Genomic DNA, 144179 nt, shown 5'->3' with positions numbered 1-144179 from the left:
CTGAAAAAATTGGAAAAAGGTAGGAAATTAAGATGATGAGAACTGCATAAGTCGAAATAACCAGAGGTTGTTGAGAAATTCAGACGGAGCATTATACAACGGTGGACTAGAGGAGAGGATAGGAATATATTAGCAGAACATTGGGTGGCTTTGAGAGACGAAATAATAACGATAGCAGAGGACGGAATGGAGAGTATCTTGAGAGCAAAATATGGATAACAGAACGTAGGCCACTGAAATCAGGTCATCCCGAGAGAATTAGATTAGGAAACAAGACACTTAAGGCAGTAGATGAGTTTCGTATTTCCTCAGAAAATAACCGATGACGGCCGAAGTTATGAGGGTATAAGATGTGTACTGGCACTAGCAAGAAAAGCGTTTTTGTGAAACAGAAATTTGCTAACATCAAGTATAGATTTAAGGGTAAGGAAGTCTTTTCTGAAAGTACACACAACAAAAAGGTTTTGCATCACCCTGGTTCCCAGAACACCTGAGGTTAGACGTTGACTCTATACATTGTATCACAGACACAGTCCCTTTGACTGTTCAGAGATGTCACTAAACCCACACAAAGATGTAAACAACCATGCATGAGAAGAGCCTATTAGACGGAGGGAGTCCAACAGCTGATCAGTTCCAATCATTTCACCAGAAAGTAGGTACATGGCTCGTTTGTCTGTAGTTCATCCATGCCTACTCGCATTCGGGAGGACGACGGTTCAATCCCGTCTCCGGCCATCCTGATTTAGGTTTTCCGTGATTTCCCTAAATCGCTTCAGGCAAATGCCGGGATGGTTCCTTTGAAAGGGCACGGCCGATTTCCTGCGCCATCCTTCCCTCACCCGATCTTGCGCTCCGTCTCTAATGACCTCGTTGTCGACGGGACGTTAAACACTAAGATCCTCCTCCTCCTCCTCCATCCATGCCTAGACGGTCAATACCGCGATTCGATCGCGTCCGCATTGTTACAGTGTGCTAGGAAGGTCTCTCCACAAGAGAATTGTGCAGGCGTCTCGGAGTGAACCAAAGCGATGTTGTTCGCACATGGAAGAGATACAGAGAGACAGGAACTGTCGATGAAATGCCTCTCCCAGGCCACCCAATGGCTACTACTGCTGTGTATGACCGCTTATGGATTATGGCCCGGAGGAACCCTGACAGCAACGCCACCATGTCGAATAATGCTTTTCATGTAGCCACAGGACGTCGTGTTACGACTCAAAATTTGCAGAATAACCTGCGACATGGATCGCTAACGAGTGTCACCCAATGTCAATGACGATCCGTTTCAAACACGACAAGAATTGCTGCTGTAAACGAATTCAGGTCCACCACAACCAGTATCCGGGTAAAAATTGAGAGGGAAAGTGCATACAGTTTTTTCCTCTTATAGAGGCATACAAAACTGCTCGTCTTTAATGGACCAGACAACACAAAAGCTGGAAGAATGGTCAGGGATCGTTGGTGTGGTACGACGAGTCGCGCTTTCTCCTTGTTTCGGTTGGTACCAGGTGTCGAATCCCCCAACGACCCAATGAGGTGTCTAAATTGCAGTGTGTGCAGGGTACAAACCAGGCCGGAGATAATTATACGATGTTTCGGAAGTGTTTTTCGTGGCAGGACCTGTGGCCACTCATTCAAGCTACCGCACACGTGAACCGCGATGTTTAACCCAAAATTATCGGTGACCTAGCGGTTTCCTTGGGTGTAAGTCTTCACGATGAGTGTGATGTCGACACTTCTTTATTCCAATAAGTCACAGCTGTGTAAACAGTGCTGCACGCAAACGTTCCTGCTCAGCCACTCCGTCGTACCTGCTCTCTATCGTTAAATAGCCCAGTCATAACACCAAACAAAATGTATGGGACAATATGGAACAGCGGATGACACTTGGAATAAACATCGGTGGAATTTGTAACTCAACGGAATTTAATCATCACTGAGGCACTGCAACTGAATATGGCATACCTAACACTCTTCCTCGCTGAACTGGGACCATCGTCAGTGCTTTATTTTTATTTATTTCATATTTTAAACGTCATCAGTCTTCTGTCTGGTTTGATGCGACCCACCCTGAAGTCCTTTCCCGCGCTATCAGCTTCATTTCAGATTAACAGTTGTACCCTGCGCCCCAGATTGTTTTTTGGATGGACGTCAATCTTTGTCTTCCCTTACAGTTTCTGGCCTCTACAGGTCCCTCTAGTACCATGGAAGTTATTCTCTGATGTTTTAACACATTTACTATCTTTTGGTCCCTTCTTCTTTCCAATGTTTCCCGTACGTCCCTTTCTTTACCGATTCTGTCGAGAACCTCCTCATTCACTATCTTATAACTAATTCTAATTTTCGACATTCTTCTGTAGCTCCACGTCTCGAACGCTTCGGTTGTGCTCCTCAAAACTTACATTCCCAGCTATTTCTTCTTCAAATTAAGGCCTATCTTTGATACCATTATACTTCCCTTGGTCCGGAATGCCCTATTTGCCTATGCTTCATTCGTCTTGGTTTAATTTGCTACCATGGTAGAAAAATTCCTTAACTTCGCCTAATTCATGATCACCAATGTTGATGTTAACTGTCTCGTTAATTTCGTTTCTACTACTTCCCATTACTGACTTTTTCTATTATACCATCAGTCCATATTCTGTACCCATTAGGCTGTTCACTCCACCCATCAGGGCCTGTAATTCTTCTTCACTTTCACTGAGTACAGCAACGTCCTTAGGAAATCTTATCACTGATTCCTTTTCACCCTAAATTTTAGCCCCACTCTCGAACCTTTCCTTTTTTTCCGAATCTTTTACCAATGGACAGAATATAGTGACACATATGCCCTGTGGGTATACTTTACGCGTCTTTAACTCTGTTGTTTGATTGCCTTCTGAATCCTCATGCCATTGGTGACAGCTAATTCTTTTCCCTTTTAGATGCAGTTTCTCACCTTAAGGGCAAAAGAGTACCCTGAACATCTGATCGCTCCTGCGTCCTCTTTGACAAGGCCGTTGGCATATCGAGGGATACTTCTAATGCCGGGAGCCTTTGGCCGTCATTTCTTACAATTTGTATTCGAAATTTAAGTGGTGCCTGGGTTCGAACCCGTGATCTGAAACGTTTTGATTAGTACTCAGACCACAGGCTTAGAAGCGATGCTACATGCTATATGCTTGACATCTCCTATGGCTGACTCATTTTCTGTGTCCCGTGATTATTACATTCATATTCAACCGCACATTTATCAACGCCGATAAAACGCGGAAAGCGATTGACCAACGAGAATTTTCCTTATTTGAAGAAAATCACCCCTAAGTTCATTTTGCCGCAGATGGCCTTTCTGTCGTCAATCATTCTGACGCAGGTAAAGTCTAAGTCGATAGTGACATTCTACGATACAGATCAGATAAGAGAAACGTTATTAAACTTAATAAAAAATAAGAAACTCCAATCAAAATCTCCAGCATTGTACCACTACTTGCTAATAACCCAATAAAATAAATACCGTAGTTGAGTTTATTCATACAAAAAAATTCAGAGTTTTCCTACCAACAGGGAAAAGAGAAGAAAGTCTATCCGGATGGCAGTCCGTTGGAGGCTGCTGGAACTGTGAGTCCAGTGAGGAAGAGAAGGCTGACGCTGAGTCACAGTCTGGCGACGCCTTGGGGGAGTAAGAGCTAACTGGCGGGCAGTGGGCCGGTTGTGCACCCCTGTTCTCTTGGAGAGTTGTCTTGTGAAGAAGACGGCGGTGGTAGAAAATGCGCCCCAGCCGTCGCCAGCTGTTATTTATCTGAGCATCGGGGGCGGGCGTAGGCGGGCTTGGGTGGAGCCGCGTGTCACCAGCGGGTCCTTCCATGGAAACGAGCCGCAGGTACAGCCCGTCATGCGAGGGCGCACACACGTGCTCTCCCATACGAGCCGCCGTGGGAAGGCGCGGTGCGTCGTAGCCTCTGACCTACACCAATTATGCAGCAGCGCCGTTACGTCGTCGCGAACACCCCGCACGAAATACGGCGGCGTCCCAGCTGCTACGCTGGCGGCCTACGTGTAAGGCGCACGGGCTGTGATGTTAATCGTGCGTCTGGAGGTTAGCGATTTGAAGAGCAGAGAGAAAAAAGTGCCAAGGATCGTGCCGTGGGAAATAAAACCTCTGCGACAGTGGGATAGGTAGTAAGAGCAGTAGTGGCTTACTAGCTGCGATAGTTCATGCAAGGTTGGATTTGTTAGTATGAGTATCATGCATCATTACCGTGGCAAGCGATGGTGATGTATCCCAGTTGCTGCAGCCGCTACATTCCTGGAACAATCGAGATCGTTATACAGTAGTGGGAGATCGGCCATAGATCATCTCAGTGAGTGGGGGATGTGTGGAGCTTGTCTGCATGCAGTGTACGGTATGGGTTCCCTGCATGGTGTCACTTATTCAGCAGTGTATTCCAGCTGGATATCCAGTAATGGCGTCTGATTAACAGGGGCTAACCTGTACCGTTGTGTTTGCGTGTGCGTGGCCATAGACGTTAGGTCCTTACAAGTATGTCTTTTGGTCTTTTATGTTTCCATCTATGGTTGTGGTGGTAGTTCCCCAGATTCAGAATAAACGGGTTCTGCGAATGTCTGGAGTTTCTGTATAGTCTTGTAGTGAGTTTGTGGATCACCTCCGTGAGAGTCTCAAGTCGGTATTCTGCCCTTGACATTCTTGGTGGGCATTGGCTGCCGTCTTGAGAAACGGCTACAATTTTTCTCAGTATTGAAATTACGATTGGCGTTCAATAAGTACTGCACTACTTTTTTCCTCGTTCCGTTCCAATTGAAAACATGTGGAATTTGTTGCGGGACATGGTGGAATATTCCCGCTTCAGTCCCATGGTTTCATGAAGTTTCAATAGATGGCGGCACAATGTGTAACCTTCACACAGGTGTCTGTAATGGTGGTGCATTCCAAGCAGAGAGTGTCTTACTGCGAAAACCAGAGCATCACCTAAATTCATAGGCACTTGCAGAATGTCTACGGTGACCTGAAAAAAAGCACGGTGAGTTACTGGGCGAAGTGTCTGTCATCATCGCAAAAAGGTCGTGGAAACCCGTCCGATCTCCAATGTTCCCATTGGCCACACACAGCTGTGACTCCAGCAATGTTGCAACGTGCAGATTCTCTCATTCGTGGTGATAGACGTATCATAGTCAAACACCTTGTTGCACAACTGGACGTCTCTGTTGGTAGTGCTGACACACTTGTCCTCTTGTTCCTATCATGCCAGTATCCTTGTAGTTCTTCGGCATCCATCGCGTCCCAGATCTCTCGATTTCAGCTCCTCCTTCGTCGTTCAAGCCTACTTCTTTCCTCCGGGGTCCACTGTCTCACTTCCTTTGGCCATCAGCTACAGTTAATCTTTTTCAGATGTCCATCCTACTTTAGGTGTTTCATCCCTATGCATATTATTGACTCATGGATATCCACAACCTCTTTTATGTTGGTATTTGGTACACTGTCAACACAGGAGATGCCACTACTTCGTCTTCAAAATACCATTTTTAGCGTAAGCAACTTGTTTCTCTAATGCCTGTTTGTCACTCATATTTCTGATCTGTACATAAAAAGTTTTAAAAAACTGAACGATGTATTACCTGTTTGGTATTTTTTGTTACTTTGTCATTCCAAACGATCGAGTTCAATTGTCATATGGCCCTCTTACTCTGGAATATTTTACTACTTATGCCATCTTCATTTTTTTTCCGTTTGATGACATATTAACCCACAGGTATTAAAAGTCTTATATTTCCTGATCTTAATGGCTCCAACCTCCACATCCTCTATGCACTGTCACCAACCTTCATATATTCAGTTTTTGTCATGCTTACTGTAACGTCCCATTTTCCCTACTCTTTTAATTGCGAAGTATGTATTCCGCACCATTCTGGTCTCCTGCTGCGATGACCCGTCATCGTTGTGGAGAAGTGTGTACAAGACTTCATCATCCACAGGGACACCCATACCTCAGTATTTGTTCTTCACAGAGAATTTAAATAGCGTTGGTAGTGTAGCACATGCTTGGCGTAGCCCTTTAGTAGGACAGAACTCCTGTGACACTCAACTTCCTACTTTAACGGCGCTCACACAGATCGTATAGAACTGTTTTACTGCTTTGATCCAAATAGTTGACACACCGCTATTTTGCCTTGTGTATATTGTGTCTTGTGTATTGAACCGGGGACCCAGAAACGGCGAAGCGGCTTCGTCCACGCCGTAGCCCTCGGTGGTTCACAACCCCACAACAGGCTCCAGCAGTCCACTCACCCCACCACGGCCCCACACCAAATCCAGGGTTATTGTGCGGTTCGGCCCCCAGTGGAACCAGCCCCCCCCCCCCCCCCCAAGTCCCTTCACCGGGAACGTCACAGACCAGACGAGTGTAACTCCAAATGTTTGCGTGTTCGAGTAATTATGGAGTACGCGTACTTCGAGACAATGTTTGCGCAGCATTCCAGGACATTGTGTAAGTGAGGCGGAATAAGGGGAAACAGCCTGCATTCGCCGAGACAGATGTAAAACCGCCTCGAAAACTACCTTTGTCTGGCCGGCAGACCGGACCTCGATTCGGATTCGTGCCGGGGAGCAGCGCGTTAGACCGAGCGGCTAGCCGGGCGGCCTACTATTCTGCATACTTGCCCACAGATTGTTTTGTGGTTCCGAACAAGGGCTTCCTGCAAATCCACGAAGATTAGATGGGTCACTCTCCATTTGGCAGCTTTCTTCTCTATTAGATTCCGTAAGGTGAATATTCCATCAGTGCTCAGCGACTTCTGCTCTTGAGATACAGCCTCTGTCTCTATTCCTTCTTTTAAGATTCTCCCTATAATCGCTCTATTCCCCTCCTTATAAATTGAATTAATAACTGACTTTCTCCATTCATTGTGTACTTGATCCCCTTCCAAACACTAACTATACAACTGAGCCAAGATACCATACACAACCGAAGGACCTTTCGTTATTAATTCTGTGTTTATTCCACTCGGACCCAGTAATTTCCCATTTTTCAAATGATTCACAGCTTTAACAATTTCTTCGAGGTTGTTTGTCATGGAAATTTAACATCTCTTGTATAAATTTCTTTCTCCGCTCCGTGAGCAGGGCTTATTAATACTTCACTCACCCCTCCAAGTGCACATAGTATATAATATCACAAAAAGAGGGACATTCAAACTTAACATCGGCCACATTTGCAAATTAGTTAACATTTATCCAAAAGTGAGCCACGCCTTTGTCACTATTGATTGCAAGCGTAAGATTCTGCGTTGAACTGATAAATGACCTAAGGCGACTCTAGTATTGTTCTCCTCCACGCTCACAGTTTCTTAGTCAAACCCAATAGCGCAAGGACACCCTCTCGTCATTGAGGCTGGCCACAACAAGTTTCCGCTGTCCATCCAATCCTTTTGCAAGGAAATTCATTATCTGGAGGGAGCTTCAAGGGTTCTGCTTTTTTTAAGGATTACTTTCTTGGTTTTTTCCTAGGATGAGATAGTTGATGGTGAGCTTTAATCTTTTCAGCCTTCAGTCGTTCATGGTCGGCGGCAACCTGGTGGTGTGATACCGGTGAGTTAATAAATGCTCTCAACAGCTGCATGTTTCAAGCAACCTGTATCAGCATGCAAGATTTGTTCAAAGCAGGTTCCAGCTTTGGAATGAGATGGTTATTACGAAACTGGGAAGACATACTCTGCTGCAGAATAGCACACCGCCTAAGCAGTTCCTTATCTCCCCAGTTCGTGCCTTAGCTTTCTCAAGATCTTATTTCGATCGCAGGTTTTACATTTGGTGTTGGAACATTATTGACTGAGGGAGTGATACAGTTACACTCCCAGATTCTTTGAAGTGACTCCGTCCCGTCATTGAGACCCCTTCCCACTCTCACCCCCACACCCCTGTTTCCAAATGGGAGCACAGAGTAAAGTTTTCCAGAGGTTGGTCGTACGTGACAAGCCTTTATGCCTAGGTCTTTCAGAGACGTATCAGAAGTGATTTATATGTCTTCAAATGATTCCTCTTGGAAGACCAGGGCAAGGTCTTTGATACAGATAAAACTGTAAGGAAGTGCTGATGATTTGTATAATATTAAGCAGAAACGTAGCCACAATGCTTCCTTGAGGCCAGCCATTTACTAACTTCGATGCCCTTGAAAATCAACAAGAAATCTACGATTCTGGACCAGTGTTGATATCAGTCTAGTAAGTTTTGGATCCTTGGTGTGAGTAAATACTTTTGGTAAGAGAATACGATGGTTAACCGTATAGTATATAACGCTAAGGTCCAGGAAAGGCTGTTTTCAAAACCATCTTAAGTAGATAGGCTGAGCATTTATGCAAAAGCGCTCTTGTCTGAAGCAGAAAATTGTGGCCAGCCCACTTTCTTGAAGTTATATCTGCAACCATAAGGCACATACTGTGATCGAATAGCTCGGAGAAGCTGGCACACCACTGGCCTGTGTTTAGAATGAGGAAAAGGGTGGCATACTGTCTTTGTGCATTGCTGTGTTATTCTACAGTCTTTCTTTTGCTTGTGCATTTATCCCGCGGCTGAGTATTGTCGGCATTGTTAGGAGCGGATTTGTGGCGGTTAATGTTGAGTGGTGGCCGGATGCCCTTCCTGTCACCACACCCATACCCCTCGGGACGAAAGTAGTGTACCCCAGCTGTCTGTGTCTAGTGTAATCCATGGAACAGTTCAAACGTGTTCAGATGTCTGCGAGTGGTCTAACTGAGGTGTGACGTAGGTGCCAGCCCAGTATTCACCTAGTGGGATGTGGAAAACTGCTTAAAAACCACATCCAGGTTGGCTGGCACACTGGCCCTCATCGTTAATTCGCCAGACCGATTCGATCTGGGGCCGGCGCGCCTTCTCGAGTCCAGGGAGCAGTTCCTGGCTGGTACTGTGTTATTCTACAGTCCATGTATAAAAACATGAAAACACCGAAAACACGAATCAACGTGCCTAATAGGTTATTGCGAATACATAGATGTTCTCAAGAGCTTCCAGTCGTCTCAGAATTGATACATAAAGCTTCTGTAAAGTTTTAAAAAGAATTTTAGCATTCTTCTTGCAACAAAAAAAAAATACCTGCTGTTCAGGTAATGATGAAGGTGGCGGATTGCGGTCACGCACTTTTCTCTCCAATGTAGACCGCGGAGGCTCACCAATATTGAGATCTGGTGACTGTGGGGGCCAGGGCTGATGCAACAGTTCTCCTTGTACTCACCAAGCCAGTCCTAGACGATGCTAGCAGTACGAACAGGGGCCCTGTCGACTTGCAAAACAGCATCACAACAGGCGAATAAAGCTGTGCTAAAATGGCCGCATAAACCTTGGCAGTAACTCGACCTTGCAGACTAATCATGCGATCCACGGAACACCACTATGTGGCTGCCTATATCATCACCGAGCCCCTGTAATATTGCACTCTTATGATATAAACTCCACTAGAAATTTGAAATAATGTGACACAGGACTCATCCGGACAAATGACTTTCTTCCATTGTTTATAGTCCTTGTTTTATAGCTCCGTCAAGAGGTTTCCCGGTTACGGGCATTTGCGTCGTTGATGAATGTTTTGGAATTCCAACTCACCTTGTAATTCCCTGCTTATGGAGTTCACTTCACATTGTTTTGGTGCTGACAGGATTCGAGAGTGCGACGTTCAGTTCTGCAGTGACACCTGCAGCTGTCTTTCCTGTTATTTTTCGTCACAGTAGTCTTCAGTGTCCGTCGTTCACGATCACTCAACACACACTTTCATCCGGGTTGTGTCTTAGCAGATAATGTTTCATTGTATGCGGTACAAACCTTCGATACGATACCTCTTGAAACATCAAACACGTCGGCTACTAATTTTCCCACGTCGAATGCACTGAGCTCCGACATAATACATTCACAACTACACAGAAAAGTGTTCTGACCACGTCTGACGCTTGAAACGTATTGAAAACATTACATAGGTGCAGTTCGTGGTCAGACAGAACAGTGCAATCTGCAGGTTTGGCTAGTATCTGCATTTACGTTCAAGGATGTTTCCATATGTTTATCCAACCTCAGTAATACTGACGAAAAGCAGATCTGGATTATACCATCTTAGTCGGCGGCAATTTACTGTCGTGAATAACACGTAGCTCACTATCATCTGCCCGTGTGCTGTAGTATTTCATCAGTTTTACAGTTGTAATAGGGCTTCAGCTTTTCTTAGTGTGTAACAACCGCACTAATTTGAGAACTTTGATGTCATGAAACAGCAGGTGTGGTCCCAAATTACCGATCACGACGTATAACCTGCTGTTGATGATTCACGTCGTCTGAATTTATATTCTTACTGCAGCCGTTTCTGCAAGATCAACTTAACTTTTAAAAAAGTATTACCTGTTCCAAAATTTGCCAACTTGCGTCAAGGATCATTATAGAGTGTGTATACTCATGGTGGAGATGCAGCAATTATTATCGTAGCCTTTGGATGCACGCAGTACGCTCAAAGTGGTAGACACAGCTAGAGCAATCAAAGAAACATAGCTGAGATTGTGAAGAACGTGCCCTTAAAAATGGAACAAACGACATCATATGTAGCCTGCAGCTATTTAGCTTATGATGCGACAGGATGTTGTCTCCGAAAATCCGGACTAACGTGCAGAGAAATGTTTCGCAACATGTTTTACCTGAATTGGAGATAATTTATCACCATCGTTATAACAGTGCTAGAAACTTTAATTCAAGCCAACAGCTGTTGACAAAGAATTGTTAGCAGAGCAGAGTTTGTGGAGGTGTTTTTGAATCGCTTTCTGGAATGTTTCTGGTAAAACTGTTTTTAACTCCGAGTTCATTCTGGCAAAAGATTATCTATCCAACTACTACAACTACGAACTTCCCATACTTAGTACTGTTCACGGATAAGGCATCTTTCAACCGTGACATGATCTCAAATGACGTTGTATCTCTGTCTGAAGTAACGAGAAAGCATACGCTATGTTCGTCTCAGATCCTCCTCCAACGGTTCGCCGCCATTCTGTTCGAATGTCACGCGCTACCTCTTGTTTATTCGAGATGTGCTGCCACTTATGTTTGTGACTGTACCTCTAAATTTCCACGAGAACATGTGTTCTCAACACAATGATGCACTATTTCGTTTTGATTTGTAAGTAGGCTGTTTAGGTTTTTACGTTGGTAGCGCCACCTAGCGCTCTGTATGAAAATCGCTGACTGCGCTGTGTGCAGTCTGTGGCCGGTTGGACGCATTGTTGAAATATTCACTATTGTAGTGTTGGGCAGTTGCATGTGAATAGCGCGTAGTGTTGTGCAGTTGGAGGTGAGCAACCAGCAGTAGTGGATGTGGAGAGAGAGAGAGTTGCCAGAGTTTTGAGAGGATACTATAAGCGGACGATCTGGACGTGTGTCCGCCAGAAAAAGGAAATTTGTAAGATGGAGGTCATGAAATATATAACTTTTGAACGCTTTAAGGTAAATACATTGTTTGTTCTCTATCAAAATCTTTCATTTGCTGACTATGTCTACCAGTAGGTATTCACTAGGGTATGTCCTTGCATCAGTTTCACCCTCTCTCTTCGCTCATCTTTATTATGACAGTCACATTATCATACAACATAATCATTTCACCACACAAACACACACACACACACACACACACACACACACACACAGTTTATACATGTAGCATTATAAATGTTTTAATGGAGTATGTTGTAAATATATGGTTGGATTCTCATTCGCCTGGAGGTGCTGCTCATGTGTTACAGCGTGCCAGAGGGTACGCGCATCTGTTTCTCGGCGAGCATCGGCGCAGCGAGGCTTGAAGTGGCATGCAGACACAGGAAAATTCAGTTTGAAGACCGTAGGGAAACTGACCACATCAGCAGCACCTGGGGGACTTCGGGGGACAGCGCCTGAGCAGGTACGGCGTGCGATTGAGGGCATGTTGTGCGATTGACAGATGTCGCCCTGGAATCCTCGTACGGTGCGCCTGCCAAGTCTGTTTTGTATCGGTATGGTTTCCCCAGAGACTTGCTGACATGGTCTCGGTTCCTGTAGTCGGAGGACATGGGGCTGCCATCGGCGTCAGACGTGTGCCAGTGAATGAATGGAAATCTGCAGAGATAGCAGTCAAGTTCCGGAGGGAATTCAGCCGTCCACCTGGAGCTCGGAGACGATAGCGTGGAAATCAGAGCGGTTGCAAACTGTTGATGTGGCCGGTTGTTAATGTGACTCATCGTTTGGCTGGAACAACAGGTGTTCATCTCCATGTGTCCAGATGGGAGCCAGGAAGAATTTCTATTACAACGGTTGAAAGGTCGTGTGTAAGAGTTAGTTGTGCTGGCCTTGGCACCGGCGCTGGTCTTACCGTGTGCTCAACGTTATGAATTGACAAAGTGCAGTGGGGCCGCTGCTGAGCTTATAATTTATAGAACTGTGATTTTTTATTGTATTTTATTTTGATGAGGAACGCTTAGACCTGAACAGTGCAAAACAATGAACCTGTGTTGAAGTGTACCTCAGTGATAAGCTTTTGGTAATTCGACTTGCCTTTTCTATGTACCTTGCTAATGATGTTTGTTAATTGCTGTGTAACGGTAGATAGTGTGTTTCTTCCGTGCTATCCCTCCGATGTTGGTGGATTAGTGTGCTGGGATAGTGTTCATGGTGCAGACTTTTTAATGCCCCGTTTGTGAAGCTGGTTTCACTGGGGCGAAGTAATTACTGTGATTGATATTACCTAGACATGCTGTTAGTACCTTCCCATCTCTTTCACTCTTGGTACACTGTGTTTCTTTAGTATTAGTGATTCGCTGACCTCTGGAGAGCGAATGGACACAACTGTGTTACTTTATTTTCGTGTGCACATCCTTTTCTTTCCATTTCTCCAACATGTTGAAAATGTGTGAATGATTTATTTGCGTAGTTCCATGAGAAGAGCAGTAATAGATCATAGAGACATGTGCTGCTTTAGTTTTGCTACCAACGTAATAACTGGGGCACAAGTTTCACAAAGAGGAATTCAGAGATACAAACGTAGTGAAGAGTTTTGAATCTCGATTGTCGTATAGGGTTGACAAGTCCTCTCCCCCGTCTTATTGGGTGACTCAAAGGACGGTTGAGCAACTCTCCCCATTTTCGGATTCCGGGTTCCGGATTGATAAGGAAACGAAGTGACACTCTAATTGTCTCACTCAGGTTGAATAGTGAAGTATCAGAATGAGATATGTTATAGTAGAGATTACCAGTCCGTTCTTCTTCATGTCTGTTTCATTTAGGGTAATGTTGCGACTTCCCATTTATTAGTAACCTCTCAAAACTCTGTGGTTTAAACTTAATTTTCTAATGTTTTTTGAGTGCATTTTAAACCAACCCGGTGTGGCCAATTATATGGTGTCTTCATCTCATTTAACGTACGCAGACTTTATATCACGGTGTGATCTTGCCTATTCCTTTTCTTTAGCTTTTTGTAAGATTCTGTAGAAACTTGCTTTATGTGTCGGGCATTATGCTTTCGTCCATTAGGTAGCTATGCGGTCGCAACCACTCTGACAACAAGCAGCTACTTATATATAATTCCTTCAGCTCCAGTCTCCATATGTCTAAACAGAGTGTAATATACAGGTATTTTTATGTGTAAAGTTAACTGACTTGAGCGTGGCTGGATGCACAATGAACCATGTCCATCCTACCAACCCAACAGGCAGTACAGACTCAACACTCTTCATCAAATGTGTAGCTCTGACATGCGAAATTTTGGTTATGGTCCAAGAACGATGGTTATTGCAGAATTGCCATTAACTTCCACCACCCACATGATAGTGGCTGCACCGTCAATGAGACCTGATCGTTCCTGTAAATTTTCGTGTTAGGCAGATCCTGTGATAGTGTAATAGTTCTTAAAACCAAGGACAATTCCACTGTGAATACAAATTTGCTCCTTGTCTTTCGCGAATTCGCATATTCCGTAACCCGTTGAACAAGGTACAGTCATCATCCTTGTGTTATTTCAAGTTAGGCATTAATTGTGTGAGCCTGTAAAGTTTTATTAGGATACAGTTCGCTAGGCATGCTGTTATGCTGTTCTATGTCATGTACTTTTGTGTGCTTGGCTTCCACGGCGTCCCTTAAGGTTGTACGAGATTATACACACATCACAAAAAGTTTTGCGTCACTCCGGTTCCCAGAAATCCTCGAGACAGACGTTGACTGTGGATGTTGTACCACAGACCCAGCCCCGTTGACTGTTCAGAGATGTCACTAAAAAGATGTAGACAGCCATGCATGAGCAGCGCCTACTAGACGGAGGGGGTCCGACAGCGAATCAGTTCCAGTCATTCCACCAGGAAGAAGGTACACGGCTCCTGTTGTCTGTAGTTCAACCATGCCTAGACGGTCAATACTGCGGTTCGATCGCGTATCCATTGTTACTTGTGCCAGGAAGGGCTCTCAGCAGTGGAAGTTTCCAGGCGTCTCGGAATGAACCAAAGCGATGTTGTTCGGACATGGAGGAGATACAGAGAGACAGGAAATGTCGATGACATGCCTCGCCCAGGCCACCCAAGGGCTACTACTGCATTGGATGACAACTTGCTACGGATTATGGCTCGGAGGAACCCTGAGAGCAACGCCACCGTGTTGAATAATACTTTTTGTGCAGTCACAGGACGTCGTGTTACAACTGAAACGTTGCACAATAGGCTGCATTATGCGCAACTTCACTCCCGACGTCCGTGGCGAAGCCCATCTTTGCAACCACGACACCATGCAGCGCGGTACAGATGGGCCCAACAACGTGCCTAAGGGACGGCTCAGCATTGGCATCAAGTTCTGTTAACCGATGTGTCGCATATGCTTTCAGCCAGTCAACTGTCGGAAACGTGTATGGAGGCAACACGGTCAGGCTGAAGGCCTTAGACATACTTTCCAGCGAGTACAGCAAGGTGGAGGTTCCCTGCTGTTTTGGAATGGCACTGTGTGGGACCGACGTACGCCGCTGGTGGTCATGGAAGGTGCCGCAACGGCTGTATGATACGTGGATGCCATCCTCCGACCGATAGTGCAACCATATCGTCAGCATATTGGCGAGGCATTCGTCTTCATGGGCGACAATTCGCGCTTCCATCGCGCACATCTTGTGAATGGCTTCCTTCAGGATAACGACATCGCTCGTCTAGAGTGGCCAGCTGTTCTCCAGATATGAACACTATCGAACATGCCTGGGATTGATTGGAAAGGGCTGTTTATGGACGACGGGACCCACCAACTACTCTGAGGGATCTACGCCAAATCGCCGTTGAGGAGTCGGACAATCTTGAACAACAGCGCCTTGATGCTACGACGAAAACAGTCATGCATCAATGCAGGAGGACGTGCTACTTAGTACTAGATGTACTGATGTGTACAGAAATCTGGACCACATCCTCTTAAGGTATCGTTGTATGGTGGTGCAACATACAATGAGTGGTTTTCATGAGCAATGAAAGGGTAGAAATGATGTTTGCATTGATCTCTATTCAAATTTTATGTACAGATTCCGGAACTCTCGGAAACGAGATGAGGCAGAATTTTTTTTAAATGTGTGTACAATCATTTTTTCCTCCAAAGCTAACCTGGCCCAGTACCTGCCTTGCACGCATGTTCAGTAGAACGTGTAGTCATTCTTCTCTGCATAGTATGGGTGCCAAGGTAACTCACGCAGACGGATCTTATCCCCTTCTAGCGACGCGTCTTCCTTCCTAATACACCCATTCTGTCTCTCCTATTTTTTCAGTGAATTAAAAGACAACTTTCACATCGATAGTGAGCGTTGTAAGTAGGCTGTTTAGGTTTTTATATTGGTAACACCACCTAGCGCTCTGTATGAAAATCACTGGCTGTGCTGTGTGCAGTCTGTGGCTGGTTTGCAATGTTGTTGGCTATTGTAGTGTTGGGCAGTTGGCTGTTAACAGCGCGTAGCGTTGCGCAGTTGGAGCTCAGCCGCCAGCAGTGGTGAATGTGGGGAGTGAGATGGCGGAGTTGTGAGAGCGGATGATCTGGACAGAGACAGTAAATTTGTAAGACTGGATGTCATGAACTGATATAAAGACCTTTGAACAATATTAAGGTAAATACATTGTTTGTTTTCTATCAAAATCTTTCATTTGCTAACTATGCCTATCAGTAGTTAGTGCTTTCAGTAGTTTGAATCTTTTATTTAGCTGGCAGTATTGGCGCTCGCTGTATTGCAGTAGTTTAAGTAACGAAGATTTTTGTGAGGTACTTGATTTGTGAAAGGTATAGGTTATTGTTAGTCAGAGCCATTCTTTTGTAGGGATTATTAAAAGTCATATTGCGGTGCGCTAAAAATATTGTGTGTCAGTTTAGTGTTGATCAGAATAGGTAAAGAGCTAAATGTCTGAGTGCGTTCAGTTCTGGTCAGCTGTTTGAAAATCAAATAAATTAAGAGGTGATTCATTAATTTTTCTAAAGGGTTGTTTCATATGTCGACCCTTAGCCGAGGATACCTCACTGGAATCTTCTCATTTTTTCTTGTGGTTTGTGAAATTAGTGTAGCTTTTGTTTATTGCTAGCGCGTATTGTAAAGAGAATCTTCTTTGTAGTTGCAGTCTTTCATTGTTGTACAGTAAAACAGTTGTGGCATGCATGTAGATTTGCGCCAAGTATTTCTCAGCTGCACTAGCAAATAACGAGATATTATTTTCAATCCTATGTTAATGTGTTTTCTTATTTTGCTCTTCAAATTGGGCTTTTCTGTGTTGTCGTGTGAAATATTGTGACAATAATGGCGTCTGAAAAACGTAATACTAGGCTCCAAAGTAAAATGAGAAATGACAGTGAAGACGAAAGCAGTGTGTCAGCGCCGCCGAGTAATGAATTAACTGATGTTCAAAGTAGTAATTTGGTAATTTGTGCATAGGGAAATAGAGTGGGCTGCAAATAATGGTGTAGGCAGTGAAACAATTAGTGAACAGGGAAGCATTATCGATCAATCGGTCGGCAACAGCTCGCCTAAGGAATCCGAAATGACAGGACACAATCTTGCAAATACTGTAGATTCAGGTTTTGCGTCCTCACCGTTTTCTAAAATAGGTCAAGACACATTTTCTGCTTTTCGAAATGCGAATATTGCCGGTTCAAATGCACTGTCGAACAGCACTGAGGAACATGTTTCAGACACCAGTGCATTGTTATTACGGTTAATGCAACAAATGGGACAAAGGCTACAAAAGTTAGACACAATGGAACAAAATCTTCAAACGTTAGACACAATGGAACAAAATCTTCCAAAATTAGACACAATGGAACAAAATCTCCGGAAGTTTGACACAATGGAACAACACCGGAGACAAACACAGCAACAGTTAGACGCAATGGAACAAAATCTTCAAATGTTAGACACCACGCTTGAACAAACACGTGAAGATTTAACTACTGAGTTACATAAAATCGAATCAAAATGTCAAAGAATCTGTAATGACGTAAAAACACAAAATTGTGAGCATTTCCAACCTTTTTTTTGCGGCATGAAAATACTTTGCAGAATCACAAAGCAGCCATAAAAGAACTGCAAACTATTGTTCATGAAAAACATGAGACCTTGCAAGCTAAAATTGACTCAGTAGCATCTACCGATTCGGTTACGCAACTTGCAAAAACTCAGGAAAACTTAAAGGACACATTACATACGAATTCAACACAAATGGACACTCTGAAACTAGGTTCAGAAAAACACACTGAGGAAATAAATTAACTATCGGAGAAAGTAGCCGAACTTTCGGATCAGTTCAGTAACTTATCCTCAAAGGTAGATGATGATCTGAATGTCACAAGACCTGTACCCTTCACTGTCACAGAAGAGTATGAACAAATTAAGAAATTCAAGCAAAATCAGAACCAAATTAATACGCAACACAAAACAGAAATCCGGGAAGTACAAGATCAGTTGGCACAAGTAATACAAGAATTACATATTTCAGAGGACACTGGCGCTCCAACAAGGGAATATTGACTTAGAAATACGCAAAAGCCACAAAATAATAACACAGGGCATTTCGGAAATTATGAAATAAATTGGCAATGTGCACCGAATTTTGAGATGTAACCGCCGACAATACGTAACAATGACCGATATGCGACTCGCCGACACCAAGATTTTGACAGTAAGCTGTTCATTACTACACGTAAATTTAAAACATTTAAGAATTCTGGCAACGACATTCATCCACAAGCGTGGCTTCATCAATTCTCTGATTGTTTTCCTCTCAACTGGTCATTGTTGCACAGATTAGAATTTATGTGTGGGTACTTAGAGAATGAAGCAGCTGTAAGAATGCGATCGGTCATTCACGATTGCCACAGTGAAGGAGAATTTTACCACGCCTTCCTCTCAGCATATTGGTCTCAAGCCACACAAGACCGAGTAAAACAAAGCATCATAAAGATGAAACATTTCGAACAATCTGAATTTTCCAGTCTTTTTAAATATTTTGAAGACATGTTTCACAAGAATCAGTACCTGTCAAACTCTTACAGCCCCTCAAAACTAATTCGCATTTGCTTAATCAAATTGCCTGAAAATTTACGATATACTGTTTTGGCAGGACGTTGCAAAGACGACATTGAAGCTTTTCAGGGGCTCTTACAAGAATTGGAAGTCGACACTGACAATCGCGGGACACGAAAACAGGAACACAACAATAACAGGTCACATCCGTCACAATTCCGCGGTGACAGAAATAATAACTGGACACGACAAGGCTATTCATACAACGCAAATCGTGACCAAAACAGACACCACCCGTATGACAACCGTTGGCAGAGTAATAGTTACAGAGAAAGATCGCACTTCCGTAGTAATGAATATGACAGAGATAACCATAGAAACAGACAATATGGGAACCAAAACAATTATTAACAGTAGAGACAGAATAACTTCAGACGCAACAGTTCAGCGCGCAGTCACGATTCAGGGAGAAATTCTCCATCACGTGACCAGCAAAAAAGAAATTATGGAATCTACCGACATGACGACCGACGATATAATCATATCGATAGACCTGAAATTTATCAGAACTAGCGGGATTCAAACAGAGCAGGGCACTCTCGACAAGTTGAATTTGTAGCAGTTAGATCTCCAAATCCCAATAACGACGCGCGCAGAGAGACAGACAATGACTTGCATCGCAGGCAGCCACGTGCGCCGGCTGGCTCATAGAAAAATAACATAGACGCTTACCTTGAGATAAATTTTAGCATTCCTTACCGACGTATACCGCATGATAACTGCGTACTAGGAAGAGTAAAGGATTGCACCACATTTCACATGTACCGTTTATTGAGAGATATTCTGCTTTTTAACTTAGACTTTGCCATAAAATTTTTCACTTCACACTACTAGTATAATTGTCACAGTGAGAAACTGTTAACATGCCACTATGTTTTAAAATTAACTATCCAGTCCAGAGCCTAGGGAACATATTTAGACAGTATTTGCGAGTGCATTGTTATAGTGAACAGACGACACAGTTTTCTTATGTATTATGCTGTTGAAGTATGTTTATGATCAATAAGCTGATGCTATATGAGGAATTTGATTATGCTATGCATTTAGTATGATGAAATATTGAAGTGTCGACGAAAATGTGTATAGGTAATATGGTAACGAATAATGAGTAGTGGTTAGGCATTCTGATTTGAGAAAATGGGTGTTGGAAACCAAGAATAGTACTTTAAGAGTTATCAAATGTGTGTAAATGTGTGAATGTATCCAATGGCGGTGAAAATTTTTTGGACACTGTTATATTTATAGGATTTTGTTTCTACACATTTCTACTGTAATTTCTCAACTTCTGAAATTTTATTTGTATCAAACTGTCGCTGTAGCGGAAACTTCTGTTGTAAATTTCGCTAAGAGAGCTAAGTACCCTCGACGTAATGCGTCGTTGACGCCCAGATGTGCGTCGCCTGGAGGAAAAGCCATTAGGTGGAGAAAAATGAGGCCATTAAGCTTGATATTAACAGTTCTTTGTAGAAAGCATCGCAAATACGATACGCTCAAACTTGAAAACATGATTAGACTGTAGAGTTCTTAATTTATGATATTTACTTAAATGAAATGATGAGAAACATTTCACGTCTGTTGTCTTGCTAGTTGAAAGATTGTTTACTGCATTATGAAATGCCGTATGGCTAGTGAATGACGTTTCACGCCTTGCTTTGCCTATTTTGTTTAATATCTACTTTCTAGCTGCTCTGCAGTATTGGTTACAATAAAAATTTATAGATGTAGTAATATAAGTATTTTATGCCTACAGATTATGAAGTACTTCAAAGTCGAAGGAGCACAATAAGACATTTCCCTTCACAGGAATTGCATACAGAAATTTCTTTTCAAGTACTTGGTAATTTCTTTTGTAGAATAATTTGTGGTGCACCACTTTAATTACATAGACATTAAGATGTGAATAGACATTTCCCTTATCTGCATTGTTGTCTTTAAAGTAATATTTTTTCTACTTGAGCTTTGTCATGTTCAGGTATAAGTTATAGCATTTGCTGCTGCTGTATGCCAGGCATAGTGTTACTGAATTTTACTTTATATTACACTGTTAAGCCAGTTTTACTACAGATTTATTTTTCTTGTTTGCTGCACATTGCCTTATATTAGTTGTAATATCGCAATTGCTTTCCTAATTTATATATACTGCTGCTTGCTTTGCCAATTACCATTTTTTTGTCATTGCTGTTTGTGTTAATTGTTTTGTACTGCTGCATTGTCTCGTCCCTTAGTTTAGCATCTGCGGTCAGTACATTTAAGTTACCTTAAGAGGGGGTAGACTATATAAGAAACTAACTATGGAGAATAGGGCAAGAATGCATTGAGAAGTTATATGAAAAAGATTTGGGCCAAAATGAGTATTGTACACTGAGAAATAATTATTTTAAAAGAAATATGAACAGATTACAGAAAGCAGGTATAGATAGGACTTTTTGGAAATACTGATGAATGAAGGGAGATCTCCAAGATGTAAAGAAAGTTTTGTTTGCAAAATACTGCAGTAAAAAAAATCCCTGTCCTGTACTTTTGTGTTATTATGCTATGTGAATTTGTGTTTTTCCTGTCTTTATGTGTTTAGCTAATAAGACTCACGTTGTAGAATTTTTCTGATAATATGTTATGACTTTGTAAGATGTTTAGACATTATTTATTCTGTTTTGTTTTAATGCTCATGTGTGAAGCTGATGTTTCAAAAGTTATTCTGATCTTTTTATAATTCTTGTATCACTGATGTACATGTTTACTTCTATTCTTTTGTAAATCCTGTTTTACTACAAATGTTATCGGTATTGTTATGTTCTTTAATGATGTATTTTGTACCTTTGTGATTGTATTCTTATGTTATAAAATTGTAATTGACACCAGTTTATCAAATTAAGTAACTTGTAAGTTACATTTCACTGCACACGTTTCTGTTGGTCATAGTATATGGACAATATGTGAGAAGTAGGGACTGTTAGTGTTTGCACGTGTGTTGATAATTCAGCAAGGGACTGGTTAACAACATTGCTGGTTCTAAGGATAATCCCAAAAACTTTGTGAGTGCACAAGTGGTGGTTTATGGACTTGCTATATAGTACAAGACTCTTCGATGATAATTGTGCACCTGCACAGTAGCAACAGATGGATCCTGGCCATCTCTACAAGGACTGAAGTGGGTGTGCACCTTTGACGATCCACCAATACCATTATTTCTACAAGGACTACAGTGGGTCTGCACCTCTGGTGGCCCACCAATACCATACTCTCTACCAAGACTATAGACAGTCTGTTCTGTGATGACCTAAATACCAAATTCTTCAAAACTTCGAATGACCCTGCTGTGGGTTTGCTCTCTTGTGGCCCATTACCTGTCTGCATGTCAAGAGTCAACACTGTCTTTCCATTAGAAGGACAACACTACTTCTTCAAGACTGTATGGAAATCCACAACTTCCGTATGCATTTTCTTTTACTGCTCAGACTTTGAGAAAAACACTGCAATTTTACTGTGATGAACGATCAAGACTGCCTTTATGGATTGTGAGAAAATTTTAGCTTTTGACCAACATTGTATCGATAAGTGTGTGCATTTGATTTCTTTGTAATTGTAATTATGACATATTTGTTCAAATCTGTATTGGCCACTGCCCAAAAAATTTGTGAAGTTTTTTTAGGGAGCATGGGGGCTATGTAAGAAGGCTGTTTAGGTTTTTATATTGGTAACGCCACCTAGCGCTCTGTATGAAAATCACTGGCTGTGCTGTGTGCAGTCTGTGGCTTGTTTGCATTGTTGTTGGCTATTGCAGTGTTGGGCAGTTGGCTGTTAACAGCGCGTAGCGTTGCGCAGTTGGAGCTGAGCTTCCAGCATTGATGAATGTGGGGAGTGAGATGGCGGAGTTGTGAGAGCGGATGATCTGGACAGAGACAGTAAATTTGTAAGACTGGATGTCATGAACTGATATATATATATATTAAGGTAAATACATTGTTCGTTTTCTATCACAATCTTTCATTTGTTAACTATGCCTATCAGTAGTTAGTGCCTTCAGTAGTTTGAATCTTTTATTTAACTGGCAGTATTGGCACTCGCTGTATTGCAGTAGTTTGAGTAATGAAGATTTTTGAGGTACGTGATTTGTGAATGGTATAGGTTATTGTTAATCAGGGTCATTCTTTTGTAGGGATTATTAAAACTCAGATTGCGTTGCGCTAAAAATATTGTGTGTCAGTTTAGTGTTGATCAGAATAGGTAAAGAGCTAAATGTCTGAGTGCATTCAGTTCTGCTCAGCTGTTTGAAAATCAAATAATGTAAGAGGTTTATTAGTACAGTAATTCATTAATTTTTCTAAGGAGATGTTTCAGCGTCCTCAGCGCTTGAAATATGAATTGGTTTTCATGAGGAATTGGACAGTCCCCATTAATAAACATTGTGATTGAACAAGTAATGCCAGCCTGTTGTTCACGATCGTAATGTCTCTCATATTAAGTCACTTGATAATTCAACGCTGTGTAGATATACCCCTGTCAAGTAGTCTCGGTTATAATAGTATTGATAAGAGTCATGTCAGAAAGAGGTTTAGTGGTACACGATATGTTATTTTCTTTTCCCTTTCACGTTATCTGCTATGCTAATTACTTTGAGTCATGTACCTTCCGAATAATTAATTCACTCTCTCATACTTTTATTTCCAGCGCTGACAAGAACCATTTTACCTAGTATTCTCTCACGGCCCTCTGTCCCCATTGTCTATTTTATTTCGATGATTGTATAATTAACATCCAGTCATCAAGCCTAGGGCAAATAACAATCTAATACAACCCCTCTCAATACATATCATTTTATCTTATGATTCTCTTTTTTATATTCAGTGCAGCCGCTTTTGGAGTTTTCCTTATTTGTTATTGTGGGTCTTATATTGCAGGCTACCTTATTTGAGTGCTAATTCTATTTATTTATTTATTTAATTTTTTATGCATAAACACTAGTATTGTGTATTGCTTTTTGTTAATAAATTAAAGAACTGTTTGTTAAAAGGCCACGGTTACATAGCCCCTAGGCAAACTCCACTCTTACCGAAATCCTGTGCCACACTGACTATAACGATTCACCAGCACAGTACTACAGATTATGCACTGATTGACTTGATGCACGTCTTAGTACTGACACCTATCCAAAAGGACTCACACAGTTTCCTACCATCACTTCCCATCTCAAAGTACTTAGTTTAGGGTCCTGCATCTGTATAATTTTCAGCCTATAGGTTGGACACGCTTCGTTGTCCTAATTACTGCTAAAACTAAAAACGAAACGAAACTACTCCCAAACTGGTCATGAAGGCCCAACGATACTGACCGGCTGCAGAGTCATCCTCAGCTCAAAGGCGTCACTGGATACGGATACGGAGGGGCACGTGGTCAACCACCGCTCTCCCGGTCGTATATCAGTTTACGAGACATGTGCAGCTACTTTTCAATCAAGTAGTTCCTCATTTCACAAGGGCTGAGTGTACCCCGCTTGCCAACAGTGCTCGGCAGACTGGATGGTCACCCATACAAGTGCGAGCCCAGCCCGACAGTCCTTAATTTCGGTAATCGGACGGAAACCGGTTTTACCACTGCGGCAAGACCGTTGGCCCTGATTACTGCTAGTGTTTCATAAACCACACAACAGACAATCTTCTATACAATTGACACTTACAAAGTAATGATTTATTTCATGTTCATATTGTTCCATATTGTAATAACATGGTATTGGATACATCCTTTTGTTGAATTCATGTTTCCTCACATGGGACTAATATCATAGTAGCAGAAGCTATAGACAAATTACAATCCGTTGCTATCTCAAATAAGCCTTTAGATATTTCATCCAGAATCTGAGCTTTCCTGAGGTAATTAAGTTTAGCTCGACAATCAAATGAAACCTGTAGTGTTAAATATGAAAAATGACATTGTTGTAGTAATGGATGGGCTGTGCATCATTCTACTCACCACTGTTTCAACTTTAACGGCGTTGACATTTTTATTCGTTTTCGTGGGACATAACAACAAACTGTTTCCCTGTTATATTATCATCGTAGTATTTTCGGTACGCCTGTGTCTTTTTCGTGACTGTGGGGAATTTTTGTACAAAACAGAGCAACTGTACATTTGTGTTTTCATGGATGGTTATGGAAATGAAAGAAGATAAAGCCTACTGCGTCGAAATTGATTAGAACTATATTTTCCTAGTATGTTGATGCCCTCGCTATAAATGTCCACACTGCAAGAAGTCTTGCAGAGTTAATGTCGCAATTCACCCCAAACAAGAAGGACAAATCGTAGTCCATCTACACCATATTACTAGCTGGACACGGTCCCTTGAGCTGGAGGTTCGAGTCCTCTGACGGGCATATGTGTGTGTGTGTGTGTGTGTGTGTGTGTGTGTGTGTGTGTGTGTGTGTGTTTTGTTCTTAGCCTAAGTTATTTTAAGTACTTGGGTCCCTTAGGAGTTCACACACATTTAAACAGTTGAACTAGCTGGACAAATATTGGAGCTGAGATTTGTTCAGCAGTTAAATCAGTGACCCCATGGGAGAGCGTTTACATGGCCCGGCCACAGGAGCTGATAACTTTACCGATACGGACATAATAAATATTCAATATTTATAAACTGTTATAATGAATAAAATGTCTTGTATACCGAACACAAACCAGTATTTTGTTTCTCGTTGGCATTTTGACATCTGCTTCCGAGAATAGCTGTTAGTAGTTCAAATGCAGCTCACAAATTTTTTTTTCCTGTGTATGTCTGCGTAGTCAAGTTTTTATACCGACAAAATTTTCGGCCAGTGTTACCACAGGCCTTACATTCTATTACAATTGTAAAGGCCCATTTGAAACATAGGCGATACGGTGGTCAAGGCACAAGCCGTCGAATACTCTGAAAAGATTAATTATTGACCACAATGACCGCAAAGTCGAACAGTGTATCTCCTGCAACTGGGGTTAACAAAAGAATTGACAGCAATTTAATCAAGTACTTCAATCAAGCGGTGGCTGTCCGCGTCTTGAAGAAGATATTAAGGAAGAGGAAGAAATAAGAGCAGTAATACCAATATGCACGTGGATGCAAGAAAAGAAGTATCAGTAGAAAGCATACTATGGACATTCATAAAATCAGAAACTTGCCTGAAATTCTGATTCTGGTTTCTGTGTTCAAAACACGACTGTCAGTGGTGTTTTTTTTTAAATTGCCACAGACGACCTCACAAGATATTTAACGATTCTCCTACTAGACGTGAACACTAAAAATATCTTTTACACCGCAATCCACACAAAATCTTAATTTATTAAGTGGAAAACAAATGTAAAACGAATGACAGCAAAAACCATAAGCCATTCATAGAAACAGACTTCAACGCAGTGAGACTTATTCTTCTTTTTATTCTTTTACTTTCTCTTACATGTTTGAGTTTTCTTAACTTTATTGACAAATGACAGAATTCTAAATTGCTTTTGTTCTCCTGTAATTTTCCTTCATGTCAACTGCGACTCATAACATTTCTACTTCTTCCAATTCATTATTACTTTTGTGTTTAAATATTTAATGTAACTTAAAGTAGTTTCACTTAAAAATTCGTAGCATCTATACTAGATGGTTCCCACAAAGTTTGGGCGTCTTTAGTATGTCATAAACGGTTCAAGACACCAAAACAAAGTTCAAGCTCCTGTAAGTGAGGCAAAGGGTTGAGTATTCTGCTGTGTATTAACAGTTGTACATTTTTGTATAACCTAGATACTGAACTAACAACGCCTTTTTATCAAACTAAGTATGTTTTATTGGCAGGCACATGGTTTCGTAAAACAGGCGAGCAGTGGTAAAAACAGTTAAACATCGGATAGAGTGCTTCAAACTTCGTTGTACTGGCATAACTATAATTCTTGTATTAGGCGATTACTTAGGTTATTTTGCGAAACGTATGGCTGTAAACATTAATAAGGAGTAAATCAGTCTTATTTTAAAAAGCTATCGAATAGTGTTCAGATATTCGTTCCAGTGATTGAAAAGCTGATTACTTTACGTCTTACTAGATAAATAAATTATAAATGTATCACTCTTTGCCTTTGCATTTGTCACTTACGGAAAACTACATTTCGGTACAATATTGAAGTGCCCAAGTAGCGTTTAACAAATTTAGCTTTTCCCTACAGACCATCACATATAGTAAGAACAATGAAAGTTTCCACAGTACCGGTAACATATGCCCTGTTTAGAAATATTGTCTATCTGAGAACGACATTAAAGAACGCCTACATAAGCTGAATTCTAAAAGCAAAATTTATTTTTCCCATTTCATTTCGTGAAAAACCTGTATGCTATGTAGATCAGGTAAGGTTTTTCATGGAAACATCAGAGTCTAACAGGTTTATGCAGTGGATACATTCTTAATCCCATAGTTATTTTTACCACCAGTTGAAAGGGCAGATAAATACGAGAACTATCGCACAATCAGCTTTAGAGCTCATGCATCCAAGTTGCCAACAATAATAATTTCTACAAGATTGGAAAATAAATTGAGGATCTGTTAGATGAAGATCAGTTTGACTTTCGGAAAGACAAAGGCACCAGAGAGGCGGTTCTCACGTTGCGCTTGATAACTGAAGTAAGACTGGAGAAAGAAAAATCAAAAGGCGATAATGGATTTGCGACCTGGAAAAAGTACGGTAATGTACAGCATGTACATGAACCAAGAGAGAACATTGGACTAGAGGAGGGAAGGCTGGACAATGTGAAGTGTGACGCCCGTTTTCATTAACGTTGTTTCTTGAATATTGGTTTTTTGGTTTGCTATAGTGATGTTGTAGCATTGGACGCTTCATCTTGGTAATATTGTAGGCAGCTTTAGTCCCAATGTGCAAGTACGACGGTAATAAAGTAGCTAACCCTGTGCCTAAGTAAAACATACCCTGTGTAACCAGGCTTTCTCCTTACGTATACAATGTTCAGATAACTTACGGGAATGTAGCTGGGTGACCATCTACAACCACCTGTATTGCGACAGCGGCTCAGCCTGACATTTTCAAGACAAAACTGTGCAGTTCTGCTTTGCGAATGGAAGGATGAGCTGCTGTCGAAATACCGGCGGTTGTCGACGACATCACCCATCTACATTCCCGGAAGTAATTTCAGTAACACATAAAAATTGTGAGAAAGGCATTTTGAATGCAGAAAGTTTCACAGTACATTCTCAAGATTGCACAACTGTACTCGAGTTGGCTATCGGTCGCCGTAAAAACTTTATTATCTTATTTCATACAGAAATAACATGAATGAGCAATTGTTAATGTTCGCACCTAATTTCCAGCCTCAGATTTGTCATTGTGGACACCGCCTCTGATTCATTCTGCAGACTTCCTCTGACAAAATTTCTCACCCCAAGTCGGTTGTCACAGAACAGCTCTTATAATGAGAGGTTGGGGCATACCCACACCACCTGTGGACTCCACTCCGGCTGACATAGGGCAAGATTCGGCACACAGGAACTAGAGTTGTAAGCTTACTGTGGGATTTCGTTGACTGTCGTAATAAGTGTAGACTACAGGAGGTTTCCTAGCAGTTTTGGTCTGTCAATGTCGTACGCAATTTACCTGTACTTTAGGTGTGTTGCACACATATCGGGTGCTAGCTCATAGCAATCACTTTCTTTGAATATACGGTCAGTGTCCAAGTAGATTCCCCTAGAAGCTGCAAGTGAAAGCATCTTGAATGTGTGGATATATAAAGGGCCAGGTGACCTATGGAACACTTTTGTTCTACATAATTATCCTTATGTCTGTTACTTAAAAGTAAACTATTTGTACCAAAATTGAAATTGGCAATGTTTAATTCACGTTGTATTCGAAAATTATTGATTTGCAACGTGCAAAGAGATTTTGTAGTAAAAATAAAGAAACACTAAAAATTTATCTGAACCGTGATTTATTTTCAAAGAATAGTCTTAAGAATTTATATTATTTACTAGCGATAAATCAAGAACATTAACACATTTAATCACACTATGTAAGCATGGAAGTAGTTGACAGGGAGTAACTGATGAAATCATAACTAAATTCCTTTTAACAAATGGGAATTTTATTCACTTTAATACTGCCAAAAAGCATCTTTTAAAATAAACAGATTTAAAATTATAATCAGAAAGCATCCTCTAAATATCAAAGTTACAATTTATTCAGAGGCAGAAAGAAACAAGTTTTGACTGCATGAGCTTTCGGGCAGAGAACCTTGCCGCTCCCTTTTGACATGCCCGTAGTTACGACCGCTCATAACAGCCTCTGAAAGACTACACTGGTGCAAATCTGCAACACACCAGATAACTTTAAACTAAGAGTTTTAACAATGTACACAGGCACACAAACTATGCACCCTCTGTAGGAGGGATGGAAATGATACAAAACACTAACAATTAAAATATTAATCTTGCCAAAGAAGGTGCAACTTGATTTTAACTTCTAAGAAAAGTCTTACGGTGAAAGGGTGGCAACTTTATATACTAAAATGATCATTTAAATAAAAGCCCATGAAATGCAATCTTATATAAAATTCTACTAAGTTGGCTAAACAATAGTTAAGGTGCTCTAGAGTACACAGATACCGCCTCCCAAGATCAAAGGCAATAATATCAAGTTTCCAAAGATCAAAACATATTTCAGGTATTAGGCCGTTACACTCTACGCAATAAATTCGTTAATACACCAAATCCTACAAACATGACAGAGGCAGCTACTAACGTAAGGTAGATTGATAGGGAGATTACCGAACAACCCGAACCGCAGGTTGCTCTAACCCGCCTCTACTCCACAAGGGAAAAACAGACCACCCAATTTATAAACAGCCACCTTCCCGCTGGCGGGCAATCGGAGAACAACGGTGGGACGACCCCAAAGCAAAACGGCTGGTGACCTCACCAAGAAAACAAGTACAATTTAACAAGAGTAAATCAAACAACATATCACCAATCACTTAACTTCTAATAAATTGCGATTTCTCGAGAAGACCTGGCGCAGCACCCCCAAATCGCTCTCCAGGATCGTTCGCTGCCAGTATCTTCAACGGACGCAGAAAGGCGCGCCGATCTCCCGTCTCACGGCGTCGCAGCTCGCACCGGCCAGACTGATGTCGTGGGTTGACTTCTGTTGCTCTCGTGTCGACCGTGAAGTCACTACCCCTCGCTATACACCGCGACCCACTGAACTCACGTGGCCACCTCACATGTGCCGAGGCTCAAGACGGACAAGTCATCTTGTGTCTCAGTGCGCGACCGACCAACCGATTGATCCAGCCGCCAATGAACATTGCCTGAGCAAACTCGAGCAGACGGGCGGCCTAACGCGCAGACTCAGATGCAGGAAGTAAGCCCCGACCGGGCGACCAATCGCCGAGTTCTCTTACTGGCGGAGTGGAAAGACTCTCATTTTAAAGGTTGATCCGAACGACATACTAGCACTCCGAACGACAGAGAGACACTAACTGCCTAACAAGTGCTGACGAGAGACAGACTAGCAAGCTGGGGACGAGAGACTGACCCAGACTGACCGACTGGCGAGTTCATAGCGACCCTTAAATGCACGTGAACAGAAAACCTTTCCCCTTTCCCACCAGAGGGAGACAACAAAGCTGCGATTGCCACAGCGGCGCCACCGCCAGAAACGGAGGGCGACTGCTTCACACTACGCGCTGCGGCGCGCTCTTCAAAACAGTAATTTTTACCAGCGCTCTTTATCACATAGCGCTAGAAAACGCAATTTACTCAACAAAAAGGAAAAATAAAAAGAACGCAAACCAAAATATGTCAAACGTCGCTTCAGTATTTCTTTGAAATTACTTAAAACATGTTTCTGTTACTCACAAACAACTTCCGCACTTATCAATAATAAATATAAACAGTATAAAATACGCAATGGACTAATAATGTACGATGTGCAATTCATGACATGGTATCTTCAGCGAAAGCGAAGAATTACGGAACCGAGTGAATGGAATGAACAGTATAACGAACAGACAATATGGACTGAATGTAAACTGAACAAAGACGAAAGTAATGAGGAATAGCGGAAATGAGATTAGCAATAAAAAAAACTGAGACCGCGAAATGGAAGAAGTGAAGGAATTCTGAAACCTTGAAAGCAAAATAACACATGACGTACGAAGAAATGAGGATTTTAAAAACAGAATAGAACTGACAGAGATGGCATTCCTAAAGAAAAGAAGTCTACTAATATCAAACAGCGACTTTAATTTGAGGGAGAAATTTCCAAAAATCTACATTTGGAGTAAAGTATATTCTGGGAGTGAATTATGGGCTAGGAAATAACCAGAAAAGGTAACTGAAGCGTTTGATATGTGATGCTATAGAAGAACGTTGAAAAGTAGGTGGACTGAGAAATGAGGAGAGGCGGGGGGAGAAAAATGTGGAGGACATTGACAAGAAGAAGGATGACAGGACAAGTCTTAAGACATCGAAGAACAGTTACCAAATTACGTGAGGGAACTGGAGAAGAGAAAAAACTTAAGAGAAAAAGATATTGGAATATATGCAACAAATAATTGAGGAAGTTGTGTGCAGGTACTATACTGAGATAAAGAGGGTGGTACAGGAGAGCAACTCGTGGTCGGTTCGCAACAAACCAGCCAGAAAGTTGATGACCCAAATATTTGATGCTATAGAAGAGAGGCGGGGGGAGGAAAATGTGGAGAACATTGATAAAAAGAAGGATGACAGGACAAGGGTTAAGACATCAAAGAATAGTTACCAAAGTACGTGAGGGAACTGGAGAGGGTAAAAATCGTAAGGGAAGCAGATGATGCAATATATGCAACAAATAATTGAGGAAGTTGTGTGCAGGTACTAAACTGAGATAAAGTGGGTGGTACAGGAGAGCAACTCGTGGTCGGTGCGCAACAAACCAGTCAGAAGACTGATGACCCAGAAACTAAAAGAACACAATGTACTGCATTTTATATCCGCGGCCCTTCACGCCTGCTACACCACCACGAGAGACGGGAGTTGCAGAGTTGTGGTACGATCGTAAAACAGAGGAGTCCTGCCTGCTTCATGCCGTGCCGCAACAAAGTGCGGTAAATGCGTGCGAACCCTGTCCGGTGGGTGCGTCCAGCGTGCGTCAGAGCGCGGGCCGTCCTGGCACGGTGCCTTTAAAGGCAGCTGAAAAATTACGATAGTGAAATCCGTGGCATTTGCGTATCCGCATGCCACGCAGGCTTCCCACGGTGCCAGCCCAGCCCGGGCGCCGGCGGCGAATACATATGTCGCGGACACGCAGCCGTGGCCCAGCCTCTGCCCCCTTTGCGCACGGTCGGACGCGCGTATTGTGTGCGACTCCGGAACAATGCCTTTCGTTCCACACAGTCTGCTACGCAAGAGAATGAAGCTGAATCCTTACAATGAAATATCACTTAAGGCACGGATGACGTTCGTTCCCGCCTCAAGTACAATATTGCCTTCGCGTTCAAATCGAATCCTTTTTCGTTTCCTTCAGAGTGGAGCGTGCTCCCGAGCCACAGACTTCTCAGAGAGTACGGAACAAATAACTCATTAACTTGAAACTTCCTGGCAGATTAAAACTGTGTGCCGGACCGAGACTCGAACTCGGGACCTTTGCCTTTCGCGGGCAAGTGCTCTACCAACTGAGCTACCCAAGCACGACTCACGCCCCGTACTCACAGCTTTACTTCTGCCAGTACCTCGACTCCTACCTTCCAAACTTTAGAGAAGCTCTCCTGCAAAACTTTCAGAACTAGCAGTCCTGAAAGAAAGGATGTTGCGGAGACATGGCTTAGCCACAGCCTGGGGGATGTTTCCAGAATGAGATTTTCACTCTGCAGCGGAGTGTGCGCTGATATGAAAGGCAAAGTCCCGAGTTCGAGTCTCGGTCGGGCACACAGTTTTAATCTGCCAGGAAGTTTCATATCAGCGCACACTCCGCTGCAGAGTGAAAATCTCATTCTGGAACTGATTAACTTGACGAAAAGTATGGGAGAAATGACCCTTATTGATGGTAGAGTCTGAGTCGTTAGGCCGCGTGTTAATCCTCCCGAGCGGGAGGTCGTCCGTGTTAGTTTCTGCTATAACTTACTAGCGGCTGCGTATGCGTCTGCACACTACGTTATTTCCCCACCGCAGCCGATATAGGTGTTCTTTTCTCTTCTTTTTTTATACCATCAGGAATTCAACACCAGTCAAAATTAGTATGCACATCAGTGATAGACCGTACTTACGTAAGATCCAATTCATTTCATACCGCCAGGATATGGGGATTATAAATCTTTGGGAGATCCTGTTGGTTCAATTCCTTAGTGTAACCAGGCCAAATTAACCAGAACATGCGATTCATTATAGCGAAATTAGATGTACCTCGGTCCCACAATAAATGAAGACCAACTTCTACAATCGGACTCTGATATTTTTAGAAGATTTTACCACAAAAATCTTTAAAGGATCTTTTAACTGTGTATAGATTAAACTGCGGTTCCCCACATATATAACTTCGAATTTCTTCAGTGATTCCCGTTTCGATCCCTCGCTTGCGATCTTCTTCAGCATTGCACTTGTATCCTTGGACAACTGAAAATTGTCCCGCGCTTTCCCTGGAAAGTAGAGTTACTGCGTCAGGTCATGACGGTGCTATTGCAGAGCTGTCGTCATTAGGTAAATACTGAAACCAGATACAGAAAGAGAGGGGCGGAATCCTAAATTTTATTGCAGAGGTTGAAAATAACGCTTTAGTTGTAAATTACTTTATTTTCACACGACCGGTTTCGGACTGTTATGAGCCCATCCTCAGGTGTCGTAGCTGTGCTGTGGTCCCCGAGCGCCGCCTGTACCAAGCGCGGTGTGCTGCCTATGAGCGCAGAACAGTACAGCCTCTACACCTGAGGATGGGCCTGTAACAGTCCGAAACCGGTAGTGTGAAAATAAAGTATTTTACAACTGAAGCGGTATTTTCAGCCTCTGCTATAATTCTCAGTTGCGGATGACCTGCCATCAAGATTGTTTGTACTAAATCTTATTGTTATAGTGCTGAGGCGGCTGTTTCCTGCAGGCAGGCAGACACGCTTCTTTGGGTCGGAACAGTAAATCCACAACGAGCTTATCGTTCTATTAAAGCTAGGGCTTAGACTACTGTAGTCGTGACATCAGATATCACTGACCGAATATTCGACCTGTGGATGTAGAAATGACAGTTGCCTGACAGGGAAGATCTGTCACTGAGCAGTGATAGTAGCGCTCTGGTTGTTTGCTGGTAGTTGTGTATGTCCCTCGTTCGCGGTGCTTCCATCACTGCGGTTGCCATGCTCAAATGGCTCTGAGCACTATGAGACTTAACATCTTGGTCAGCAGTCTCCTAGAACTTAGAACTACTTAAACCTCACTAACCTATGGACATCACACACGTCCAAGCGCAAGGCAGGATTCGAATCTGCGACCGTAGCAGTCACGCTGTTCCAGACTGAAGCGCCTAGAACCGCTCGGCCACACCGGCCGGAGAGGTTGCCACGAAGACGGAATCCTGCTCCAGTCATCTTTGTTGAAAATGTTCTCATTTATGGATGTTTCAACTGCTTTGCGGACTTTCTTTTTATAAATATTACTTTCTTTAGGTTTGTTTAAAAATAAATAAATCTTGTGCTATCAGTCACGGTTTTTCTTTAATTTACCTTTCACACGACGCGTTTCGAGAAATAATTCTTATTTTCAAGTGCGTTTTTTGTGTGTGTATTAAGCCATTTCTTTTGATGTTGTCAGTGTGTGTGAGTCTGCTTCATTTCGTTTACTTTTACTGCAATACGTAAGAAACACGTGATTTTTTAGTTGGGCTTCATTTATTTTTTTATTTTTTTTTTTGAAGTGGTCTCTGTGGCACAACTTGACTAGAAGAAGGGATCGGTTGGTAGGACATGTTCTGAGGCATCAAGGGATCATCAATTTAGTACTGGAGGGGAGCGTGGAGGGTAAAAATCGTAGAAGGAGACCAAGATATGAAAAAATTAAACAGATTCAGAAGGACGCAGGTTGCAGTACGTAGTGGGAGATGAAGGAGCTTGCACAGGATAGAGTAGCATGGAGAGCTGCATCAAACCAGTCTCAGGACTGAAGACCACAACAACAACATGCTGTTCGTAGTAGTTTACCCTCATCCCTATTTTCATATTCATTATAAACCTACTCCTGCATGACCTGTATTTCATTTTGTATTTATAATCCTGCATTCACCTTTTCAGAATTCCTGTTCCTCTTGCCACAGAACTTCAGTGTTTCCAACTAGATCGAACTTTAATCTATCCATTTCCTTTTTAAATTGCTCTACCAACCTCCCCGATTAAGGGATCTAACATTCCACGTGCCGATCCGTAGAATGCCAGTTTCCTGCCTCCTGATAATGACTTCCTCCTGAGCAGTCTCCACCCAGTGATTCGAATGGGGCACTATTTTATCTCCAGAATATTTTACCCAAGAGGATGCCGTCAGCATCATTTAATCATATAGTAGGGCTGCAAGTCCTCGGGAAAAATTACAGCTGTATTTTCGCCTTTATTTCGGCTGTTCACAGCACCAGCACAGCAAGACTGTTTCGGTTGATGTCACAAGGCCAGATCAATCTTCTAGACCGCTGCTGAAAAAGCTGATGCCCCTCTTCAGGAACCACACGTTTGTCTGTCTTCTCAACAGGTATGTCTCTGTTGTGGCTGTACCCACGGTATGGCTATCTGTGTCACTGCGACACGCAAACCACCCCACGGACGGCAAGGTCCGTGGTTCATGAGGTAGCGTAGTATGCGAGACGAATGTATTAGAGACTGAATAAGACAGCGATCAGTCAAAATTTTAGTAGTAATTAACTGAACAAGTACTACAGGCGAGGTATTTTAATTTAGCTTAAGGTAACCAAGATACCCAAGCTCATATCAAAATGTTAATCCATGCACTAAAAGAAACAACTGATAATGGTTCAAAAGTGTCAGCGAAAGTGAATACTTCATTGTTTTTTATTTTTCCAGACACTGATCAAAATATTTATTCTTTAGACGGTCGTTTAAAGAATAGATATTTTGATCAATGACTGGAAAAATAAAAAGACATTTGACAGTATTGGATCACTGTTTGTATACGCGACCATGTCGCAGTTGGTGAATACTTCATCGTCAGTAATTTGCTAACTCTCCCAAAGCAAATACCGGGATTATTCCTTTAGACGGACACAGCCGATCTCCTCCTCCATGCTTCCCGAAGCTTGTGCTCCTTCTGTAATGTCCTAGTCGTCGACGGTGTACTAAATCCTACCCTGAGGTACTTTCTGTTTCCTTTGGCATTGTCTTCTTCGTTATGTCAGTACTAAGCAAAATTTTGTTTTTAATTGGCATGTATAAAATTATCTCTTACTAACTGCGTATGGTTAGCAAAATTCAATAACAATTTGACTACGAAATATTAATCTACATTTAAGTTTACAGCTACACCTGTACTCCAACTTCGCAAGTCATGTTGAACTCTATAGTAGAGGGTACCGCTGTTATTCCTCCTTTCCCCTTCCTTTCCCAAATTACCAAAGACTGGCACCATCTTTCGTAATTTGGAGTAACATATCCCAACAAAAAATTTTATGTGATCGTCTCACGTGAATCGATCCGGAAGCACACTTCTCAATATTTAATGTTTTGTTCATAGTAATTCACCGTCAATCGTGTAATCAAAAGTAGTAGGACTTTCCACTTACTTATGACTGCTCTGCTTTAATAATAAACATGTTTCCTTTTGAAGCCCGGCCATCCTGATTTAGGTTTTCCGTGATTTCCCTAAATCCCTCCAGGCAAATGCCGGGATGGTTCCTTTCAAAGGGCACGCCCGACTTCCTTCCCCGTCCTTCCCTAATCCGCTGAGACCGATGACCTCGCTCTCTGGTCTCCTTCCCCAAAGAACCCAACCCTTTTGATGCTCTTAACATCACTAGATTGCTTCTTTAGTGTGCAACATAGTACTTCTTCCGAACATAGTGTACTTGGGAGCACCAGCGTCGCCTATCTTTCGTAACCAACATATTTTCTCTATGGTTACCAGGCGCAGCCAAGTACAACGAATCGCGGGAACATAGCCACACAAATGACAAGGATGACGTCGGTCTAATCACAATAGCTCATTTTCTCAATTTTTTGGTTATTTCTGACAAAATGATATGTTCATAGATTTCGGAGGTGTTCTTGGCAGATGTTCGCATTCGGTTTTTACTGAATATGTGTTCATTTATTGCTTCAAATAATAAATTATTTTCTAGACACTTTGACCTAGAAAAGAAATGACAGGCGATACTATAATATCGAGTCTCTGTTGAATCTTATGAGATGCTTACTGTCGATAACGAGATTAAATTTAATACAGATAGGACCCAATGTTTGTCAGGGACACTTCACATAATGATGTGGACCACTGATCGCGTTATGAAGTATCCAGAAAGGGCTGTCGGCATAAACCATCTAAATACAAGCACCCTTACACTGATTTTACTGTTGTAACTACTCCTCAGTCCATCTTTCGTATTAATATCTATCAATCTGCTGCAGAAAGTACGCGCAATGCAGTTCCGATAATCTTGAAACCTTGGTTTAATTGTCACTTATATGTGTTATGTACTAAACTTAAGAGATTAGACCGTGTGGTTTTAATCTGGAGAACAATCTTACGAACGTCAAATCTGGTACGTGAAAACATTGTATATTTGGGCCACTATTTCATCATTGTAGTCTATCAAACTTCGACTCTAACTGGTTTCCTTTCTTGGCAAACACTGGTATATGAAATGGTTTCCTCAGAAGGCTATTCAAAAGCAATGCTGTAATCAGAGTATTCAGGCGACAGTTACTAGGCAGCTTTTCCCATGACGTGTTAATATACAAATTACAGGTCCTTCCAGGAGTCATCAAACTGTAGTGGGAGGCGAAGTTTGGTTTCTCTAAAGTGATGTGAGATTTTGGGAGTCTTGCTGAGCACGTGACACACGCTATAATGATCCAACATTTTTGTTTTATTTACATTGCAGTTCAGAAGAATTGAAAACTTATTATGCGAGTGTGCAGAGGGAATGTGATGTAATTCTTTTCTCTGACGATTGATGTGAATACGTACGGAGTTTGAAAAGATTTCGTTCTATTTAGTCTAAGGGAGCGAGGATGTAGAGTTAATAGAAAGCTGGAAAGTGAATAACGACCACGAATGTTTCGGTCGACCACATGGATGAATGGGAACATTTGAAGGTGAACTCTACACACTGCCGTAAAACACATTGTACACGCAGTGAATTTTTATCGAGGTATGATCTCTCTTACTTTTTTCGTATTTCTCATCGCTCATTGGCGTTATTGTCTCAGATTATTAGCATCACAGCCTACTCACACTGTGACAAATATCATGAATTGTCTCCATATTTTTAGTACATTAGTGCTGTTGTTCTTTGAGTGAAATTAATGAGGAAGTAGGTCTAATATAAATGAAATAGCCTTCTCAGATCTCCGACGTCAAGCCATTTGAACATCAGCTGTTAGAGGTCCATAACCGGACTTCAAAGAGACTAGTACTTCTCAAAGGCATATCAGGACAGTTCACCTTGTTTCAGGACAAATGGAAGATGATATATTCAGAGTTTTACGGCTGTAAAACATTGGTGAAGTGTTCATCGCTCGAGAGGATAACGTGTAACAATACACGCTATTGTATTATTATAACAGCCATGGGTGTGACTCATTTCGTGATAACACAGTATACTTTATGTGTAATGAGAAAATTTGAATATTACCTAGACTCTTTCGAGATATTGAACAATATTTCCATTTGTGTTATATCAACACAGGGACTTGTAATTTTGATCTCTGCTCCTGTAACGTATGTAGTGTTAACAGACCTTTCATTACTAAGAAGTATCGTGTAACGTTGAAGCGCGTTAATGGAAACATCGGACAGGAATACGAATGGAGCAGTCGAGTGAGTTCAGTGACACAAGTAAGCTACCATGTACACAAGCCACGAAAGACAACATATGACTCTTCTCAAACACGAAATAATGAGAAGGTATTCCCTTTATAATCTTAGTAAAGTTTACTTCAGTTTTCGCAAAATATGGACTGGAGCTTCATCAGCCGTTTATCAATAATTACCCCCCAAAAATATATACAAAGTAACAATATCAGGCGACAGGTCTTAGAACAAGCATAACATTTCAAAAAGATTATTAACCACTATGCTTCGTTCTTTCCAGTACAGGGATTTATGAGAACAGACAAGACACGATATCTGGAGTATATTTAAAAGTTCCCTGTCGGCGCTGCCCTTCTATCCATTCCTCGAATACGGATAGTACTAGCTCACTAGCCCGCTCAATCAAAAATAAACAGACAACAGCACCATCCGAGCTCGCATGTGCAACAGGGCAGTTTAGACACCAGCGATACACAATGGCCGGCCGCGGTGGTCTCGCGGTTCTAGGCGCACAGTCCGGAACCGTGCGACTGCTAGGGTCGCAGGTTCGAATCCTGCCTCGGGCATGGATGTGTGTGATGTCCTTAGGTTAGTTAGGTTTAAGTAGTTCTAAGTTCTAGGGGACTAATGACCACAGCAGTTGAGTCCCATAGTGCTCAGAGCCATTTGAACCATTTTATTTTTTTTTTTTATACACAATGCATAAACACACTCGCTTCTACATACAGTAACAGGCAACGAAGCCACTTTGCGAATGCTAGTTAGTTTCAATATCCGCACGCGACCTACTCGTACAGTAGGGTACACAGAACCTTATTCATGTTCGTTAATAAGTACCCTCAAAACGAGTCTGCCAAGGGGTACATACACTATGTGATCAGAAGTATCTGGACATCTGGCTGAAAATGACTTTAAAGTTCGTGGCGCCCTCCATCGGTAATGCTGGAATTCAATATGGTGTTAACCCACCTTTAGCCTTGATGACAACTTCTACTTTCGCAGGCATACGTTCAGTCAGGTGCTGGAAGGTTTCTTGTTGAATGACCTCCCCTTCTTCACTGAGTGCTGCACTGTGGAGAGATTTCGATGGCGATCAGTGAGGCCTGGCACGAAGTCGGCGTTCCGAAACATCCCAAGCGTTTTCTATAGCATTCAGGTCAGGACACTGTGCAGGCCAGTCCATTACAGGAATGTTATTGCCGTGTTACCACTCTGCCATAGGCCGTGCATTATGAACAGGTGGTCGATCGTGTTGAAAGATGCTAAGGCCATACCCGAATTGCTCTTCAACAGTGGGAAGCAAGAAGGCGCTTAAAATATCAATGTAGGCCTGTGCTGTGATAGTGCAAAACCACAAGGGGTGCAAACCCCCTCCATGAAAAACACGACCGCAGCATAACACCACCGCCTCTTAATTTTACTGTTGGCGCTACACACGCTTGCAGATGACGTTCACCGGGCATTCTCCATACCCACGCCCTGCCATCGGATCGCCGTATTGTGTACCGTGATTCTTCACTGCACACAAAGTTTTTTCACTGTTCAATCGTCAAATGTTTACTCTCCTTATACCAAACGAGGCGTCGTTTGGCATTTAACGGCGTGATTTGTGGCTTATGAGCAGCCACTCGACCATGATCCAGGTTTTCTCACCTCCCGCCTAACTCTCATAGTACTTGCAGTGGATCCTGATGCAGTCTGGAATTCCTGTTTGATGGTCTGGATAGATATCTATTACACATTACGATCCTTTCAACTGTCGGCGATTTCTGTCAGTCAAAAGACGAGGTTGGCCTGTACGCTTTTGTGCTGTACGTCTCCCATCACGTTTCCACTTCAGTAACACGTCGGAAACAGTGAATGTAGGGATGTTTACGAGTGTGTAAATCTCGCGTACAGACGTATGACACAAGCGAAGCCCAATCACCTGGCCACGTTCGAAATCCGTGAGATCCGCAGAGCGCCCCATGCTGCTCTCTGCCAATGTCTAATGACTACTGTGGTACCTGGCAGTATGTGGCAGCACAATGCACCTAATATGAAAAACGTTATGTTTTTGGGGGGCGTCCGGATACTTTTGATCACATAGTGTAGCTCGGGTCGCACAAGAAACAAATCAGACTGCCACAAGTGGCGCACTACTGACGAATTAACAGAAAACAGGCCGGGTGGTAACGTTGACCGAACACAGTACTTCCGTCGCACTGTATCATCCAGAACGTCCAATAGGCGGGTTATACTCATGTCCTACATTCCGGTACACCACTGCTCGTCCACAACGCAACTCAAGCACTCCGCTGCGTCCGCCGCTCACCTCCTCGCGGCAACGCTAGGCCTCTTCCTCCCGCTAATGTCTTGCTACACCACGAGAGGTCGTACCACCGCCGAGGAGATGGATGACGAACCTAGGCGGCTAATGCCAACCTATGCCCACAGTGATTATACAGCACATCGTAAATTATGATTTTACTTTTTACAGAAAAAATATTACGAATCATTGCACTTCACGACTCATCTATAAGGCAAATTCCCTATGAAGAATGATTTTTTTCTTTTTCCTTATGCGTTCAATATTCGATATCAGTTTTTGGTCATTTGAGCCACTACTGCCAGTACTGATGATGCAGTGAGCCTAATAGAATGTCCTTGTTTACCCATATCTTTAACATCCAGGCAGTAACACCATATTGTGATCAAATTAATGTTCGAATGTTTTTACAAACGCAGGCAGTAACCTTCAACAAATAACGTTGTCATTTCTTGCAACCATTTCCAAAGTTTATGGTGTAGAGGTTTCACTACGATAACGCCTATAGCATTTTGTAATTTACTTTTTTTTTTTCTTCTCAATTATTGCAGGCACATCAGCTTTATTTACTCCTCATATTACAAGCTATGAGGTAGATCAGTGCTGTAAAAGATTGGTGGTTCCTTTGGATGCGTCTGCTCTGACTACTACTACTTCTAATTCACAAACTTCACAAACGCGACAAGATCAGCGCTGTCTTAATAGCATTCACTACCAATTTCCTTTAGTAAAATGCGTTAAGTTTGAGGTTGTAGTATTCATTGGCAGAAGTGGTTTCAGGCTTTTCATGTGCGCAAGATGAAGTTGTACCACTAACATATAATGTCATATGGTTCCTATTCCTTAAAACGCACTTTTTCCGATTCTTAAAAATCTTCTTATTGACCCAATAGGATAACGTAACAACTGTAGTGTATCTCCTGTGTTTGCTCCCCTCTGTTTTTCCGGTACTCCAACATCTCCCTGTGTTGTCCTTTCCTTTCATCTGTCCGTGGTAATGCTGCTTTGTTTTATTTCTTACGCTTTTAAAGCCTTCTAAAATTTGTGTTTTATTCCTAAGCATTCTTCTTTCTCTTCCATCCTATTCTGTGGTGTATTTCTTTCTAGTTCTTATTTCTGTAATCCGTGCCATTGTTTTGTTTTCCAGAAATAGAGGGTTACTGGTTCATTAACGTGCTCATTCATTCGGTGGCCGGTACGCTTTGCCATTACTTCTCATAATCTTTGTACATTTTAGAAAACTTCTTCTCGTTTTCAAACCATTTGTTATTTCTACTTCACCGATTATTTTACAGATGCTTAAAATCTCTAAATGGCAGCGTAAATGAAATATTGCAATGAATGCTGAAGGCTATGTAATATATTATAAATTCATATATTAAGAAAAGAAAATGACTCATCCGTGTGTAGGGCCCACGGGGATTAAATCTAATGTAACTACAAATTTGGCAAATCAGGAGGGAACCGCCTCAGCAATACATAACCTTACGGGGCAAACGGAAAAGATATGGATACACGATAAACCAGGCCAAACACAGTCGGACGGAGCCAAAAGTTTCTTAGCGTACTGTAAGTGAGATGCAGAGGTGACCCAATCAGAATGACGAAAAAGCCCCGTATAAATATTGCTTCAAACGCGCCAGAAATACACACACTTCGCTCAATATCAAGTTGTAATAGGTTGTTTCGGGATGAGAGCTGTAGTCTCGTTCCAAAAAGTGTAATGTATGAACACCAAACTGAAAGATGCTGAGCTATGTAAAAGACGGAATCCAACTCGTCCCTGGTCTCAGATTCTCTAAGCGGAGTATTATGTAATCTTGCAAATGCGTTTGTAATAATAGACTGGATATATTGTTTGTGTTACTTCACATGTGTTTATACATAGGTATTGTCCTACTTCACATCACTTGGAACAGGTTGCTTCTCCATACACTACAATTTGAACCACAGTTTCCTCACATTGGCAATATAGCAAATGACATCACCGAAAATAACTGTCAGACTACTAAATTACTTTTTATTCGGAGTACGTGAGATTTTTCAAAAAGTTTAGAATTATAAGTAGTTTTTGGAGTTTTAACATTTCGAGCTAAAAAGAAAGCTTACATTTCCACCAGAATGCAAAAATTTCAATTTTACAAAGTATTTAGACTGTGATTCCGAAATCGTATTTCACTAAGCGGTGCAAATGTGATTTTGCTTGATGCGCTGTTCCATTCTGATTTGAACAGCACGGCATCAGCATCCTTTTTGTTCCATTAGTATTTTGTGAATTAGGTTACGCAAGAAAAAGTCTATCGAAAATTACTGATTGATCAAAATAGTACACATTCGGTGAGCCAAACTTCATGCGGCCTGTCTCTTGTTGTTGGACACTTCTTACCACTTTTTTTCTCAGTGGAGTAAGGCTTTTTTCTTTTCGGTTGTTAACATTCAGTGTCATTTTGAAGTAATTATTTAAAACATAGTGGAAGTTCGCACTTACTGATAAAGATAAGTAGACGTGTGGTTAAGCAAAGCGCATCTTTAAACTAAGCTGATGACCACTGTCAAAACTCCCAAAATACACCTGAGTAGGTTTATATTAGGAGACTTGACCGCTCCACACCCGCCCTCTTCTGTGTTCATGAGAGTACTGCACATTAAATTTCTTTTTTATTACTGTGACAATAGAGGGAATTTTGACGGTAACTGTTTATTTCAATCTCTACCAAAAAAAGTCAGATGAGTTTTGCTAAATTTAGAGAATACTTTCACTATTGTTCAAATTAAAGACATTTTGACTACCATTACTTGCTCCAGGAATTCTTCCGTAGTATAGAAAGGCGACCATTCCGATATGACACAAATAGCAAATATGGAAAAGTACTGATCGTCTAATTCTTCGTTGAGTGTTACACATTTCGAAAAATCATCGCCAGACTAAAGCTATGAGACAATGTACAGAAATTATGAAAAATAGGTAACACTTACCAGTAAAATGCATAATCTTGATAAACACTGCATGCGCAATTATTTCAATATTCACATGTAGGTCTAGGTTCAGGCTTAACAAACTGAACGTATGGACTGTTGAAAGGTCTCTGTTGGATTCCTTTCATGTTAGTTTCTTAAATCTGTTGTCATTTACGGCATAAATTCCTCTTCTAAATTTATTGTGGCGTTTCTGACTCTCTGAGAGGAGACTCAGCAGTGGAACGTGTTACTTTTACACATAAACAAGAACGATCTGTCACACTACTACACTTTAAAACACAGTTTATATGTAATTCATGTCACACAGTCTCATATGGAACCTACACCCGCTTTCTTTTATATACTGTATATGATAAGATACTGTCATCCCCCTTCCCTTCTGTGTGAAAGGATGAATGAGCAAATGTATTTCTAGTTGCATGCTTGAGGGTAGCAGACAAGCCTGTCTGCTAGAAAACAGTAGGACCAACGTCGGAACAGGTAGCTAAGGTTTCTAGAAGCAAAGAGGTTTCTATTCTTAGTATGGTCCTGTCCGTCCCTTGTCATGTTGGTATAGGGAGCTGCCTCTCTGGTCACTTCCGTTTTGTATACGGAAGCACGCTCGGTAGAATCTCCGCAGGTCAGTCTGTCCGCGGCGAGCGTCTGAAGTGGTAAGATCTCCGGCTAAGCGCGTGTCTGCTATGTCTGCAGGACAATGGATTTCTTAAGTTCAGCCTAACTGAAAATTTAATCAACTTTATTTCAGGTTTAGCTCTAAAATATCTAATGTTATCTTAAATTGCAACGCAGTGTACTTCGAGTGTGATTTTCAGAATATTTTCCAGTAGTTGCTTTATCACTACTTTGTGAGTAAAGTGTAACCACGTGTTGATCAGCAACTCTAACTAAAATCATCAATCTTAAATGCGAATGTGCCTGAGATTATAACGTCTCGTCTTAGCAAAAATTTTCAATATAACAACTTTTCTTTATGTACAACCCACGTGGGGTGTACTTTGTGAGACCAGTACCACGTGCTTATACAATTGTTTGGCCCATCAGGTTAATAGTAAGACGATAGTAACCAGTTCGAGGTTTTTCCTTTGTAAATTGCTTTTCGATCTAATTTATTTTAATTATCAAAATTCTTGTGGAGTTACACTCTTTGTGTAAACCAAGTTGACCACGTGAAGCATGTGGCGTAATCATCAACGTAGCCCTCAGCTATTGTTTTCGGGAAGATTTCTCAGAGAGTTAGTATGAATTTAGTATACCAGTGTGTGGTAATTACATGACGGACAGGATTGCGCTACAAACCTAACTTCTTTGGGTGAAAATTGAATCGGTTGGTTGTGGTTAATGTCCTCTCGCATACGTTTCAACGTTCTTGGTGTGTTAATTTATGAATGCAGTGTTGTATGCAGTCTCCCAATCTTGGCTCCATATTTAATGTGTTCTGTAAGATGACAAACTCACATTTTCACAATCCTAAATAAGGCACCAGTTTAGTTATGACTCAAGTTTAATATGCTGAAATTTCAATGATCAATGTTACAATAAATTTCCATATATAAACTGATTTATTTCTTTTTATTCAAATTCTCTTTTTTATATATGTATCACCGGTTTTCGTATGACTATTAAAAGATTATAATTAATGTTAGTCTGGTTGGAACTTTGGTAAGCTAGACTGGATACCTGGTAAAAAAACAGTTGCGCAGTAATGCAAGGTTAACTTCCTCAGATAGCTCACAGCTTTTAAACCGCTCTATTGTCTATCAGCACGCAAATTAAAGCAACAACATTACACTGTATATAGTAAAACAGTTCTCTTTTCGTACAGGCTGCATATGGTAACACTGTATATAGTAAAACAGTTCTCTTTTCGTACAGGTTGCATATGGTACTTCAGTGAAAGCAAGTCTAGAAGTTCAGTGAAAGTCAATGTCAAACTGTCTGTAGCGTATTAAGCTGTCATAGAAATAAATTACACCATAGATGGCATAAACATTAATCAAAAACAATGCAATGATAACTGAAATATTACAGTAAAACTATTTAACTACATAAGATATCTACACATTGGATTTCAGTTGTAAAATGAGTTGGTGCACCAACAAGCGAAATAGAACATGTAATTGCAAAGGGTATACAATAAATTGTGTTATATGTGACATATCTGTCCCGTCATACACTCTCAAAACCCTCCACTAAGCTCCTTTACGCTATCTTTCCTCAACTCACAACCTTATTTTATCTGTTATGTATCGGTAACTACGTCATATGTTTCCAAAGGGGAATACGATTATAGTTTCCTCATGACGTTCATGGTAACGTGCTCACTGTTCACCATTTTACTTACGCCGAAGCTTCAACTTGGCACTTTATTTTAGCCTCATTGGCTGAAATGGTTGGTTCAAAAGCCTCTGAGCACTATGGGACTTAACTTCTGAGGTCATCAGTCCCCTAGAACTTAGAACTAATTAAACCTCACTAACCTAAGGACATCACACAAATCCATGCCCGAGGCAGGATTCGAACCTGCGACCGTAGCGGTCGCGCGGTTCCAGACTGTAGCGCCTAGAACCGCTCGCCACTCCGTCGGCTCAGCCTCATTATTGTAAGCTTTTTGTAGCCTTAATCTCTCTACCATTTTACGTACTCTAATGATATTCACACTTCAGCTCTTGTCGAATAAACACCACACTGAGCTTTCTTTACGTAAAACTCAAGTACTAAACTGTTGCTACTACCGCCTATACTAACCTCCACGTCATAGATTGTTAAAAAAACCATCGTTACTACCGCCTTTACTAACATATTTATGTTATAAGAAAATTTTAAAAATATGTAATGTAACAATTTAGATTTATTTACCACTGCACAGGCGTACATAGCATCAATGTCCATTTCATGACCTTTTACATTTATAATTAACATCGAATGGAGACTAATATGTATTTCTCTCATATTATGTCAAATACAGGGTGAAGAAAAATTCCCGCATTCGGACTTCGCAGCCCGATTCCTCACAAACTACCAATACAGAAATGTCTCTCACAAAATTTCGCACTGCGCACATTTCCGACAGAAAACGGACGTTAAAGATGAGAAATCTGGGAACACTGTAATCATATGTATGGTAACTATCTGTGCCAGCAGATAGTAGTAGTACTGGATAGGCTAGGATGCAGGAGGTCGAGAGTTCGATTCTGGGTCGATGGTTCATCTTCTTCTTCTTCTTGTCTTTTTTTTTTTTTTTTTTTTTTTTTTTTTTTTTTTTTTTTTTTAAATCGGCATACACTGATTACAGTAAGTCATTTGCCAAACATTTGCACTTACGTACTACTAACATAGAAAGGGAAGCACAATCGTTTACATCGGTCACGTCTTAAAGAAGTTGATTGGTTAAGAGGAGAGGACCAAATAGCGAGGTCATCGGTCCCGTGGGATTAGGAGGGGATGGGAAAGGAACGGCCGTGGCCGTTCAAAGGAACCATTCCGGCATTTGCCTGAAGCGGTTTATGGAAATGACGGAAATCCTAAAACAAGATGGCAGTACACAGGTTTCAACTGCGCTTTCTGTCTTTAGCAAGTCGTGGACGCGAATTGGTTCAAATGGCTCTGAGCACTATGAGACTTATCTATAGTCATCAGTCCCCTAGAACTTAGAACTACTTAATCGTAACTAACCTAAGGACATCACACAATACCCAGTCATCACGAGGCAGAGAAAATCCCTGACCCCGCCGGGAATCGAACCCGGGAACCCGGGCGTGGGAAGCGAGAACGCTGCAGCACGACCACGAGCTGGGCACAGACGCGAATTGTTTCGGACGACTGCATCTACTGTATGTCAAGCCTGTTTTCTGTGTTCTCTCCCGCAATGATCCCATCGATTAGTACCACGTTCAGATCCATTACATTTCGTTAGTACCTTACGTCACCAATGTGCTTTGTAAATAATTGCCAAACTCGGTTACCATTTGTGTGTACTATCTCCATGAAATCAACAATTACGCTTTTCAACATTGAGTCTGATAAGGGCATGCACTTTAGTAAGTATGTCGCTGCCTTAATTTTCCTATTATCATTATTATTATTATTATTATTATAAATTTAGGCGGAGCAGCCTTCTGCGATTAATGACGTGTTTATACCTTACGCACTGTGCACTAGACAGGGACTAGTTGTTAGCGGAGTAAAGTGCCCGTGACAGACTCCATGTTCGGTCGTATACATATTCAGTTTCTTCTTGCGTTACTCTAAAATAGTGTCTCAGACGTATGCCATAAAATGTAGGTGATATCTTATGGGACTCAACTGCTAAGGTCATCAGTCCCAAAGCTTGCACACTACTTAATCTAAATAATCGGGACCAGCCGCACAGTCCATGACTGCACGTATGCCATACACAAAGATAAACATGTGGATATCCTTCTAGTCCTGGTGTATTTTACACTGGAGAGCCAAAGACACTGGTACACCCACCTAATATTGTGTGCGGTCACTGCAAGCACGCAGAAGGGTCGCAACACGGCATGACATGAACTCTATTAATGTCTGAAGTAGTGTTACAGGGAACTAACACCATGAATCCTACAGGGATGTCCACAAATCCGTAAGAGTACGAGGGGATGGAGATCCCTTCTGAAGAGCACGTTGCAAGGCATCGCAGATACGCTCAATAATGTTCATGCTTGGGGAGTTTGTTGACCAGCAGAAGTGTTTACACTCTGAAGACTGTTCCTGTACCTCTGCACCAAATCTGGACATGTGGGAAGTCGCATTGTCCCGTTGGCATTTCAACGGGACAATGGGCAATGGAAGTGTTTAAACTCAGAAGAGTATTCCTGGAGCCACTCGGTAGCAATTCTAGACACCTGGGGTGTCGCATTATCCTTTTGGAATTTCCCAAGTGCGTCTGAATGCACAATGTAAGTAAATAGATGCAGGTGATCATACAGGATGCTTACGTACATGTCACCTATCAGAGTCGTGTCTAGACGTATCAGAGGTCCCTTACACTCCAACTGCACACGTCACACACCATTACACACAGCCTCAACCATCTTGAGCAGCCCGCTGCTGACATGCAGGGTCCACGGATTCACGAGGTGGCCTCCATACTCGTACACGTATATCCACTCGCTACAATTTGAAACGAGACTCGTCCGACCAGGCAACATGTTTCCAGCATCAACAGTCCAGTGTCGGTGTTGACAGCCCCAGGCATGACGTAAAGCTTTGTTTCGTGCAGCCATGAAGCGTGCACGAGTGGACCTTCGGCTCCGATTCCCGTATGGATGAAGTATCGTTGAATGGTTCTCTCGCAGGACACTTGTTGATAGCCCAGCATTGAAATGTGCAGCAATTTGCGGAAGCGTTGCACTTCTGTCACGCCGAGTGATTCTCTTCAGTTGTCATTGATCCCGTTCTCGCAGGATCTTTTCCTGGCCACAGCTATGCCGGAGATTTGGTGTTTTACAAGATTCCTGATATTCAGAGTACACTGGTGAAATGGTCGTACGGGAAATTCCCCACTTCATCGCCACTTTGGAGGCGCTGTGTCCCATTCCTCGTGCGCCGAATATAACAGCACGTTGTCATTTCATTTAAATGTTGATAATCTGTGACTGTAGCAGCAGTATCCGATCTAACAACTGCGCCAGACACTTGCTTCTTATACTGGCCTTGTCGACCGCAGCGCCGTATTCTGCCTGTTTACATATCTCTGTATTTGAATACGCACGTCTATACCAGTTTCCTTGGCACTTCGATGTAATTACGCATATAATGTCCATAATGAGCACGCATTATAGTGGTATGTGTTATCTACTTTTCATAATTTTTTGTAACTTGTTCCACAGCTTACGTACTACGATGATTTTTCGAAACGCATAATGTTGTATAAAGAGCTGTACGATCAAGACTATTCCATAATTGTAATTTGTGCCAAACTTGGAGTAGAATCACTTGTGTGTCTCTTGTGACAGGATACCTTACAGGAGAGTTCCAGGTAGTACTATTACAAAGTGTTGCATGTTGTTGCTTTTTATCTAAATGTAAGGATCTACATTTACACCTGCATGTACCTAAACAGGCCGCAAGTCACTGTACAGTACATCGAGGAGGCTACATCGTACCAGTATTCTCAGTTTTCTATCCTATACTATTCGCGTAGTGAACGATGGAAAACTGACTCTGTTTATAGTCTGTACGGGCCAAAATCTATCTTTCTGTCATGATCCCTTTGCTATATACACATAGTAGACAGCGTAGTGGTGCACTGTCATCTTCGAGTACAGACTCTCTAATTTTATTCGACAATATTTCGTGAGAATGAAGTTGTCTGTCCTCGAGATTCTCCCATTTATGTTCTCTGAGCCTTTGTTTTACACTTGCGTATAGACTTTTCCGACCTGTAACGATCAAACCAGAGCTTCTCTGAATTGGAGCGTTGTAGATTGTCATACATACTTGATACGAAGTCTTGGACTCCATTTCCTCCACAGAAGCATTATATTTTTGCTGAACCTTACCAACAAATCTAAGCCTTCCTTTCGCCTTCCATAACAATGGTTATTACGAGGAAGTCTCATTACTAATTGCTTCTTAACATTAACCTAATATACAATGTGAAGTACTCGAAAAGTTCATGCTAATCTATCCTGTACAAGCCTCTTCACTCTTCATAAACACTGCACCCTACCTCTCTTGATATGGTCAGACCTTGTCGCCCTCTATAACTTTTACCCCTGCCATTTCTCTCCGTCAACAAACTGAGTATCACTTGATGCATCGGGATGTGTCCTACCAACCAAATATTTCTTTTAGTCAAGTTGTGCCACAAATCCTTTTCTCCGCAATTCGGATCAGTACCTCATCATCTTCACGACAGTAATATGGTAACCAGCTTATGGGTACACCAGGTTACGTTTATTATTAGTGGGTCATCTAACCATTGATATGTTGTAGGCCAATGTAAAGGATTTTTTAATCTAAGTTGAGACTGTGATAAACAGTTATTTCATTGGAATGATTACACATTCGTCTCTGCTCAGCTTACTTACTTCCATACCACGTGACCATTAGTCATAATAATTTGGCTAATCAGCGTTATTCGATGTTAAAAATGGTTCAAATGTCTCTGAGCACTTTGGGACTGAGGTCATCAGTCCCCTAGAACTTATAACTACTTAATCCTAGCTAACCTAATGACATCACACACATTCATGCCCGAGGCAGGATACGAACATGTGACCGTAGAGGTCGCGCGGTTCCATAATGAAACAACCGCTCGGCCACAACGGCCGGCCTTTTCGTTAACGATACAACAAGATGTCATAATTTATAGCCAAATTAAAGAACATAAGTTGCATGGCAAGTAATGAGCTGCTCAAAATATGGATCACACTACCGCAAGCGAGACACTTATTTCCTCAAAATCAACAAACCATACGCCCACCAGCACCAAACAGTTGCCGGGAGGTGACTGACCCTCACAACGGGCAGCAATTGAATGACCACCCAAGTTATATCTCCCTCCACAACTCTCTACTTTCAAAAAAGCTTCACATGGAGGGGACACCGCAATCCTGTTGAAAATGTAACGGATGAGAATATCGCTTATTTCATTAACAAAAAAGAATGTAGCAGCAACTTCTCATTTTTAGCATGCATGACGCATCCTTAACAAATGAGACGTTGATACAAGGATGCAGCAGCGTCCCATTGACTAGTAGACGTCTTCACGTCAAGCCAAATATTGGATAACTATGTAGACAGGGTAGAGAAAACTTTGGACGAAAGAAAACAGCATCTCAGTTTCTCGTCGTTTGATGTCCGAACAGGCAAAAATGCAGTGCGCAATTACTGTCTGGGGACGGCAGTGGTGGCATGGCACCTTCTAATCACGTTTAGAAGAGGCGTCGACTCCGCCGACCCAAAGCACCAAGCAGAACAAGGCCTTACTTATGCGAAAACCCCTCAAGTCAGCCGGACGGTGTGGCCGAGCGGTTCTAGGCTCTTCAGTATGGAACCGCGCGACCGGTACGGTCGCAGGTTCGAATCCTGCCTCAGGCATGGATGTATGTGTTGTCCTTAGGTTAGTTAGGTTTAAGTAGTTCTAAGTTCTTGGGGACTGATGACCTCAGATGCTAAGTCCCTTAGTGCTCAGAGTCATTTGAACTATTTTTTACGTCCTCAAGTCCCAGGATACATTCGCGATTCCTTATGAGATTCACTGACAAAGAGGACCCAAAGACCACACTGGGAGAACAACTACACAGTGAGAAAAAAAAAGACAAACTTTCTTCCTCTCAAATGTCTTCAATGCACTCCAAATAAAATTAAAAATGAGATGGTGACAAAAATTAATAAATATCGCGTAGCAATATGTGACCGTAATGTCACACTTTACTTCAGTCTACGCTGTCAATAGCTTTCACCTATACATTTTTGGCATTTGACCAATACGCGTTTGCACTTCATCATTGATGACCAATTTTGGTTTGCACTTGGTTTCTGACGACCTAGGCTTCGAGGGAACATTGAGATCTACAATTAGTTTCTTCCACCATTCCAATGATTGCTTAGTCGAGGGGACGTTAAATCTCAAGCTTCCTCGTTCATCAATAAGTTTCTACCCTCGAGTTCCTATACGAGAAAATTCCCAAGGTGCCCATCCAGACAAGATGAAAAACTCTCTCCCGAGACTGCGAGGAGCGCGTGGGAGAAGGTCAGCAGGGGCCTGGCGGCGCAGGTGGAAGTGCAGCCAGCGGTGGGGGCGGAGGGGAAGGCGACCGTGCGATACCGCCGAGGTAATTTGGCCGGCGTCCAGACGCACCGTTACCCCGCGCTGACCCGCGGATGCAGCCGCCCGCTTCCCAGCAGCCTAACGGGACCGCCCCCAGCCCAGATAAGCCCGCTGGCCATCTCACCTTTGTTGCGTATGCACCAGTTCCTGGCCACTCTCGTCAGCTGCCACTGGAGGCACTCAGTACGCCGAGCGCAGCGTCGCCGGCATCAGTACTCGGTCGGCGTTCCGTCGGACGTAGTCTGTTCACAGGTCACCAGGTCTGTCACCGTCCGCCGCTCTTTGTATCTGGAGACGGCGTCGTTGGCTGCCAAGCGAGTAGCTCAAAGCTGCCGTAGTAATGATCCGTTTACAGCGGTCTTCTAGCAATTTCCGACTATAATCTTTACAAAAACGAGATAACAATTCTAAGTCAATAGATCAAAAACCAAAAACATCATATATTTACTATTGAAACAGTCTTGATCACGATCTATTTATCAAGGTGACCGGTTTCGACCACTACTGTGGTCATCTTCAGACCATTGAGTAGGAACATCTTTCTGTTGGAGAATCACTACTACGTTAAATCTCAAGCTCTCTCCTTCATTCTTATGTTTCTACCCTCGAGTTCCTATACGAGCAAATTCCCAAAGCGCCCATCCAGACAAGACGAAAAACTCTCTCCCGAGACTGCCACAGTGATTCTCCAACAGAAAGAGGTTCCTACTCAATGGTCTGAAGATGACCACAGTAGTGGTCGAAACCGGTCACCTTGATAAATAAATCGTGATCAAGACTGTTTTAATAGTAAATATTTGTAAGACATTGATCACTGCCTTTCCCGTAATGTATTCAAAAGTAAAACATCATAGTTTTAATTTCCACAGAAACAATCTTAATTTATTAACATCAGCCAGACAGCACCGTTTCGTTCATTACATCTCACCGTTCGGCTAGCTAGTGGCTCCACATTCTGAGATGTGGTCTCAGAACTGCAACATTTGCCTCGAAACCTGAAGAGTTTCTAAACCAATTTCATCAGCCTTTGTCCGCAGCTCGTGGTCGTGCGGTAGCGTTCTTGCTTCCCGTGCTCGGGTTGCCGGGTTCGATTCCCGGCGGGGTCAGGGATTTTCTTTGCCTCGTGATGACTGGGTGTTGTGTGGTGTCCTTAGGTTAGTTAGGTTTAAGTAGTTCTAGGGGACTAATGACTATAGATGTTAAGTCCCATAGTGCTCAGAGCCATTTTTGATCATCAGCCTTTCTTTGTCGAATTGTTATCGGTTCTCAGTATTGGATAAGCAAATTTGTTGAACAACATGGACGATTAATAGCTTTTGACTTCCCAAGCGTTAACCACTTTAAAACTCATTCCCCCGCCCAGGGGCCATACGCCCTTCGTCTTACACGCCCGTTTGATACCAGACGATCACTCAATTTCGCCACTGTCCACCAGCGCAGTGAATTTGTTTTGGACTTTCAGCTAGTCAAGACCAGAAGCAAACAACGCAACCACTTCGTGGGTCTAAGGCCGGCCGGTGTGACCGAGCGGTTTTAGGCGTTTCAGTCTGAAACTACGAGACCCTTATGGTCGCAGTTTCGAATCCTGCCTGGCATGGATGTGTGCGACTTCTTTAGATTAGTTAGGTTTAAGTAGTTCTAAGTTCTAGAGGACTGATGACCTCACATGTTAAGTGCTCAGAGCCATTTGAACCATTTGAACTTCGCGTGTCAATTTCTGATCCCAGTTACATACGGTACCCTCAAAAAGTTCTCGACTGAAGTTATTGCTGGCGAGTAAGAGCCGTCAGCGCAGTAGCTACGCTGGCAGCTTGGACTAACAACTGTAACAACAGAGGTGCAAGGGTCTAATTATTTGTGAGCAAGCAGTGTTAAGTAGTGGAGGCGCGTCCGTTGTTTGTCAACGTTGCTACGTCACAATTCACACTGGTGTATTATTCCAGACGTTCTCCAGAACGCTTACAAGAAGAGAACAAAACCAACGACGCTTGGGCGCCTGCCGCGGCTTCGGTGAAATGCAAAACGCGAGCGGTTCTTTCCTGGAAAAGTTCATCACGAGCCACCAGGCTTGCAGTATCACTACAAGCCTACCACAAAGCGACAAAGCGCAGAAATTCACATTCCATTTAAGCCAATGTGATACGCGAAATGGACAACATCTCAAAGAAGGTCTTTTGCGACAGTTTCACGTGGTTGATTTCACGTGGTTGAGGAACACCCAAGCATTAAAATAACCACTTTCCTCTTTTTTATATTAATCGAGTTGCGAAACTTTTGGGAGTGACAGGGTACAATTCCTCTAGAAGGCGGAGCTCCCTATCAGGATTTTTTCAAAAGTTTGTTTCCAACTGGTACTGCGAAACGCCTGCAGTCTTGAGAACCTCACAGGCCCTGAAGTCAGCCTTAGAATCTCTGACTACAATATGCTTTCGACGTATAAACATTTCCAGGTTACACAAAGTTCTTCTCGCACCGAAAAAGAGAAACGATCTGTGGCGTTCACGATAGCAATGAGGACGATGTTAGCAAATGATCGGTGTTGCTTTCGATTTCGTAATTGACGTCTAAACGTCGATGGCTGATAATAATCGATCCCCACACATTATTGTTTCCAACAATGATGTCAAATTCTAATATCATAGTTTATGCATCAAGAAATTTGGCGATAATTAACAGTATGTTTACCGTAACTTTCTGTCTACAGACTGTAAAAATAGCGTTTTGGGGGGAATTTTCCCTTCCATGTTTTGCGTTGTTGACAGCATATCCTGATACTGATGTCTTTCAGAAGCTGACGGTATGGCTACAGAGCTAAAATATTTGGGTGTTCTTTTTTGTAGCTTTGTATAGGTAGTACGATGATGCGATTCCCTCGTTCTAACAAATCCTTAAGATCTAGAAGGCTATCTTTCAGATAACTGAACTGTGACCATAGGTCCCTGTTCCAAATTGTAAATTTTTCTTTTCTTGTTTTGTGTAAAATCCAGTCCATATTTTGGTCTTCATCGTCATTCTCACTAACTCACTTAATTCGGTCCTCACCTAGCTGACAACGTTTCGCCGTGTTCGTCTCTATCGTCTAGGTTGTCACTATCAGATCCAAGTTACAAATTAGGTAAACTTCCTCGTGCCTTGTGGTCTTCTCTCTCTGGTTGCGGAATTGTTTGTCTGGCAGCGTTCGGGACGCGGAAAGAGTAGACCAGTCTGTGCACGGGCCACAAGGAGGGACGGTTGCTTGTTCGCTCGGGAGGGAGGAGCCGTGCCGCAAGCTGTGAATGCGGTCTGTTCTTGGGGCCGGCCGCAAAGACTGTGAATAAAGGTGGCAGTGGCTGTAGTGCGGCTGTAGTGAGTGTAACAAAGTGGGACGCACGGAGTGAATTCTGCCCGTGATGCGTGTGTGCTTCAGATAGCAACAGGGTAGTCGCTGACATTTCGTTGTATCTGTATAAGCTGGAGTGGGCTCACTTTCATACGCCAAAGCACGTGTTATGACAGAATGAGCGCTTTAGCTACAACGGACTGTGCTGAGAATTTACTATTGTTTTTATGATTCCATGTAAATTCAGATTTCATACGGATTTGTTTGTAAATCTGCAAAATGAGCATGTGTTTCAGAAAACGTTAAATTATTTTTTTCTTTTTTTATTCTAAAACAAACGAGTGACACTCATTTGAAGGAATTCGATTAGAGTGCTTTGTAAATATTTCCTTTTTAAACTGAATAAAAATTATAAGTACTTGTCATTGTTAATTGAACGTTTATGCCTAAGTTTTTATTGCGTCACAGTGTTGAAACATTTTGCTGTTCTCATTGATGTAAATTGTCTGTGTATATTCAGATTTCATACGGATTTGTTTGTAAATCTGGAAGATGTGCATGTGTTTCAGAAAACGTTAAATTTTTTTTTCTCTTTTTATTCTAAAGTAAACGAGTGATTGTCATTTGAAGAAATTTGATTAAAGTGCTTTATAAATATTTCCTTTTTAAACTGAATAAAAATTATAAGTACCTGGCAATGTTAATTGATCGTTTATGCTTAAGTTTTTATTGAGTCACCGTGTTAAAACATTTTGCTATCCTTATTGATGTGAACTGTTGGGTCAAGTTTGTTCTTTAACCAAAAGTGAAATCCTGTGTTTGACTCAAGTGTTAATAAATGAGTAAGTGTTCAAATGTTAACCTGAGCTCAACTAATCGATTCCACCCTTTTGTCATGTTAACCCACATCAGTATGCTATAGTGTATAGTGGTTTAGCTTCGTCCACCTACTCAAAACTGCTAGATAAGGAAGCTGTGTCGGGTCCTATACGAATCCTGACGTTGAATTCGAACCTTCTGAGTCCACTGCAAGTGATGTAGCAGATATTTAGTTCACCAAACCTCCTCATAGCTGACTTTCCGATTGTCCTTCATCTGCTATTTTGCGCAGATTCAACTTTAACTAACTTCTTATTTGCGCCCATATTATTTTTCTTTGTAAATAACACTTACGTAAACGCAGATGTCTCGTAAGATGTGTAATGATTTCTCTTCGACTTACGTTACAAAATTTTTTCGCTTTCTAAGTCGGGAATTTGTGGTGGTGGTTAGTGTTTAACGTCCCGTCGACAACTAGGTCATTACAGACGGAGCGCAAGGTCGGGTTGGGGAAGGATTGGGAAGGAAATCGGCCTAGCCCTTTCAAAGGAACCATCCCGGCATTTGCCTGAAACGATTTAGGGAAATCACGGAAAACCTAAATCAGGATGGCCGGAGACGGGATTGAACCGTCTTCCTCCCGAATTCGGGAATTTGTCTCGTCTTGTGCCGCATCAGAATGCAGAATTGTCACACTTCGAGAGGCCCGTTTCTTCGTGGATTTGCATCTCATTCTCCTCTCCTTTGCTAGACTTGACGTTACATCGACATCGGGAGGTTGGAGTATACAGGGAGAGCACCGTCATGGACGCCACGTGTCTGTGAATCGTTTAATTCGGTCACTATGTTTTACACTTAACTGCTTGTTTGCTTGTTGACTTTTGAAGCAGTATTAGCGTTGACGCGTGCACTAAGCCTTACTTCTAATCTGCGGTGATTCTTTTCCTAGCAGGAAAGCTCGTGCGCTGCGCATTGTGCTGCTCTGTAACAAATCGGAGAACTTTGGTTATTCAGTGAGTAGAACTCCTCAGGTAATTAGATCACTTTATAATTCCGAGTACAAAATCTGATACAGTGACACGACAAAATGACGCCATGTGTTCAGGTATGTTGGAGGAAATATGAAAAAAAAAAGATAACTGTACTGAGTTAAGGAAAAAACTCACCGGAGTGCTCGAGGCAGCACTCATTTCACTGGATTCCTTTACTACGCTAGGCAACTTGCAATTTTTTGTTTTGTTTTTGCAACAGGCATCTTGTCTGCTGAGAGCCAAAATTCATATGATATCCTTTAGAAAAAATACATAAAAGCTAAATAGGTTCGTTAGAATGGGAGTTATAACACCACTCCTCATAAATACGCATCCGTATTGCGTTTCGAATCAAAAAGGGATATAGAAGTCATTCCTTGGCTCCAGACATAAATCTTCTTAAAGATGTAAGTGGCGAAAGCCAACTCCTGCTCTGCAGGTAGCCAGTACAACTGCTGTTGGCACGGCCGCTGTGTCCGAGCGGTTCTAGGCGCTTCAGTCCACAACCGCGCTGCTGCTATGGTCGCAGGTCCGAATCCTGCCTCGGGCATGGATGTGTATGATGTCCTTAGGTTAGTCAGGTTTAAGTAGTCCTAAGTCTAGGGGACAGATGACCTCAGATGTTAATTCCCATAATGCTTAGAGCCATTTTGCTATTGGCAAATATTTCTATGCTATGGGGCGGAAGAAAAGAGTCGAGCGACAGTGGAATAAATATTGACATTGCCCGTAAAACACGTATAACCAACAACATAGTGAACGTGCGGGCCTTTTACGCTTAAAAATACGCTAGTAGTGGCTTTCGTATAGTTTCTGATACGCTGCTATCACTTGGTGGTTGCGTGACTGTCAGGTCTCCGATTTCCAACGGGGAAATTTGTTCAAAGTTGAAGATTTAAATCAGTCTACGCACACTACGGTAGTCCAACCGTCAGCGCACTTCCCACGAAGGTCAGACACGTAAGCAGTTTTAATCAGTCATCAATAAGGCTGGAGATCTGAGCTTAGATCCTCAGTTCTAAGATTTTTTTTTCCTTTTCGTGTACAATTAAAATGTCACTCATTAATTGCATGTCTACGTGAAAGAACCGAGTTGGATTCTGATTCTGATTCACCATCAAGTTATGGATTCCCTATAATCGGGCGCGTGAAGTAATTCTCAAGTGAAAGGAAAAAAAAAGGAACAAAACAAGTCATCCTTAGCGAAGCAAGTATCAAATGCAATCGTTTAGTTGCTCGCTGTTAAAGTTCTAATTCCCTTTCATGTGTAATGGCTATTAGTTGTGGTTGTTAAATGTTCAAATGTGTGTGCAATCTTATCGGAGTTAACTGCGAAGGTCATCAGTCCCTAAGCTTACACACTACTTAACCTAAATTATCCCAAGGACAAACACACCCACCCACGCCCGAGGGAGAACTCGAACCTCTGCCGGGACCATGTGGTTATTAGTTGCATCTGACTATTACTGCATCTGACTGATACTTAATATTGCATCTGATAAAAATACCTGCAATCTGGAACGGCAACTAAAGTAACTGAACTCATTATGCTATACATCAAACAGCTAAGTCCAATCGAATACAAAATCCTACCCATAGAAATTCCAGCTTACAACATATACTGTACATTGCACAACTGAGTGCAACAGAATATACACTTTTATCATTGAAGAAATAATTAATCATCAAGGCCCATTGGAAATGAAATAAAATGACCGTCTGGCGTTGACGTCCGGGAGACCCCCTCGGGGAAGTTCGGCTGCCGGGTTGTAAGTCTTATTTCAGGTGATGCCACACTGGGTGACTTGCGTGTTTGTGATGATGAAATTATAAGGAGAACAACACAACACCCAGTTCACGGGCGGAGAAAATCTCCAACCCGGCTGAGAATCGAACCTTCGCCCTGTGCACGGTAGGCAAACACGTTACCACTCAGCAACGCAGGCGAACGGCCCAGTGGAAACGAATAGGGATACAACCATGAAGTACAACAGAATTACTCCACCGTTTCTTAAGAGAAACAAAGTAAAGTTCCACAACTACATCTACAAAACTACTCTGCAAATCACACTTACGCGCCTGGAAGAGATTTTATCTAACTACCTTCACACTAATTCCCTTTATTCCACACTCCAACAGCGCGCGGGAAGGCGAACACCTATATCTTTCCGTGCTAGCTCTGATTTCCGTTATTTTACTATGATGATCATTTCTCACTATGTACGTTGGAATCAACAAAATATTTTCGCATTCGGTGGAGAAACTTGGTGACTGAAATTTTGTGAAACGATCTCGCAGCAACGAAAAACAACTTTGTTTCAACGATTTCACGCACCTGACTGTTTGAAACTCTCCCCTATCCCTCCTACGAAATACCAATCTGGAACAAGGTGATAGTAGAGCGTCGCTCGCTGAACAGTAGGTTGAAAGGAAAGTTATGACATAAAATTAACTCGTCAGTGTTGTCAACTCCGTCCTGACCACATATGACTCAAATCAGAACAAAGAAATCCAGGAACAAAAGGAATTCCCATACTCAAAATTCGGCTAGTGAAGGTATCCTTTCATAATTAATGTATTTGCTGAAATTTTGTATATTGTAGAACAAATGTAAATAGAACAATACAAAGTGACAGCTAAATGAAAATCGCATTGACTCGTAGATAATAACGGAATAGATTTCTTCGTATTCTCCATTCTACTGAAAAACGACTCACGGAATACACGCGTGTTTCAAATAGCGTCATCAATGAGAGTAGGAACATTCATTCTGGGTATGCAGTCATCTCCTGAAATTTAGGTACTACAGATGCACGTGGGTGATGAACAGGTCGCATTTTCTCACAGTTGGTCAAATACAATTTATTCAGAGATTGACTTGTAGCACCAAGAAATCCTTACGCACTCTGAAACAGCATCCTTTTTCCCTTAAGGTTACACTTTCTTAGGCCATGTTACTCATAAGCTCATGAGACAGAGGACTCGTAACAGTGCTCACTGATGACTACGTGGCGCTCAAGATTCCGAATTAAACAATTTAGTTTCTGAAACATTTACATTTTATTAGATTAATTAGTCCCTCTAGAACTGAAATGTAGCTTACCCGCCAGGGTAGCCGAGAGCGCTAAAGCACTGCTTCGTGGACTCGGGTAGGCGCGCCGGCCCCTGGTCGAATCCGCCCAGCGGATTAACGACGACGGCCGATGTACTGGCCAGCCTGGATGCGGTTTTTAGGCGGTTTCCCACATCCCGCTAGGTGAATACTCGGCTGGTCCGCACGTTCCGCCTCAGTTACACGCGTCGCAGACATCTGAAACACATTCGCACTATTTCGCGATTTACACTAGATGCTGACAGCTGGGGTGCACTGATTCCATCCCTGGGGTACAGGGTGGTGGCAGATAGGGCATCCGGCCACCCCTAAAACTAACCTTGCCAAATCCGTTGTAACCGCGCCGACCCTGAGATTGCTATGGGACTATGGCGTAAGCGAAAGAAAGAACTGAAATGTAGCTTGTGTAAACGGCGCTTCAAATCACAGTGCTGTATTACAGATAGCTTACGTTCGTGTCGCCCGTGAATCAGTGTCGAGGAGGAAATATTGCGCTACATTGCGCAAAAGAAACATTATAAAGCCTTCAGACTCGAAGCAATGAGCGATATACTTTCAGCAGCTTGACTTCGGACAACGGAGCTAATCTAGATGTCGGGGAGTGCTTGGCATTCAGTACAGGCGATTATGCAGAAATCCAGCGAGCCCGACTCGGCTGCGTTGCTGGCTGTCCGCCGCAGCCGCAGGGACCGGAAGCTGCTGACAGGTTCTCTGGTGGGGGGAGGTGTGGGGGAGGGAAGGCGGTGCGGTGCGGTGCGGTGCGTTGTGTTGTGTTGTGTGTGCTGCGCGGCACCGCTTCTGAAACCGGACACCTATCGCCACATGTCCGCCCAAGACGGCCCTGCGCGTCTAGGGATTGGCAAAGCGACCGCCGTTCCTGGAATACCGTCCGCAGCTGTCTCGGCTGCTCGCTCTCTACGAAAACACCCTCACACCCTGAATAGTATCAGTTACTCCCGAATCTCGTCACAGCTTCACTGAGACACGCCTTTGAGTAAACTTCCTATTGATGTACAGATGTGGAGAAACTCCTCCACAATAACGTCTTGAAAATAATACACCTATATTAATAATAAAACAGTAAAAAGATAGTGTCCATCTCTGTAAGTACACTAATGTCCACAATTACTAGACAAATTTCCACAGGCAACTTGATCGGAACATGGGGCAACATGTTGGTTTCGTTTTATCAAAATCGGGAAACGAATAGAGAAAAAAATTAATTTAACGTTTTATCCAAAATCGTCTGCTCAGCCTAGTATCTCGGATTTTCAATCATCACAGCTCAGTGACGTGCATTTTCGGAGGTTAACGTCAAAGACAGAATTAACCGCCGAAATCTTATCTTCAACGAACTTACTTTGCTAGGATGTACGAATTTACTGATTACACTTTGCATTTTAAAAACTTAATGACGTTACTTTAGTTCTGTTGTCGGATTTTACTTATATTCATTGCCAGGAAAAAAGAATTTTTTAAGTTTTCTTTGTTATTTGGATGCCTAACCATTACATTTTTATTCCGTTTTTTTATGAATAAAAATGCCTCGAAGATGGTCGAGTCTCTCTAAATAAACCAGAGTGGCTGAAAGTCTGAGGTATATGGGGTCTCAATAAACCAATGAAGATTGTAAGTTCAGACTTGCTGCGTCTTGAGAACAGCAAGCTTTAACTCGCTCTTAGGGAACGAACCGCGACATAACCCTGATCGAGGGTGTCAAGCATTATCTCACTCCTCAGAACCTTTCACTCACAGAGGCTTGATGTTACTTCTCTCCAACGTAACATGGCAGAAGCAGAAATTTTGATGGGAAAGGCACAAGTGAGCATGTTTTTATACCCTGAATCCAGCTTATTCCTATCAGTTTATCATTTCGCTTGAACGTGTATAATTCCCTGGGAGCGTTTGTTGTACCATGACCACAAATAAAGCACAAGGCCAAACGCTGCGTGTTGCCGGCGTGAACCTTAGTGTCAGTTGCTTTTCACGAAGCCGGCTCTATGTTCAATAATGGCTCTCAGCACTACGGGACTTAACTTCTGAGGTCATCAGTCCCCTAGGACTTAGAACTACTTAAACCTAACTAACCTAAGGACATCACACACAGCCATGCAAGAGGCAGGATTCGAACCTGCGATCGTAGCGGTCGCGCGGTTCCAGACTGTAGAGCCTACTGCTACGCTCGCAGGGTCGAATCCTGCCTCGGGCATGGATGTGTGTGATGTCCTTAGTTTAGTTAGGTTTAAGTAGTTCTAAGTTCTAGGGGACTGATGAAAAAGTTAAGTCCCATAGTGCTTAGAGCCATCTGAACCATCTGTAATGCTCGTCCACCACGGCCGACCGAATCTGTGTGACTCTCTCCTGTGTTAGTGAAACAAACAAGCTCTTCATTCATGTCCCCAGACATACTACTTCAAACGTTGATGTGGAGAAGCTTCATAAGTCAAAAATAAATTCCTCGATTACAAAGACCTGGGTAAGTTCTGTCAAGTTGTTGCTTCCCTTTTATGCAAAATACTTCGACGATTGTCCCAGTCGTTTCCTTCAGATACTCTCTCTGCACGCTCCCTGGACTACAAACACGGGTCTAGACAGCGAATACACAGGCAGAAAATCTCACATCTGAAGATGGTGACAGGCTCAGTCGATAGAACATTGTGAATAAAATGGAAACAACAATTCCGCAGGACACCCAGACTCACAGTATTAGTCAGTTACGCCGAGATATTCTCTAAGGTTAACAGACAATATTCTCCCATTACCCAACTTTCGAGCTGCAGCAGGTTCTACATAAAATGATTGGTATTCACAGAATATTTGCGAACGATGCATATATTTACTATACTGCAATTGTGGCAACGGCGGAAACAACTGATTTCTTACGAAACCTATGTAAATGGCATAAAGTTTTATTACGTAAATTTCGTTACTGTTTTGATTGCTCACAGTTTGCAGAGTGAACGAGATCATGGTTCTTGAAGTTTTCCCAGCGTAATGAGTAACACCATGAGCCTTGAGGCTTGCAGATGGATGACGTCTTCCCACGATATTTCAGTTTCCTGCGGCGTTGCTGGATGTGATTGCGAATGAAACAAATGTGTGTAAGTCCATTATTTTTCTAATCAATGTTACAATAAATCTTCAAAATGAGCACCATTAACTTCAACACACAGACAGAATCAATGCAGCAAGGCGCACTTTGTTCGATGGAACATGTGTGGCACGTTCTGCGTGTGTGTGTGTGTGTGTGTGGGGCAGCTGCAAGAATTCTTGCAACTATTTCCATTTATGAGTCCACACAGTTAGAAAGAATTTCGATTTTCATGTAGTGCCAGAGAAAGATGTCTAATTGGGTATATGTCTAACCGTTTCCATGTGTAGCTTTCCATGATATGTAGTGCAACCATCAAGCCCACCCTACATTGCTACAGGTTGTTTACTGGCTCTGTGCAAACGTTAGACATCACAAAACTATAAGCCTCAAACGATCTTTGCTGTTAAGTCGTTTGTAGAAGCTATTTTTTTTGTCTTCTTCGCCTATGTATACAAAGTACACATTTTCAACCCCTGGTTGATTACCGAAAAATACTTTTCTTGATACCATCGTAAAATCTGTCAGTTTGGGCTTTGAATTTTTGAACATCTTGTACATTTAGATTAACACTAATTATCCAGATATGAGATATGACACTTATACTATAATACTTATGCTAGAGTAAAGTTTATTTTGGTAGATTAATTTTCCTTGATGAAATATACCACTGTTGCAACGACGAAAGTTCTTTCTTTGTAATAATAAAAATCTGCATGACAGTATGATTACGAGGTTTTACGAGACGGAGTCCTTGCTTAAAATTTTCTCGGTTCACGTCAAATTCCGATAAAAATCCAAGCTTTTGATGACATCCACCACTATCACCGTCGAAGATGATGGTGGACTTCACCAGCCACCGTACGTTGCGTGGCATAAGATTCCCTTTCCTGCTCTATTTGTGAGTATAAGTCAGAAAAATTTACTTCTGCAATACCTGCACACGTGCTTAAAATGATAACATGACGGCAATGAATAAGTGGATGGGTGTACTGAAGTCACGCGTAAAATTTTTAGAGATAGAACATTTCGACCAATTGCTGCTTCTTCGCGAATCATACTGTAAGAAATTAACTACAGATGCAATGTTCATCGGCCGGCCGCGGTAGTCTCGCGGTTCTAGGCGCGCAGTCCGGAAACGTGTGACTGCTACGGTCGCAGGTTCGAATCCTGCCTCGGGCATGGATGTGTGTGAAGTCCTTAGGTTAGTTAGGTTTAAGTAGTTCTAAGTTCTAGGGGACTGATGACCACAGCAGTTGAGTCCCATAGTGCTCAGAGCCATTTGAACCATTTGCAATGTTCATCAACACCCAAACAGAACGAAACTAATTAGAAATTCTGGGCTTCTGAGTTAACTGGTATTGGTCACGATGGATTTTGCAGCCGAATGAATCAACGCACCAGGCACTGTAGGTTGCATGGCGTAAGATTCCTCGGTCTCCCCTTTCCTGCTCCATTCGTGAATATAGGTCAGAAAAAATTACTTCTTCAATACCTGCACACGTGCCTTAAAATCTCTTTCCTTTATTTATGACTTTCAAGAGAAACAGAATGGAAGCGGCAAGGTATTTTTGCTGATCCTCTCGATAATGGGTTCTATAAATTGGCTCATAGATACTTCACGCAAACAACTTCATATTTAATCCAAAGAGTCTTTTATAAGAGCCCTGGTCATCTCAGCACACTGAAATTACAATGTGCCACCATCGAACCAACACCATCCTCGGATGACTGGCAGCTTTCGTATTCAACGCCCTGTCAGACAGGCTTAACATTCACTCATTTGTTTTATAATTGGACATACCACTACTGTATCGTCGTCCTATCACATAACACCCACCCTGCCAGCAGAATAGCTTCATCACCATCCGACAACGTTTACATATTGTCAGTTGATGGCTAGAGTCACATAAGACATTAGTAAGTATAATTATTAGGCGTAGCTCCAAGTCCCCCCCACCTTCTCTCCGGGGTGAACAACCTCCAACAGTGCAAACAGTTGGATTGGTATAGTAAACTCTCTGCGTTCCGGAGTAGTGAGAATAACGGTCCCATAAACTCCGTCCCGGCCAATTGGTAAGTCCTCTATCCTCAACATTTTCCACATATGTAGGAGCAAGATGTCGTCAGTTCTGATCTTCTGCTTTCTACTGACGTTATGAACTTGACGGAAGTTCCAGAGTAAAACTAATTACGTAGTCATTCCTCAAACGACTCCACAAGTCTTTTATTAATTTTTGTTGGAGATTGAATTCCTTTACTTAGTTCGTCGTTAAGGTATGATTTTTTTCCTCTTATTAGGGAGTGTGCTACTGGGAGCAGTGCTTCGCCCGATTACTCTAGGAAGCCATCATTTTGCTGAACCAACCATTCTTCCCCGCCAGCCTCCTACCATGCCGCATGGAGGACAAATGTGAGGGCTACTGAGCAATCAGTCCGAAACGTTGTATTGCCAGAGTCACAGCTGGTACTATTGCAGTAATAAAGCATCAGTCTCGTTCCCAAGAACATAGCTGGCAGCCTTGATTTCTAAAGCCATGACTGTTGTTATAAATACAAGTGGCAGGCTTATTGTCGTGAAACCAAACCTCTTTGTGCATTTTGTAAAAAATGGTTCAAATGGCTCTGAGCACTATGAGACTTAAGATCTGAGGTCATCAGTCCCCTACACTTAGAACTACTGAAACATAGCTAACCTAAAGACATCACACACAAACATGCTCGAGGCAGGATTCGAACCTGCGACTGTAGCAGAAGTGCGGTTCCGGACTGAAGCGTCTAGAACCGCTTGGCCTCAGTGGCAGGCTTACATTTTGTCCAGTCCCTCTCTCTTGACCATAGCTTTCTCCTCTCTCTCATTGGTGATATCCTCCTGCCCCTCTGTCTGTCCATCTCTGCCTCTGGCTCTTCCTTATCCATCTCCACACTACCACTCTATACCTTCTACCTGCCTCATACATCTCCCCATTCTCACTTATTTCTTTCCATTTCCTGCTTCCCCATGCACTGACCATATCAACCACTCCCTGGCTATGCTCACCAGCATGTGTAGTTCTTGCAAAACAGTTAAATGAAGCAGGCTGCCACTAATCCCGCCTGTCATGCAAGGTAGGCTACACATTAAGGACTTGAAAATCATTTACTTACCCCTGATGTATAGGTCAGCAAGTAAAGCAGATCGATAAAGCAGACTGATACTACTCCAACACAATGTAACTATGATACAGACAGCCTACATGTCAGGGAAGAGAAGACCACTTCTTGTCCTGACATGGTGGCTGCCCTGCAAAACAGGGTGATTTGGCAGGCTGATACTGCTCCCCGACCAGATGACTGTCATGCAGGGCAGCCTGTTTTCCATGGGCTAGAAAAAAAAGAAATTTTTGCCCAGGAGGTTGTAAAACCCACACAGACATATTTGTTCAGCATTGTGGGGTTTGTCTCCTAGCTCCAGTAGTGTTGGATATATGTTCTTTCCCGCTCCTGGAATATAGGCAGCCCTACACAACGGCATACTATGTCAGAACAGTATTGGCTTGCCAAATCAACATGCTTTGCAGGGCAGCCTGCATGTCAAGGGCAAGTAATGGTTTCCCAGGCCTTGACATGTAGGCTGCTTTGCACAACAAGTACTTTGTTTTAGTGGTATTGTTCTGCTTTATTGAAGTATGTTACAGAGGCTACCCGTGCCAATAAGCATGTTGTGGGAGAGGTTGAGAGAGATGGAGGAGGGTGTAGACAGAGAGAGGAGGAGGAAAAAACGGAAAGAGAGAGGATAAGGAGGAGGTGTATGAGGAATAGTGAGCAAGTGGGTAAGGAAGATGGAGAGGTGGAGATCGAGAAAGAGATGGGGATGTGAATATGATCAGAAGAGAGAAGAAAGACATGGTCATAGAGATAGAGGAAACACACAAAGAGAGGGTGAGAAAGAGATAAAGGGAGTGGGAGGAGCAGACAGACAGAGGTGGGAGAAGGTGGATAATTAAAGGGAGGAAGAGGCAGTTCATTGGTTGCGTGGTTGGTTGATTCGCAGTAAGGGACCAAACAGTGAGGCCATCAGTCCCATCGGTGCCAAGGAACCATCCCAGCATTTGCCTCAAGTGATTTGCGGAAATCACAGAAAATGTAAATCAGGATGATCCTTACACAGGTTTGAACTATCACCCATAATATTTCAAAAGTTCTCAGTTGGGGCGAGATCCGGTGACACTGATGGCCAAGGAAGACTTTGGCAAGCACAAAGACAAGCAGTAGAAACCCTCGTCGTGTGTGGGCAGGCATTATCTTGTTGAAATGTAAGCTCAGAATGGCTATCCATGAAGGGCAACAAAACTGGATATACAACATCGTCGACGTACCACTCTGCTGTAAGGTAGCTATGGATTACAAAAGGTCCTGCTATAAAATAAAATGGGTTCCCAAACCCTTGCTCTTACCTGTTGGACCACTATCCATGGTGACTCCAGACGCGTCTTCGCTAGTCATTTAGGCAGTTCCTAGTGGGACTCAATGCTGAAGACAATCCTTCTCTAGACAATGTGATTCCAGGCCGAAAACGTGTCTTGCGACTTCTCAGACGGCAGTGGGATATCAACGTGACAGTTTTTCTGAAATTGTAATCATTTGTTTGTCTGTACAAGTACATCACATCTAGCGGTTTCCGTCTCATTCGGATAATTCTTTCGTGGAGTGTCGTTCTTTTTCCCACCTGTTGGACAGATGTGCTTCAGACTCCCGTTATTTCTTCAGCACCTCAATACCGAACCGATCTGCTGTCTGCCAATACTTCTTTTCTCGGCATAAAACCTTCAACCAGTTCCGCTTCTTCTTCAACCAACAGATTCTTAAATCGTCTTGTCTGCTTCTGAACATATCTTTTGCTTGGTGTTCAGTTATGATTCCGCCAATACTTTGGCCATTGCTCCGTCTTTGATAAATGTCTTCGTTGCATCTGATAATCTTCCAAATCTGCTCCACGTTAACTTCTTCCTGTAACTGTTCTTCTTTCTTCTTTTGATCCACGTACCACAGTTAAGAACTTGATTACGCTGATCCTCCTTTAATATACTTCCCTGACTTACACTGCCTCTCCAACTTCATGTTCCTTTTAAGTACATGAATATAAATTTTCTCCTAATGGACATACTCGTAGTATTTCGTTTACAGACAGCACAAAATTCACTTTACGATTACATAAAAGTAGAACAACAAAAATCGCACATTTACAGAAGAGCTTCTGTGAAGTTTGGAAGGTAGGAAACGAGGTACTGGCAGAATTGAAGCTGTGAAGACGGGTCGCGAGTCGTGCTTTGGTAGCTCAGTTGGTAGAGCACTTGCCCGCGATAGGCAAAGATCCCGAATTCGAGTCTCGGTCCGGCATACAGTTTTAATCTGTCAGGAAGTTTCAAGGTTACATACTTTCAAGTAAATGACACAGTTTAGAATTTGTATACGACAACTCAGTCCAAACAACATTAAATCAACACTACAGTATGGACAAAAAGAAAATAATATTATTCGAGTCGATGATACACCACACCACAGTCACAGCTCTTGCGTATCGATCTTTTTATAATGGTTTACAAAAATTTTCTTAACCGATGATTCGGATAAAATACTTGCCAAAACAGACGCGGATAAGGGAGTTGCGGATCTCGTTTCTCTCACCCGCGCAGGCCTCTAGCTATATCCCTGAGCACTGTATTTGAGCGGCAGTAAAGTAAGAGAGTGTATTTTGCGATTAGCTGGAGCATTAGTTCCGCTTCCTCTGCTTGGAGAGCACCTGATCCCGGCGCAGAGCTCATTAGCGCAGGGGAACTTCCCCGTCCCTGCAGCCTGAGAGGCCGCCGCCCTTCCCCTCGCTATCTGGGCGCGGAATTGAGAATAATCTGGTGGAGGGTGCCGAGCTGCCCTTGCACCTCCTTACCTTGGCGCTAGAGAAGCTTCTTCCCTTCTCCACCTAATCTTTCCACAACACCGTCTTGTTTCATTGAGCGTTCTCATCACTCCCTTCTACCTAGTACACTGGTGCCCAAAACTTACGGATGATGTAGCTTTCGCGTGAGGTAACACCGCTAAGTAATATATCACATTAGAATATGAACCATACATAACTGCTATAGATTAGTACAGAAGGTAACAGAGAAATGACCAATGAGACGAACACAAATGACACTTTCATCGAAACACAATAATTATGCTGAAGTCACCACGATTTATGGTGGCCTCTGGACATAGTTCGTAATAGGGCATCTGGACGGTGCTCTACATTGTGCTTCCATGCTGACCACGTGGTTGGTATGGAGCTTATGGAGCTGATGGGGTAGGGCATTCTATTCCTCCACCAGCGCTGTTTTCAACTGGTGGGTAGCCGTTGGCATGTGTGACGCACTGGAATACGTCTCCCCAATATATCATTCATGTTCTCAATAGAGTTTGAGTCGGAAGGACGAGCAGGCCAGTCCTTTTGCCGAATATGCTCCACCTGCACTTTTCGATGCAGTCGCGCATTGTTGTCCATAAAAATGAAGTAAGGTCCCCCTCAAAAGACACAAATGTGGAAGGAGTAATGTCGGAATAAGATTGACTGGTGAGTGTGCCGTATTCAAAGATCTGGAAAGTACGCCCATACAATGTTATGCCTTTCTATACTATAACACCTCGGCCACCAAAGCGATCTTGTTCTACTGTTCTTGGGTACATCACGTGTTGCCACCTCTTCCCCTGTGGGGGTACATCACTACTCAGACTGAATCTGTTCTCATCCGAGAAGAGCACGCGGCCCTTCTTACTTCGTTTAGTCCTACGCTCCTAACACCAAAGTGAACGCTGCTGCAGAAACGCGGGTGTCAACAGAGGTAACATACTGGTCGTCGGGCAATGAGGCCATCCCAATGCAGCCACTGTGCTACTGTGGAAAGGGCGGCCGAGGTGGCCGAGCGGTTCTAGGTGCTACAGTCTCGAACGGTCACAGATTCAAATCCTGCCTCGGGCATGAATATGTGTGTTGTCCTTAGGTTTGTTAGGTTTAAGTAATTCTAAGTTCTAGGGGACTGATGACCTCAGAAGTTAAGTCCCATAGTGCTCATAGCCATTTGAACCATTTTGAACTATGGAGAGTGAGAGTGCGTATCTTGGTCCTATTAAATCTGGTTGCAATTGCATCTGCTCTTTGATGGGGGTTTCTTCTTGCCTGTTGCACAATAGAGTGATCACCTGCTGGTGTCGTTAACCGTTAACCGTGAACCATCACTTCCTCTCCTTCTGGCAACAGTGTCTCTGGTTTCGAATGCTTCCAATGCACGTGAAACAAGACTTTGAGTAATACCAAACTCCTGTGCTACACTATTTTCTTTAGTTTCCCAATGATTCTTCCCCATATGACGCCATCCATAACTTGTCTCCGGGCCACGTTGTAATGAGGAACACCGCCACACCACCACAGTGTACACTAACTGCTCACTGATCTACAAACGCACTCTCTTTGATCGTCTCCTCAACTGCCTCGTTTTGCCGCTCCAGCTCCATTTGGTGGTATAGTCATTTTCTGTGTATGACTGCGAAGCCTCTGACAACGTCTTCCCACACTTCCATTCATTTTGATTGCGGTATTCCATATCAAAAATCGTTAGGGAATTAAAAATTCACATTTTCATGACGATGAGAATACCACATTTCAGGCATTACCTGCCGGTCTCTGTGACCGAGCGGTTCTAGGCGCTTCAGTCTGGAAACGCGCGATCGCTACGGTCGCAGATTCGTATCCTGCCTCGGGCATGGATGTGTGTGATGGTCCTTAGGTTAGTTAGGTTTAAGTAGTTCTAAGTTCTAGGGGACTGATGACCTCAGAAGTTAAGTCCCATTGTGCTCACAGTCATTTGAACCAGGCATTACCTCTCACCACAGACAACGCAGTGGACGTCAGCCTTCACTTAACGACCGAGTGCTGCGGCGTTTGCGTATAGTTGTCAGTGCTAACAGACAAGCAACACTGCGTGAAATAGCCGCAGAAAACGTTAGGACAGTGTGGCAGAATTTGGCGTTAATATGCTATGGCAGCAGACGACCGACGCGAGTGCCTTTGCTAGCAGCATGACATGGCCTGCAGCACCTCTCTCGGGCTCGTGAGCATGTATGTTGGACCCTAAGTAACTGGAAAACCGTGGCCTGATCAGATGAGTCCCGGTTTCAGTTGGTAAGAGCTGATAGTGGGGTTCGAGTGTGGAGCACATCCCGCGAAACCATAGGTCCAAGTTGTCAATAAGGCACTGTGGAAGCTGTTGGTGGCTCTATAGTGGTGTGGGCTGTGTTTACATGGAATGTACCGATCATTGACTGGAAATGATTATTTTCGACTACCTGGATACAGTTTTCACCCATTCATGGACTTCATATTCCCGAATAAAGATAGAATCTTTATGGATGACAATGTGCCATGCCAATGGTCCATGATTGTTCGGGATTGGCTTTAAGAACATTCTGGACAATTCGAGTGCATGACGTGGCCACTGAGATGAGCCAATATGAATCGCGAGGTCAGTTCGTGAGCAAAATCCTGCACCGGAAACACTGTCGCAATTAGGACGTATATAGAGGCAGCATAGCTCAATATTTCTGCAGGTAACTCCCAAAGACTTGCTGAGTCCATGACACGTGGAGTTGCGGGACTACGCTAGACAAGAGGAGGTCCTACACGATATTAGGAGTTATTCCATGACTTTTGTCACCTTAGTGTATAAATAAATCACGGTAGGTGATGTGATAGATTAATCAATGAGTTATTTATTGAAACCTGCTAGTCAAGTAAGACAGGATTCGGTTACGATTGTGGACGGGGCCGTAACCAGTTACTGTTGGTTACCTTTTGCAATTACACACATTTATTTTAAGACGGTAATACCAGATTCGGAAATAAATAAAGATATCACACGTTATTAATGAAGGAATTAACAACTGTGTAATTAATAGTGCTTTCAGTACGCTACTATTTAGCAAATGTGGATAAAATACAGACACAGCAAATCATGTTTTAAAAACAAGCCAATGTGATCCCAATTAGAATTTTAAGGCTAGTAACAACAGCCACGGCTGAGCGCCTCTAACACCAAGAATTGCAATTATACAAAAATTTAAGAAACTTACTGTAAAACAGCAATACAATAGCAAGGTTAATTTAAAAAGACAGGCAACTGATCACCAAACGGGTGAGACAAACTGATGGTAAACTTGGTGCCACAACCGTTTAAAACAGCTGTAATGCCAAGAATGGCAATTATATAACAAATTTAAAGAAACATACAGTAAAACAGCAAATACAACAGCAAAGGTTAATTTAAAAGGACAAGCAACCGATCACCAATCAGTTGAGACAAAATGATGGTAAACTTGACAGCACAATCATTTAAACCTGCTGTAACGTCAAGAATGGCAATTATTTAAAAAATTTAGAAACATACAACGAAACAACAATAATAAAACACAAGGGCCAGTCACAGATGGTGCACCAGGTATCGACCTCTGAGTAGGTCCGGTAAAAAAACACTTTGGCGAGCGATGAGATAGGCAGCCAAGAGTTGCATTCACTTCACAAGATGGTAACTCAGACTAGTGGCAGTCTAACGAATGACTAATGATAATCTTGTTGAGGCTACCTGACGTCCAATAAACCCACATGCAAAGATGTAAAAATACGCCAAAGCCGGAACCGGAGTCTGGACTCCGCCCGCAAAATGGTGTGCTTAGAGCGCCCAGAACGAGAAAGGAATCACTACTACCAGGGTAGAAAATCGCCAACCAGCCTACAATCAAGAAAGTTGTCAAAACTACACGCCTCACCGGACAGCAGCGGCAAGGCTATGAAACGTACACTGCCGTTTCATTCACTAACCCCCAGGGCAGGTAACTGTGACGTTAGCGTCCAAGAGGCAGGAAAAATACCGCTGATTGAACTCAACAACTAGTATCAAAATAAATGCAATAAACAGCAATTAGAAATCCAGGACAGCTAATCAGATCCGCCTTCCCCAAGCACTCTACTCGCTGCTCTTCTCCTCGGCAACACTACGAGGAGCAACACGAACCCAAGTCACTGAAGAATCGCGAGATATCACAATGGTGGAGGTTTCTCTACTTGAATGCTACTACACTCGACTTTAAACTTGCAGGATCCGGTTTACGTCGAAGTCGTGCACCTTCGTGACCACAGGACTTCGAAGCAGCAGTCCAAGGGTGCCGCCAGCTGTCCCGGCGTTTCCTCCCACTGCGCGGACCTGGTTCCTCCTCAGTCCCCAACCGAACTGCACACTCTCGACCCTAAAGATCCACGACGTCGCCCCAAAGATAGAGCCACAGTTATTACATATCGATAACCGCCGCTGCTGCCACTCGCGGACAGGCAACGCTTGCTAAACCAAATGGTGCCAGTCATCACTAAAAGAAGACAAACAACCGCAACCGTGTCAACTAAACGATATGGTCTGGCCTCCAACAGAGGACAGAAACCTACAAACAACACCAGCGCCAGCCGCAGGACGACTCAGTTATATCTGACGCTGTCAGAAAAGAAAAAAGCGATGATAAATGGTCAATATACTTATAGATCCTTTCCATTGAACTGATAAATTTTCTTTTTGTCATTGGCGCTGCAAACTTAAATCAATACAGCATTTCCATAAATTAAGAAACAGTTACTAGCATAAAAATCATTCAAAAATTCATCCCACTTATTAAAATGTTCCGGATGGGATGAATTTCTTGTTGAAACCCGAAGTTCAGTCCCCATTTGCGGAGGACGTCATCAAGGGGGATTGTAGCTTTTTCGAAGTCCGACGCACATAGTGACTCGCTACTGACTGAAGTAGCGCAAGTTGCACACGCGCAACGACGTGACGCAACATGGTTTCGAATCTAGAATTCAATTGGCTGTTGTTGTTTGTTGTCGTCCGCTGTTGTTATGATCCCATGGCTGCTTCACCACCGAAATCCACATACCTTAAAAATCACTCCGCCCTTCTTGCGATTAATGTTAAGGGGTTGTTTAATAACCTGGCTGAAATCGCGGAAGTTATTTGAACATTTTTGATCTCTTTTATAGCTTTTCATAGTGATCGATTGTGGATGCCAGTGCCTGAGTGGTATCAAATCGAATCCAGTGGTTTTCTTGCTACAAACCATGTTTCGAAACAGCTGAACGAGCTGTTTCTCCCCATACAGTTAAGTGTAATTGTGTTTCCTAGTCGTTTTTAACCGTTGTATCAGTAGTACCTTGGTACACATCTCCACAGCTACACGGTAGCCTGTAAATTCCTGCTTTATCCGGCGGCTTGCGAGCATCCTCGGTCGACTTTAGGGCTTCGAGTACAGTGACATTTCGTTTCGTCAAGATTTTTCCTATGAAGTGAATAACGTCTTTACTGAAGGTCAGGAAAATACCGGATTTCGCAGACTCCTGTACACTGTTTTGATCTTTTCGTGACTGTCTTAACCCTCTTTTTACTGGACGAGTATGCATTCCTCAGCAACGCATTGGTGACATATTCCATTTCCATTTTGAGTAGATGCGGTTCACATATGTTCCTCCCTCCAGTCAAAAACCTTTTTGCAATTTTTTTTTGTCGAGGGTGGTCCCAGTACGCACAATGGTCCATGTGTGTGGGTTTTCGTTATACCATTTGCCCCAGTGAACCGAATCTTCGGATTAATCTCAATGAGGTGCTCATGAAAACGTTATAGTTCCTCTCTGTCATGTTTCCACAACACATACGTATCGTACACCGAATGGAATTAAATTCTGGGTTATTTGTTGGCAATTCCTACTGCTTGTTCTTCAAATTTTCTCTTGAAGGAAGGCTTAAGGGGTCATTCCCCCTGTCTGTTTGTAAAACTTGAAGAACTTGGTTGTGGGACAGTATATTAACATTTCTGCAACATCAACAGAAAGAAAATACGATTCAGCTGCTCAATAAGTTGACAGTCAAATAGGTCGGTGAGCCAAGACAGTTGTCTCAGCAGAAAAATTCTGTATGAATTTTCGGCAAGCCACAAAGAATTGTAGAAGCGCAACTGACCTGCACGAACTTTTATGGGCGCTCTGTTCAGTTTTTTAAACCATGTAACAGTACTAATAATTTTGTCAATTGGGTCCTTACACAGCTTCTTAAATGTATGTGGATCTAAAAAGTCAATAACCTGTGATCGTCAGCGATATTTATAATTACTGTAATATATACTCTGAAGAGCCAAAGAAGCCCCTGCCTAATCGTGTAGTGGCCTCTGCGAACACGCAGCATTGCCGCAACACGACATGGCATGGACTCGACTAACTATGAAGTAGTGATGCAGGGAATTGACACCATGAATCCTGCAGGGCTGTCCGTAAATCCGTAAAAGTATGAAGGGGTGGAGATCTCTTCTGAACAGCACGTTGCAAGGCATCCCAGATATGCTCATTAGTGTTCATGCGCTACGGTCGCAGGTTCGAATCCTGCCTCGGGCATGGATGTGTGTGATGTCCGTAGGTTAGTTAGGTTTAAGTAGTTCTAAGTTCTAGGGGACTGATGACCTTAAAAGTTCCCATAGTGCTCAGAGCCATTTTTTAGTGTTCATGTCTGGGGTGTTTGGTGGGCAGTGGAAGTGTTTAAAGTCAGGAAAGTGTTCTTGGAGCCACTCTGTAGCAATTCTGGACGTGTAAGGTGTCGCACTGTCCTGTTGGAATTGCCCAAATCCGTCGGAATGCACAATGGGCATGAATGGATGCATGTGATCAGACAGGATCATTACGTACGTGGCACCCGTCAGTGTCGTATCTAGACGTATCACGGGTCCCATGTTACTCTAGTAACACACCCCTCACACCATTATGTAGCCTCCACCACCTTGAACAACCGCCTACTGATATGCAGAGTCCGTGTAGTCATGAGGTTGACTGTATACCCGTTCATGTCCATCCACTCGATACAATTTGAAACGAGACTCGTCCGAACACACATGTTTCCAGTCATTAACAATCCAATGTCGGTTGGTTGGTTGTTTGGTGAAGGAGACCAGACAACGTGGTCATCGGTCTAATCGCGTTAGGAAAGGATGGGGAAGGAAGTCGGCCAAGCCCTTTCAGAGTAACCATCCCGGCATTTGCCTGGAGTGATTTAGGGAAATCACAGAAAACCTAAATCAGGATGGCCGGACGCGGAATTGAACCGTCGTCCTCCCGAATGCGAGTCCAGTGTCTAACCACAGGGCCACCTCGCTCCGTCCCAATGTCGGTGTCGACGGATACAGGCGAGACGTAAAGCTTTGTGTCGTGCAGTCTTCAAGGTACACGAGTGGATCTTCGGCTCCAAAAGCCCATATCGACGATGTTTCGTTTAATGATTCGTACGCTGACACTTGTTGAAATCTGCAGCAATTTGCTGAAGGGTTGCACTTCTGTCACGCTAAACGATTCTCTTCAGTCCTGGTTGGTCCCGTTCTTGGTAGATCTTCTTGCGGCCGCAACAATGTCGGAGATTTGATGTTTTACCGGATTCCTGATATTCACTGTACACGCGTGAAATGGTCGTACGGGAAAATCCCCACTACATCGGCACTTCGGAGATGCTATGTCCCATCGCTCCCTACACAGTATTCTACCTATTTACAAATGTCTGTATTTGAAGAAGAATCCCAGTACCAGTTTCTTTGGCGCTTCAGCGTAGATTCTCCAGAAAATCGGAAGCGATGAACCGTCTAAAACCTGACATGATATATAAAGGCCCCGGTATCTCACGGAATAGTTTTGTTCTGCATTGTTGTCCTCCTATCTGTTTCTCAAAAATAAATTTTTTGTTAAAAAACTGTAATTTTCACTGTTTCATTCATGTTTTACTTGAAAATTGTTAGTTTGTTACTTGAAACAGATGGGTCGTTGTAGTTAAAATAAACAAAACAATACAGATTTATCATAGCGCTAGAAAACGTTATATCGTCAACAAAAAGAGAAAATAAACAACCGCAAAGAAATCTCAAAATCATTTCAATACTTACATAAAACTTGTTTCTGTTATTCATAAAGAACTTTCACATTTATCAGTAGAAACAATAAACTCGTACTTTCGAACATGATGAAGAAAATTCTGTTGAGTACAAAAACAACAATAACAATATCGTTTTTTTTATATTTGAAGACATGGGCGGAAAAACGGGATAACCATCAAATGTAAAAATTTGGAGACAAGTCCTGCCATCTCTTTCTGGGTACAGGATCTATCAAAATTGACATTGGCCTAATCCCTAAGTATCAGATAAGGGTGTAAGACAACACAGAGGAGTTCTTGAATTTCGCTAGGTTTGATATCTGTAAGGTCAAAAGTGGGCTAACCTCTCGCTACACTCCAGCTTCTGTCTCCTGGAAAGAATCCGAACAGCTGAGTCGCAGGACAGCCAACACTTTACTAAATGATAAACGGACAACAAATGGTTCAAATGGCTCTCAGCACTATGCGACTTAACTTCTGAGGTCATCACTCGCCTAGAACGTAGAAATAATTAAACCTAAGTATCCTAAGGACATCACACACATTCATGCCCGAGGCAGGATTCGAACCTGCGTCCGTAGCGGTCGCTCGGCTCCAGACTGTAGCGCCTAGAACCGCACGGACACTCCGGCCGGCTAAACGGACAACAAATAACTAACTGAAATTTTAGTACAGTTGGGAGCAGGGGTAGATTATATTGGAATTAATGAAAGTGTAAACTCGAAACATATGTCTTGTGTAACATGTAATATTAATCACTTTAGGAATCAAGTTTATAATGTTCGTGAAGTGTTCAATCGGCACATTCAGTGCAAAATACAAACAGGTTGAGATTGTGCCTGTGCGAGAAAATGCTTCTGTATTGTACCTGCAGGTACACAGGAGAAGTTGTTTCTTGATGCTAACCAACAACGATCTTAAAAATGCTTATATACACTCCTGGAAATTGAAATAAGAACACCGTGAATTCATTGTCCCAGGAAGGGGAAACTTTATTGACACATTCCTGGGGTCAGATACATCACATGATCACACTGACAGAACCACAGGCACATAGACACAGGCAACAGAGCATGCACAATGTCGGCACTAGTACAGTGTATATCCACCTTTCGCAGCAATGCAGGCTGCTATTCTCCCATGGAGACGATCGTAGAGATGCTGGATGTAGTCCTGTGGAACGGCTTGCCATGCCATTTCCACCTGGCGCCTCAGTTGGACCAGCGTTCGTGCTGGACGTGCAGACCGCGTGAGACGACGCATCATCCAGTCCCAGACATGCTCAATGGAGGACAGATCCGGAGATCTTGCTGGCCAGGGTAGTTGACTTACACCTTCTAGAGCACGTTGGGTGGCACGGGATACATGCGGACGTGCATTGTCCTGTTAGAACAGCAAGTTCCCTTGCCGGTCTAGGAATGGTAGAACGATGGGTTCGATGACGGTTTGGATGTACCGTGCACTATCCAGTGTCCCCTCGACGATCACCAGAGGTGTACGGCCAGTGTAGGAGATCGCTCCCCACACCATGATGCCGGGTGTTGGCCCTGTGTGCCTCGGTCGTATGCAGTCCTGATTGTGGCGCTCACCTGCACGGCGCCGAACACGCATACGACCATCATTGGCACCAAGGCAGAAGCAACTCTCATCGCTGAAGACGACACGTCTCCATTCGTCCCTCCATTCACGCCTGTCGAGACACCACTGGAGGCGGGGTGCACGATGTTGGGGCGTGAGCGGAAGACGGCCTAACAGTGTGCGGGACCGTAGCCCAGCTTCATGGAGACGGTTGCGAATGGTCCTCGCCGATACCCCAGGAGCAACAGTGTCCCTAATTTGCTGGGAAGTGGCGGTGCGGTCCCCTACGGCACTGCGTAGGATCCTACGGTCTTGGCGTGCATCCGTGCGTCGCTGCGGTCCGGTCCCAGGTCGACGGGCACGTGCACCTTCCGCCGACCACTGGCGACAACATCGATGTACTGTGGAGACCTCACGCCCCACGTGTTGAGCAATTCGGCGGTACGTCCACCCGGCCTCCCGCATGCCCACTATACGCCCTAGCTCAAAATCCGTCAACTGCACATACGGTTCACGTCCACGCTGTCGCGGCATGCTACCAGTGTTAAAGACTGCGATGGAGCTCCGTATGCCACGGCAAACTGGCTGACACTGACGGCGGCGGTGCACAAATGCTGCGCAGCTAGCGCCATTCGACGGCCAACACCGCGGTTCCTGGTGTGTCCGCTGTGCCGTGCGTGTGATCATTGCTTGTACAGCCCTCTCGCAGTGTCCGGAGCAAGTATGGTGGGTCTGACACACCGATGTCAATGTGTTCTTTTTTCCATTTCCAGGAGTGTATTTGGATGTGTGAATATGAATCCTGTCAAGTGGAGGTACACTGATGACTCAGAGAGGAGTAGGAGGCAGACAGCCAACGTCTATAAGGCTACTGTAAGTGGGATAGCTATTCAGATTCGTAAGAAAACTTCCCCAGTAATCTTCGTTATAAGCAATGGAATCAACAAAAGCAAACATCTGGAACTCCTGTAGTAAGTTTTTGAGTTTCACTATGCAACAAAACACTAGACGTACATTCATAATGATAAATTTATATGTAACATGTCACTAAAAGCTAAACATTTTATTTAAGGTGGATAACCGTGGCAGATATAACAACTGCTCGAATAAATGCAGCGAGGAGGGCCAGGAATTTGCACGGGCTTTATATAAATAGTTTTTCTATGCAGTTAAGTCACTATTCTAGGAAAAAATTCCAATATAGCGAATTTGTGTGCGGATCTAAACACTAGCAAGACGTACAGTCTTTATCAAGACAAGTGCAAAGACAGCAACAGGGAACCCCTTACCATTGGCGTGTTTCGTGAAATATTTTATCAGTTTTGCAATATTGGCTTTGCAAAACCACCTAGTGACACCTCTCAAGTTTGTGATCACATTAAGATGCAAATTTCATCTGAGAAGAACGGTCAGAGAATGAAGAAACTGGAAGCAAAACTGAGCTTTCATATTAAAAAACAACAGGGTAGTATTGCCTAATAAAATCTGTAAACGGATTCAGAATATTCAAAACCTAATAACTCTGTTACTGTCATTGCTTGTGACATGCAACAGTGTGGACATACGCCCAACTAGTCTGTTCTGCTAGATTTGTTCCCAGCAGGTTCGAACAGCAAGCGAGAACTCCAATTGGAAACCCTGGAGGGAAGGCGATATTCTTCTCGCGAAACGCAACTGAGAAAAATTTAGAGAAGCAGCACTTGAGGCTGACTGCAGAAAGACTGTAGTGGCGCCAACCCACATTTCGTGTAAGGACCAAACAGATAAGAGAAATCAGTGCTTTCATGGAGGCTCTCATAGGCTATTTGCAAGTGAAACAGGAAAGGAACAGTGGTACTTGGCACCGTGGCTGCTGAGTAAGAATATACAGAGATTTCGACGCATAGTAACACGACGCCTTGAGCAGCACGGCTTCCCAGCAAAATGGCAAAAGACACTTCCTGGCCAAGAGAAGTCTACTAATATCAAATATCGGTCTTAACTTGAGAAATAAATTTCTGAAAATGAGCGTCTGGAGCACAGCATTGCGTGGCAGTGAAGCATAGACTTTGCGAAAACCGGAACGGAAGAGAATCGAAGCATTTGAGATGTGGTGCTACATTTTCATGGCATGGCTTGACATGGCAGAAGGGAGAGGAGCTCCGACAGCGATGCACCAAATGACAAAAAACGCAGGAGCTCCGAGGAGAATGAACGTTTCCACGTTTGCACTCATTATCAGCTTAACGGTGTGGGGTGCCACTGGTTGCACAATACCATCAGTCTGGTAGGTCTTTTTTTATTTATTTATTTTTGGGTCAACAGTCTTCAGACTGGTTTGATGCGGCCTGCCACGAATTCCTCTCCTCTGCTAACATCTTCATCTCAGAGTAGCACTTGTAAACTCTCTCTCCCTCTAGTACCATGGAAGCCATTCCCTCATGTCTTCCAACACATGTCCTAGGCAACGGCCTTGCCGCAGTGAATACACCGGTTCCCGTGAGATCACTGAAGTTAAGCGCTGTCGGGCGTGTTCGGCCCTTGGATGGGTGACCATCCAGGCCGCCATGCGCTGTTGCCATTTTTCAGGGTGCACTCAGCCTCGTGATGCCAATTGAGGAGCTACCCGACCTAATAGTAACGGCTTCGATCAAGAATATCCTCATAAGGGCCGGGAGAGCAGTGCGTTGACCCCACGCCCCTCTTATCCGCATATTCCAACGAGCATGACACGGCTGTCGGATGGTCCCGGTAGGCCACTCGTGGCCTGAAGACGGAGTGCTTAACACATGTCCTGTCATCCTGCCCCTTCTCCTTATCAGTGTTTTCCACATGTTCCTTTCCTCACCGCTCCTGCGCAGAACCTCTTCATTCCTTACCTCATCAGTTCACATAATTTTCAACATTCATCTGTAGCACCACATCTCAAATGCTTTGATTCTCTTCCGTTCCGGTTTTCCCAAAGTCCACGTTTCACTGTCATACAATGCTGTACCACAGACGTACATTCTCAGGAATTTCTTCCTTAAGTTAAGGTCGATATTTGACATTAGTAGACTTCTCTTGGCCAGTAAAGTTTTTTTTTTTTTTTTTTTTTTTTTTTTTTTTTTTTTTTTTTTTTTTTGCCATGGCTAGTCTGCTTTTGATGTCCTTCTTGCTACGTCCGTCAATGGTTATTTCACTGCCTAGGTAGCAGAATTCCTTAGCTTCATCTGCTTCGTGATCGTCAATCCTGATGTTAAGTTTCTCGCTGTTCTCATTTCTATTACCTCAGGGAGTTTAGCCGGTAATTACGAGAGAAGTCGTTCCACTCCGTCGTGTTAAGACCGGTGGCTACTCCCTGACTTCCACATCTCGACGATTTTGCCTTGCAGTAATGCACTGGCCCGCACGTTCTAGAGATCTCTCAATCACTAAAAACATCTGATCATGACTTGCCTAGGGACAGGTAACGTCAACACTCGACAGCCATTACGATTAGTGAATTGTGGCACAGGGCTGAAGCACCATGGAATGAAGTACACCGTATCTATCACCAAAGCGCTGTTCCGCTAAGTGCCTAAGCGGCAAAATTTCGTTATTTGCTACCCTTCCGCCGGCCGGAGTGGCTTAGTGGTTCCAGACGCTACAGTCTGGAACGGCGCGAACGCTACGGTCGCAGGTTCTAATCCAGCCTCGGGCAAGGGTGTGTGTGATGTCCTTAGGTTAGTTAGGTTTAAGTAGTTCTAAGTTCTAGGGGACCTCAGCAGTTAAGTCCCATAGTGCTCAGAGCCATTTGAACCTTTTTTTTTTTTGCTATCATTCCTCTTATTGTAGGCAATGTAAAAAAAATGAATGGCAATACCATTTGCGATGGTCCGAACATGTCAATCATTACCAACATCAGCTTGTAAATAGTTTTATCACCCTTTAAGTATGTAAGCTTCTAGAGGCCACTGACTTCGCAGCATTGGGATTGATTTGGAAGCATATCTGAGTGTTAACTAGAGCAGAGATTGGGAAGATTCGGCGGAAGACCGGTGCCCGGCCACCAGCAAAGACTGGCAGCTGGCCTCCCTCCTGGCACCGCGGCGCACCAAAACACTGGGGTCGGCAACCTGCGGACTGGTGCGACACTTGGCGCGGGCAGCGCGGCGTCGCTATTTCGGTGCCAGGCCGTTTGGCAGTCGCGCACCTGCTGAGGAACGGGGCTGCGTCTGCCGCTGCCAGCCGCCGTCGCCCCAAAAGGACCAGCACGGCTCAGCCTGCTTCGACCGTGCCTCGCCTCCACAACTGCACTTCGGCGCCCCCCTCTGTCTGCTGTCCACTACTGGTCACACTAAGCAGCTCATGTTGGCACATGGTGATTCTTGCTACGACCACTAGATACCATGTGGAGGTCACATGTTCAGAGATTGGACGAAAGAATGGAAACACCGCGAGATTTGCACGCTTGAACACAGATGTAGATTCTAACCGAGCCTGCAGGTTACGCTGTTGTATTAGACCAGGAACAGCCCGAGTGCAATGTCCTCAGTTCGACGCAAGTGTCAGTCGTGATCATAACACTGTCTGAGTAGCTGTGAGTGTGTTATGTCGGAGCCAAGTGGCTTGGAACATGGGCGAATTGTTGGTGCTCGTACGGTAGGTGCTACCGTAAGCTAGGTAGCCGAAGTGTTTGGTTTTTCAAGAGGCGCCGTATCGAAGATTGATATCACGTATTAGAAAAGCGGGAAACGTCATCAGCCAAGTCACAACGATAACGAAAGCTCGTCACGGTAAATGATGACAGCCGAAACTCTTGCAGGATAAAGATTTATTACAATTCTTAACCACGGTTTCGGTATATCTAAATATACCTTCATCAGAAGTAAAATACACTAAAATTACATCCTGTAATGGAGATTAATAAAACAATTGTGTCAAAGGCGTCGTCAGTAGTTAAAACATCATCTCCATTTATACAACATGATTATGGACATAGGGTCGATGCGAACACAGCTTTTCTCAGTACTTCGCCTATGAATCTTGACGAAAGCTCGTGTTGAGTGATCGTGACACCATGTCATTAAAAAGTATTTCGGTGAAAAATAAAGGGTTCACAGCTGCAAAAGTTGCTACACTCGCTACATCTGTCAGCATCAAAATAACACGAAGGGGGCTCCAGAAGCAGTGAACTGAAAGGCGAGCTGGAATTCCAAAAGCGTACATCAGTGATGCAAATGCCCGTAATAGTAAAAAACGTGGTGCCGAAGCCATAAAAATTGAAGTCACTTGGTCCGACGCGTCTCGTTATGCAGTGTTTCCTGCAAGGTCGCCTCATTGCCAAAGATTATGCGACCATTTTGCTCCATTGGGTTCATCCCATGTCTGTTCCGCAATGATGAAGTTGTGTTCCAAAACAACAGGGCCACTGTTCGATGCGAAAATGGGATTTTAGCAGTCAGACGGACAGATGGACAACAAAGTGACCGTATAGGAGTCCCGTTTCAGCGAATGACAGACGGAACCCTTAAAAGGAAGGAGTACTGCGTCACAACGCTGCTGATCGGTGAGCATATCCTGTTCAAAGATGTGGAGGTACGCCCACGCAACATTATTATTTCCGACACCATAACAAATGAACAACCAAAATGATCATTTCGGCTGTTTGGACGTAGCCTCGTACGACGAGGAATATTATGGAATGTGCAACAAATTTTGAATTGCGGATATCCACAGTAGTAGAATTGTACCATGACTAATTAGACCGCTTCAGCCGTATGATCAATCTTCATTTATAATGCAACTAGTTCCACGGCGCTATAGCCACATCTTCAGGGACTCGTGTTTATTTCATAATTTATTCCAAACGATAAATACGAAATGACCCAACATCCTTTGTCGGATAGTGATAAAAATGCTTAACCGTCAAGAGTAAGGTAGTCCATTTGAGAAGGAATAGAATGCAGTGAACATCATTCTGACATAAGAAACCTAAGGCTAACATCATCCTGACGACGTGAAGACAGTAGTTACCACCTAGAGGAACAGAGTTCAGAGAGAGAAGCGGGCAGGAAAAGATGGACAAGTAAAGAGTGTAAGTACGCTGCTTAGGTTTTTATGTTGGTAACGCCACGTAGCGTTCTGTATGAAAATCACTGGATGTGCTGTGTGCAGTCTGTGGCTGGTTGGCATTGTTGGAATATTCACTATTTTAGTGTTGGGCAGCTGGATGAGAACAGCGCGTAGCGTTGCGGAGTTGGAGGTGAGCCGCCAGCAGTGGTGGGTGTGGGGAGTGAGATGTCGGAGTTTTGAGAGCGGATGCAAATTTATGGAGGAGGAATGGGTGAACGGAGAGAAGGGAAGGAGGCCTTTGCAGGGGAAGGAAATAGAAGGAGATAAATAGAGAGAGGGGGCAGAAGGAGAGGGAATAACAGAACTAAAATAATAACGAATCCGTGCGATGTCGGGTACTCAGATAGTTGGTATAAACGTCTCAGGTTACATAAATCAATAAACGAAGAAAAATAAATGAACTGTCTTGCTGGTTCGCCGATTTACTTCTCATCGAGGACGTGTGGGATACGTTGGGGAGATGTACTACATCACGTTTAGGTGCATCAACAGCAGTTGTCAACCGGTCTAGTGGAGGAATGGCCGCTATGGCCGAGATGTTCTAAGCGCTTCAGTCCAGAACCGCGCTGCTGCTACGGTCGCAGGTTCGAATACTGCCTAGGGCATGGACGTGTGTGATGTCCTTAGGTTAGTTAGGTTTAAGTAGTTCTAAGTCTAGGGGACTGATAACCTCAGATGTTAAGTCCCATAGTGCTCAGAGCCATTTGAAACATTTGGTGGAGGAATGGAACACTCCACCACGAGAATGCTTTACCAAGCTTATGGCTAACACGTGAGGGGAACATCCATTTCCGTTAGTGGTGATCAAACACCCTATTAAAAACCACGTGCCGCCTTTAATGTACAGCAAACCATCAGTAATCGCTGTTAGTCCGGTGCAGTTATTGTCTTTGAATAAAGGTGTCAACTCTGTTCGTTTCATTATTTATTTCTTTCTGTAACCATCTGAACTTTACTGTAGCATTTGTTTCTACAAATGGTCCAAGACTTGCTTGGCAGTGACACGCCATGCGATAGTCACTGTCGACCTTAAGTCTTGCACATCAGTGTACAGGGTGATCAAAAAGTCAGTATAAATTTGATAACGACGGAATAATGTAAATAGAGAGGTAAAAATTGACACACATGATTGTAATGACATGTGGTTTTATTAGAACAAAAAAAATAGGTCACAAAATGTCCGAGAGATGGCGCTGGACAGCAAAAGTGCTACCGTGACGGGTGAGAGGTACGCCGATATGTTACAGAATCGCATCATCCCCAGCCTGGGTGATAAACACCTGCTCGAACGTACGATGTTTATGCAGGCTGGCGCTACACCCCATATTCCTGGACGCGTGAAAGACCTCTTGCGCGCGTCGTTTGGTGATGATCGTGTGCTCAGCCGCCACTTTCGTCATGCTTGGCCTCCCAGGTCCCCAGACCTCAGTCCGTGCGATTATTGGTTTAGGGGTTACATGAAGTCGCAAGTGTATCGTGATCGACCGACATCTCTAGGGATGCTGAAAGACATTATCCGGTGCCAATGCCTCACCATAACTCCGGACATGCTTTACAGTGCTGTTCACAACGTTATTCCTCGACAATAACTGTAGTCGATGATGGTGGACATATTGACATATTGAACATTTCCTGTAAAGAACATCATCTTTGCTTTGTCTTACTTTGTTATGCTAATTATTGCTATTCTGATCGGATGAGGCGTCATCTGACGCACATTTTTTGAACGTTTGTATTTTTTTCGTTCTAATAAAACCCCATGTCATTCGAAGCATGTCATTCCATTTATACCTCTCTATCTACATTATTGCATGATTTATTCAGTTTTCAAATGTATACTGACATTTTGATCACCCGGTACTTTCCTCACTACGGCGCGTGGCTGCTAAGCCAACAGGTGGGATTCAGTTCCGGTTCAGCAGGGTGCGCAGTCACCTCAGAGGCGCCGCTGAGCCTGCGGGCAGAGTTCATTAACACAGCGGCCGGGCGGTTACGCATGCACGGCCGCGCCGGCCGGCGGCGCCACAGCGCGTCGCCAGGCTGGAAGCTGGGGGCGACTGGGGGCTGCCCGCGCCAGCGCTCCTGGCGCCGTAGCCTCGCCCCCGCGGCGCTGACCGCGAGCCGCGGGCCCCCGGCAAATGAGCGCGGGAAGCCCGGCCCGCTGACGTCGCGGCAGCTCTCCGCCCGCTGCGGGTAGCCGTGCCAAGCCGCGCTTGGTATGGATCCGGCGTCCGTAACGGTGCCAGCTGTTCCCACACTTGTCGCCGCTCCACAATCACTAACGAGGCCCTCGCTGCCAGCCGTCAGTCTCACGGAGCACGGAGCTCACTCTTCTGCCATTTTCACTATTACCAACTCTAGGTGGCGATCAATTTCGCTTTAGGAAAGGTAAAGGCACCACCACCACAGGTTCGAATGTGTGTGAAATCTTATGGGACATAACTGCTAAGGTCATCAGTCCCTAAGCTTATACACTACTTAACCTAAATTATCCCAAGGACAAACACACACACCCATGCCCGAGGGAGGACTCGAACCTCCGCCGGGACCAGCCGCACAGTCCATGACTGCAGCGGTAAAGGCACCGGAGAGGCAATTATGACGTTGCGGATGATAATGAGAGCAACACTTCAGAAGAATCAAAATACATTCATAGTTTCTGTTGATCTGGAAAAAGCGTTCGACATTGTAAAATGATGCCCGATCTCTAAAATTCTCTGAAAAATGAAGGTAAGGTGTAGAGAAAGTCAGGTAATATACAAAATGTATATGTAAAGGGCCAAGAGGGAACAATACGACTGGGAAACGAAGAACGAATTGCTCCGTTTAAAAAGGGCCCAAGAGAGAGATGTACTCTTTCGCACCTACTGTTTAATCTGTATAGCGTAGAAGCAATGGTGGCAATAAAATTAAGGTGAAAGGATATCAGTGATAATATTCGCTCACGACGTTGCTATCCTCTTCGAATGTGAAAAAGAATTACAGGATAGGCTGAATAGAATGAACAGTCTGACAGTACAGAATGTGAATTGAGAGTAAATCGAAGAAAGACGAATGTAATTACAAGCAGCAGGAATGATAACAGCGAGAAAATTAACACCAAGATTGGTGATCACGAAGTGGATGAAGTTCAGAAGCTCTGCTACGTAAACAGAAAAATAGCCACTGACGGATGGAGTAAGGACATCAAAAACTCACTAGCATTGGAAAAAATGGGATTCCTAGCCAAGAGAAATCTACTAGTATCAAACATATACCTTAATTTGAGCAAGAAATTGCTGAGAATGTACGTATCGAGCACAGCATTGTATGCTCTTGAAACATGGACAGTGGGAAAACCAGAAAAGAAGATAATCGAAGCATCTCAACTGTCGCGTAACAGGCGAATGTTGAAAATTAGGTGGACCGATAAGGTAAGGAGATAAGAAGTTCTCTGTAGAATCAGCGACGAAAGAAATATATGGACAACACTGACAAGAAAAAGGGACAGGGTTAAGATATCGGAGAATAACTTCCACAGTACTAGAGGCACCTATGGACAGTAAAAACTGGAGGAAAGCAAAGACTGGAATACATCCAGCGAATAACTGCGGGCGTAGGGTGCAGTTGCTACTCTGAGATAAAAAGGTTGGCACAGGAGAGGAATTCGTGGCAAGGCAGCATCAAACCAGAGAGAAGACGGATGATTCAAAAAATACATAAAAAGTAAATAAAACTCTGACAATTGCTTTGTCGTAAAAACTCAAAGATCAGTTGAAAGCATAAAGTCTAAGTAAGAGTCAGCAATTATTGTTTGACAGGTGTGGAGTGAAGGGGTTGGTCATGTTAGAGGGAGGGAGGGGGGGACGAGGGAGTTGGTGGTTATGGACGTAATAAATTCCTCCTCCGCCCCCAAAAATAACTAAATAAATATTGGGTGTGTGCGTACGTTTGTAGCGTTTTCCCGTAAGTTTACACAACATACAAGTAACAGAGACTTCAGTCATCAGTAACGTACACTGAGTTGACGACTCATGGAATACTTCCTTAAATCGCAACGGACCTCCTTTCTCTCGATGTAGTGCAATCTCTCGCGGGGCATGGATTCAGCAAGTAGTTGGAAGTCGCCTACAGAAATATTGAGCAATGCTGCCTCTATAGCTGCCCATATTTTCGAGAGTGCGTCGGTGCACCATTTTGTCCACGAGTTAACCTCTCGATAAGTGTTCGATGGGATTCATGTAAACCGATCTGCGTGGCCATAGCTGAATGTTCATCAAAGTGTTGATATGGTGCACTGTCATCCATAAAAGTTCCATCGTTGTTTGGGAACAGAACACGAATGGCTGAAAATGGTTTCCAAGTAGCAGTCAATCATCGGTTCAGTTGCACTAGGGGACCCAGTCCATTCCATGTAAACACAGCCCACAACATTATGAAACCGCCACCAGCTTGTACAGTGCCTTGTTGACCACTTGCAGAGATGGCTCCGTGTGGTCTGCACCGCACTCGAACTTTACCATCAGTTCTTACCGACTGACATCGGGACTCATCTGACCGGACTACGCTTCTCCAAACATTTAGGGTCCAACGGATATGTTCACGAACCCAGGATATCCGCTGTAGGCGATGCCCTGCTATTACCAAAGGTACTCGCGTCGGTCATCTGCTGCCGTAGTTCATTAACGCCAAACTTCGCCACATTGTCCCACATTGATTTCTACGGTTACTTCACGCAGTCTTGCTTGTCTGTTAGCACTGACAACACCACGCAAACATTGCTGCCTCGGTCGTAATGTGAAGGCTGCCGGCCACTGTTGTTCGTGGTGAGAGGTAATGCCTCAAATGTGGTATTCTCGGCACACTCTTGGCACTGTGGATCTTGGAATATTGAATTCCCTAACGATTTGCGAAATAGAATGTCCCATGCATCTAGCTCCTACTACCATGCGGCATTCAGTTTCTCTTAACTCCCTTCGTGCGGCCACAATCACGTCTGAAAAAGTTTCCAACATGTTTATGGCCGCACGAACGGAGTTAACAGAATCACCAAAGTACAAATGACCACTACGCCAATGCACTGCCCCATTACGCCTAGTGTACGCTATACTTTTGCAGTCTGTACATGTGAGTGTCGCTATCCCATGATTTTGTCACCTTAGTGTAATCTAGTGCACTATTTACGACAGCCTGCCAACGCTGGGTAACTTTGCTATTTCATGATTGTAGAAATCACGTGATTTTGAGGTTGACAACTTGAGCCATGTTTGGAGCTCATTTTCATCCATAAAGGAAGTTCCTTGAAGGTTGTTCCATAGAGATCTGCAAAGGTGCAAGCTTCAGAGCGCAAGATTAGGTGAATAATGTGGGCGCGGAATGACTTCCAATCTCAACTTCTCTCTCTCTCTCTCTCTCTCTCTCTCTCTCTATATATATATATATATATATATATATATGTATTCAGACTAGCATAATGGGCAGATATTATCGTGCAGTAGCATGACTTCAGGCAGTCTTCCTCGTCGTAGTACCTGGATTGCGTCTGTAAGAAGCTTTTGTTGATAATGTCAATAGCGATGGTTATACTTATCACCAGTAACGATAACGGATGGTAATGGTTGGTGTTGTTCACGAGCCAGTTGATGATGAGCAAGTACAGATGCACGTATGGCCACACAGATTTTTTGAGATTTTAGCTTAGAGCATGCGGTGCCCATACACCCGAGTTTTGAACCTTCCCGATTGCATGGAAATGTGACACTATGGTGGAATGACCACAGATCATCACATTTACCAGTTATCAATGGATTTTTGTGGATTAATGTATTTAAAAGATTTCCATGAAACCTCAACCTGAACGTGGGTAGTCAATAATGTTAAAATGATACTTCTTAAAACGAGGAAACCATTTTCTTACCGTGATCTGTCCAATGGTATTATTTATATACAAGGCGCAAATGTTTGTGGCTGCCATTAGAATGCAATCTACGTTTACATTTAAATGACTTCTCTGCAATTAGCAGTTAATTGCCTGGCAAGTCATTTCTCTACTGTAACATTATCGAAGCTTTAGCGGGAAAACAGAACACATGAGTGTTTCCGTGCGATGATCATTCCTCATTACGTTGGTGAACGCCAGCAAAATATTTTCGCATTCCGAAAAGAAATTTGTTGATTGGAATCTCGCCGCAACGAAAAATAGCCTTATTTTAATGACTGCCATCCCGACTAGCTTATAGTAGACTGTATCCCACTTCGCGATAATACAAAACGAGCTGTCAGTTTTTAACTTTTTCGATCTCCTCCGTCAGTATTATCTGATACGGATATCCATGCTGCGTAGCAATACTCCAGAAGAGGACAGGCAAGCGTAATGCAACAGTTTCTTTAGCAGACGTGTTGCATCTTGTAAGTGATGTGCCAACAAAGCAGTGTTTTGGTTTAATTTCCCCGCCACATTATATACGTGATCGTTGCAGTTTAAGTTATTCTTAATTGTAATTCCTAAGAATGTTGTGAGCCTTTATATTTGTGTTACTTATCGTGTAACCGAAATTTAAGGGATTCTTTCTAGTACTCATATGGATGACCTCATACTTGTCGTTATTTGGATTCATTTACCACTTTTGGCACCGTACATATATCGTCCAAGACATTTTCAGTTCGTTTTAGATCTTATGATGACTTTGCGAGACTATAACTGACAGAACCATGTTACAAATATAAGAGGGCTGATCAGATTATCTCTTGAGTCGTTTATAAAGATTACACACAGCAGAGGATCTATAACATTTCCCTGGGTGACACCAAATATCAGTTCTGATTTAAGCGATGCCTTTCTGTTCATTCCTAAGGACTGTGAACTTTGCGAAGGTAAGTAACCAATCCAGTCGCACAACTGAGACGATATTCCATAGGCATGCAATTTGACTGTAATTCGCTTGGGAAGAACAGTGTCGAAACCATTTAGGAAATCTAGAAATGCGGAATGAATCTGAGATCCCTGTCGATAGCATTCATTACTTCGTGAGAATAAAGAGTTAGTTGTGTTTCACAAGAACGATAAATTCTGTATCAGCACGGATTCAGCATCACGTCATTTTCGTTGAGGTAATTCATGATGTCCCAACGCAGTACATGTTCCAAAGTGCTACTGCAAATCGACGGATTACTTCTTTTTCCTTTCTTGAGTATAGGTAGGTCTCCAATCTGTATGTACGGATCTTTCGATTGAACTATTGTATGTGATTGCTATGTGTGGAGCTATTATATCACTATACTCCGAAAGAATCTAATTGGTATGCATCTGACCAGAGGCCTTGTCTTTATTAAGCTTCTTCCCCACACGTAGGATATCTACTTTGAAGTTACTCGAGTTGGCAGTTCTTCTTGATTCGAAATCTGTAATATATACTTCGCCTTCTTCGGTAAAGAAATTCCGGAAAACCGTGTTCAATAACTCCGTTTTATAGCTCTGTACTGGGTAACATTACCCTTACTGAAGCGCAGTGAAGTTGTTTGTGTCTTGCCGATGGTGTACTTTACACATAAGGCGAATCTCTTTCGATTTTTTGCTAGCTTTCGAGTTTAGTTGTAAAAGCTACTAGAAATATCTATCATTGAAGTACTCCCTAAACTTCATGCTTGAATTAAGCATCTCCAATCTTGTACATTTTACTTTCTCTTTAATCTACAATGGTTTTTCTTTTCGTTGGTTCCGCAACAGTCTTCCGACCTGTTTTTGTATCGTGACAGATGAGTACTATCTCTTGTTAATATATCTCGTATAGATCTCTATATTGCGTCGATACTATTTCTTTGAATTTAAGCGTAGATTGATTGGAAGAAGAGGAGACTTAGGATGGCGTCAACCAAGTTTTCATCTGATTTCTTAAATAGAAATATTTTGCGTTTATTTTTGGTAGATTTGGGTGTTACGGTATGCAGTCTTAACTCGTGGTCCCTAACCCTGTATCCATTGCCACCAGGCGTAACGGTTACTGCAAAGTGTAGCTGCTCTTCCTAACTACAACCCATACGAGCAAACGAGTCGCGTCTTTACCTGCGTTTACTCGTAGTTTAGATACATGAGCAACGCACGACTCTGTTTAAAAAAGAATAGCTCTATGTAATCGCAGGGTCTATCCGCGCACGTCTTCTATCGTGTCCAGCTGCTTATACGCTGTAAATAATAAGCTGTAGCTGTGATCCTTCAGTCATATAGATTATGCATTGGGTAGAACTGCAAGTTAATAAAATGCATAGAAATACTGAATGAATGCTGAATTAATAATTTAATAACAAGGCTTCCTCTCTAACGTCTGTAATTAATGGAGGCGACAGAGAATTATGATGAATAATATTTATCCAAAAAAGGACATTTCAAAGAGGGCGAATGGTCTTACGATATTTAGCTAGAATACAGACAGAAAATACCCTTATAAAATGTAGTAAAGTTACGTTGAGAGTGTTACGAGAATGGTAGCAAAATCCTCAACCTAAACTGTAATCAAAGATATGAGAAAACTAAGTTTGTTTCTTAACAGGAATACACGAAATATTCACCAGCTCAAAAGAGTTCAGAGTCCAACATGATGATTTACAAATTAATACACAGGGAACAAGAATAGTCTCATAATCTGTTCTCAAGAGGAAAAAGTTAGAGTCCTACTCTAGAGCACATTCAGACTCGTCAGAAGTTAGAGGTAGCGGCGCCGTTCAGCTCTAAGAATCAAACACTTCCACGATCGAACATCCCTCGTTACCACAGGTAGATCTGTCTCCTTTGTACAAGTGTCCAGAATCGCTGTCTTGAGCTTTTTACTCGAAAAGTCCCAATACTCGATTGACCGAGGGGTCTTTTAGTTCCACTTTCAGTTGCAGTATACGCTAACGCATGCGACTGATAACTTTTTAATTAGTACTGTTTTTAAATAACACTTACAACGACATTCAAATAAATTTACTAGTTCAATAGTAAACCGTTCATTAACTAAATACACAAGTATGACAAAATGTAACGTATTCATGCTGCATTCATTCGCCATGTAATTGTGTAGGGTACGATGTTCTACAAACATTTCCATAATGAAAAGATATAAAAGACGGCTTAATAAATAAAAAAGATAGTGATGAATGCTTTCAGGGACGATAGCTATCGTGCAATGGTGTCAAGTGAGATATCGTTTGTTGAAATCTCATGTTAGTGTTGTTAATTCAGAGGTTCATTGTAAAATGTTTATTCACTATGAAACATTAACTATTCTACTTCCTGGCAGATTAAAACTGTGTGCCCGACCGAGACTCGAACTCGGGACCTGTGCCTTTCGCGGGCAAGTGCTCTACCAGCTGAGCTACCGAAGCACGACTCACGCCCGGTGCTCACAGCTTTTACTTCTGCCAGTATCCGTCTCCTACCTTCCAAACTTTACAGAAGCTCTTCTGCGAAACATGCAGAACTAACACTCCTGAAAGAAAGGATACTGTGGAGACATGGCTTAGCCTCAGCCTGGGGGATGTTTCCAGAATGAGATTTTCACTCTGCAGCGGAGTGTGCGCTGATATGAAACTTCCTGGCAGATTAAAACTGTGTGCCCGACCGAATTCGAGTCTCGGTCGGGCACACAGTTTTAATCTGCCAGGGAGTTTCACATCAGCGCACACTCCGCTGCAGAGTGAAAATCTCTTTCTATTAACTATTCAGTTTTAAAGATATTAAATACTGCTGTGTGAGTGGATGTACCTTACTTTTATGAGATCGCAAATATATTCAGATTAACTTTAATACTTGGCTGCAGACTATTACAGATTCTCAAAGAGCTGTAAGAAGCCATTTTTCATCTTGTCTGACACTCTGCGAACCACAGCTGTCCAAATTCCCAGCTTTGGGATGTACCCACATCCGGCGCTGCGCTCCCTGTCCCTGCACCTGAGCCTGCCTCTGCGGCTGTGTGACGTCTCGTCCCGCCGATTCGCATCCAGCGAAGCGAAGAAATTCATCCCTCCTCAGTACCAGTGCTCGGTGGATGCATAACTCGCACACATAGTCGTAACGTTAAACTGCCATAATGCTTCCTATTTGGTCAGGATTATTTTTTGCTAACAGGCCAAGTATCTTTCCACCCTTTTGTGGACTTCTGAACAAATTGTTCAAAATAATTGTCACAGAAAGCATTTAGTACGATCTCCAGCAAGAAGAGCGAATGAAGACATTTTGCTCATTGTGACTATACAGTATAAAAGGGAGAATAACCCAACGGATGGACCTCTTGTGCAACAATTGGATCTGAAGCGGGCCGTCTGAAACAGGTAATCTGAAAAGATAATATTTTCATTATGTTGGAAAATAAACATTTTAAATGGATAACTCATGTTTAAATTTTTAGGTGATTACAGGGATCAACAGAATATGAAATTCAGTAGACAGAGTTGCAACCTATAATGGGTATAATGACTCTCAACTGGCTGGACAGCATATCGAATGAGACTGGATGTAGATATGGGAAAGTTGTTCCATGCTGTTTCAACTCTTATGCCAGAGTTGATCAGTCGTAATGGCTGTGAGGGATGATGTGCCAATCTCCAAGCAACCCAGTCCACATGTGTGACAGTCTGGAGAACGTGCTGCATGCTGTCCACGGTAACACTGGAACACCCTCTGCATCAGCATAGGTTAGGTAAGCACCTTTCCAAACGATAACGTCGTGGAGGACATAAAGATGACGCACATTAACATGTCTGACATGTAACGTTAACTGTCCGAATTACCAGCTGTGTGAACAAGAGATGATTGTGTCCAGCATTCAGTATCGCCTCATGTTATTACGCCAGTTTTTGTGCCTGTTTGATGATAACGAATACCTTCCACACATGGATGTGCCAATCGAGAAGCTGTACGAAAAACTGAGATTCGACATGGTGCTATTCGTGTGTCCAGTATTGTCGTTGGTGTGCTTCAGTGTCGCCTTCTTTCTGTCTGCTGCGATATGAACAGAAGTCACAGGAAAAGTCACCAGGCTGACAGCCTGTTATGCTCAAGACATTGTCTCACAGTCTGTCACAGTACTTGTTTCACTGCAAAGAAGCACATTTTAAGACCCCAGGTAGGTGGTGTGACACTGTGACCCTGGGTGGCCAAGCGAACAATACAGATTTGTCTGTCCACTTAGACATTTGTCACGTGGAGTCATTGAACCATTGTTTATCGTTGACTGCAGCCCTCTGGAACAAATCTATAGTAGTGGGACAAACTTCGTTCCAGCACATTTTGTTAGTGCGGGTTGCCTACATCAGAGGCAGGTACGCACTCAGGGACAAACCTACTGTTCTCCTTTGGTTGGCAGGTAATTAACGTATTGTTCTCCTTTTATTGACAGGTCCTTAACCTACTGTTCTGCTAAAAGGATCCTTCCTTTTGATTGACAGGTCCTTACCCTATTGTTCCCGCAACCCCTTCCCACCTCAGGAAACCTTCATAATACTCTCTCACCCCCGCTGCTACACTTTCAGGTCTGAGTTATTGGAATAGCCCCTGTCACTCTTATCAATTTGATTGACTACTTAATTAGATTTATCAATTAATTAACCTCTCCCCCTCTGGTAAACCCTCTCCCACCCTCCCTCCTGGAAATTGGAGGGAGGAAGACTCAGTTGATCGGTCACTTGGAGGGAATTGGTTAAACAGTTTAGAAAATATGTGGAATATTGTTTATATAAACAATTTATGGGATTCAATGTAATATATGGAATATATAGGAACTGGTAGCTCTGTGGTGGAGAGTAAGGATCTCATAACAAGAAATTCAATGGTATATTAAACTTCCTGGCAGATTAAAAGTGTGTGCCCGACCGAGACTCAAACTCGGGACCTTTGCCTTTTGCGGGCAAGTGCTCTACCATCTGAGCTACCGAAGGACGACTCACGCCCGGTACTTACAGCTTTACTTCTGCCAGTATCTCGTCTCCTACCTTCCAATCTTTACAGAAGCTCTCCTGCGAACCTTGCAGAACTAGCACTCCTGAAAGAAAGGATATTGCAGAGACATGGCTTAGCCACAGCCTGGGGGATGTTTCCAGAATGAGATTTTCACTCTGCAGCGGAGTGTGCGCTGATTTGAAACTTCCTGGCAGATTAAAACTGCATGCCCGACCGAGACTCGAACTCGAGGGATACTGGCAGAAGTAAAGCTGTGAGTACCAGGCATGAGTCATGCTTCGGGAGCTCAGATGGTAGAGCACTTGCCCATGAAAGGCAAAGGTCCCGAGTTCGAGTCTCAGCTGGGCATGCAGTTTTAATCTGCCAGGAAGTTTCATATCAGCGCACACTCCGCTGCAGAGTGAAAATCTCATTCTTCAAGGGTATATTGTTTATTTATAAAAAATATAGTTTGAGGAAGTTGGATATATCTTGCTCATCAGCATAGGCTGTTTGGAAAGATGTAGGTCTTCTAAGAAGTTATTACATAGCGCAGACATGATGCATAACCTATTGTTTGGCTGGGCAATCTGGGAGTGCTATCCTAATGTTCGGCCCATTGTCAGCAATTAACCTATTGTTCTCTTAAGAGGCTTTCCATGTCATCTGCAGCCCCCTAAACTACTGTTCCGCCTTTGATAACAAATTATTACTTACATCCTCCCACCATTTTCTGGTACACTTTTCGAATTTCACACGCTTTTGGACGCCATTTCAGGCACACTCTTCTTTGCACGCCGGCTGGGGTGGCCGAGCGGTTGTAGGCGCTACAGTCTGGAACAGCGTGACCACTAAGGTGATGTCCTTAGGTTAGTTAGGTTTAAGTAGTTCTAAGTTGCACGGGATCAAAGGCGCTACCGTTCCAGTTCTGTGCTTTAAAATCTATACCTGTATGCACTGATGAAGCCAAAACATTATGACCACTGCTCACTGCGACGTTTGATGCCGCCTGGTGGCATTGCGGGCACGTAACGTGCTAACAAATGTATGTAAGCGGAGCAGTCACAGCAGGGGATCACCCTAGCGAAGATCTGATCTGCAAGTGCGGAAATGCACTTAGATAAGTGACTTTGACAAAGGGCGGATTATTGTTATGAAGAGCCTGTGAATGAGTATCTCGAAAACGACTAAGCTGGTGGAATGTTCACTCGCTATTGTCTTGAGCTTCTAGTGAAAGAGGTAGGACAGCGGTACAACCACTAGGCACAAATGGTTGGACATCCACGACTCTGTACAGAACGTGGGGTTCGGAGGCTTGTGGGCTTTGCAAAATAGAATTGATGGTGATCTTTGACATCTCTGCCGAAAGAGCACAATTGGGGGTGCACGTGCAAGTGTTTTGAAGCACACCATTCATCGTACGTTGTTGAACGTGGAGATCCACAGCAGAAAACTCCTACCTTTTCACATATTGACCCAACGACATCGTCAATTAGGACTGCAGCTGGCACGGAACCAGTCCGCAGCTCGTGGTCGTGCTGTAGCGTTCTCGCTTCCCACTCCCGGGTTCCCGGGTTCGATTCCCGGCGGGGTCAGGGATTTTTCTCTGCCTCGTCTTGAGTGGGTGTTGTGTGATGTCCTTAGGTTAGTTAGGTTTAAGTAGTTCCAAGTTCTAGGGGACTGATGACCATAGATGTTAAGTCCCATAGTGCTCAGAGCCATTTGGCACGGAGCCATCGGGATTTTGACCGTTGATCAATGGAAACGTGACGGCTCTTTGGGCGAGTCACATTTTTGCTGCACTAGGTCGATGGTCGTCACCACAAACGCCCTCATCGAGGTGAACGGAGGCTCGAAACGTGCAGTGTGCCACCGACGTAGGCTGGTGGAAGCAGTATTACGTTGCGGGAGACATTCTCCTGCGCTCGCACGGGATCTATGGTAGTAATTGAAGACAGGTTGACACGTGTGAACCACCTTATACCTTATTTCTGTTTCAGTTTTATTAACACGTTCGATATGCATGATTAGGTGACGGGACAATCGCGATCCGGCATTTATGCATTTCCATTTTTGCAAGTCGACCTTGCAATCTAATGTTCTTTATGAAGTCTGATTGTCATTGTTATCATCTTGAAAATCATTTCGTTGCATTGAAACTGAATATTAACACACTCTCGTGTCACGAAGCTTTTTCACCTTCAGACTACTTGATGGTATAGAATTATACAGCTATTAGTATTTAATTAACCACCGGAAAAATCGATGCAGTAGGAAAACTTTCATTTAACTTCAGTAATTTTAAAGCTCTCTTTTTTCATGCTTTTGATGTTCTCTTACTGTCGTCAACGTGATGCGGTCTTGTTTCGTAGATATTTTATTTGTTATTCTCAAATATTTAAAAAAGTCCACACTGGTCGAAACAGAGCTAGCATTATAAGTTACTTACACTTATAATTCATTCATTTTAATGTAGGTGATAGTCTGAGTTTCAACAGAACGTCAACGAAACATGTACAGGGTGAAGATCGCGCACTGGGACATTGCTGGGCGATTTCTCCCATACTAGCAATACAAAAATGTGTCTCACAAAATTTCTGCCTTCATGTATTTCGGGCAGTAAGTAGACGTTAAAGATCGGCAATCAGATAGCGCTGTAATCATATGTACGATAACTACATATGAACTGATGTGCAGTTGATGCAGTGGACAGTGTTTTGGGTTAGCATGCAGAAGGTTGAGAGTTCCATTCAGGGTCGAGGCTTATCTGCTTTTATTTGCTAAGAATTGTCTGGACGGTACGGAATCTGGCATCTTAATCGTCATACAGCGATTAAAGTGGGTCTTCTACAAAACATTTGCAGTTACGTACTACAGACTCAGATAAGGAAATACAATCGTTTTCATTAGTTAGCTTTTAAAGAAACCTTTTGCACGCGAATTCTTTCACACCACTGTATCTACTAGATCCCAAATTTATTTTGTGTGTACCCTCCCCAAGTGGTCCCATCAATTAATACCAAGTATTATTCTTGCCACGTTGAGGTCCATTACGCTTCGTTAGGACCTTATGTCACCATTAGGGCATGAAAACGATTGTCTTTCCATTTCTGAGTTCGTAGTAAGTTGTAAGTAGGCTGTTTACGTTTTCTTATTGGTAACGCCACGTAGCGCTCTGTATGAAAAATCACTGGCTGTGCCGTGTGCAGTCTGTGGCAGGTTTGCATTGTTGTCTGCCATTGTACTGTTGGGCATCGGCAGCTGGATGCTAACAGCGCGTAGCGTTGCGCAGTTGGAGGTGAGCCACCAGCGGTGGTGGACGTGGGGAGAGAGATGGCGGAGTTTTGAAATTTGTAAGAATGGATGTCATGAACTGATATATATATATATATATATATATATATATATATATATATATATATATATATATATATATATATAATGACTATTAAGGTAAATACATTGTTTGTTCTAGATTAAAATCTTTCATTTGCTAACTGCGCCTATCAGTAGTTAGTGCCTTCCGTAGTTTGAATCTTTTATTTAGCTGGCAGTAGTGGCGCTCGCTGTATTGCAGTGTCTTGAGTAACGAAGATTTTTGTGAGGTAAGTGATTTGTGAAAGGTATAGGTTAATGTTAGTCAGGTCCATTCTTTTGTAGGGATTATTGAAAGTCAGATTGCGTTGCGCTAAAAAAAACTATTGTGTGTCAGTTTAAGCACAGTCGTGTATAATTTTTCTAAGGGGACGTTTCATAAAGTAACTGCAAGCGTTCCGTAGAAGACCCACTGTAAACGCTGTATGACGATTACGACGCCAGATACCGTACCTCGGAGACTACTTTTAGCAAATAAAAACAAATAAGTCTCAACTCAGAATCGAACCCTCAAGATCCTGCAAGCTAATACAAAACGCTGTCCACTGCACCAACTGCACAGCAATACTCTAGTTGCTACCTTACATTTGATTACAGTGTTGTGAGAGTGCTAGTCTTTAGCGTCCATTTACTGCCAGAAATATGCGCAGGACGAACTTTAGTAGGGACATTTTTGTATTGCTACCGTGTGAGGAATCGCGTTGCGAAGTCCGAGTGCGTGAATTTTTCTTCACCCTGTATATGTGGATGTGCGCTCTGTAAATTAAACCCGAAAGCATTGTGAAGTGCCTCACAAGCATTGACTGTACTTTCAGAACTTAAGCTAATGGAAGCGCAAATTTCGATAGGAAATTAACAGCCTCAATCTATGAAGTTTTTGTCAAATAATCAGCAAAACATGTAACATTTGTACTTCAACGAAAGCATCCCCACCTTCCTTTGGAGGGAGAAAAGCCAAACCAAACGCTCAATGTTATTTTGTTTATAATCGGAAGGTAGCCATAAGGGCCGATTTTTTCCTCCACGAGGTCTCGTCACAAGAAATCTGTATTCTATTGTTGATGAAAGTGGCCACACCTGCTAACTACGTTGTGTATACCTAGTTTCAGATCAGATATAATGCTGAATATTGAAACTTAATATTCATATCGTCATAAACATTTATGTTCTCATTTAATACTTTCCCATACGCAACTATTGTGTTGTTAGGAAACAGACAAAATAATTAAGGGATGCATTGACCACTGTTATAAACACGAATTGTAAATTACAAACAAAAATTTTACAACAGTAGTCGAAGGTACCGTCAACAAAAACTCTCACTATCAAAAAGCAGTCGTAAATTAGTTTCGCTTCAAAAGCACACAATATTAGACTCGCTTGATGAGAAGCTTTTCTTTTTTTTCTTTTTTTTTTTTTTGGGACAGTGGAACACTTTGAGTTTAATTTAATGTTTTCGGTAACAGAACCAAAATGTACCTTCTGAACCAATGGATACTTCCTTTCTAATCTTAGATTATCTCGGCTGGAAATATCGAGTCTATTCGAGACAACTTCTTTCCGAATTAATTTTAAAAGTCTCTCACATCATCCAGTAATAGCCCTCCGATTTACACTACTGGAAGTTATTTGTCTGTTTAAGTTATCAATGGCTTCATGGTTATGGCTGACTTCCTTAGTAAACATACCATGGGTTGAGGAATCGTTTAAGTAAGTACTTGACTAAGATATTTTTACTGTGCAGTTCCATGATACTCCAGGTTGTATTTTACTGCCGTCTCGGGCGTATTGCCACGGTTCGCGCGGCTGCCCCCGTCGGAGGTTTGAGTCCTCGCTCGTGCATGGGTGTGTGTGTTGTCCTTAGCGTAAGTTAAATTAAGTAGTGTGTAAATCTAGGGACCGATGACCTGTGCAGTTTGGTCCCATAGGAACTTGGCACAAATTTCTAATTTTTCACTAACTTCCCAAAATTTATTTCTGCCAACAACGCTCACCTTAAGGCCTGTTTAACTTGCCTTGTGCTCTTCAGGAAGGTTACGGAACATTTATAACCTACTAGTCACATGCAAGGAGGAACTGACACACACAGCACAGCACGCGGAGAAAGTGACTGCTGTTGACAGTGCTACCAACAGTTTAGTGCAAACATTACCAAGTAGTAAATAAATTACATGCGCTGTCGGCCTGTTTATGACATACCTCATCGAGCACAGTCATCCTGTTTGCTGAGATAATGCTGAACCTGATCTCGTGCGTTTGGGCAAAATAATCAGCGAAACCTTTTAGCGCGCAATTGGTACCCGCCCCATCGAAGTACTGTATGGAAAGCACCAAGAAATATAGAACGTTCTTATTGAGTAAGCCTATTCATGATTCCGTGGTCGCCACGAAATTGGAGAACCTTCACAAAACGCAATTCTGCAGGCAGAACTTACGTGCTCGTAACAGCGATGTTGAAGTTTTAGTAGCCGGTGTGTTTAAGGAAGGACACACAGAACTGAAGTTCGGTTGATTGAATTACTCCTATTCTGCACATACAAAATTCGTTATTTTGCTGTCAAGGTAGAAGAATTCCTAAACTTCATCTACTTCTTGTCCATCAACCCTGATGTTAAGTTCCTTGCTGTTCTCATTTCTGCTACTTCTCATTACTTTCGTCTTTCTTCAGTTTACTGTCAGTCCATATTCTGTACTCATTAGACTGTTCATTCTGTTCAGCAGATCTTGTAATTCTTCTTCACTTTCACTCAGGACAGCAATGTCATCAGCGAATCGTATCATTGATACCATTTCACCCCTGAATTTAATTCTACTCCTGAACCTTTCTTTTATTTACATCACTGCTTCTTTGACGTACAGACTGAATACAGGGGCGAAAGACTACATACCTGCCTTACACCCTTTTTAATCCGAGTATTTAGTTCTTGGCCGTCCACTCTCACACTTTTGTATCTTGTACATATTGTAGATTACCCGTCTCTCCCCATAGCTCCCAATTTTTCTCAGAATTTCGAACATTTTGCACCACTTTATATTTGTCGAACGCTTTTTCCAGAACAACAGATCCTATCAACGTGTCTCAATTTTTCTTAAGTCTTGCTTCCATTATCAACCGCAACGTCAGAATTACCAAATTGATCGTCATCTAACACATACTCAATTTTCTTTTCCATTCTTCTGTATATTACTCTTTTCAGCAACGTGGTGCATGAGCTGTTGAGTTGATTGTGCTATAATTCTCTTACTTGTCAGCTCTTACAATCTACAGAATTGTGTTGTTGATATTTTTCCGAAAATCAAACGGTGTATTGCAAGACTCATACATTATTCTACATGCCAACGTGAATAATCGTTTGTTGCCACTATCCCCTAATGATTTTAGAAAATCCGATGGAATATTATCGATCCCTTCTGCCTTATTTGGCCTAAGTCCTCAAAATCTCTCTTAAATTCTGATTTTAGTATTGGATCCCCTATCTTCCCTAAATCGACTCTTGTTTCCTTTTCTATCAAATCTTCCCCCTTGTAGAGGTCTTCAATGTACTCTTTCCACCTATCCGCTCTCTCCTCTGCATTTAACAATGGAATTCCTGTTGCCCTATTGCTTTTAATTTCACCGAAGATTTGACTTTCCTATACGCTGAGTCAGTCATTCCGACTATCACTTCTTTTTCGACTTTTTCACATTTTTCATGCAGCCATTTCGTCTTAGCTTGCCTGTACTTCCCATTTATTTCATTCCTCAGCGACTTGTGTTTCTGTATTGCTGAATTTCCTTGAACAATTTTGTAATTCCTTTTTTCATCAATCAGCTGAAGTATTTCTTCTGTTACCCATGGTTTCTTTGCAGTTACCTTCCTTGTACCTGTGTTTTGTTTTCCATCTTCTGTGATTGACCTCTTTAGAGATGTCTATTCCTGTACTGCCTACTGGACTATTCTGCATCGCTCTATCTACAGCCTAGGAGAACTTCAAGCGTATCTCGTTATTCCTTAGTACTTCCGTATCCCACTTTTTTGCGTATTCAATGTTACTTATAACCTGTCTTGATTGCAAAATGTTTATTCACATGACCGGTTTCGGTTCCTCTAGAACCATCTTCAGATCTGCAATTTCAGTTACAGGACTAACCCGTCCACACACGCCAACCTTCACATACTGCGTGACGCACACGTGACATAGCATGTGAAGGTTGGTGTTTGTGGACGGGTTACTCATGTAACCAAAATCGCAGATCTGAAGATGGGTCTAGAGGAACCGAAACCGGTCATGTGAATAAACATTTAGCAGTCAAGACGGATTATAAGTGACATTGTATAACCAGTGATTTCGGTACCCCATCAGACATTATGTCTGTTTTTGTAAAATCTTTGCGTACTGATTGTTCCTGACTTATTCCTTACACTTCAGTATACTCTTCATCTCTACTACATTGTGATCTGAGTCTATATCTGCTGCTGGGCACGCCTTACAATTCAGAATCTGATGTCTGACCATGATGTAATCTAGCGGAAATCATCCCGTGTCACCCGGCCTTTTCCAATTATAACTGCTCCTCGAGTGATTCTTCCACAGAGTATTCGCTATTACCAGCTGAAATTTATCAGAGAACTCAATTAGTCTTTCTCCTCTCTCTTTCCTTGTCCCAAGCCCATATTGCCCTGTATCCTTTTTTTCTACTCCTTCCCCTACAACTGCAATCCATTCTCCCAAGACTATTGGTTTGTAATCTCCTTTTACATACTGTATTACACCTTCAATATCCTGATATATTTCCTCCATCTCTTCATCTTCACCTTGCGTCGTCTGACTGGACTACCGTTGTCTGTGTTGGTTTGCTGTCGATTCTGATGTGAACAAACCTATCATTGAGCTGTTCACAGTAACACACTGTCTGCCCTACCTTTCTATTCATAATGAATCCTACTCCCATTAAAACTATATTCTGCTTCTGTTGATATTACCCTACACTCCTCTGACCAAAAATCCTTGTCTTCTTTCCAGTTCACTTCACTGGCCCCTTCTATATCTAGATTGATCCTCTGCATTTCTCTTTTCAGGTTTCACATTCAAGCTCTGGCATTCCACACCCTGACTCGTAGAACGGTATTTCGTTGAATATTGAGTCTTTTTTTCATGGTCATCTGCCACTTAGCAATCCCCTCCCATAGATCCGAATGGGGACTATTCCGGAATCTTTCGCCACTGGAGAGATCATCATGTCATTTCTTCAATTACATTCCACATGTGCTTTGGATACACGCTACATATCTTTAATGCAGTGGTTTCCATTGCCTTTTGCATCCTTATGCCCTTGACCATTGCTGATTCTTCGGCCTTTAGTGCGCGGTCACTCTGTCCGCTCCACCACCCTCTTTAACATGGCTGTTGGCAGAGAGAGGGTGACTTCTTCTGCCCGGAGTCCTCGGCTGCCAGTGCTGATTATTAATCAAATTTTGAGTTTTGGCGGGCTACGAACCCGGGACCAAGGACGTTTCGACTTTGAACCAATGACGCTAACGCTAGACCATGGTTGAATTCTCGTACTGGGCATAATATTTTGAAACTCTGCTCAAAAATCGTATCGTAATAAGGGATTATACAACTATTCGGAAATTACAAATAGTCACTGCCAAAGGTTGAAAAATGAGGTGGAAGAATTTTGTGTTTCGTGTTAATTTATCCACTTACATAAACTGCAAGTAGATAAAGGCTTATTATATAGGCCGGGGGGAGGGGGGGGGGGTGAGTCGTGCTTGGATAGCTGAGTTAGTAGAGCACTTGCCTGCGAAAGGCAAAGGTCCCGAGTTTGAGTCACGGTCCGCTACACAGTTTTAATCTGTCAGGAATTTTCATATCAGCGCACACTCCGCTGCAGAGTGAAAATGTCATTTTCGAAACATCCCCTAGGTCAGCGGAACAACCACTAGGCACAAATGGTTGGACATACACGACTCTTTACAGAACTATTTATGGATCATACATTTATTTGGAATTACAAATAGTCACTGCTTAAGGTTTAAAAATGAGGTTGGAGAACTTTGTGTTTCGTTTCAATTTATCCGTTTGCAAGGACTGCAAGTAGATAAAGACTTAGCTCGGTACGGGCTTTTGTTAAAGTTTCGAGAACATACCTTCACCGAAGAGTCAAGCAGTATATTGCTCCCTCCTACGTATATCTTGCGAAGAGACCATGAGGATAAAATTAGAGAGATTAGAGCCCACACAGAAGCATACCGACAATCCTTCTTTCCACGTACAATACGAGACTGGAATAGAAGGGAGAACCGATAGAGGTACTCAGGGTACCCTCCGCCACACACCATCAGGTGGCTTGCGGAGTATGGATGTAGATGTAGATGTAGATATAGGCATAGGCTACAGATCAGCTATTTTCTGATTTTATTGTCTTTGTTTTTAATTTATTACTGCTACTCTGATTTCCTTCCTCTTTTATTATTTCATAAAAGAGGTAGACTAAAATTAAACCTATTAAAGCTACTGGAGCATGCTACTTCATTACTATATCACTTCGTAGAAGCTACGCCCTGCATTCCGTATATTGCCTTCTCAAGACAGAGACATGCTACGATTCCGCGTCCTGTAAAGAGAAAACGGGCGGTTTTAGTCGATGACATAATATCTAGGAATGCAGAATACAGCGGTGTTTCACTGGAGAAGAGAAAAACATCCCTCCGTTTAAAAAAATATATATATAGCATTCACTTTCACTAAATCCTCCACCATATCGCAGCGGCCATCTGAAATCCTTATTCATTCCTAACGATATCACACAAGATATCTGTCAGAATAAATCTGTTTTGAATACCAGTGGACCTCGGCAGACACATCGCTGAGTCAGCGCACAATGCACAGCCGTAAATATCGGAGAATTCCTGCGCGGTGATTCGGCGACTGGAGCCGGAGCTTCGTGTAGCGGCCACGACGCGGCGCTGCAAGCGACATCAGAGGGTGCAGCGCCGGCCGCCACGTGCCGCACGCACAGCGCTGGCGTGGCCGGCACGGGGCATGTATTATGTATCCGGCGGGTCGCAGGTCAGCGCCGGATTTAAGGTGACCGCTGCCGGCAAGCAGACCGAACTATGGCGGCGTCTGTGATGCTGGGACGCGTGCGCTCGCAGCCACGGCGCGGCCAGACATGTCGGGCGCACCGCTCCTCAGGTTTGCTGCAGAACCACACGGAGAAGACCGCGTGATCACGGCAGAACTCCCAAAGCTGTGCTCCAGTGCTCTCCCGCAAAGTTTTTTTTAAACTATAGTAATAATGAAAGTATTATTTAAATGAACTACAATGTCTGTCAAAAGAACTGAAGCATCCAGAAGACATGGTCAGATATCAATGTAACTTCGTACACGTATGAAAATGATTAAGAGTTGCAGTTACCTTGAAAAGTAGAAAGTCCACCAGAGAGAATTAATGTTCCCAGAATGAGATTTTCACTCTGCAGCGGAGTGTGCGCTGATATGAAACTTCCTGGCAGATTAAAACTGTGTGCCAGGAAGTTTCAGAATTAATGTTGTTTGTATTTAATGTTGTTGCTAAGCCTTTTAGGATACATACTGCAGAAAAACATGCGGGATAATACAGGTACTGATAAGTGTTTCAACGTCGTCCGCCAAGCCGGCCGGAGTGGCGGAGCGGTTCTAGGCGCTCCAGTCTGGAACCGCAAGACCGCAGGTTCGAATCCTGCCTCGGGCATGGATGTGTATGATGTCTTTAGGTTAGTTAGGTTTAAGTAGTTCTAAATTCTAGGGAACTGATGACCTCAGCAGTTAAGTCCCATAGTGCTCAGAGCCATTTGAACCATCGTCTGCCAATATATAGGCTAGTGGCATAGCTACCAGAGCACCACCTGTGTCTATCCTTCACTGGGGAATGCTCACAACCAGAAGGCTCAATGTGGTGCAGACGTGTGAAGCAAACAGGCAGCCATATCACAGAGATGCACTCGTCCTCCCTACAGCCAACTGAGCGAGTCTGCCGGTCGGGGTGGCCGAGCGGCTCTAGGCGCTACAGTCCGGAACCGTGCCACCGCTGCGACCGCAGGTTCGAATTCTACCTCGGGCATGGATGTCTGTGATGTCCTTAGGTTAGTTAGGTTAAGTACTTCTGAGTTCTAGGGCACTGGTGACCACAGATGATAAGTCCCATAGTGCTCAGAGCCATTTGAACCATTTTTGAGCGAGTCGGGTCAAATTGTGGCCCAGTGGCAGGATGGTCCTTTCGGAGAATTGCTACACAAGATGGACTTGTTGCATCAGTTGGTCATGTGAACGTTCACACATCCGTAGACGAGGTTCTGTATGTCCACGCAGCACTGACGCCCGCAGGATCGTCAAATTGAACGGGCAGCAGTGACAGATCGTACAGCTGCCACAGCTCAGATAAGATGGCTAGTGAGCAAATAAGAGCAGTGTGTAACGCCGGAAATGCATATCCTTCTATTTCCATCTATTGTACTATAAATTTTTTTTCCTTATTTTGTTACCTGAAGATATGACATTTCTGTGTCTTTATATATTGTAATTGTTTTACTATTTGTATATATATATATATATATATATATATATATATATATATATATATATATATATATATATATATATATATATGCATTTCTGTCGATGTATAATTCGTTTGTTTTGTAAATATTATTGTATTTTTACGCTGGGTCTGGCCTAGGGAAAACTATGCTATCGAACGATTACATCGACAGGTCGTGTGGAGAAGCAAAGTGTTTAGGATCTTTGGTAGTGTTAACTCTGCCGCGTGGAGCGCGGGCAGAGCAGAGTCTGGCTGGAGTAGTGCGGTTGAGCAGGTGTGTTGAGTGACGCTCCCGCGAGTTGCCCCGCTTTCGGGGTTTGGCAGCATGTAACTGCGCTCGACTTGCTATGATAGTTTCTGACACGGTGTTGCGGACGGGAAGCATTAGCTGGCGCACATCAAAAGCCCGTTTTGCCTGGTGACCGTGTCGAGAAGAAGGCGCGCTAACATCCAGCTTCTGCAACAGCGACGGCCGACAATGAGTGACTGTCGCCACCTCCCAGATCAACGACTGCAAACCTTCAATCAACCAACAAGGAAGACTAAAACCACGTAAAGTTTTAGATCTGGATGGCAGACCTCAGCTTTTCAAATTGTTGCATCAAAAAATACAGCAACTTAGTATGAATCTTTGTTGCTCATTGTCCCAACTGCATTACCAAGCAGGGTCCCTTCCTTTTCTGGAATGAACCCGAGTGCCGTTGAAATTCATACGCCAGCATTAAAGTAATATCATTCCATTTCACTGTTTTAATTTCAGAGTTCAGTTAAAGTATTCATAGCTGGCTACAATATTTAGATTACACAAGCAGAAATTAAGAGTGCGAGTTTTGTTACTATATTTTAGCTTACCTGTGACTGCAGCTCAGCTTGGTACGCACTAAATGGTACTATTGTTAATTGTTCAGAATCATTTAATTCAAGTTCAGAGTTAAATCTCTTATTTCTAAATTGCGTAGATTCAAGTAGCTTTTGAAATGATTGTTGAGGTAGCCAAAGACTAACTTTATTTTATTGAATATCGTAGTGCTTCAGAAACGAAGTTCAATATTAATTTCAGTCCCTATATTAACTTTTACTTTTCCGGTTTTATTCATTTTGCTAAATTAAGTCAGAGTGTAGCGAAATTTATTGCTTCTGACCAACTTTCAGTTTTCACACAACACGTGTCAACCTTCAGTTGCCACGCTTTTAGTGCTAATTATATGTGCAATAACCTTCCTTTTTCAGTTATTATAGTAGTTGTCCATAGGACTGGCGACCGTAATCGCCAATTAATTGCTAACGTGACGACCGCACATTTCCTTTTTTATTAATTTTACCCTTTTCTCAAAATTAATTTCCACCAATTTCATTTGCATTTTTCCTCCCTCTTTACCGACAGATTAACTTCGGTGACGATTGCTTTTCCCAAATTTCCATTAGGTACACGCGGTTTAATTTTTCACTGTCATTAAGGTCGATAAGTGAGGGGGAGGTTACAAGTGGAACTACAGGCACGGACACCTCTAGCCCGTCTTCCACTCACGCCGCAGCACCGACGTGCACGGCCCCACTGGTGCTGCCATCAGCGGATCTCTTGGAAGATGGAATGGCGCACAGTGGTCTTCAGCGATGAAAGCAGATTCTACCTGCAGGCAAGCGATGGTCACTTGCGCCTATTACGTAGGCCTGCCCAGAGTGCATTCGTCCAAGACACAGTAGCCCCAGTCAGGCCTTAGGCCGTTGGCACACGGACCGTGCATCGGAACGTTGAGCGTGCCGAGTTTCCGACGTCATAGCGTGGAATACCACGTTCGGGAGTCTCTCCGAACCTTGCAGAGCAATATCTGGCATGTCAGATGTTCTGAGAGTGCGTCTGAGAGTTGACCAATGGCGTGGCGCAATGCCACCTACGTCACACGCACGCCGTCTCCCTTCAGTACAGAGTTGTGAGGCGCCACATTGGCATTCATTTCAAGCCTATATGTATGTATGCCGTTTCTGAGCACCAGCAAATTGAGAACCACTGGAAAACCCGTTGTTAACTGTGTGATTCGTTCCAATAAAATAATGAGAAACATCATATTCGTGGCAAAAGAATTATTGCAACTTCCGTATTATGAGAGTAGGCTATTTGAAGGCAGAGACACACTGAAAATCCACCCAAAACGCATTGTTTTTGGTACGATTTGTTATAATTAAATTTCAATTAGCAACATATCTACGATAATGTTTTCAGCAAAGGGTAAGATAATATGATGAGATTCCAAAGGCGTAATGAGTACCGTCTCTGTCCTGTTTGGGATTTTTTTTTGGGGGGGGGGGGGAGGTTCGCGTTTTCACATTTCCAATTTTTTTTCCTAACATTCGCGTTTTTATTAGGTTCTGATATTTTATTATTAGTTTAATATAAGTACATACTATGATATTGGATGTTATGTAAATATAAGTTCACCTTTTTTGAGGGGTGGCTTTGTTCGATTGGCTTAATATACACGACAAAATGTTCAAATGTGTGTGAAATCTTATGGGACTTAACTGATAAGGTCATCAGTACCTAAGCTTACACACTACTTAACCTAAATTATCCTAAGGACAAACACACACACCCATGCCCGAGGGAGGACTTGAACCTCCGCCGGGACCTACCACACAGACTGCAGCGCCTTAGACCGCTCGTCTACAGGACAGCTTGCACTACTTGTATAAAGATATTTTGCTTCTTTTTCTTTTACGCTTCGTAATTCCCATGTTGCAAAGATTCTGCTACTGGGTAGGAACAGTGATCAAGTAAGACTGACCTTGGGGCTTAACTAAAATGTGGGAATGATGATATAATGTTTATCCTCTGTGCAGAAGTATTCCAAATTTGTAACGCACTGATTGTAATGGAACTTTTATAAACCTGTGTCCTTCCTGATTGGACATGGTACTTTCATTTTCGTGGACGATGGGGGAAATGTGCGTTTTAAAAGAGCTAACGTGGGAATTTTACGCCCGCCCGTTGAGTAAACTGTCTGATTTACGAACTAGAAACATCCCTCAACTGTCGCTGGAGTGCTTTGCAATAGCGTATACGACGTTGAGGCCCACGTGCCGTATGCACAAGTCGCATCGTTCCTGATCGTTCAGCAGCACGTTGAACTTGGCACGCTCAGCGTTAACGTTCGACAGCACGGTCCGTGTGCCGAGTGCTCTGGTTCACCTTTTTAGACCCGTCCGTTTGCCGTTCTTACAACACGAAGATGATGTGTTGTTCCAAGAGGTAATGCTTGCCCACACACTGCCCGTGACATTCCCCGTGCTCTGCAAGACGCTCTGCAACTTCTCTAGCCAGCACTACCTCCATTCCTGTCCCCAATCGAACACATTCTGGAATACAATGTGACGACAAGTGACTCCTGCGTCTCGTTAACCAATTACTGTCATAGAAATACGTGAACAGCTCCAGCGGGAGGGGCGTAACGTATCCAGGACAGTATTAGCCATTAGTGCGATCAGCTGGATGCCAGTCAGCGCCTGCATTGCCACCCGTGGAGGCTGCACTACATATTAATATGGATTTTTCAGCATGGATCGATACCTGGTACCTCAGAAAATTTGGAAATTTGTGGTAAGTCGCTGTGGGATCAAACTGCTGAGGTCATCGGCTCTTAGGCTTAACACTGCTTAATCCAACTTAAACTACCTTACGCTAAGGACAACACACACACACCCATGCGCGAGGGACGACTCGAACTTCCGATGGGGGGAGCCGCGCGAACCGTGTCAAGGCACCCGACACCACGCGGCTAGCCCGCGCGGTGCTATTGATTTGTAAATGTACTTTGTATGCAATGTTGCAGTAATTAAGTCTTGAGTGAGATGGAAAATATTAGAAGGTGTACCATTTTCTTCTGCCTGTGTGTAAGAGGCATCAACATTGCCAGATGTTGATTGGATCACTCCAAAGGACTCGAAGATGCCGCGTACTGCTGTGAGACAGCGTTGTTGCGACTGACAAAGTTTGAAAGAGGCCTAATTATGGGTCTCGATTTGGCCAGGTGAGAGAATTGTGCAATGTCCAGTTTTCTGGGGCATTCTGATGTGACAGTGCCCCAATGTTGGAATGTATTGGAATATGAGATCAGACAGACTCGTTATTAAGCTTCCTGGAGACAACACCTGACCACAAAAAGGCAGGATCGTCACATTGAGCACAAGGCAATAGGCAACACCATCTGTGTCTGCCATCCAAGTTCAAGTAATATTCCGTGTCATGCAGGACCACTGGCCGGAGACTTGCAAAAGCCACAGTAGGGAGCTACTGGCTCAAATGGCTCTGAGCACTATGGGACGTAACTGCTGAGGTCATCAGTCCCCTAGAACTTAGAACTACTTAAACCTAAGTAACCTAAGGACATCACACACATCCATGCCCGAGGCAGGATTCGAACCTGCGACCGTAGCGGTCGCGTGGTTCCAGACTGTAGCGCCTAGAACCGCTCGGTCACTCCGGCCGGCCAGAGAGCTACTGTGCCATGTGTAGGATGCCGTTAGGACTACTACACAGACGGCTGATTTTTGGATGGTGCCGTCATTGGGAAGCATTGGACTGCTGATGAATGGCGTCACTTTGCGTTCCGCAACGAACTACCGTTCTGCATTACACCAGCTGACCATCGTCGGCGAGCATGGCGGCGACCTGGAGGGAGGTCGCGTTCTTTCATTGTTTTGGAACCAAAAAGCGGTGTTACTACTGGCGTGATAAAACGGGGAGCTATCAGTTATGACTTCGAGTCTTGGTTGGTAGTGAATGAGAAGGATCTTTGCAAGCAAAATGGTACCTCACAGATATCCTGTCCCCTCATGTGTACACAGCATCATAGTGACATTCTTCTACCAGGCAGTTGTTGTCAACACGTTACATAAGAGTCTACGAGCTGTTTGCTTGAAGTTGAGGTACTCTCGTGACGAATACGAGCACCAGATCTGTCCGCAATAGAAAATGTGGGGGACCAGTACGGACGTCAATTTTGTCCCAGGCCAGGTTAACGCGGACAGGATACAACAGTTTTGGGGCAGCTTGCCTGGAGAGAGGGTACAACGGCTGTACGAAACCGTTCCCACCAAAACAATGCTTGCATCCACGCCAGAGAGTGTGAAACATCATGCTGGTAAGAGTCATCTTGCTACATTTGACTCAACGCTGTAATCACTGAAATAACATCCGATACCCTTTGAACCCATGAAGTTTCATTCACTCCTCCCCATCTGGATTTTTAACTGTTTTTGGCAGGTAATGTATACAGTGGAAACATATTACACGTCAGAAATTACCTGTATCATTTTACTACATAAATTACAATTTGTATATACTTTATGAAAAAACTGAAAGTAAGTTTGTTGTTTACATCAGCTACTATACATTCGTTGTAATATGATTTATAACAAAGAACATCTTTTATTTTCTCCTCATGAATTCTTAACAGTCGTCAGCCGGCAGAAATTGACAAAAATAGAAAAAATTCAGTCAAATAGCGTATTTGATTCAGCACTCAGTCGCTGACGTTGAAAATCTTACACACCCGTAGCTAAATAGCAGCAAGAACTTGTTGAATATCAGTGAGATGTGTAGGTGACGCCTGTGGCAACCAGGCAGACTCTTACCACATAAACCACACTATAAATAAGTCGCACATACTCAAGTATTAATCTCCGTGAGATATTTCAGATCACCATATGCTTTGTTTCCATTACCTGTTTTTCATCAGAATGTTTAGTCAAAGTGGAGGTTCTTTTTCGCTTTCTTCCTTACCTTGGAACAGTACTAGTCAAAGTACTGTGGTAGCCGATACGTAATGCCGTAATTGTGGTAATTGATAATTATTTTACAGAAATAAAATGTTTTAAATTAGACGTTCGATACTTCCAATTGCCATTTCGACATTTTCAAATGCTCGGTGTGAAACTTAGACCCGATGTCTACTGACTACAATGCTCTTCTTACTATGGCAATCTTCTGATGAGTGGGTCTTGGTTCCACTTCTCTCGGCACCATGCTCTCTGGTAGTATTAAGTATTCTTACAGATACTAAACCATAATTCTCGGCTGCTGGTTATAGCAGCATAATGAATGTGAAATGTAACAACTGTCAATTAAGCGTGACGTATACTAATGCTTAAATATGCTAGAGATTAGACTTTCAGAGGGAACGCACGCAGTGGGTAGGAGTACATCAGTGTTAAAGAAAACATCAAGCAGTGGTTATCTCATTTCCTTGAAATGCTGAAAACACAGTGTCATGACTCTTGCACTAAAGATAAACGTCTGCCAGTATATGTAGGCGGATTCAGCAGCAGCATTGTAGCCATTGCGACTGTGGGTTACTGCGATATCGCTGCTCGCCTTGGTCTACATCCGACCTCCTTCATGTCAAAATGGAATCAGCAAGTTCAGGAGGATCAAACTAAACGCCATGAAAGCTCTCAACCGCCTCAAGTGACTAGCGCGCGAGAGTTCAGAGACAACGTTCGCTCGGCGTGTCACGAATCTTGTGTCAGGAAATGAGCTTGTTTGCTGCAACAAAAGTTCAGGACGGTCGGTGTGATGTCGTTCGGAGCACCGGACTGTTGAGACATCCCATGAGGCGTCAGATGGCAACGCTGGCGCCGGTGAGACACCACGTCATCTTTTCAGACGAGTCCCAGTTGTGTGTAGAATGGACTTACTCGATGTAACGTACACATGTTGTGAGGTCGTCGGCATGGTGTGTAGTTTTATCTGTATTACTGCTATGGAAGTTGCATTTTTGCGTTTTATTCATTTGACAACCCATCTGGGAGCATTCTGTTTCATAAATGACAAACCATGTGGAATTCAGTGCATCTACTCTTCGTTCTCAGAATGTCGACGACACATGTATGTGAACATATACGCAAAGTGTAATGCCATTATGTAAATGACAGCATGATTCTAGTCTTAAGCAGTCTTGGCTTTCACAAAAAGGTATAGGTATGGATGCATTTTAATGTGGAGAGTCCAAGTAGATGAACGTTGTCACATTGTATGCAGCTTAATACGGGCCGGCACTTACCGCGGTGACATAGATGCCACAACATTATCTGTTTTGTTTGGTATAGTTGGTAGATTTTTGTCGTGTTCAGGCCTTATCGTCAGTGTCCCCGTGACGTTACCTTTCAAGAATTCCAACCACTCGCCAGCCATTACAAATGATAAATTCGGGAACTAAGTTGAAGAAGAATGAGATGACGTACCCGTATCTATCCCGCACACCTCGACTCTGTACCCAGCCTGACCAGAGACATTGTTGCTACAAGAGGTGACAACTCCGTGTATTACATTTCCAGACCGGTACGTCCTGCAACCACTTAAAATTTTAGTATTGTGTGTCACTGCTGTCACTTGTCGCTACGTGAAATTCATCACTTTTGCTACCATTTTATGGTTAATTTTATTTATAGTGTACTGGCCTTATTCGCTAGTACTTTTTCATGACTAGGCTATCCACTAATAATAAATATAACCTGGTGCACACTTAGGCTTGCTGTTCTCACAGTGATGGCACAATCGCTGAGCTCATAGTCAAATTGATCAGTTCTATTAACAATTCAGAGAAAAGAACGCGCGTGGCCCTCGCCCGTCTATTATGATCAAAGATTTGTTTTTAACGAACATTGCACTTACTCTCCTCGACTCTAATTCAGAACTGAGAGCCAATTTCCAAGCGTACTAATGAGTGTGCGTCGTAGATAAATTGAGCTAATGATATAAATACACTCCAATATTTTCAGCTACTTCAGTCTTTCTTCCTCCCTCTCCTTTTCTCCTTCCCTCCCTTTCCCTCTGTCTGTATGTCTCTACTGCCATACCGAAAACAGTTCCGTGTCAGGAAATTCTCTGACCGAGCAGCGTCGAGTGAACACTGTCAGACATGCTGACACCATTCATATAGCTTAGGTTACGGCTTTCTGCAACTGTGTAATAGCCATCCACAAGAAGCGCGGGGTAGCCGTGCGGTCGAGGCGTTTTGCCACGGCTCGCGCCGTTACCTGCGTCAGAGGTTCCAGTTCTGCCTCGGGCCTATGTGTGTGTGTTGCCTTTAGCGTAAGTTAGTTTAAGTTAAATTAAGTAGTGTGTAAGCCTAGGGACCGATGACCTTAACAGTTTGGTCCCATAGGAACTTACCACAAGTTTCCTGCTATCCACAAAGTAAATATCTATTTGCCGAAGATACAAAACTGTTCGAGTCAATTAGCAAGAGGTCCGTGATATGCCATTGTTGTCTTGTAGTAAAATATATTGCTTTCTCAGTAACAAGATGTACCATGTCACTGTTGTTTTGTAGTAAAATATTTTGCAATCTCAGTGACAAGATGTACCGGTACCAAACACTGGCAGTCTGACAGTGTTCATTGACTTCAATAGTTCAGACACGGTGACAATTTGTCTCATCACATTCCATCACTCTTGTTAGCAACCACTATCGATGTTAAACAGTAATTTTTCACAGCATCTGGTTTATAGAAATGGGAGAACGTTTTATTGATCCAGGTTAGTTCAACACAAAAAGTTGTTCATGCTTATAAGATTAAATTTGTAATTTGAGTTTCATGAGGTGTTCCGTAAAATGATTTCCAGTAAACAAATAGAGCTCAGAATTCATGCCAAACATTCCTCCGTATCACTGATAATGCAAGAGTTTGAGAGAGACTAAATAGTCCGGTTCTTAGATGCTGTGACTGTGGAAGGGAGACTGACAGTGTTTGGCACATATTTTTAAAGAGAGATTGACAGTGTTTGGTACATATTGTTGTTGAGAACGAAATATATTTTAGTACTCTACACCAGTGATATGTCATGAACTTTTTGCTAACTGACGCCATCAGTTTCATGTCGCCGCGTAAATTGTGATACCTGATGATGATCTGAGGACTGGAAGTGATCCTAATAAAGAAATACTTATTATCAGCTCTTGGCGGTGATCGATGAATTTTCCTCAAATTGTTACTAATTGTGAGACACTACCTTTATAAAATATACTGGGTTGTGAAATGTCTGATGCTACCTAGATCTAACAGCATGTTTCTTCTCATGTCCACATTAGGTTTTCCCTGTTCCCCAATCTGCAATCCCTCCAGCTGTTACTGCCAGCAGGCGGATTCCAATGACGCCGCTGCTTGTTTATTGAAGGAGCTTCTTGTTTGGCTCCACGATGCTGAGTGGGACGCTGTTCCAGACTTCCCTATCCTAGAAAAATACAAGGAGGTACCGAGAATAGAACCCGGAGCCTTCGACACAGAAGGGAGCGATGGTAAGTTTTATTTAAGTTACCTAAAAATTTCTATTTTCTCCCGTTCAGAACACAAACATCGAATTTTGTAGTGAAAAGTAAGACAATTGGTGGCTTCAGTCAAATTAAATGGTTGAAAGAACACATGTGACTAAGATCAAAAGAGTTTATTTGCTTTCAACACACTTGCATAAATTGTGGCATATTCCGCCAATGAACTAAATCCCAATAGACTTCGTAAGTCTTCTTCTACGGTTGGACGTCGGTCCCATCGGATTAGGGAAGGATGAGGAAGGAAGTCGACCGTGCCCTTTCAAAGGAACCCTCCCGGCATTTGCATGAAGCGATTTAGGGAAATAACGGACGCGGGTTTGAACCGTCGTCGTCTTGAATGCGACTCCAGCGTGCTAACCACTGCGCCACATCGCTCGGTCTTCTTCTATGTCTTCTTCGTTGCCAGCAGAGGTGCTGTGATTTGCATTAAATTAAATCATCTTCCTGACCGAGAGAAGTAAATGTAAAATTAAACTGGAAAACTGCAGTATTAAAACAAAGACAAGTGAAATAAAAAGTAGAACTCCTATGTTGTCACGGTTTTTGTAGTTTCCCTACCTTTACATCTTCGTAATTAAAACAATAATGTCTTGTTTAAAAAAAATTGCAAAGTTCTCTTTATATTTCTTTTCTAGTCTGAGGAGGATCTTAGTGTTTTAACGTCCCGTCGACAACGAAGTCATTAGAGACGGAGCGCAAGCTCGGGTGAGGAAAGGATGGGGAAGGAAATCGGCCGTGCCCTTTCAAAGGAACCATCCCGGCATTTGCCTGAAACGATTTAGGGAAATCACGGAAAACCTAAATCAGGATGGCCGGAGACGGGATTGAACCGTCGTCCTCCCGAATGCGAGTCCAGTGTGCTAACCACTGCGCCACCTCGCTCGGTTTCTGGTCTGAGCAAAAGAACTTATGCCATTGAATATTTTACATAATCATGCTTAGTTTGTTTCATATTTTGTTAAAACGTTCGTCTATCTAAGCTCCACCCGAACATTACATGAGGACCCGACGGTATCGACCGGCCATCGTGTCATCCTCACTCAGTCCACAGGCGTCATTGGATGCGGATACGGTGGGGCACGTGGTCAGTTCTCCGCTCTCCAGACGGTATCTCAGTTTACGAGACAAGAGACGCTATTTCTCAGTCAAGCAGCTCCTCAGTTTGCCTCACAAGGGGTGAGTGCACCCCACTTGCTAACAGCGCTCGGCAGACCGCATGGTCACGCTTCCAGGTGCTAGCCCAGATCGACAGCTCTTAACTTCGGTGATCTAACGGGAATTGGTGTTACCACTGCGCCAAGGTCGTCGGATTAAAAAGTAGGTCAGTGTGTCCTTTCATCCAATCTGTCAATTTTCTTTTGGTACCAGAACAGGTCTTCTATCAGGAGTCAGGGGTATTGTATATCCTTTTTTAATCGCAGTTTCATGTTTCGTGAAGTCCCATGTCTGCTTCGAATTTCTACATCTATGTTCGTAGCTGTCTACTTGGTGACATGTGGTGCATGCGGGTGAAGCAGCTAGGAGATTTTCTCGATATTGGCAACTAACCCCTCTAGATCCTCAGGAAGCATTCCCTCGATAATTTTGTTCACAACCTCCACTTCAGGAACATTAATACACATCGCGGTAACAGCCATTCTGGTTTCCTCAGGCCACCTGGCCGGACTCTCCCCATGCCCCCAGACACCGTAAAGACAGTAACAAGTTCATAAAGAAATCTGCTGGACAAACTACTTTTTTAATAACCTTTGCCGCAACGCCTTCAGCGACGTTCTTTCCACTATAACATTTACAATTATTCTTTTAAGTTTGCACTCAGCCAACAGGTATATAAACTGAAAAATGAAAGTATCAGCAACTTTTAACATATTGCCTTAGATATGCTCTTAAGTACACTCAGAAGAGCATTAGTCAATTTACTAAAACAATCCCAATTATGCAAACTAATCCCCTCCATAGTACTGTCTACATTAAAACCATGAATTTCCCAGGGATCAGAACCCTCTTCCTTCCTTCACTTGCCAGTTCAAGAGACTACCTTCAAGCTGAAGCTTAGTTACTTTATCATTTAACATTTAAATTGCTGGTTTCTGTTTAGGGTCCGAATTAATGATACGAAGGTCTCCAACATGATCGCCCGCATCTCGTGGTCGTGCGGTAGCGTTCTCGCTTCCCACGCCCGGGTTCCCTCGTTCGATTCCCGGCGGGGTCAGGGATTTTCTCTGCCTCGTGATGGCTGGGTATTGTGTGATGTCCTTAGGTTAGTTAGGTTTAAGTAGTTCTAAGTTCTAGGGGACTGATAACCATAGATGTTAAGTCCCATAGTGCTCAGAGCCATTTGAACCATTTGAATCCAATACGATCAACAAGATGATTTATTTGCGCTTGAATGCGAATACTTGCGTACGTGTGGTGACACTACCGTGCAATAGCGAGAGTTTGGCCTGCAAGCTGGCCAGGAGGCCGCCGCAAACAGAGCAAGCGCCACAGACCTCGTCAACGGCGTCCACATTGACAAGTGTACGATCCAGCGGGCGGCGCAGACGCTCCGCCAGCTGAGTCGTACGGCCTTCCTGATTTTACCCACGGATTTAATCTGCTCATTTGTCCAATAAGGCAGGCCGGGGTGGCCCAGCGGTTCTAGGCGCTACAGTCTGGAACCGCGTGACCGCTACGGTCGCAGGTTCGAATCCTGCTTCGGACATGTATGTGTGTGATGTCATTAGGTTAGTTAGGTTTAAGTAGTTCTAAGTTCTAGGGGACTGATGACCTCAGAAGTTAAGTCCCATAGTGCCAATTTTGTCTAGTAAGAAATTCCGACCACCGGTCTCGGATCTATGATACACCTTCGGTAACATACAAACCTGTAACAGAAGTGTCTAGCACAATAAACTGTTCCACACCATATTGATCTTAACATTTTGCCCTTCCACTAAACGGGGTCATAATACTGCCACTAGATCACAACCAAGCTCTGCTACCATTGCAATGAGATATGGAATTATAACTTTATAACTTTAAAAATTCGTATAAATTTATTGAAAGAAGGTATAGAGAAGGGTTTAGTGTTATTTCATACAGAAACACATCCAGGTCTTTTTTTTAACTTTAAACTTAAGATGTTGTTGGTGGCTTCCGTTGGTTATCCTGGACACATCCCATCGTAAGTCAATTTCTTCCCAAACTCGCTGTAACATTGCAGGTGTAACTTGCTCAGTGGCGGATTAAATTCTTGTTCTAAGTTCAGGTAGAGAAGCTGGCACAGGAGGTACAATCACGATATCCTTGACTAATCCCCATAAAAATATCGAGTGGTGTCAAGTCTGGGGAACGTGTGGGCCATGAAATTGGCGCATCACGGCCAATTCATTGACCTGAAAAGTGGTTGCTGAGAAAATCCCATACGTCATCCAGGTAGTGTGGTGGTGCACCATGTTGCATAAAGTAAACATTTCGTTCTTGGTCATCTTGGTGGATCAACGATATCAAAAATTTTCTATTTCATGGGGCTGTTGACAAAACGTTGTCTCTCTCGCTCAACAACGTTTTCAGATGTGCATGTACGACATGATGTCTTACCGAGCACCCTGTTTCTGCAAAACGTTTATGCCCCTCATAAATTGTATATCTACTAGGAGGATGTTTAGCGTACTTGGTACGGAAATTATGCTGAACTTCGATTCTTCAAACCAAAACACACAGCTAACACGCTCTATGCTGTGGAAGCAGCCATCTTTAACGCAAATTCCGCTAGCACTCCGTAAGGTGAGGTTCGGCACTAGCGAACTATGCGAGAGAAAACCTGATGTATTTCCCTACAAATTGACACTACAATCTCCTCTGTACGTACTATGAATTGATTTATATGAATTCTCAAAGTTGTAAAGTCCTTTTGAAACATCCTATATTCGAGAATGAAGATGTTTACATGTCACGATGGATAACTATGACCGCGAGTCAGAATAGCCATTGCATGACACAGCATGATCATGCACACGGCAACCGGACACTCACCATAATTTCTTGCAGATCGAAGCTTAAGTTGGAAACAGCTCGACTAAGGGCTGGCCTCAAGAGGTGTTTTGACGAGTTTGCTGATAACCAGCAACCAACGGATGCTATTCACCAGATGCCCCTGCATCCGTTTCTTGAAACTAGCAGACAGGAATCTGACCCGGCACCACAGTGGACACAGGCTTCTTGCATGTTCAGAAGCCGAGAACAAGTCAGGTTCCGTGCATCGCGCAGACACAGCTTTTTCTATGAGCAATCTTCTCGGCCTCAGCCGATACTCTGCACCACCGACCGGCAAGGACCAAAAACCCAACTTTTAGTAGTGGACTAAGGATACTGTCGGCCACGACGTCATGGCGTTTACTCCAGCGGCTGTCAAACACATCGCTCAACGACCCGTCACTTCAAGAGCGCCTCCAGGCCACGACAGTGCTCAAAAGCTGGCCCACAGACCTGCCCTCTGCAGGCAACAAATCGCTCAATAAGCTATAGTGGCCAGACAGGCTAATATCGAGCGGGGACTGTCGATATCAATACGTGCCCGCACGACACAGTTCGAAGAAACTATTTCGCTCAATAAGTGTGAGGTAATACTGTTTGGAGCTGATCGATACTCTTTACATATGGTAAGAATATACAGAGAGTGTGTCTTGTGGAATACACCTGTTAATTTGAGTCCCCGAGACGTTGTGGACACTTAAGGGTATTATATTTTTCTCTGGAGATATCATTAAAACTGACGAAATGTCCAAGGCCCGCTGTGTTGCAAGGCGTAGGTTAAATTCGAGCAACGTAGTTTACCTTCTGTAGTATGTAGATATTTTCCAGCTGGACTTTCTTTAATTCATCCAATTGCTTATATTATATGATTAGAAAGCATTTTGTAAACTCTTTAACTGCTTCGTTCGAGGACTGGCTCTGTTACGATTACAAATAACGCCATCAACATTGGGCGCCCTTGCTTTACAGAGCTGTTGATTTGGACAGCACTGCCAAGCTAACTATTTACCACAAGCTGCCTCGTATGAAATTCTGTTATTTCGATGAAGCGATGCGGAGAGTCCATCTCCCGCATTATGTGTTGCAGGAAACGACGACAGACCCAGTCGAACGCTTCATCAAGATGCCCAGTGAATATGGCGCATCTTATCCTGAAAATTTTGGCAATGGCTAAGACGGTTCTATAGTCTGTTAAGATCCTAAAAATGTGTCTACAGTAACCGACACTAGTCTGATAAGATTCTGTGACAGAATTTATGACTTCTTACATTCATCGTGTTAGGATGTGTGCTGCCATTTCGTAATCACTGTTAAGTAAGGTGATCGATCGCATCTTTTCAACTAACATACTGCTTTGTTTCCCGAGTCGACACGACTAGCGCTTCTCTGAATTATTGTGGAATTGGTAAATTCTGATTCATTAAATAGTTGAAACAGGAACTGGTTTGTCCTTCATTTCATGCCAGAATGTTTAATATATTTCTACCGCGATTTCGTCACGTATGGGAAACTTGGTTTTCGGGCGAAGTAAGAATGATCATTTTCCGATCATTTTCGTTTCCCTCCGTGAAATGTTCTGCGTCCTCTAGTGTGAGTCTACATGTCGAGTTGGCTGTCATTTCGACAAGAGCATTCTCATTACTTCTTTCGTTACTCATCAGGTGAGTGTAGAGCTTGTGAATCGCGTTTCTGAGATCCTTCTGGTTCTTTAATGCTGGTCTATTGGGTAACTTTACTTTTGTCATTCTTTTGCTACTTTCCCTTTTCCTTTCACGAAAGAAGTGAAAGACAAACGTTCTTTATCGTGTACTGAGATCATACTGATACTTTCTAGTTATTTGTTTGTTAAGATACGGATTTTGGTTCATATGTTCTTAATTTTAGTGTAATTTTCTATAATAGTGGCATAAAGTGTACAAATATCCCTGAGACAATGGAAATAAAATTCTATTGTTCGTTTGTACCAGGATTTACTATCGTGCGAATAGTTGATCAGACATATCCGGATTTTTAGCTTTGCACACATTAGCCACCAGCTTAATTATTCATAAGAGTTCCGTTCAGTTTTGCAGTCCGCCCATACCTCGATAAAAATATGTCGACGTCACGATGCAGTAAACGCCCAGCGCTGAACTTTCATAAGCATCTGTCTATGTAGCTTTCGTGTACCTTCTCATTCACGGTGCAGATTTACACAGTGTGGTCAGATGAGCACGTCGGCCAGGATTTCGGTTAGAAAAAGCGTAGTTTGAGGTTACTGGACACTCACTAAAATTCGTGGTTTGATTTTCGGGGCCGGCCGCTGTGGTGAGCGGTTCTAGGCGCTTCATTTCTGAACTGCGCTGCTGCTACGGTCGCAGGTTCGAATCCTGCGTCGGGCATGGATGTATGTGATGTCCTTAGGTTAGTTAGGTTTAAGTAGTTCTAAGTCTAGGGAACTGATGACCTCAGAAGTCCCATAGTGCTTAGAGCCATTTGAACCATTTTAATCTTTGGGGATAATTGCACAATTAAAACCTCCAGCCAGGAATACATCGTCGCAGCGGATTCTAAAAAAACGAATAATTTCTTAAAAAAAATTCTTTTTAAAATTCAGTCATGATCGCACCACGTATGCTACAAGAACATAGGTGACCGGTTTCGGTCATATCACATGATCATCATCAGACCTGTAATTTAATTCAGAAAGTAATAGAAACCTTACTAGATTGACAATTAAATATGATAAAATGCATTTTGGTTTCATGAACTAGCGATACACGGAGGCGCTACATGTAGCCTTCAAAATGGCGTCTGTGACGGATTTGCGTCCCGAGCAGAGAGCTGTCATTGAGTTTCTTTTGGTGAAAAACCTGCACATCTTAGATATTCTTAGGGGCTTGCAGAATATCTGGCAGAGACCAAAAGCACGGTGAGTTGTTGGGTGAGGCGTCGGACATCATCGCAACAAGGTGGAGCAAACCTGTCGATCTCCCGCATGTCGGCGAGCCGCACACAGCTGATTCTTGCAATACTGGAACGTGCACACATTCTTTATCGAGGTGACTAACGGATCACAATCAAACACCTCGCTGCAGGACTGTGTGTCTTTATTGGTAGTGCTGACACATTCGTCCACTAGTTAGGGTACTCAAAGCTTAGGGACCGATGACCTCAGCAGTTTGGTCCCATCAGACCTTACCACAAATTTCCACCTCCAAGATGAGACAGGAAACGTATTACTCCCTCCTTGACACATATCATGACATGTCCAACTAGGCTCCTCAGCAGTTGTTCTTCCCACGTACCGTTCGTGAATGAAACAGGCAAGGGAGGAGACGGTAATGGTACTACAAGTACCCTCCGCTACAGACCATAAGGCGGTTTGCAGAGTACTGATGTAGATGAAGATGTAGATGGTTCATCGCTCGTTACAGTGTAGCCCCTAGGACGTCTGCGAGCCGAGAGCGGCACGCCGGCTGCATTTTGATGGCCGTCTGGTCTCGACCCGTAACGGCCCAGTCTGGCCCGTGCAGTATCTGACGCCGACATCGGCTGCCCAGCTGGGCGTCCCCGGGCCGTGACACGGGGATCCCTCGCCGAGCAGTTCCCAGGCCGACTGACCCCGCGGGCGGCCGGCCGCACCCGCACAGTGCCGCAGGTCCGGGTTCGAGCCCTGGAGACGCGGCCGGCGCTGATAATATTTTACAAGGCCGCGTCCCGTTACCGCGGCCGACGTCTAGACTGACCGCCGCTGCTGAGGCAGTGGGTCGCGGTGTCTGTGACTCGTGGCCCCTTCGCGTACTTTTCCCAGCGGCTTGCATCTTAACGGTAAAGTGGCCGATAGACTACGGGATTACTAGCGTTTCCGTGGCATTCGTGCAAGGTCTCGTGAGCTATTCGGAAAGCAGCGATCGCAGCCTTCCATGCGTTTTCAACTATTTGTAGTCTTCCATCTACCCAGAGACAGTGCCGGTTTGTGCATAGAGGAGTAGGGCTGAGCCTCGGGCGACGAGAGCAAAGGTGTCGTCCAGAGACCACGAACGTCGCTTATCCTCCTACAAAGAGGGTAGATAACAGTGTTCTCAGTCGACATATACTTGAAGAGTGTCTGAGATCTATGCCAGATAGTATTCATAGAAGAAATGGAGAAGTTACAGGCTTGTTTAGTAAGCATGTCACAGAGATGTTTCGCCACCCCCAGAGGCAGACAGTGCAAGAGAGATGTTGTGCATTACCGTCTAGTTTAGGCTGAAGCAACTGGAGCATGCCTTCCTAGAAGAAGCAACCAATATACAGGGTCAACGTTAATAAAACCGACAACCTTTTGAGACGGCTTACTAACTGAAAATGAAGGAAAGAAGGCCGTATGTGACTGGAAACAAACGGTGTGCGCGCGACGACAACAAACCGTCCCAGAAAGTACCGAGCTGCATCGCATTCGCGTCACAACAGATGTTCGAAGTAACCTCCATGGGATGAAATGCAAACTTTCTCACGTCGCCTCATGGATTACCGCACTCTTTCGCACGTTCTGTCCTCTATCCGAATAGCGTCACTGGCGTAGTGAACACGCTGTTGATGCGTCCGCGCATAAGGAAGTGGTTCAGCATACACAACACTTTTCAGATATCCCAGAGGTACTTCCAGGAGGTTCGAATCCTACGCGACCTATCAACGTGCAGGAAAGATGTTGGTGAGGTACCGGCGAACTGTAAGTGGGGTGATGCCAAAGGTACGTTCTCAAGCAATCTAGGAGGAGTATTCCACAGTAAGTCCGGGAACGTTCCTCCCGCGACACATTGTGGAATAGTAACCGGTACAAATACGTGGGTCCAAGAATCTCTGCACACACTCCCGTAATTGTGATGGCCTGGTTCAAAAACTGCCCACAAAATCCTCTCGCAGAGGGAAATACGCTACTGATAATCCTTGCACTAGATGCAGGTGATAAGGATAGTAACGATTGCCATTCAGAATAGACATAATCGTACTTTGGCTTACTCCATCTTGGTGGGCCATTTGCCTGGAGCTTGTACTAGCGTACACCGCGCTGACTCTCGACCGTTTCCCTCTGCCTGGCAGTACACAAACACCAACTCGGCTTCTGCCCAACGTGAATACCGGACCACTCTGCCACTTACAGTACGCTTCGTCATCACACATCCTGCAACACACAAACAGAGGAACTTTTATCTGCCAGCGACATTTACCGTGGCAGTGATGCGTTTTTGGACACTTTCATACGACCTTTTTTCCTAAATTTCCAGTCAGGAGTCCATTCGTGCTGTTTCTCGGTTTTATTAACGTTCATGATGTATTGCTCCCTATGTAGGACTATACCATGCGAAAGAACCGAGTGAGATGGTGCAGTGGTTAGCACTCTGGACTCGCATTCGGGAGGACGATGGTTCATATCCGCGTACGGCCATCCTAATTTAGGTTTTCCGTAATTTCCCTAATTCGCTTCAGGCAAACGTCGGGACGGTTCCTTTGAAATAGCATGGCGGACTTCCTTCCCCATTCTTCCCCAATCCTATAGGACCGAGGACGTTGTTGTTTTTTCCCTTCCCCCAAATCAACCAACCATGCGAAAAGACCGCGAAGAGAGATTCGAGCGCCACCTGTGTCATAAAAGATTTAACACCTGTGTCATAAAAGATTTAGTAATGAAGGTACAACTGTAGAATTAGTATGGATCATAGCTTCAATTGTCGTTTACACAACACTACCTTTCAAAATGGCGACAATGAATCTGTACATATTTGCAACATCTTCCAAAGCAAGTGTCAAAAGAAGTTTACAAAACTTCACGATTTTCCTTCTTGACCCATTTTACAGCTGTTTTAATCTCATCTATCAAGCAAGTGTATGGAGACGCTGTAATGGCCATGAGAAATGTGCGAGGTTGGATGTAGAAGTTTGGGAACAGAGATACGGACATCGCATATAAACCGCGCAGCAGCCGACCGGCATAATCTGTTCAAAAATGGCTCTGAGCACTGTGGGACTTAACATATGAGGTCATCAGTCCCCTAGAACTTAAAACTACTTAAACCTAACTAACCTAAGGACATCACACACATCCATGCTCGAGGCAGGATTCGAACCTGCTACCGTAGCGGTCGCAGGCTTCCAGACTGAAGCACCTAGAACCGCTCGGCCACCCCGGCCGGCGGCATAATCTGTCAGACACGCTAGTCGAGGACGTGAAGATGAAATCATTCGAGGTTGCAGGCGCGTTAATCGTCACAGGTAACAGTGAAACCCTCGTGACCACAATTAAGAAAATTAAGTATTCAATAATACACGCCCCACATGTCTGTTTTCTTAATCCAAGTGAATGAGAATGATCCTACAGCCCTGATATGACCATGTCTGATTGCTATCTGTTTGGACCTACAAAAGACAATTTACGTGGTTACAGATTCAATGACTTGGATGAGATTAAAAAAGCTTTAATCACCGCCTCAAGATACAAAACTCTGATTTTTTCTGAACTGGTTTTGATACCTGGATCGAATGAAAGTGCAAATTTGTAGAGGTGCCTGGTGACTATGTTGAATGGTAGTGTTGTGGTAGAGAACAGTAAAGGATATGATCTCCTCTAATATAACTGTTATATTATCATTACAAACTACTTCGATACACTAGACAAAACATATTTTCGTTTGACCTGGCCCCAAAAAATGATTTGCAAGTGTATTGAAAACACGGAGGTTAAACCAGAATCACCATCGCTGGCATAACGTTTGTTTCATTGTTAAGTTCGGATGCTCATTGTTACATCAAAGGTCGCAACTTCTCTCTTCACCAATATAATTCTAAAGGAGCAAATTCCACCTTATATTTGTGATTTGCGGCGCTTATGTCTGCCATAAATGTACTTCACCCGGCGAGGACAATATTACGAGCAATTACATGAGGTGGTAATGGGCTGTCCCCTCTCCACCATGACTACAAAGCTCTTCGTGGAAGATTTTGAGCAAACGGCCTTAGATTCCACACCGTTACGACATCATTGTTACCTATGCTATGTAGACGACACATTCGTTATCTAGCCACATGGGGAAGCAGAGACGATCAGCTTCCATGAACATTATAAACAGGCTGCTTAACAAAATACAGTTCACGAAGTAAACCGAAAATAGCTCCTGAGACTATTTTTGGACGTGGAGGTATGTAAAACTGCAGATAGTAGACTGAAACCAAAGGTTTACTGGAAGCTAATACATACCAGCCGGTCTCTGAACACGGAGAACCATCATCACCCATCTCAGACTGCTGACTGGGCTATAATATCAAAGAAGAAATGCAGGAGTTATACAACGTCTTTCGCCCCACGGGGAGAAACAGGGCAAATCAGGCACAGTCCCACTCTGCATTGTTGCCAAACTTATTCAATACAACTGATCAAAGATACTGGCCATAGATGTGGCAACATCACACTGACATCAAGGTGAGCCGTGCAACTTTTGGTGGGAAAATATATCAACTAGGCTTCCTCCACTAACCTAACCCTACCCGCCCCCTCGCCCTTCCCTCCACCACTGCCTTCACCAATCCCTGCCAACATCAGGAAATTAGTGGGAAAAGGACTCAGTGATGGGCTGCTGGATAGGACTGATGTGAGTCTTTATTCTGTATGCTTTCAGGTTTATTGTTTGCTTAAACAATTTGAGTTGTATAGACAGTTGCTCCATCCAGTGTGTTCACCTTGAGTTCCAGAGTCCAATTGACATAATTCACAATACCACCACCAGAGGGCGCTATTGGCCTTCCCCCCTTCCCTCCCATGACGTAAACCAAGATAGCGGCCCACGGAAGAAAGGCAGGAAATTCGCATAGTCTCTGCTGAGATTCCAAAGAGGATGGACATGATTATTTACTGTGTACTATGTATTCAGTGGATGAGATATCTGTGCTGCAGAAGGAGGAGTTTCATGGGTATATTAGCTGTAGTCATGCACCTGGGCAGATCCCCTGGCCGTCTCCTGCATCCAGTGGCAGCCCCCCCCCCCCCCCCCCCCAATTTCCTCCGTGTGTTCAGTGCTCCAGAGATCATTACCAATGTACTACACTGCTCTCTTCGTCAGTGGCTGGTCCTCGCGGAGGTTCGAGTCCTCCCTCAGGCATTGGTGTGTGTGTTTTTCCTTAGGATAATTTAGATTAAATAGAGTGTAAGCTTAGGGACTGATGACCTTAGCAGTTAAGTCCCATAAGATTTCACACGCATTTGAACATTTTTCTTCTTCAGTGTGCTCCTTCGTTCACGTGTGAAACCGTTTGTCTACATTTGTGTGCGCTGCTGAACTTATTTGTATTACCAGTGCCTTCCGCAAACGCCTTCATGTCATTTCTTATGTATGTCTCCTGTTTTTAGCATTCATGTATGTCTGTTTTCTGTCTCCATGTTTACTGTCTGTTTTTCTGTGGGCGAAGAGCAGCGTAGATAGGCCTAACGTTCGTAATGTATTAAAATAACAATAAAGAAAAAAAGCTGGGCAGGGTCTATAGCTACCTACACGATGCTTGGAAAGCAATGATAATTCGTGAATGTATGAAGACAACAAATATGCTTCATCAAGTAATGAAGATGCAGCAACATGGGGTAAAGTTGGTCTTCGCAACTCATTCTGATAAATGTGTGTGCTGTAACTGTAGATCATTATACAAAGGCCAGTCAGTATTCCGAAGTGCAAGAGGAAGGACGTTCATCCACTCCAATGCGAGTTCTCACAGGACCGGCGCGCAGCGGCTGCAGGTTGGTTGATCGCTAAGCTCTTTCTGTAGCACTGCAAACACCTCTCTCTTCTTTGTGGTTCGTTGAACACAAACTGCTACAGGAGCTATTAAATCTGGTTTCTAAGCAATGTGCGGAGCATTGTCACATACATACAGGGTGGTCCATTGATCGTGACCGGGCCAAATATCTCACGAAATAAGGGTCAAACGAAAAAACTACAAAGAACGAAACTTATCTAGCTTGAAGGGGGAAACCAGATGGTGCTATGGTCGGTCCGCTAGATGGCTTCAACCGCACGCGAGCTATGTGCCGGACATCCATCATGTTGGAAGTACATCGCCGTTCTGTCATGCAGTGAAACATCTTGTAGTAACATCGGTAGAAAATTACGTAGGAAATCCGCATACATTGCACCATTTAGATTGCCATCGATAAAATAGGGGCCAATTACTCTTCCTCCCATAATGCCGCACCATACAATTAACCCGCCAAGGTTGTTGATGTTCCACTTGTCGCAGCCATCGTGGATTTTCCGTTGCCCAATAGTGCACATTATGCCGGTTTACGTTACCGCAGTTGGTGAATAACGCTTCGTCGCTAAATAGAACGCGTGCAAAAAACCTGTCATCGTCCCGTAATTTCTCTTGTTTCCAGTGGCAGAGCTGTACACGACGTTCAAAGTCGTCGCCATGCAATTCCTGGTGCTTAGAAATATGGCACGGGTGCACTCGATGTTGAAGTAGCATTCTCAACACCGACATATTTGAGAGTCCCGAATCTCGCGCAATTTGTCTGCTACTGATCTGCGGATTAGCCGCGACAGCAGCTAAAACACCTACTTGGGTATCATCACTTTTTGCAGGTCGTGGTTGACGTTTCACATGTGGCTGTTTCCTTAAATAACGTAACTATCCGGCCAACGGTCCGGACACTTGGATGATGTCGTCCAGGATACCGAGCAGCATACATAGCACACGCCCATTGGGCATTTTGATCACAATAGCCATACATCAACACGATATCGACCTTTTCCGCAATTGGTAAACGGCCCGAACCGGCGGAATAATACGTAATACCACGTACTTATATGTTTTTGACTATTACAGCTCCATCTATCACAAAGCGAAAAACTGGTCCAACTAAAACATTCATATTTCTTTACGACTACACGAATATGTAATAAACAATGGGGGTTGATATCCGTTTGACCTATGACAGCGCTATCTAGTGGGCCAGCCATAGCGCCATCTGGTTTCCCCCTTCAACCTAGACAGATTTCGTTCTTTGTAGTTTATTCGTTTGATGCTTATTTCGTGAGAAATTTGGCCCGGTCTCTATCAATGGACCACCCTGTATACTGAAAATGTCACAGAAACTAAATGTGCAACTGGACAAAGAGGGAGGGAGAGAGAGAGAGAGAGAGAGAGAGAGAGAAAGAGAGAGAGAGCTTTGCAGATGACGCAAGAATATTTATATAGTTTGTTATGTGAAACTTCATGGACTAGAAATCGGGACCTATGCCTTTCGCAGCAAGTGCTCTAACGACTGTGCCACCCAGGCACAATTCACGACCCGTCCTCGCAGCTTTAATTCTGCCAGTACCTCATCTCCTAACTTCCAAACTTCACAGAAGGTCTCCCGCTAAACTTGCGGAACAAGGACTTCTGGGAGAAAGGATATTGCGGTGACATGGCTTTGCCAGAGCCTGGGGCATTTTTCCAGAGAGACATTTTAGTTCTGGCTACTAACTTCAACGTCCGGGCTGCTGGTGTGACAGTCTAAACAAATACAGTAACTATATAGGAACTGTCGTTGTACTATCCAACTATGATATTATTGCACTTGGCCCCCTGTGGCCGTCAGATAAAAACGCAGATAAATAAGTGCAGTTGTGATAACGAAGATGCATCGCATTGTGAATGGTTTCCCGACAGGTTTGCATATACTAAGTGGTTCAGCAAGTCGTCGTGAAATACAACGATAAAAACTCACGATAAGCCGATCGAAGCCCCCTCACTCCCAGGTGAAGTAATATTGTGATAGACTAGTATTTATGCGCACATCAGGTAGAAAACATACATACTGGAAACCAAGGGCTGATTCACAGATAGGCACCAATCATCGAGAGCAGGATGTTCCACAAATAGCCTTGTTCCTACATCTCCCTCTCGACATGACTAGCCTTTATATTCTAGTGCCAATAGAGTTCCAGACATGTAATATATTGGAACCGATTGTCTACAACAAACAGGAGCACTTTTCCTTCAGTAAAACTAGTCTTGCTCTGCGGCTGAAACATCTGTTTTATAGTTTACATGTTTGTAAAGTTTTTTATATTTAATGCAATGAAGCGTTACAACACGCACAAGAATGTCAATCGTCTTCACACCAGCCATGGAAGGCTATGTAGTTACGTTAGTGTACAGTTGTGTTTTGCATCGATTCGTTTTAATTTGACATTGCTTCAGATGCCAGCTGTCACCTTTACAGATGTCAGCTATTTTTTTTTTTTTTTTCATAAAAGGTACTCTACTGAGCACGATGGACAGCGCGGAGAAGGTAAGTGATGCATGCATTAGAAATAGAACTAATGAATCAAAAGCGGGAACATGCCGTGCAAGATAAGAGATATAGTGCGTAATTTTCTAAGTGCTAAAATGTCAGCCAAACAACGGTGTCAGTCAATCTTGTTCCTTCTCTCGCTCCAGTTCACACCAGAAAGGTAACATTGAAATACAAATTCCATAAGACTTTTGTATAATTCCAATATCCCTATACATAATAATCAGCTTAATACTACTATCTTTATTATAATAATTCAGTATGCTTATGATTGTGCTTGAAAATTAGTCGGTCGACCGACTTGAAATTTTGACACGACGTTGCATTCTACTAGTGCGTGTTTTTATATACCCATATTTTAAATGTATAAGTAAGAGTCTAATATTTAATGGGTAAACACTGCTACCGGTACCAAAAATCTCGAAAAAATTCTTGGCCGATTTACAACACATTTTTACACGATGCTCTAATGAACAGTCGGACAGACATAGGCTGTATATTTTTGAACACACACACACTCTCTCTCTCTCTCTCTCTCTCTCTCTCACACACACACACACACACACACACACACACACACACATACACATATATATGTGTGTGTGTGTGTGTGTGTGAGAGAGAGAGAGAGAGAGAGACAGAGTGTTGAAAAATATACAGCCTATGTCTGTCCCGTTGTAAATTGATAATGAACCTCTGGGCTGGACTTGATTTACAGACGGTGAACCAGATGTTTCTCTGAAACCTCCCTTCCCACCGGACACCCTCCCTCACCCCTTTCGACGACCTTTCTTTTGACTTTTCATACATTTTTATTATCTTAGACAACTGAGATTCCTCATTACAAAAAATATCCTAAAATAGCTGTACCCTGCCACACGTTGTTGTGGCTCAGTCAGCTGAAATGGAAAAAAGAGAAAGCAAACGTTCCAATGTGTATGGGTATTGGAAATACCTCCTAATGTCCTTCTGTCTCCAGTGCATCAGGGCAAGTGACTTTTCTTTTTCCTCTTAGCGACTGACTGAAAAAAATGGTTCAAATGGCTCGGAGCACTGTGGGACTCAACTTCTAAGGTCATCAGTCCCCTAGAACTTAGAACTACTTAAACCTAACTAACCTAAGGATATCACACACATCAATGCCCGAGGCAGGATTCGAACCAGAGACCGTAGCGGCCGCGCCGTTCCAGACTGTAGCGCCTAGAACCACTCGACTGACTGACTGAAAATGAGCAGCTAATTTCGTAAAGGTGTGATTATACCCATGCAAATTTCTGTGTGCTTCGGGAGTATGCGGTCATTGCAAAAAGATGCACCTTGCGGGGGAGACAGATGATATTTGTAACGGATTAATTACAGATATTGTGGTGCCGGAAGGAAAAAACGCTTCAGACACTCGAAATTGGCACAATAGTGGGTTCTAGCCAGACTAGATTTGCCTTTGGAGGAGGTAGAACAGATACTACAACACGCACAAAATATTATATCACTTTATTAAAATTTTAATCATCTGGAATACTTAGCTTGGAACAATCCATGTCCACAGGAATTTCACTTAAGTATTTGTTGCCATCGCTGTAGTCTCCAACGTATCACCTGACACAGCACAGAGTGAGCGTCTCATATCAGTGTATAACTGACTATTTAGGATGAACATTAATAAAACAAACTACAGGGACGGATTACTGACTGGAAATAGTAAAAAAGAGGTCCTACAAACATGTATCCGGAAGTGGATGATGTGCGCCCAACGACAACAAATCGTCCCGGAACACGTTACACAGCTGCATCGCATCCACGTTACAACACATTTTCAGAGTGGTCTCCATGCGACTGCTGGTGATATGGATAGTAGAGGTTGTCATGCAGGATACCTATAACCGTACTTGGCTTGCACCATGTTGGTGGGCCACTTCCCTGGAGCTTGTACCAATGTTCGTCTCAATACCTTATAGAACCGGTCCTCCAAATCTGGTGAACACATAACCCACCGCCTCCCTGCACGTTCGTCTGTCTGGAAGGATCCATCATCACACAACCGCCCAAAAAGGGTTTGAAATATTTTGTGATGTTGCTACGGAAGGATTCGAGATATAGACGAAAGTATTCATCCCCAATTTTGACTTCGGTTATGTAATAAACAGGAATACAAACCAGCTGCCAGTATAAGTCAACGTACATTAGATCCATTGTAGAAACTGTCCCTGTGCACAATAAAGAACTGAAAATGATCAGTCTTTTGCAGTAGAGTATACTGTAACTGGGTTAAGAAAGTTATTCCCTTACATTTTCTTGGGTTTGCAAGAACCATCGAAGAAATTTAGTCGGGTTGTTAGAAAAGAGTTGATGAGATGACATAAAAATTAAAAATATAATTGTGTCCTGTACGGAATCAGGGAAGTTCACAAAACGGTGTATGACGAGATTTGAAATCTGTCATTCTGTCGTACGTGGGAAAAGAAAAGCTTCTTCACATTTTACGTCTTCGTGGGATGGGCAGACTGTCAGAAACTTCACGATCAAATCTCTGTATGTAAAAGAAAGCACCCACCCGCACCACAAAATTCATGTCACGCAAATGTACGCCAATTTGTCACCCCTGTAATGTTTCTTTTTACAAGCAGATTAAAAGTTTCACGAAAGAAGTTCAGGAAGCTCCCGACTCGCTAAACACTAATAGAGAAATGGATTGTAGGGAACATTTATTAATTTTGGAGTAATTTAGTGTTCCTGCTTTCACAGGAATGCTTAAATACTCGTGGTTCGCATCGAATTTGATCGAAGAAAGAACATTTTTTTAAATTTAAATGGACTGTGTTTTCTGGTATCGCTTCCGAAAATTCCATGTTTCTGCAGTGCGATAGCTTTCATCGAAAGTGCATGGTGCTCTGCGAATTTATGTTCCGATTGCTTCTACACAATTACCATCCGGAATTCTGTTCTAGCATGGACTGCGAAGTAATAGATAGTAAATAAGACGATTCTTAGTCTTTTCTGTAACAAGGAATACACATTTGAGGAAATTCTACTGTAATGATTGATTTATTAATGAAATTATCACGGTGAAAATGACTACTTTTGAGTAATTTTGATTGACGGATATTCTATATGATAAGATTGGAAAAAAGAAAAGAAAAGTCACACAGGCAGTTATAAATCCCATACCGCCGGCGTGGTAGCCGCGCTACCCTCAGTCGGCCGAAAGACGATTAATAAATAAATGTCGTGTGACTAGGGCCTCCCGTGAGGTAAACCGTTCGCCGGGTGCAGGTCTTTCGATATGACGCCACTTCGGCGACTTGCGTGAAAATGGGGATAAAATGATGATGATTAATGCAACACAACACCCAGCCCCTGAGCGGAGGTAATCTACAACCCAGCCGGGAATCGAGCCCGGGCGCTTAGGACTGACATTGTGTCGCGCTGACCACTTTTTTTTAAATCTCATTTTATTCGTTTTCGTTCGTTGCATCTGCTCGGAGCGGACGTCGTAAGACATCCGTTTAAGTTCGTTGTTGGTCGATTAACTCAGTTTTATTTATTACAGAGGGCTGCTAACCCTCTGACCGAACGCGCTTTTTTTCCATTTTGTTCGTTATTGATCGTTGTGTTCGGTCGGTGCAGAGGTCGCGAGACATCCTGTTCAAGTTCGGTGGTTGATCCTTCCACTCAGTTTTTTGTTATTACAGAGGCCAACCGGCTCTCTGACCGAACACGTTGAGCTACCGTGCCGGCTACCGCTGAGCTACCATGGCGGCGACCACTCAGCTACCAGGGATGGACAGACGATTAATGTAACAGGTGTAGGAGGTGTGCGTAAAAACTTAATCTCGACTTTCTCTGAAACTAGAGATCATCGCGTCAGAAGTCGCTAGTCAGGCACTCAGGACAAGTCCCTCTACAAAACACACTCAGGGCTCATCAAACATCATAATCCGTGAGTGACAATTCAGATGGTCCCCGTATAAGACGCTGTGTGAAGCAGTCGCCATCCGTTTCTGGCGGTGGCGCCGCTGTGGCAGTCGCAGCTTTGGTGTCTCCCTCTGGTGGGAAAGGTGAAAGGTTGCCTGTTCAAGTGCATTTAAGGGGCGCTATGAGCTCGTCAGTCGGAGAGAGTCTGGTCAGTTGGTCAGCCGGGTCAGTGTGGGGCAGTCAGTAGTCAGTGTCTACCGTCCGGAGTGTCTGCCGGGTATGTGTTGGGCCACCAGTCTGCTCGAGTTTGTTCAGGCAATGGTCATTGGCGTTTGGATCGACCGGTTGGTCGGTCGCGCACTGGGACACAAGATGACTTGTCCGTCTTGAGCGTCGGCGCATGTGAGTCCACGTGAGTCCAGTGGGCCGCGGCGTATAGCGAGGGATAGTGGCTTCGCGGCCGACACAACAGGAGTCAACCCACGACATCGGTCTGGCCGGCGCGAGCTGCGACGCCGTGAGACGGGAGGTCGGCGCGCCTTCCTGCGTCCGTTGAAGCGGCTGGCAGCGGATGGTTCGGGAGAGCGTTTTGGGGGGTGCTGCGCCAGGTCTTCGCCAGACATAGCAGTTTATTAGAAATTAAGTGATTCGTGGTATGTTGTTTCATTTACTTGTTAAAGTGATGGTTGCGGAGTGGGGTAAATGGCGCTGCGCTCCGACATGAGTAATCTTCCAGGTGCGGTGGCGTCTGGAGACTCTATGGGGAATGCCTGCGTCGAGGTCTCTCATTCGTTGCTGCCTCAGGCATCGACAATCTTTACTTGTGATTCCGTCGTTAGGTATCAGCTCTAACTTTGGACTTGGTTCTTCGGGCGTCACACTGTAATGAACAGCAACATGCCTGCGTGTTGCTACAGTACACGTTGGATCTCATAATGGCTGTAAAGCCACAAAGGTCATAAAATTTAGTAAAGTAATATGTGATCAAGTCACTGACTTTGTGATGAAGATTTTCGTCTTTCGTAATTGCTGCGTGTTAGTTAGACAGTAATCTCTAATTTGTTGATTGTCTTTGTTTTCAATGTAAATTTAGTACATTTCATTTACTGGTTTAAAAAAAATACAAATGTAAAATATGATTAAGTGAATCCCAATGTATGAAACTTTATTCGGAAATGCATTCATTTTATTCTACTTCTGTGTAATGATAATTTATTGAATGTATATAGGTCAGTGGTATGCGCAAAGATCGGAAAGAGGAGACTGGAGGGAGACATAGGGTAAAATTGAGTTAGTTCTACAGTCCTGGATTTTTCATTGGTTGTTTCATTTTAATGCAGTACAGGAGCGGGGGGGGGGGGGGGGGGGAGAAGGACAAGGCTTTCAATTTCCATCTCTCACAATTTCACAATTGCGTTACTTCTACCACCTTTTATTTTGATTGGCTCCTTCATTTTTCACACTTCGCTTTAACTGGCTGGAGGCAAGGACGAGATAGGAAGGGGAGAGAGGGGGAAGCGATGTGGCTTGACACTGATGTAGATACTTATGTCACTGGCGGTGTCAGGGATAAGACTGATGACGTAACAGGTTAATGACCTCAGTCACGTGATCTGTGCCACATAGTTGGTATCAGAAGAAAGACAGTTGACAGAAAGTTGATAGTGGAAAAATGGAGTGAGATGATGGAAGAATGTTTGTGGCGAACGGTTTATATAGTGGGAAAGGAAGAAACAGTTTCAAGCAATGTTCAGGGGACGTCTCGAGAAGAATGCGAAGAGAAATATTACAACAGAAAGGCGATGAAGAGAAATGACAAGGAGAATTTGTCAATGTAACGAAGAATTTCGCGGGAGTTTGAGTAATGGCGTCCAGGTTGAACGTGCGTGCGAGATTTTAGCCGGTCATAATGTAAATTATCCAGTGAGGGACCAACTGTCCTGTAATTAGAATGATCAAAATTCTTCTAGTTGTCGTACCGTGTCATTGTCCAAAATTCTTTAATTTTAAACTGTAAAACAAACGTTTCGACCGTATTACAACAGCCTTCCTCAGAGCAAGACTGGTTTTGGTGGAGGAAGCTTGCCTCTATTCATTGCAGATGATCGGTCTCAGTATGTCATATTTGTGAAACTTTATTGGCACTAGAATATAACAGGCTAGTAATAACGAAAGGGAGACGGTAGGACAGAAGCTATTTGTAGTCTAGCCGGCTTGTCGGTGATTGCCGACAGTCCGCGAATCAGTGCTTGGTTTCTGTTATGTCCTGTAATTAACTGGACCTGGTAACTGGAATTTCAAGCTTCAGCGATGCAAGAGAGTCATAATAAGATGAACTAAATCTGCAAACTGCGTCGCGAGATCTGAAGTGAATTACAACAGCGACTCTAATGGAGCTAATAACAACCTATAAACGCAAGTGGCGTGAGGAAAATTGAACTGCCTAACTACATTTGCTTATCTAGGTTGACAAATGTGCAACGACCGACATGCAGCAACAGGAAGTTGGCTGAAAATATAAGGATTACATTGCAATTCATATTATGACCGGCGTGCCAGGGGTGCGAGCACTCCAAGAAAATATTTAATTATCTACGTCAATGTTCATTACCTCCACATAATTCACGCTTTTAGAAAAGCATTAACACAGCATTATAGTCGTCAGCACGTCTAATAACTTCCTGGTTCTAATACGTAAGTCTAACACTAATTCTGTCCACAGACATCCAAAAACTGTAACAGAAACATAAATGTGTCTTACTTTTTGTAAGCAGCAACGAGTTCCAACACTGTTATCACTTACAAGACAGCTCTCCACTCTGCCTTTTTCAGTACATCAAACCTACATGATCACTGAAAGCCACCAAGTCTCCGCTGGACGTCAATTCTCCACGTCTACCAGGGAAATGAGCGTTATCCCGACTGCAGTGAAAGAAAGAGAGAATGAAGTACAAAACGCACTCTTCGAAGCCAGCACTTCTTAAGAAGAGCCACCAATCACAAGGGGTCTACCATCCCACTCTCACTACATTCGTTATTCCTTTTTAATATCTGCACTTTTTTAAGTTCTGTTTTTTTCGTGTCAGTCAGCCGCACCTCCATATTTAAGCTGTTGTATCTCTTTTCTAAACTATGGTTTTAATTATTGTTGCATTCCTCTAGTTACATGTGTTTTCTGATTGGGTAAGGTATTATCTATTGTGCAGTCTTTGCTGATTTGGCATTTTCCACAGCATATGTTTTGTTTGTTTTGTGGCAAAAAATGCGTCTTCTACAACTAGCTGATGATACTAGCAACCCCCTCCTGCCGGAAGTTTGAGCCCTTCCTTCGGTATGGTTTGTGTGCTTTTCTTAGCATAAGTTAGATTTAGCTGTGGCAGTGGCCCAGTGTTGGATGGCATGGGAACGTTAGGGCAGACGTATTTGTCGTGAAGGTGCCTGTATACCGTCTGACCACTACTTGAAGGTATCGCTACATAGTGCGTCAAGTACAAGGTAATCCCTATACATCTGCGTGTGTAAAGCTCTGTGTAATCTAGCACCACTCGTCAGATTAGTAGCAGCTGAAGTAGGTAATTACACTGCCTTGCGCAGTCTGGCTTTAACGCAAAAAAAAACGGCTGCGTTTTGAGTGGTTCTGTGACGGGGAAGCATGGCTGCTGACAAATGGCGTCGCGTTGCTATGAACGATGCGCTTTTTCGGACGACCGTCGTCGGCGAATATGGCAGCGACCTGTGGAGATCAGTGTTTGCGATAGGCCTAGCGCTGTTATTTCTGGCGTCATATTGTTGTGAACATCTACATCTACATGACTACTCTGCAATTCACATTTAAGTGCTTGGCAGAGGGGTCATCGAACCACAATCATACTATCTCTCTACAATTCCACTCCCGAACAGCGAGCGGGAAAAACGAACACCTAAACCTTTCTGTTCGAGCTCTGATTTCTCTTATTTTATTTTGATGATCATTCCTACCTATGTAGGTTGGGCTCAACAAAATATTTTCGCATTCGGAAGAGAAAGTTGGTGACTGAAATTTCGTAAAAAGGTCTCGCCGCGACGAAAAACGTCTATGCTGTAATGACTTCCATCCCAACTCGTGTATCATATCTGCCACACTCTCTCCCCTATAACGCGATAATACAAAACGAGCTGCCCTTTTTTGCACCCTTTCGATGTCCTCCGTCAATCCCACCTGGTAAGGATCCCACACCGCGCAGCAATATTCTAACAGAGGACGAACGAGTGTAGTGTAAGCAGTCTCTTTAGTGGACTTGTTGCATCTTCTAAGTGTCCTGCCAATGAAACGCAACCTTTGGCTTGTCTTCCCGACAATATTGTCTATGTGGTCCTTCCAACTGAAGTTGTTCGTAATTTTAACACCCAGGTACTTAGTTGAATTGGCAGCCTTGAGAATTGTACTATTTATCGAGTAATCGAATTCCAACGCATTTCTTTTGGAACTCATGTGGATCATCTCACACTTTTCGTTATTTAGCGTCAACTGCCACCTGACACACCATACAGCAATCTTTTCTAAATCGCTTTGCAGCTGATACTGGTCTTCGGATGACGTTACTAGACGGTAAATTACAGCATCATCTGCGAGCAGTCTAAGAGAACTGCTCAGATTGTCACCCAGGTCATTTATATAGATCAGGAACAGTAGAGGTCCCAGGACGCTTCCCTGGGGAACACCTGATATCACTTCAGTTTTACTCGATGATTTGCCGTCTATTACTACGAACTGCGACCTTCCTGACAGGAAATCACGAATCCAGCCGCACAACTGAGACGATACCCCATAGCTCCGCAGCTTGATTAGAAGTCGCTTGTGAGGAACGGTGTCAAAAGCTTTCCGGAAATCTAGAAATACGGAATCAACTTGAGATCCCCTGTCGATAGCGGCCATTACTTCGTGCGAATAAAGAGCTAGCTGCGTTGCACAAGAGCGATGTTTTCTGAAGCCATGCTGATTACGTGTCAATAGATCGTTCCCTTCGAGGTGATTCATAATGTTTGAATACAGTATATGCTCCAAAACCCTACTGCAAACCGACGTCAATGATATAGGTCTGTAGTTAAATGGATTACTCCTACTACCCTTCTTGAACACTGGTGCGACCTGCGCAATTTTCCAATCTGTAGGTACAGATCTATCGGTGAGCGAGCGGTTGTATATGAGTGCTAAGTAGGGAGCTATAGTATCAGCGTAATCTGAAAGGAACCTAATCGGTATACAATCTGGACCTGAAGACTTGCCCGTATCAAACGATTTGAGTTGCTTCGCAACCCCTAAGGTATCTACTTCTAAGAAACTCATGGTAGGAGATGTTCGTGTTTCAAATTCTGGAATATTCCATCCGTCTTCCCTGGTGAAGGAATTTCGGAAAACTGCGTTCAATAACTCCGCTTTAGCGGCACAGTCGTCGATAACAGTACCATCGGCACTGCGCAGCGAAGGTATTGACTGCGTCTTGCCGCTTGTGTACTTTACATACGACCAGAATTTCTTCGGATTTTCTACCAAATTTCGAGACAATGTTTCGTTGTGGAACCTATTAAAGGCATCTCGCATCGAAGTACGTGCCAAATTTCGCGCGTCTGTAAATTTTAGCCCATCTTCGGGATTTCGCGTTCTTCATCGTGTATGACTGCTGTCCATGGCTCATTAAGGAAACTCTGAGGGCACAACGATACGTCATTGACCCCATGTGCCCTTCAGCGTTTTCATGCGATATATCATAGCAGTTACTTCTGTAAAATATCTGGGAATATGCGTACGGAACGATTTGTAGTGGAATGATCATTGTTGGTAAGGTGGGTGGCACTTTGAGATTCATTGGGAGAGTCCTTAGAAAACGTAGTCCGTGGACAAAGGAGGTACATTACAATACTTGAGTATTCCTCATCAGTGTGGGATCCGTACCAGGTCGGGTTGACAGACGAAATAGAGAAGGTCCAAATAAGAGCGGCGCCTTTCGTCATAGAGTTATTTGGTAAGCGTGACAGCGTTACGGAGATGTTTAGCAAACTCAAGGGGGACACTCTGCAAGAGAGGCGCTCGGCATCGCGGTGGCTTGCTGTCCAGCTTTCGAGAGGGT

The sequence above is a fragment of the Schistocerca gregaria genome, chromosome 1 (assembly GCF_023897955.1).
Source record: "Schistocerca gregaria isolate iqSchGreg1 chromosome 1, iqSchGreg1.2, whole genome shotgun sequence".
NCBI lineage: Eukaryota > Metazoa > Arthropoda > Insecta > Orthoptera > Acrididae > Schistocerca > Schistocerca gregaria.
Note: the sequence above shows the minus strand (reverse complement) of the source record.